The sequence below is a fragment of the Canis lupus genome, chromosome 12, assembly GCF_011100685.1.
Source record: "Canis lupus familiaris isolate Mischka breed German Shepherd chromosome 12, alternate assembly UU_Cfam_GSD_1.0, whole genome shotgun sequence".
Classification (NCBI taxonomy): domain Eukaryota; kingdom Metazoa; phylum Chordata; class Mammalia; order Carnivora; family Canidae; genus Canis; species Canis lupus.
The window spans coordinates 22,478,679-22,622,857 of record NC_049233.1 but is presented as its reverse complement, the minus strand read 5'-3'; the positions used below and the strand labels follow the sequence as shown (position 1 = coordinate 22,622,857).

General features: G+C 36.1%; 1 protein-coding gene, 1 non-coding gene and 1 pseudogene across 3 annotated transcripts; 1 reads left to right on the top strand and 2 right to left on the bottom strand.

Annotated features, from left to right (window-relative positions):
- Positions 1-38,260: 38,260 nt before the first annotated feature.
- LOC100688283 lies at positions 38,261-38,454 on the top strand (annotated as a pseudogene).
- A 12,171-nt stretch (positions 38,455-50,625) lies between these two features.
- Positions 50,626-135,807, bottom strand: FAM83B (family with sequence similarity 83 member B). Of its 2 annotated transcripts, none has more exons than XM_038554353.1 (5): positions 135,737-135,807; positions 116,671-117,174; positions 64,127-64,291; positions 63,050-63,174; positions 50,626-56,614 (listed from the first exon to the last, which is right to left on the bottom strand). In XM_038554353.1, the coding sequence occupies exons 2-5, from the start codon at positions 117,124-117,126 to the stop codon at positions 54,313-54,315; spliced, it is 3,048 nt and encodes a 1,015-aa protein (XP_038410281.1). In that variant the 5' UTR covers positions 117,127-117,174; positions 135,737-135,807; the 3' UTR covers positions 50,626-54,312. The 2 variants fall into 2 exon arrangements, with proteins under 2 accessions (XP_038410281.1, XP_038410280.1); XM_038554352.1 differs by lacking the exon at positions 135,737-135,807 and adding an exon at positions 135,332-135,460.
- Positions 101,675-101,782, bottom strand: LOC119874386. The gene has a single exon (XR_005368240.1). It is a non-coding gene; the product is annotated as a U6 spliceosomal RNA (small nuclear RNA).
- Positions 135,808-144,179: the final 8,372 nt, after the last annotated feature.

Below are 144,179 nucleotides of genomic sequence, written 5' to 3'. Positions count from 1 at the left end.
TACATTCATGAATTTACTGCTTACAATAACTGTGTTGATAGCAATTTAAACTTGATTTCACAAATAAAATTTCATAGTCACCCTGGAGAGGCAGGATGGATCTTCCCCACCCAAAATTTGGTTCAGATGTCAAGAAATATGACAGCACACATACCTGTGTTACAAAAATGTTTATAAGTCACATGATAAAAGTTTCTAGGAAGAAGAAGGTAGACTCCCAAGTAGACCCAGAAGCGGTTTGAGAGAGCAGGGAAAAGAAACTGGGTAGAATTTTTGTGATGGTTAGGGGTTGAAAGTTGAGGTTTCCTGAATATGGTACAAACTTCCCAACACAGCAAAAGGAGGAACCATTCAGGCTTTATAATGAAAGTTCCAGGACACAGAGCAGAAAAGGAATAGGGCATGGTGGGGCTTGACAGCTAATACCAGTCAACAGAAATGGAGTTTGATTTAGTACAAAGAAACTGAGGTTCAGTGTGGAGACGGTACCCAGGTCACAGAGCTTATAAATTGCAGATCTCAAATTAAAACTCAGGTAGTTGCTTTAAGCACTCATGCTCTTAACTGAGATGCTAATTTTCTGATTATAAAAGCATCACTTGTTTACTGTGATAAATAAATTGGAAATAGAAAATAAAAATTACTCTTATTCAAATGATTCACTTAAAACCACTTATATTTAGTTTATTTTTATATTATACTTTAATATTTATTCTATTTTAATACTCTATAAGTTGCTTTGAATCTTCCTAAATTATATGTTGAACATTTTTCAAGGAATTATATATTCCCCCAAATGGTAGATAGAATTCCAGGATGCCCCTTGTGATCTCTAGCCCTTGATGTCGTGTCCTCGATTATCTTCTGCATTTAAGTGTGGGCAGATTCTAATCACTAGAATATGACAAAGGAAATGAGAGACCCATCTCATAATTATGTTATTTTACATTAAAAAGTACAGGTGTTCTATAGATGTAATTAAGATCTTTTGAATTCATCAAAAGGGATATAATCCCAGGTGGGCATGATGTAATCAGGTGAGTCTTTTTAGAAAAAGCCTTTGGCCTTTCCTGAAGAGAAACATTCTTCTTTGATTTCATAAGTGCATACTCATATCACTCCTATCTAGCAACCTAATCACCCACCTAAATACGTACAATATAGGTCAATCCTCATTATTTGTCAATTCTATTTCTGTGAATTTGCCTACCCACTAAACTTTTTAGTAATGTCAAAATCAATTCTCCCCCAGTGTGTAGTCACTTACACTTATTTGCAGACTGCTGAAAACTTTGAGTGGCCCACCACATACATAACCAGGTGAGGTCAAACAAGGCTACTGGTCTGCCTTTTTATTTCAGCTCTCATACTGTATCCTTTTCAAAGATTTTGTGTTATGTTTTTGCATTTTTGTGCTTATTAGAGTGATTTTGGTTTAAAATGGCCTTCAACAATTGGTTGAAGTGCTGTCTAGTGTTCCTAAGTGCAAGCAGTCTGTGATGTGCCTTATGGAGAAAATGCCTGTATTAGATACATTTTGTTCAGGCATGAATTATAATGCCGTTGGCCATGAGTTGTTAATGAAACAATAATATAATACATGCACAAAAAGGAAGAGCAAATTTGCTGTTCTATATATAAGGCTATTCCAGAATGTGCTAAAGTAGTATCTACAGTCCATGATGAAACTATGGAAAAGATGGAAAAGCGGTTAAATTTATGGGTTCATGAGATGATTATGGGTTTTAAAAAAAAAGAGGCATAATGATAAGCATTTGTGAGGCTGCAAGTTAAACAAATTTATGATCACATTATCCAGAGTCAGGAAAATGTAAAACTTTCCTTGGCTAGTATTGACTGGCTCACACATTTCATAAGGTGATATCTGCATGAAAAATGTTAAGTTGATAATTAATGAAGTACTTGATAAGTGTTTTCGAGGAAAAAGTTTGTTAAGGAAGGAATAGATTTCCAATAGTCATGAGACTAACTTGTTTCACAAGGACATTGACAAACTAACCTATTTAATGCAAATGGCACATGGTTGACAAAAATGTAATTAGAACCTCGCAAGTCTCACAAAATCCTTATCCTTATTTCCCCTGGAGCACTAACTCAGTATTTGCTGATTCAGTATTCACATGACTTTATAGACTATCATCATGAATATCCAGAATCCACTGTGTGTATAATATGTGTGTATATGATATATACTCATTATAATTATATGTACTATATAGCACACACATAAAAGCCAGTTTGTTCATTGCTAGCAACTAAAAAAATCTTATAAATACAGTGTATCAAAGGCATAACATTAACCATTCTTAATATAGCTTGCCAAAGCTGCTCTTCAGAAATGAAGGAGAGATAATATAAAGACTTTCCCAAACAAACAAAAGCTGAGGAAGTGCATTATCATTACATCTCCTTACAAGAAATGCTAAAGCATTCTTTAAGCTGAAATGAAAGGACACTAGCAAAGTAAAAACATATGAATGTATAAAAATCACCAGTAAAGGTAAATATATAGCCAGAATCAGAATTCTCTAGTATTATAACAGTGGGGCATAAGCCATTTCAACACTAGTATAAAATTTCATTTATTTATTTATTTATTTATTTATTTATTTATTTATTTATTTATTTGAGAGAGAGAGAGAGAGAGAGCATGGCTAAGGGAGAGAGAGAATGAGTAGCGGAAAAGGCAGAGTAAGAGGGAGAAGCAGACTCCCCACTGAGCAGGGAGCCTGACTTGGGCTTGATCCCAGGAACCTGGAATCATGACCTGAGCCCAGGAACAGATGCTTAACCTACGGCCACCCAGATGCCCCATCTAGTATAAAATTTTAAAAAACAAATACATCACAAATAACTATAATTGGTTTTTGATTCCTCATGTAAGGAACTTAGAAGTAAATACCCCATTCTACCAAATAAAACAGAAAAATCAACAGCACCTTTTGGATCAGTGAGAGAAGGAACAACCTAGGACAAATCACTGTACCCCAAAATTGGAGAGACAGGCAAACACAGGGAGTCCTGGCTGACACAGTAGGAACTCAGAAGGAAAAACCTTGGAAACTAGGACTGGGGTAAGAAAATCTGAACTATAGTAGATGAATTGCTGGAAGTTTGGTCTGGACAACCGAGTTAAAACCTCAAGGTGGACCTAGGCAAAAGATGGCACCTACAACACCTATGAGATTTACCTCTAGTAACTGAGAGAGATTCTGAAAGCAAGTATTAGGAAAAATCCTCTCAGAATTTGAGCGGGGGAGGGGGAAATGAATCACCTTGAAATATACCAAATGCTCTGATCTTCTTAACGATGCCTACCCTCAGAAGAAACTAGTTAATCAGAGCCTAAACTTCTAGAGTATTATCAGAACATAACCAACCAGGGTAAGGGAAATACCCAACTCCAGTACACTCTAGCCAACTTGTCCCAGAACTATGATTAATATGTTAAGAACTCGAATGAATAGGGGAGCCTGTGTGGCTCAGTCCATTAAGCACCTGCCTTCGTCTCAGGTCATGATCCCAGAGTCCTGGGATGTATCCCCACATCAGGCTCCCTGCTGAGCCTCTCTCTGTTAAATAAATAAAATCTTTTTTTTTTTTTTTAAAGAACTCTAATTAGAGTAAAGCAAATGGCATGTAACAAAAGATAGGCAATGTAAACAGGGAAATTGAACTCCTAGGAATCAAAAAGAAATGCCAGAAAAACTGCTGTATCAGTAATGGAGGATATTTGGAACAAAGGCAGGCAGGAGTTAGGGGCCACCATCCTTAGAGGAAACTACTCTTAAAAGGAAACAGACCCTTTCCTATTATTCTAGACCACTCTGAAGGGAGGTCTCCATTCTTTCCCACATAAACAATGACCTGATAGGTAGATGAGCACATGGACAAAAATCTGATTGGGTGACAGGCCCAGGAAGGGTTAATCAGATTAAAACAGCCTGCCAACATCTCATAAAAACCCTAGACTTAAACTCCAACAGCAACCCTCTCAGGTCCTCTCCCTCTTGGAGACTTGTAATATCACCCAATAAACTTTGCTTTGCTGCCCACCACTCTTTGTCTGGGCTACCTCTTCATTCTTCAAAGGGGCATGACCAAGAACCATGGACACTAAAGGAAAAGAAATCCTGAAATAACAGAAGTAAAGAATTCCTAAATAGGCTTATTGGTAGACTGGGTATGGCTAAGAAATAAACCTCTGAGCTAGATGATTTATCAATAGAATCCTAAGAAACTGAAAAATAAAACAAAGAAAATAAAATACAAGAGAATATCCAAGGACTGCAGCTTGATTACAATAGTGTAAAGTAAGCATAATAGGAACACAAAGAGAAGAAATAGAAAGGAACAAAAATATTTGAAAATATAATTACTGGGAATTTGCCAAATCAATGTCAGAAATCAAACCAGAGTTCTGGGTAGCCTAGAGAATACTAAACAGGATAGATGCCAATAAAACCACACCTAGACATACCATTTTCAATTTAGAAAAAAAAAAAAATCAAAGATTAAAAAAAAAAAATCCTGAAAGAAGCCAGAAAGGATAATAACTTATCTACAGAGGAATAAAGAATTACATCCAATACCTTCTCAGAAACCATGTAAGTAAAAAGAGAGTAAAGTCAAATATTTAAAGTGTTGAGATCCCCACCAAAAAAATCAAGAATTCCACAACCTGTAAAATTCTTCAAAATGAAAGGATGAATAAAGACTTGATCAAACAAACCATGAGGGAATTTGTTGCCAGTAGAACTGCTATAGAGAAAATATTAAAAGAAGCTCTTTTTTAAAAAGATTTTATTTATTTACTCATGAGAGAGACACAGAGAAAGAGGCAGAGACACAGGCAGAGGGAGAAGCAGGCTCCCTGTGAAGAGCCTCATGTGGGACTCAATTCCAGGATCACGACCTGAGCCAAAGGCAGATGCTCAGCCACTGAGTCACCCAGGTGACCCAAGAAGTTCTAAATATAGAAGGAAAATGATAAAACTGAGAAAATGGATGATTTCTTACAAAACTAAATATAGTCCCACCATATGATCCAATCATCATGCTTCTTGGTATTTACCCAAAGTTGTTGAAAACTTACATCTACACAAAAATCTGCACATGGATGTTTATACCAACTTTATTCAAAATTGCCAAAATTTGAAAGCAATCAAGATATACCTCAGGGATGCCTGGGTGGCTCAGTGGTTGGGCATCTGCCGTTGGCTCAGGGTGTGATCCTGGATTCCCGGGTTCAAGTCCCACACCTGGCTCCTTGCATGGAGCCTGCTTCTCCCTCTGCCTGTGTCTCTGCCGCTCTCTCTGTGTCTCTCATAAATGAATAAGTAAAATCTTAAAAAAAAAAAAAAAGATATGCTTCAGTGGGTGAATGGAAAAATAATCTGTAATACAACTGGACAATGGAATATTATTCAATGCTAAATAAGCTAACGAGTCATGAAAAGACATGTAGAAAACTTAAAGGCATGTTAGCAAGTCAAAGAAGCCAACATGATAATGATTCCAACTATATAACATTCTAGAAAAGGTAAGACTATGGAAGCAGTTAAAAAAAAAAAATCAGTGGTTACTAGTGGTAGATTGAGGAAAGAAGGATGAATAGGCAACACACAGAATTTTTATGTTAGTAAAAAAAGCTATGAATGATCTTTTAATGATAATGTATAATGTATATCAGTATACATTTATCTAAACCCACAGAATATAGAACATTAAGAATGATGCCTAAAGGGGATCCCTGGGTGGCGCAGTGGTTTGGCGCCTGCCTTTGGCCCAGGGCGCGATCCCGGGGACCCGGGATCGAATCCCACATCAGGCCCACCGGTGCATGGAGCCTGCTTCTCCCTCTGCCTGTGTCTCTGCCTCTCTCTCTCTCTCTCTCTCTCTGTGACTATCATAAATAAATAAAAATTAAAAAAAAAAGAATGATGCCTAAGGTGAAAAAAAAAAGAAAAAAAAAAGAAAAGAATAACCCCTAAGGTAAACTATGGACTGTGTGATTATGATGTGCAAATTTAGGTTCATTATTGGTACCAAATGTACCATTCTAGTGAGTGATGTTGATAATTGGGGAGGAGATTTATCTGTGGGCCAGGGAGTATATAGGAAAATTCTATATCATCTTCTCAATTTTGTTATGAACTTAAAACTACTGTAAAAATGGTTTTAAAAAAATAATTTAAAATTTTGTACAACTATAATAATGCATTAATGAATGTGTTAGATAAAACATATATAAATTACAACAAAAATAACCTAACATATGTGTGTGGGGGAGAAAAAAATATAAAGTTCTTGTATGTAATTAAAGTTAAATTGTTACCAGTTTAAAATAGAATGTTAAAACTCTTAAGATATTTTGTATAAGTTGTGTAGTACCACAAAGCAAAAACCTATATATTAACACAAGAAATTAAGAGAAAGGAATCAAAACATACCACTACAAAAAGTTAACAAATCACAAATTAAGAAAGCAGAAGATAAAAGTGTAAACAGGAAGCATTTAATAAGATGGCATAAGTAAGTTGTTACCTATCAATAATTACTTTAAATATAATTGGATTAAAGTCTTCAGTCCAAAGACCTAGATTGACTGAATGTATTAAGGGATCTTGTGATTTGCTGTCTAGAAGAGATTCACTTTTGCTTTAAGGGAACACACAGGCTGAAAATGATAAAAAGAAAAAGAAAAAGAAAAGATATTCCAAGCAAATGATAACCAAAAGAGTGCAAGTATAAGCTATACCTCTAACAAACGAAATAGACTTTATGTAAAAAATGGTCATAAGCAACAAATGTTTATTATATAATGATAATGTTGTCAATTCATCAGAATATAACTGTTGGAAGTATTTATGCATCCAACACCAGAGCACCTAGATATATAAACCCTATACTAACAGAACTGAAAACAGAAATAAGGCATCAATACAACAATAGTAGATGACTTCACTACCCCACTCTCAATAATAGATTATTCAGACCAAATATCAATAAGGAAACAGCAGATTTGAACAATGCTATAGGCCAAATAGATCTAACAGATATATACAGAGCACTCCATCCAGCAGCAGCAGAACACATATTCTTCTCAAGAGCACATGGAAGATTCTCCAGAATAGATCAAATATTAGTCCATAAATCAGTTCAACAAATTCAAGAAGATTGGAATCATATCAAGCATCTCTGGCCACAATGGTATAAAGCTAGAAATCAATTACAATGGGAAAATTGTAATTATTTTTTAAATTTGGAAAATTTTATGGGGAAATTAAATAACAGGCTCCTAAGCTAATATCAAAGAAGAAATCAATAGGGAAGTTAACAAATATCTTGATGTAAAGAAAATGGGAACACAACCTATATATGGAATGCATGAGATGCTGTTCTAAGAGGAAAGTTTGTAGCTATAAATGCTTACATTGAAGAAAAATAAAGATCACCAAAAAAACTCAAGTTTGATATCTCAGAGAACTAGAAAAAAAGAACTAATCACAATGTTAGCAGAAGAAAGAAGTAACAAATTAGAGCAAAAATAAATTAAATGGAGAAGAGAAGAGTAGGTACAATCAATAAAACTAGAATTCTTTCTTTAAGATTTTTTATTTATTTTGGGATGCCTGGGTGGCTCAGCGGTTGTCTACCTTTGGCTCAGGGTATGATCCTGGGGTCCTGGGATCCAGTCTGGCGTTAGGCTGCCTGCAGAGAGTCTGCTTCTCCCTCTGCCTATGTCTCTGCCTCTGTGTGTGTGACTCTCATGAATAAATAATCTTTAAAAAAATTATTTTGAGAGAGCACATGCTCACACATGAGGGTGGGGGGCAAAGGAGGAGGGATAGAGAGAATCTCAAGCAGACTCCATGATAAGCACAGATCCCAATGTGGAGCTTGATTCCATGATCCTGAGATCATGACATAAGCCAAAATCAAAAGTTGGACATTCAAGGGATCCTGGGTGGCTCAGTGGTTTAGTGCCTGCCTTCAGCCCTGGGTGTGATCCTGGAGTCCTGGGATCGAGTCCCACATCGGGCTCCATGAATGGGGCCTGCTTCTCCCTCTGCCTGTGTCTCTGCCTGGCTCTGTGTGTCTTTAAAAAAAAAGTTGGACATTTATCTGACTAAGCCACCCAAGGGCCCCAGGGTTGGTTTTGTTTAAAGACAAACCAAATACCAATCCTTCTCAAATTTTTCCCAGAAAACTAAAGAGAAAACACTTCCAAACTAATTTTACAGGTTCAGCATTAACTTGATACCAAAGCCAGAAAAAGTACCCTGTAAGGCTATAACAGTTCAATATTCCTGATAACTATAGATGCAAAAATTCTCAACAAAACATAGCAAACCAAATTCAACAACATATTAAAAAGATCATACAACATGTTCAAGTGGGATTTATTCCTGAGACACAAGGATAGTTCCACAGAAATTAATAGGTGCAATTTACCACATTAAAAGAACGATAAACATATATTCCTGTAAATAGATGCAGAAAATGCATTTGATAAAATTCAACACCCTTTCATGATAAAAACAACAAATTAGGTGTAGAAGAAATGTACCTCAAAATACTATTGTCCATGTATGATGAACCAACCACTAACATCACACTCAACAATGAAAAGCTGAGATCTTTTACTTTAAGATCAGGAACAAGAAGACAGAGGTACCTACTCTCATCACTTCTATTTAGTAGAATACAGGAAATTCTAGCCAGAGCAATTAGGCAAGGAATTACTGTTGTTTACAGATGATCTGATTATATACATAGAAAATCTCCAAGAATCCACCAAAACCCTGTTTGTGCTGAATTATGTTTAAACACATGTTGGAACTTCTAGATCTATCCTCCTTGTTTCCTAATGTCTATTTCCATACATTTCGTTTCTATGACTTTGTGGTTCAATTTGGAAGTTTGTTTTTTTTTTTTTTTTAATCTGTATTTCCCTAATTCACTCTTCATACGAATCCATTCTGATACCCATTTTATCTGAATTTCATTTATTTTAGTAAATTTTATACTTCCAATATTTCCTGTTGGCTCTTTTTTTATTTTTAAGATTTATTTATTTGAGAGAGAGAGAGAGCAGAAGCAGTGGGAGAAGCAGAGAGGAAGGAAGGAGCAGGCTCCCAGCTGAGCAGGGAACCCAACTCAGGGACTCGATCCCAGGACCCTGAGATCATGACCTGAGCTGAAGGCAGATGCTTAACCGACTGAGCCATGCAGACACCCCAATTGTTGGCTCTTTTTGTGGACTCAGTTACTTCTTCATTCCTTTGAGGATAATGATTTTACCTAAAGGCTTGTTCTTTGTACTCTAGTCATGCTATTCCATGAAGTGTTGGTTATGCTCCTTAAGACCTATGTCTCTGTTACATGGGATGGCTTTTCTTGCATGTCTGGAGATTTTTCCTTGTGTCCTCATGTTAGTGGCTGTACTGTGAGGGGCAGGAGGATGTAGAAAGAACTTAATCAGAAACTAATTTCCTGGTCACGGAGATTTCCATTTCCTCTTGAGTATCTCTAGATACCCAGGGCATTACCATGCCTCTCTGGTCTACATGCTCAGTCTCATTGTTTCTGCCTGACCACAGAGATCTCTACTTTGCCTTAAGCCAGAGGTGGAGCAGGAGGGTTGCAGACCTTTTGGAGCAGCTTCACACACCATTATTTGTGTCTGTTGAAATCTTTCTTTAACATATGCATCATGTGCCAGTTTGGAATATCTTCCACCCACCACTGGCTATCTTCACCCCCTATCCCAGGAACGGTCTTATATACAGTTTTGGGGCTGTGAGCCCTCCTTTAGTTTGCCACCTTCCAGTAATTCATTTCTGGTCAACTGAGGGAATAACATCTCTATTTCTAGTTCTGTCATGGATTTTTAAAAATATGCTATTGAGCATTTGGAAAGGGAATATTGTCTAAGATGTATATTCAGTCGATCATTTTATGGTGATACTGAAATAATTTTCTAAGTTTAAAACCTTCCAAAGACATTACAAACAAAACCAGCTAAGATTTAATTTTTTTAAAAAAATATAAATCTGCTCTACCTAAGAAAAAATATTTGAATAAAATTGAAGGAAGTAATAGAATGGAGACATCTGAAATAAAGATGACAAAAAGAATCTATACGAATCTATAAGAAAGATGCTAAGGTATAAATAGAAAAGAATCTGAGGGCAGCCTGGGTGGCTCAGCGGTTTAGTGCTGCCTTTGGCCTGTGGCCTGGTCCAGGAGACCCAGGATTGAGTCCCACATCAGGCTCCCTGCATGGAGCCTGCTTCTCTCTCTCTGCCTCTCTCTCTCTCTCTCTCTCTGTGTGTGTCTCTCATGAATAAATAAATAAATAAATAAATAAATAAATAAATAAATAAAATCTGAGAATTTAAATAACAAAAATAAGCATGAATAAACATAAACATACAGCTCCAGTAGTATATAAATACAATTTAAAAACAATTTTATATTTGCTAAATTCATAGAAAAAAAGTGAATTTTAATGGGAATATTTAATGCTAGCAAGTGTGTTGTAAAATAAACAGTTTTACATACTGCTGATTATTGAACTGTTTGTCAACACATTTCAAATTTTATTCATTTGATCCAAATATGTGACTAAATCTTTAAAATGCTTAAGTGGTGATATTGTTTTATACAGAATTTATAATGGAAGGAAAATAAGTGTCTAATAATAGGAGGATGGTTAAGTGCATTATGGTTCAAACACATTATAGACTATTAGGAAGGCATCAAAATTGAGGTCTATAACTTATTTTATGGGGACATGCTTATAAGATGATTTAAAAACACAATATAATTATGTATATAGTTTGCTTTCAACTTAAGAAAATCTATGTGAATAAACCAGAAACTAAAAGGACATTTATGAAAATATCAAGGAAGATTTTATATGGTTGATAAATCTAAGCATTTTTTCTGTATTTCATACAGCTTCTGTAGAGAGATTAATATTCTAAGGAATAGGAACAGAAAGTATTTTTAAAAGTTAATCTCTTAAAAATAATTTATTTCTCAGCATCCTTTTTTTATTTCACGTCTGGCAATTTTCCTCTTTGTATCAATGTACTAGGGTTGTTGTGACAAGTACCAGTAACTGGTGGTGTAAAATAACAGAAATGTATCCTATCACAATTCTGGAGGCTAGAAGTCCAAGTGAAGGGGTCAGCAGGTCTATGCACTCTCCAAAGCCTGCAGTGGAGAATTGTCTCTCTTAGCTTTTGGTGGTGCCATCTGTCTTTGGTGTTCTTTGGCTAATGATAGTACAACTCCAACCTTTGCAATTATCTTCACATGGCATTCGTGCTTGCTTTCATATCATCTTCCTTCTGTGCATGTCTGTCTCCAGGTTCAAGTTTCTCCTTCTTGATGCCTGGGTGGCTCAGGGTGTGATCCCAGGATGTGATCCCAGGGTTCAAGGATTGAGTCCTACATTGGACTCCCTGTGAGGAGTCCACTTCTCCCTCTGCCTATGTCTCTTCCTCCCTCTCTGTGTCTCTTTTATTTTAAAATAAAATCTTAAAAAACAATTTTTCTCCTTCTTATGAGGACAGCAATCATATTAGATTAGGGCTCACTGTAATTATTTATTTTTACTTGATTATGTCCGTAGACTTGGTTTCCAAACAAGTTCACATTTGAAGTACTTCAACATGTTTTTTTGGGGGAAGGGGAAGGGTCAGGGGGTGGGGGCGCAGACACAATTCAACTCGTAATATTCCTGTTTGTCACGTTATGATGCCCTACCTACTTCTGAAATTATCTCTTAGCTCTGAACATCTCTCATCAAAACGTCCTGATTTAGTCTATGCCATGGCTTCTCAGTTAGTTGGATATTTCCTTATAGGAAAGGGCTTGACTTAGGGCAGAGTTAATGCTCAGTAATAGTGGCACTAGTGGCGGACTGGAAGATATTTTTCACCACCTGTCCAATCCTATCTCACAAGAAAAGTGACAAAGTACTTCACTTAATACAGAGGAAGCAGAATAAAGCAGCTGTCATGACCCTGGCTCACTGGAGACAACTAAGAAGGAAAAGATTCAGGATCATTGAGAAGGGGCAGAAATGTTATATTGGATAATATGCTTAGTGACCCTTTAAATTGCTTCCTTAATTTAATATTGTGGTATTTTGCTTAGAGAAACCTCTCTTGGAAGCGGTAATAACAATTTCAAAGAATAATAACATGATCCTAGAGCCAGTTTCCTTGCTTTCTCTTAAAAGCCTGCATTCAAACTATGAGAGAGGGAAATACATAATAAGGATGGTAATTTAGGTGGTCTTGGTAATTCTCAGTAAAAGGCATTCAATGAAGTAATCAATTAAGTACTCAGGAGATACTAAGAATTACTTATTCACTGAATGGGTTAGAGATCTAAACCCGAGAGTAAATCTTCTTTCATTTTGAAGACGAAAAGTGGCAAATGTGGAACAATGAACTATTAACATTTTTTATTCCCCTTGCCCAGCCCTGGACCCAAACCCCTATTCTTTTGGCAGGCCACATAAATAGTGTTCTGGTATAAATTATGAACTATTAACAGGGAACTTTTATTTTAAAGCTACTTCGGATTCAGTGTCAGCAATGTATTATTTAGATCTATATATTAAATTACATGGCAATTTATTCTGGTTCATTCCTACATTTAAAATATGTGGAGATACACCACTCCAAAGTAATGTATCTACACAGACTTACAGGAATTAATTCCAGAGGTAACCTTCTCATAGAATCAGTCCTAAACCATTATCTCAGCATGGTTTTGTGGCATCATACTGGGAGATATGCCATTTCTTTTAGGGACAGTGATTTCTCTGGCCTTGTCCATTCAGGCTCACTATAGCAGAATGAGTGGCTTTGACCTAATGACAATCATTCAAAGCCAATCCTAAATTACAGACTTGTGTCCTGTCTCTGTAAAAGCTGAGGATCATCCAAATGAAGCACCCATGTTTGAAAGTTTCTACATACAAATTTAAGTACTATTGTTATACTCAACCCAGGACTGTATTAGAATATCATTTTTATTGTTATTCTGAGTTAAATGAACATTTATAACAAAAAATCTTAGATCTAAATATATTTCAAGTAAAACTGGCATTTCAAATAGATGGTCTCTGAAATTCATAAGCAGGCAATCATTAAAGCTATAAGGCAAACATTAGTGCTGCATGATTGTTTTATTTTCTTTTACTTTCTTTTCCACATATGCCTTAGTCTTTAGGGTACTGAATTCAGAGAAATGCTGCAAAATTCCAAACACATGACTTGAATGCATAAGTTTATCATGATGCCTAAATTGTTTCTTAGTAAAGCAGCTAGGTACCTGCAGGTCCATAGGCCCGACTCCCTCTAAAATTATTTTTTTGGCATATATTAATCTTCCTATCTTCAATTTCTCAGTACTTCATCATTATTAGGATAAATTAGAATAGAGAATTTCACTTTATTTTTATCTAAGAGAAAAGCTACATAAAAGTTGTTAGCAGTTTCTCTTTCTCATTTAGTGATATCAGATCCTAAATTTTGGAAAATTTTCCAGAATATTCTGGAAAAAAAATATTTATTTTTCCAAAATAAAGCAAAGTAAATCATAATGCATATTTTGTCTTGGTAAAGATCTTTGGCTTAGGTGTGAGTGTTGGGTGATAGTGTATTATTAATGTAATGTCTTATCTACTATACATCTCTGCATCCAGAAGTTTGCTTAGGGATAAAGGAGAAACCTGAAAGGATTAGGAGTGGAACATATACTCCTTCTCTTTGAATTTTGAATCTTTGACACAAATTGAATGGGTTGGAGGTTGCCCTCATGAAATGAGGCATAAGAAGAAATGGTTTTGAAATGGGGGATCTGATCTATACCATCAAGGAGGCTTGGCTCTGTGCACTGTGTGACAGATGATGGACTCCATCCTCCCAAACCATTCATGTAGCATGAATGGGTTGGTTTTAGCCTAAGAGGCTACAGATAAAAATAAAAGCATTGCTACATATGAATTGAGCCTAACTTGAAGCCAGAAGTATTTCTTCTTAGAGCTTTTGTCATTTAAATATGAAAATGAATATAATTATTTGTTTTCTACTTGGGTAGAAAAGTGAAACATGGTAAGTTGTATTAAAAATATTTTTGTGCATTTTTGTAGATGGTATCCATACAGTAGTATACTTCTTCAAATAGGTCATTGTCTCCCTGAGAATAAGAACCATATATTCTACAAGTTTTTGTGTTTCGTGATAGCACCATTAATTGCAATTTATGTATACAGTAAATACCTATGTTTTGTTTTCTACTAAATGATATTTTTGTGTGACTTTATGGTTCATGATGTGCTTTCACACACAAAAGAACACACACAGTTGTCTACTGCAGAAAGGCAGTTGTTCCAAATTGTTTTCTTGAAACTTGGGAAAAATAAGGATTTGTTCATAAAGTCTTAATTGATCATTGGCAGGACCAAAATTTAGATACAAGCTTATAGAATCTGAAAACCTCACTATTACAAGTACCATTGGCAGTAATCTGGTGGCTCTCAAGTCAAATTTCAGCCACAGATTTTTTTTTTCTTTTTTGACTCCCCAACAGATGAGATGCTCTCTCCTCTGTCATCCAGGTTGAGCAGCACCTCCACTACTTGATGACCTAGATTCCCTGCCTGGCCCCTAAAGACTGGATGTCCTAAACTTCACCATAAGCTACACAACAGGGAAAACTTTGGTACAATCTTAGGGACTTTGCATAACAGAAGTTACTAAGGGTTAAAAGGAAGCAAAGTTAGCAGAAAGAGAACCGAAGACTGATGAGAAAGTCACTTGTTATGAGAGATCCCCCCAAAAAAATCTCTAGGAACTTTCCTGCTTCTAGAATACAAAGATATTACAAACTGTGAGTTTTGTTTTTAAGCAAATAAAAAACCTCTTAGTACCCTTTTCCAATCATAGGCAGCATATAAAACAAGGAAAAGAATTATGTAAGTCTACAGTTACTCTTCCTATATCGGCTATTAAAAATACACTGTGTTTGCTTGGCTTATTATATTTTTAGTAGAAAAGGGAAAGTAACTTGCTTTCCAGTGATACAAATCAACCAGAGTTATGATAGAAAATCACCAAGGATCCACAAAATCTGCGGTGAAGGTAATGGAAGAAGCCAGGGTGAATTCACGCTTTAGAAAGAAATCCCACTGGCCCCACAGGTCACACCTTGCAACAGCTGCAAGTTCCAAACACATCTTGGTGTTCCCATCCCCAATTACTGCAAAAGCACCAGGAGCCTCAGGTTCAGAAATAACTGGATGTGTAACAAATGCCAATTCAGACTAAAGCTGAAAGCAATACTATGATAGAATCATATTGCTTAGAATCATATTTAATAGGAAATTAAAGAGCATCCCTTTTAGCCAATCTGTATCTCTAATCTTCCAGACATTTCCCCCTCTTTACACTCTTAAACGAATCAAATAAAGCTCAAGCTCAGAGAACGAAATCACCCTTAATTTTGACAGATCTTAAAAGAGAATTAATGTTCTGATTCTTACTGAGGGCCTTTTTAGCATTGAATTGCTTTAAATTACATCACTTTTATTAGAAGTCTGTTCCTCTGTACTTGTCCATCTTCTCTAATTCCTATGGCATTTTTCAAGACCAGATAAGAAGATCCTTAAGGAGTTCTTTGGATAAAATGTTCTTCATGTGGAAAATAGATTGTTGAGATTTACGATTTTTTCCTCTTATGATGTATTGGTAGTAGTTTGCTGCAGTAGTTAAGAAGAACTCTAAGGCTCTATGAGGCTCTGAAAGAGTTTTCAGATCAATTTGTGGGAGGGCCAGATATTTGCCATGATCACTCTGATAATCTTCAGTCATCAATATGGGCCACGTGTTTAACTCAGGTGGCTCTGGTTTGGGCTTGCTGGAATCAGTAAGAAACAAAGCCTAGGAGCTTTATCAGCTCTATTACAAGGCTGACAGCTGACTCTGGCTTAGCCAGCACTTAAGAATACAACTGCAGCATGCAAAGGGCAAGGGGGAAACTGTTCTCCATGGGCCTGATTGGCAACTATGGCCTAGCAAGTCAAATCCCAATACAGAAAATTACTTAAGTCTAGGCAAATGGCCTCTCTGGGGCATCTGGTTATGTGTCTTGATTTTTATTCCCCCCCTAGAAGTGGGGGGATATGGATACTTTTATATGGAAGTCGGGACATGGTGTTTGGGCAACATCATTAGGTCAGGGCTGGACCTAATAGGAAAATAGCTTCTGAAGTAGAAATGGAGATTAAGAGGAAGTAAGAAATTGTGAAAGCCTGACCAGTCAGAATAGGGGATGTTCGCAGTTTGGTGAGCTCAGCACACCAAATCCTGGTTGTAGTAAAGCACTTTCCCCAAGACCAGTTCAATATAGGTCCCCTGTATCTCCTGCTAGCCCTCTGTCTTCTGCCTCATGCTGGATTGCAGGGTTGGGGATCCTACCATGGGTCCCAGAGGTCGTCTGAGTTCTCTGGGTGTAGCATGTTGGCCACACTGAGTGAATGCATGCTTTCTGAGCTGACCATACAACACAGCCATCACAAACCTCAACTTGGACTGATGGGCCAGGATCTTCACTTTTACCTCTGGTAGCATAATGGAGTCAAACAAACATTATGCCTGCATACTTTACGCTGCTCAGTACAACATACATATATATCATTATCCTTACCAAAATCATTTGCTTATTCGTTCCTAAGTATGGTTTCAAAGAGAGCAGTTTATAGACAACAGATCCAATATAAGAAACTGTCAAGTGTTGTGGAACACATTTTATATGAAAGAGAGCTTTTAGCATATTTGTTAAAGTAATTTTCATGTATTTATTTCTTAGAAGACTGTGTCTGCTTGTAATTCTTTTCCAACACTGTTGGGACAATGCCAATAAAATAAATGATGGTAATGTGGTATGTTAATCTATGTAGAAAAAGCAGATATACTTTATGGTCAAATAAAATATGAGAGGGGGAGTGAACCAAGAATGTGACAAAGGGCTACATCCTCCTTCTCCCACCAACATATTGAATCTATAGCTACACATAGAGCAATTCCCTTTGAAAGAAATCCAGAAATTAGCCAAAAAACATCAGACAAGTGAGGAAATACCCATACTGAATGGGTAGTAAGGTCTGAGTATACTCTTGCCATCACCGCCATTGACCCCTTGAGCTCCCCCCTACCCCAACAGCACCATACAGTTAAGAGGGAACCTCCAATGCCCAGATTCCGCCTGAGGAGCAGAGGGTTTGGATTCCATATCTAGTGCCCCAACTTTTAGGATTCACACCAGACAGGTGGACTCCCCAAACCAACGATGCTTGTCACCATGAGCCCCACAAGATTATAGTAATAAAGAAGCAATTCTTAATGTGCTCAGAAGCATTTGCCACAGCTACCTCCTTGGGGCTGAGGACTCTGGGAGCAGGCAAAATCATCTTTCTCCCAGTTTTTTCTGGAAAGAACTTTATCTGAATACTTTAAAAACTGTTCCTGAGGCCAGGCTTCTATTTTAGCAGGCATTTAGGGCTGGCCGTATTCCTCATCAGAGACCTGGAAGCCAGTGGATACTTCTCCCACTTTCTCTCCTTTCAGCATGCTCCAAGTCGCCAGTATCTCCCTAGAAGGAGCCTGTACGCATAAGCTTGCACCCCAGTTCTTTTGGCTGCTGCCTGAGAAATAGGTCTCCAGATTGCCTGGCTCTGTCAGCCAACAGGGCTTTATTCTCAAATCCCACAACTATAGCAAACAAAGAAACAGTACTTACCAGGGACACTGAACAGTCTCCACAGCCATCCTTCTAGGGCTCAGCACAGAGAGAGCAAGTTAAAAATGCCCATCTCCCCATCTTTCCCTGAAAAGGGTTTATCTGCATACTTTAAAATCTGCTGCCTGAGGACCAGGTTTCTCATTTAATAGGCATCAAGGTGCTGGCTGCCAGTCTCCCCAGTAACCAGGGAAACTGGTGGACACTCTCCTGTTTCCTCCCTCCAGCCTGTTCTAAATAATAAAACTAAGCCACCAGTATCTCTCTGGAGGGAGCCTGTACACACATCTGCCTCCCCACCTTTTGTGGCTGCCACCTGAGGGATGGGCCCCCAGATTTCCCACCCATACATACATCCACCCATTCACCCCATATACCTGGATGCAGCACAGAGGAAATCCAGGGCAAAAATACCCAGCTTCTTTTTCCCTGGAAAGGGCTTAACTACATGCTTTCCCAATTGCTGCCTGATGATCCAATTTCTAATTAGCCTGCAATCAATATATAAAAATCAGTTGTGGGGCAGCCCGGGTGGCTCAGCAGTTTCCCACCACAGTTAGCCCAGGGCATGATCCTGGACACCCGGGATTTAGTCCCACATTGGGCTCCCTCCATGGAGCCTGCTTCTCCCTCTGCCTGTGTCTCTGCCTCTGTCTCTCTGTGTTTCTCATGAATAAATAAATAAAATATTTAAAAAATAAAAAATAAATATAGGGATCCCTGGGTGGCGCAGCGGTTTGGCGCCTGCCTTTGGCCCAGGGCGCGATCCTGGAGACCCGGGATCGAATCCCACATCGGGCTCCCGGTGCATGGAGCCTGCTTCTCCCTCTGCCTGTGTCTCTGCCTCTCTCTCTCTCTCTCTGTGACTATCATAAATAAAAATTTAAATAAATAAATAAATAAATAAATAAATAAATAATAAATAAAAAGTGAAAATCAGTTGTGTATACATGTTAACAACAAACTGTCAGAGAAATTAGGAAAACCCATTTATAATAGCATCAAAAAGAATCGAATACTTTGGAATAAATTTAATCAATGAAGTTAAAAAGATCTGTATACTGAAATGTATAAGACATTTATGAAAGAAACTTAAGACACAAATCAGTGGAAAGATATTTTGTGTTCAAATATTGAGGGAATCAATATTGCTAAAATGTCCATATTACCCAAGCAATCTACAGATTCCACATAATTCCTATCAAAATTCTAATTTTTCACAGAAATAGGAAAAAAGAATCCTAAAATTGGTATGGACCACAAAAGACCTCAAATAGTCAAAGCAATATTGAGAAAGAAAAAAAAAAAAAAAGCTGAAGGCATTATAATTCCTGATTTCAAACTGTATTACAAAGCTGTAGTAATCAAACCAGTATGGTACTGGCATAAAAACAGAAACATAGACCAATGAAACAGAATGAAGAGCTCACAGGTAAACTCACACAACATATGATCAACTTGACAAGGTTGCCAAGAACACACAACGAGGGAAGAATAGTCTCTTCAATAAACAGTGTTGGAAAAACAGGATACTCACAGAGAAAAGAATGAAACTAGGTCCCTATATTATACTACTTATAAAAATGAACCCAAAATGGATTGATTACTTAAAGGTTAGACATGAAGTCTTAAGGTCCTAGAAGAAAACGTAGAGGGTAAGCTCCTTGACATTGGTCTTAGAAATTAGTTTTTGGATTTTATGCCGAAGCAAAAGCAACACAAGCACGAATAAATAGATGGGGCTACATCAAACAAAAAAACTTCTGCACAGCAAAAGAAATAGCCAACAAAACAAAAGGCAGAATAAGATGGCAGAAAATTTTTGCAAACCACATATCTGATAAGGTATTGATATCCAATATATACAAAGAACCCATCTAATTCAATAGCAAATACAAATAACCCAATAAAAAGGAGGAAAAAGATCTGAAGAGACAGGTTTCCAAAGAAAACAATGAAATGGCCAACTGGCATGTGAAAAGCTGCCCAGAGTCACTAATCAGCAGGAAAACACAAATCAAGACCACAATGAAGTATCAACCCACATCTGTCAGGATAACTATTACAGAGAAGATAAGAGATAAATGCTAGTGAGGATGTGGAGAAAAGGGAACACCTATATACTATGGATGGGAATAGAAATTGGTACAGCCAGTGTGGAAAACAGAATGAAGGTTTCTCAAAAAATTATAAATAGACCTGGTACTGACCCAGCAGTACCACTTCAAAGTATATGCAAAGGAAGTGAAATCATTATCTCAAAAAGTTACCTGAACTCCCATGTTCATAGCACTGTTGTTCACAGTAGCCAAAGGTATGGAAGCAAGCTAAACGTTCTACAGATGAATGGATAGGAAAAATGTGTTGTAGATGTGATAAACCATGATTCAGCCTTTAAACAAGGAGATCTTGTCATTAGCAACAGCATGAGTGAAACTAGAGAACATTATACTAAGTAAAATAAGCCAGACAGAGAAAGGCAAAAACCGCATATCACTTATATATGGAATCTGAAAAAATAAAGTCAAACTCCTAGAAACAGAGGGTAGAAAAGCACCCAGAGGTTAGGGGGTGGGGAAAATAGCAAGAAGTCCGTGAAAGGGTACAAACTTTTGATTATAAAATGAATAATGTCTGAGGATCTAATGTATAACATGGTGACTGTGGTTGATAACACCGTGTTGTATGATTGAAATTCACTGAGACTGGAACTTAAATGTTCCCACATATATACAAAAGTAAATATGTGAGGTTATGGGTATGTTAACAGACTCAATAGGAGGAATCCTTTTACAACGTGTTTATGTATCAGATCATTACTTTGTACACTTCATCTTGCAGTTTCATTTGTCAATTACACCTCAATAAAGTTCAAAAAAAATCAAATAGGAAAGAAAAGAGGAAATCATGGCCAGTAACTACTCAAATCTGGCAGTTGCCATAGTTTAAAACAATTGTCTGTATGAGAATCACCTGGAGAGCTTTTTCTGAGTCATTCCACAGTTTGAGAATTACAGATTTATTACATTTAGAAAATTACCTTAGGTGAACAGTTTCCCTGATTGATTCTTAGAGACCTAATTATGAATATCAAATGCAAAGTATGTACAGGCAGGAAGAAATTATAAAAATTATTTTTATAAGATGTATTATAATTTTAATTATTCCATATTTCAAAGAAACAATGATCTCTGTCTTTGGAAACTGACTTGTTTTTGTAAAAATGAATGTGAAAATGTCCAATGCATCAAATATTTTCAGAGTTTTTCAGTAATAGAATACTGGCTGGGTTTTTTGTGTTTTGTTTTCTCTACATGTACCTTCACCTATGTCATTAAGAATACGAAAACTATGTCTCTATATATTTTTAAAAATTTACTGGAGAGAATAAGTGGCAAAATGTGTAACTGCTAGAAGATTTGCAATTTCTAAAAGAGATTGATATGTTAATTTGATCTACTGAAATATATCTTTAAAAACTAGTTATGCCCTGCAGAAAAAAGCATTCACACAATGATATGTACATCATCACTAGTACGAAAATATTTGTTTGTTTTGCATGAATGCAAATGTGGGAGTTATATTCTTTATTTGAAAAGGAATGTGTTTGTTATCATTAACTATGAATTCAGACATATAATTAAGAAAACACATAATTGAATATGACTTTCTCTGTACACAGTGGAGGGCTGGGCTTCTTTGTTCTTTTATATTTCAAACTCAATTTTAACAAAGCATCAGGAAGGAAGTTAGATATAAGGCTGCTTTGAATTTATAAAATAGTTTTCTTCCCAGGAACTCAAAATTACTTGCATTATTCTTACAAGGTGTTTGTCAGGTTGCCAGTCTTTATTGTGTTCTATTATGTACTAAGATGTGTCTGGCAGAATGAATACCAACTTCTCCTGCCATCTAATCAAGGGAGCTCAGCAGAACCAAGTAGATCTATATGGGCTACGAGACTGATTTACTTTTAGACATGATAGAACTCATACATCTATATATGGGATTGTGTTTGCAGAAACTCTATCAAAGTAGTCACAGTGGAAGGAGAAATATTCCGCTGTATCAAATATATTTAGTATTCTCTTGGGTAAAGGGTGGTATTGTCTTCGGAGACAGTTGGTGGGCCACTTTTGTGCCACACATCACTCTATGAACACAACCATTTTCATCAAACAGAGCTCCAATTTACTTTTATTTTTCTTACTATTTACATCATCGGACTATGAAGATTTAATAACCAATGTAAAATATCCAAAGAATGAGACACCAAAACTCATCCTTGTCTTTCATAGATCTGTAGAACAAAAAATGATGTTGATAAACACAATATTAGCCGATACTTACTGAAAATATCCTGAGAGCCAGAAACTATTCTAGATCCTTTACCTATATAATTTCATTCAATGCTCAACACAACACTTATAATAGATTTTTTTAATGAGATATTGAGAGATCCCATAATTTGCCTTAGGCCATAGCTAGTAAAATACTCTGCATGTGCAGGTTCAACATTGTCCATTTCCAAGTCATTTATGACCAAGTCAAAAAGTACACAGGCAACTGACAAATATACTATGAGCAATGCACAAAGTGAGAAAAAAGGATTTATAGTGTAAATAAATTGCAATATTTCTTTACAAAGGATACAAGATCTCTATTTACCAGAGAAGCAGTCTTGAACTGGTACCATTGCATGCAAAAGAGAGACTTTACCCTTAGACTCGGGCTGATTCAGATTGTGTGGTGCCTGAAACACATTCAATTGTATGACCCTCTCTTTAAGGAAAACAGTATAAAAGTGTTAATAAAAATAAGGGATGAAGGTACATATTTATTAGGAATGAGAAATCCCAATAAATAAAAAAACTAAATGGCCAAGTGCCATAAATATCACACAATGCGGAAAAATAATATGTCAGTATCATTAATTAAAAATCTGATACACTTGTCTAAAATTTAATTGCCAACAATTTGTGGTACATATTCTCTACCTCTTCACATGATAGCAATGTTATAATTTTCTGAGAGGTAATATTCAATTGCTCCTCTGGCATCATTGATAGAAAGCTGGGTGTATTTTTAAAAATTATTGATTCAAAAGTTTCTCTCTCTGTCACATTTCTTTATTGATAAGGTTACATCTGCCCAGAAAGGGCTTCCTGTATGGAGGTGAGTCATAAGAGAACTGCAATGATGCTGCTGGTTCCGTTTGACCACATCTTCCCTGTATCGTCACCTCTTCCCAAGCCAGCTCTCACCGGGCCATTGATGCACAGGCATGATGCAGTCATGATGCTTGGGCATAGTAGCCCCTAAGTAGGCAGCAATGGAGCAGATTCCAAATGAATTCTTTCTTCTTTAAGTCAAAGATGGGGCCTAGATACATAACAAGGTCTAATAGGCACAGATCTAACTACTGAAGGTAAAAATGGTAGTCTATTGGCTTGTCTTCAGCCCTAGCCACCATAATGAGATAGAGGGTGATACCCAAGCTGGGCAGCCTACCATAATCCCAGCACTTCTCCGCATCCACTATGGAGAGGGCTCCAAGATATGCTTTATTAGATTCTTGATAAAGCTATCTCTGATTATAATATTTTATGTATTCATAGAGGAGTAGGAGATGGCAAGTAACACCCCATGGTTTATGCAACAATGGAAGTTTCCTAACTAGGGAAATGACCTATTGGAAAAAAGAAAATCCAGGTGAGTCTGAATATCAGCATTGCCTTTGTCCTAGAGACCTTGGGTTCTTTCATTGAGCAAGCTCAGTTTTGCTAGCCAACTTTATTTATCAAAACTTTAAGAGAGAGAGCCAACAGAGGCATTTAGGAGAAAAAGTATACACTCTGCAATGCTATAAAAGAGAATGGGCTTTGGTTCCAGATAGACTATGTCTGGCTCTACCCCTACGCATTTCTGTTAAATGAGAGCAATACATATTGTGGACTGTTGAGTAGAGATTAAATGAGATATATGTGCAAAGGACAGTGCACTGCTTGGCCTATATGTGTTTACTGTTAAATCCCAACCATCTCCCCTGACCCAATCAAAACCAATATGCTCCACCAGTGATGTAAGTTTCATTGCAATAAACAACTTGGCAGGCAGGGAGCCTTCCTGAGCACTGCCAATTCAAATATGCATCAAGTAAGTCACAGCTGATATCAATTTCAGTACTCTTTGTCTAACATCACATTTTTTAGTTTAGCATGTCATGTCTCCATCCTTGCTGTAAATTTCCAATCCCTTGACTAATTTTGAATGTATTCCTAATAAGGGTACTTTGTATTAATGGCTTACTGACTTCAACACTTCATGTGAGTGACTCCTGCTACCCTGTTCAACCCACTAAATTGAATTTCCTTCAGCATCATTGCTGGGCTGCTTGGAACTTGGAATTACTCAAGCCCTGTAGCACCGAGGAGCTGGCTACAAAGCTAAGTCATTCGATTTCATCTAGTACATTCATGCTTCTCTTCCCTGCTGGCTTATGCTGCCAAGTACTCAGCAAGTAGGAAGGTCTGATGCAGTCATTTAAGCTACTTCCTAAAGAGGTACACAAAACCATTCCAAATAACATGGTTGAAAATATATATTAACTCCCAGGATGACTAGTCTATAAAAACTGCATGTACTTGAATAAAAATTGTAAAGGCCAAAATAATACGAAGAACTTTACCTTCATTACTTCTCTTATTCATCAGAACTCCATAAGGGAGCTACTAAAATTTCTTCCATTTTATAGATCAGAATTTGGCAAAATATGGACTTCGGGTCTGGCTTGCTATCTGTTTTTGTGTGGCCCAATGAACCATGGATGATTTTTAACCTTTTAAGTGGTTGAAACATAAAAAACAGGAAGAATATTTTGTGACGTGAAGATTATTTGAAATTCAAATCCTATATCTATAAGTAAAGTTTTATTGACATACAAAACAGCCACATCCATTTGTTTATGGGTGCTTTTGCTCTACCAGGCAGAGCTAAGTAGTTGCAACAGAGACCCTATAGCTGGCAAGGCCTAAAATATTTACTTTCTGGTCCTTTATAGAAATCTTTGCTGACTCCATTTACAGATAATGAAGCTAAGGATTGGAGAATTCAGTAACTTACCCAAGTCTACCTAACAAAAAACTAAGATAAAATCTGGGTCTGATTTGACCCAAGAGATCATACCTTAGCAACTGTACACTGTTACTATAGTTCTGGTTGTTATGAAATTCAGTGAATTTCACACACAAAAAGTAAATCACATTTAATTGCCGTAGGCATATTTTCTATCTTGACCATTACAGATAGGTTTGGCAGGAGGTGACTGCTACCAATTCTATAAAATGGTGTGTTGGTGAATTTATAAGGACAGCATTTTGCTTTGCTGACATCTGCATGGCACAGTGAAGTTTTGGTCCTATTTCAGGTGGAATGATTGCCAACCCTGATATTATAACCCTTCTACTTCTAAGCTAACTTCAAAAGCTCAGCACATATGTTAGGCTTTTGGAATTGGATGAAAGGTATGGGACTATGCCCAAGAAATAATTACAAATGATTATTCAAAATTATACATTCAGTTAATTGCCAGTAAAGAGAAAAAGTAATCCCTTCCTCATTTCAGAAGCCAGAAATAGCGGCAAAAGACTCAATCCATTAAATAAGTGAAAAAAAATGACATCATCATAGTCATTATCATAGAACAGCATCTTAATATCCAATATTCATTTTAAGATTAACTTTTAAATACATTTATAATATTATTTTATTTGCACTTCAATAACTATTAAATTTAGAGGTAATAATTGAAAATAATTGTAGTCTGTTTTTGTTCTTTTTCACCGTAGTGGCATACAATGCTAATCTTTAAGAATTCCATTTGCATACATTAGAGCATACAGCTAGGACCAGGAAGGATGAAGGGACACAATAGACTCCATCTCTGCAGAGACTGGGGCACAGTGACAAATTAATAATTAGCATTGTGATGATATACTGACTTACAAGTTAACAAATTCAAAATTGGTCTCACATGCTATCCTCATTGTCAACAGTATTAAGATCTTTGGGCTGAAAAGCAATCTACTTATTTTGTGTCATGACTTCCCACTCTGAAAGGTTTCATCCTTCAACTATTATTTCAACTATATTGCTATATTGTATCTTAAAGATACTTGTCTTTGTGACTTGGCAGTGAAGGTAAATGGCATATCTTGGACAAGCCCTGGTTTTGTTAGACTAGCATTTACCTTCAGTAAAAGAGTAAAAGAGAAAGGCTTAAAAAAAAAAAAAAAAAAAAAAACTCTAGGTAAGAAGCTAGGGCATATGTATCAGAATATTATAAAGGATAAAGTAACTTGCTGAAAATTACAGCTGGACTTCCTATTTCAAATTCCATTTGTAAGGTGCTTAGAAATTGCCATTTCATCCTAACAAGTTAAAAACTGTACAGACTAAAAAATCAGTGACTGTCTTGTATCTGTAAGAGAAGGTAAGACACTGGTAAAAACACTGCCCAAAAGACTGAAAAGACACACAGGTCATGGCTCACCAGAGCAGAGACTGACAAGCAGAAATCACCATGGCATCCAGGGCCAGAGCATGAGAACCCAAACTAAAATTGAAGAATTCCTCGAATTTTGGTGTGAACTTCTCCAAGAATTAAAGTTCTAGGGGACTCCAGTCATAGTGGCAGCCTCTACAATATTGGGAGATTTACCTAGAGGAGCTCAGTCAGATTCCCATGGGGAGAGTGGGAATGGAACCATTTTGGAATACTCTACAGGGCTCTGTTCTTAACAGGGTCTGCCCTCTGGTGAAACTAGTTAACCAGGGCCTAACCTGCTGGGATATTAATAGAGAACCTAAAAAACTCAGGTAAGAGTAATACCCAAATCCTGCCCATTGTAGCCATCCTGTCCCATACTCGTGTAGTTAGTGGTTCAGAGCCAGAGGGTCACTAAAATACTGACACCTAATCATTGGACTATGATTAGAATGCTAAAAATGCTTTCTCTTCCCACACATATCAGTACTACATTACTAAAGCCAGTTTATAGCAGTTCCTTTGACCCAGCACATTGTACCCCCATCAAGAAAAGATTGCAAGGCACATTAAAAGGCAAAAAACTCAGTTTGAAAGGATTGAGCAAGTGTCATAACCAGACATGGCAAGAATGTTGGAATTATCAGACTGAGGATTTAAAACAGCTTTGATTAATATGCCAAGGGCTTTAATGGATAAAGTACACAGCATGCAAGAACAGATGGGTAGTATAAACATAAGATGGAAATCCTAAAAAAGAACCAAGAAGAAATGAGGTAGGTACAAACCACAGCAACAGAAATGAAGAATGCCTTTGGTGGATGGGCTTATTAGCAGACTGGATACAGCTGAGGATGGAATCTCAGCACTAGAAGGTGTAGTAGTAGAATCCTAGAAAACTGTAAAGCAAAGAAAACAAAGAAGAATATCAGAACACAATATCAGAAGACTGTAGAACAATTACAAAAGGCAAATACAAAATGATATGCATCATGTGACTACCAGAAGGAGAAGAAAAAGAAAGGAAGAGAAAAAAATATTTGAAACAATAATCACTGGGAATTTGCCCAAATCAACATCAGAAACCACACCATACATCCAGGAAGCCAGAAAAATACCAAACAGGATAAACACCAATAAAACTATAACTCAGGGATCCCTGGGTGGCGCAGGGTTTGGCGCCTGCCTTTGGCCCAGGGCGCGATCCTGGAGACCCAGGATCGAATCCCACATCGGGCTCCCGGTGCATGGAGCTTGCTTCTCCCTCTGCCTATGGCTCTGCCTCTCTCTCTCTCTCTCTCTCTGTGACTATCATAAATAAATAAAAATTAAAAAAAAAACTATAACTCAGATGTAGAGTTCAGTAATCTATCAGTTGCATATAACACTCAGTGCTTATGTACATCTGAAACTAATGATGTACTATATGTTGGCTAATCGAATTTAAATTAAAAAAAACTATCTCAGAATAACATTTTAAAATTAGAGAAAATCAAAGATAAAGAAAAACAATCCTGAAAAAAAAGCCAGAAGAAAAAAAAAAAGTATCTACCAAGGAACAGAGATAAGAATTATATCGGACTTCTACTCAGAAACCATGCAAACAAGAAAAGAGTGGAGTGAAATATTTACTATTGAGAGAAAACCACCTATGAACCTAGAATTCTGTACCTTGTGAAATTATCCTTCAAAAGTGAAGGAAAAATACTTTATCAGACAAACAAAATGGGAGGGAATTTGTTGCCAGTAGACCTATTCCCCGCCTTAAAAGAAATGTTAAAAGAACTTCTTTAGAGAAAAAGAATATGATATAGTTAAAATGTGAATCTATATAAATAAAGGAAGAACATCAAAGAAGGAACAAGTAAAGGTACAATAAAAACGTTTATTTTTCTTAATTGATTTAATACATAACTATTCAAAATAATAAGAGTAATTATGCATTCAATTACATATGCACATATATTTTTATATATGTTAAATGACTTACAGCAATGATACAAAGGATGGGAGGAAGAAATTAGAATTATTTTATTATAAGGTATTTACACTTCACACGCAGTAGAATAGTGTTATTTGAAAGTGGATTTGGATGAGCTGTAAATGTATTTTGCAAACTCTAGGAAAACTACATAAAGCATAACTGATACTCTAAGAAAGAAGAAAAAGGAATCATATAAAAATGCTAAATTAAAACCATGAAAGTGAGGAAAAGAGTGGAAGGCAAATAATAAGAGGAACAAGCAGAAAACAGTAATATAGTAGCTCTTATTCCAATTATATCAATAACCACTAGAAATATAAATGATCTAAATGCACCAATTAAAGACAGATTGTCAGAGTGGACCAAAAATATGGCATAATTATATGTTACTAGGAAGAAATATCCTTTATTTTATTTTTTTAAAGATTTTATGTATTTATTCATGAGAGACACAGAGAGGGAGCAGCAGAGACATAGGCAGAGGGAGAAGCAGGCTCCATGCAGGGAGCCTGATGCGGGACTCTATCTTTGGACTCCAGAATCACGCCCTGAGCCAAAGGCAGACACTCAACCACTGAGCCACCCAGGCATCCCAAGAAATATCTTTTAAATATAAGGACATACATAGATTAAACATAAATTCATGGGGGAAAAAATACCATTTTAATGTTAATCCAAAGATAGCAGGAATAGTTATATTAATTTTAGACAGACTATATGTCAAAGTAAGGAAAGTCATCAGAGATCAAGAAAGGCATCACATAGTGATAAAGGGATCAGCTTTCCAAAAATACATTTTCTTAATATAGATGTGCCTAACAAGAGAGCATCATATTCCTTAAGGAAAAACTAACGGAATTTCAAGGAAAAGTAGACAAATCCACTACCATAGTTTGAGAATTTACTACCCCTCTCTCAGAAATGTATAGATCCAGCAAGCAGAAAATCAGTAAGGATATAAATAAACTCAACAACTTCATCTATCAACTGGATATAAGGGACAGCTACAAGCCATTTCATGAGGCAACAATACACATTTTTTTCTGAACCAAGAGAGACCACATTCTGGTCCATAAGACACACCTTTGCAAATTTAAGGGCCAGAAATTATATAATGTCTGCTTTCAGACCACAGTGGGACTAAACCAGAAGTCATTAACAGAAAGATAACTGGAAAATCCCCAAATATTTCGACATTAAACAACACAGTTCTAAATAACACATGGGTCAGAGAAGAAATCTCAAATTTTAAAATATTTTGAGCTAGATGAAAATGAAATCACAACTTATCAAGATTTCCAAGATGCAGAGAAATCAGTGCTTAAGAGGAAAGGATATAGCATTGAAATGCATAGATTAGAAAAGAAGAAAGATCCAAAATCAATCGTCTAATTTTTCACCTTAGAAAACTAGAAAAAGAAGAACAAATTAGGTCCAAGTAAAAAGAAGACAAGATATAGTAAGAAGTAGAGCAGAAATCAATAGGGAAATCAATAGAGAAAGTAGGAAGTCAATAGAAAAAAATCAACCAAAGCAAAAGCTGGTACTTTGAAAAGATCAAGAAATTGATAAGCAAATTAAAAGAGCAATGAGATACCACTACACTCCATTAGAATGGCCAGAATCTAGAACATCGACACATTAAATACAGGAGAAGCTGGAGGGCAAGAGGAGCTCTCATTCATTGTTGGACAAAATGCAAAATGGTACAGTCACTTGGAAGACAGTTTGGCATTTTCTTATAAAACTAAACAGATTCTTTCCATACAATCAAGACTTTGCACTTCTTGGTATGCAAATACCATGTGGAATATTATTTAGAAAAATAGTAAGTAAATAACTAAAAGGAAAGGAGTTATTAAGCCATTAAAAGATATAGAGAAAATTTAATGCATATTATTAAGTGAAAGAGGCCAGTCTGAAAGTGCTACATACTGTATGATTCTAACTATACAACATTTTGGGAAAGGCAAAAGCATGGAAACAGTAAAAAAATCAGTGTTTGCAGAGGGTGGGAATGGAGGACTAATGAATAGGCAGGCCACAGAGGATATTTAAGGCAGTGAAATACTCCATCTGCCATTACAATGACTGATATACATCATTATACTTTTGTCCAAACCCATACATAGAGTGTAAGACACCAAGTGTGAACCCTCAGGTAAACTGTGGACAATGAGTGATTGTTACGTGTCATTGCAGATTCATCCTTGGTAAGAAATGTACCTTCCTTATCAGTGGTGTTGCTGATAGGGGACAATAGGCATGTGGGGGTGGGGCAGGGAGCATAGGATAAATCTCTGTACTTTGTGCTCTCTACTCAACTTTGTCATAAACCTACAACTGCTCTTAAAGTTTTTAAATAAGAAAAACTAAAGCAAATAAGATACCCTTAAACTGTCTTCTTACTTTTAGTGCCTTTATCTCATTTTCTGGACAAAACTTCCTTCAAACTGAAGCTACCTCATATAGTAAATAAATGATGTGTATCTTTGCCTGGTTATATTTCTTCCTTCCTCCCAGTCCTCTTAGGATTTTGTCTGCATTCCTCCTGTACTTTTGTTTCTTATTATTGCTGTTTGTTAACTTGAGTCATTCTGGCAGATTCCGTATACTGTAAACTCTTTGTGGGCAGGTACTGAATCTTATAAAGGTATTTTCATCTCCTGCGATAGCGGCTTAATGACAAATCATTGACTTCAATTGGATAAAAGATTTAATTGTGTAAATGTACATTATAAGGCAAGATGTGTGCTTTTGTTTGACACACACAGAGAAACCATTATGCACCACACAGTTTCTTGTGTTAAACTAATAAATACCTAACTACTTTTACTGTCTGGTTCGCTTTGATATTTTGCAAAGAGAAAGATTAGATAAACAGGAAGTGGAGAGGAGCAAGGAAGGCAGAAGATGTCATACTGGAAGCATTAGAGTGCCCAATCTGAACCTGGTTTTTAGTATAATCTTCCTTCCAGGTACAGTCAGAGCACCCAAGCATGTTCCTCCTTTCTCTCTCTGTCTTTAATACTTATTAAATATTTAGTATATGCAGAAAACTACTCTTTAGGAGCCTTAATATTTTGTATTCTAAGTGCCTCAAATTAATTTTGCTGAGGTGGATAAATATGATTGTTTATGCTAATTTATGATAATAAATCTGATCTGCACAGACTTTATGGTTAAGACACTAGTGGTCATGCCATGTTTTTTGAACCATATCAGTCCAATGAAAGATGAGTCAATTCTAAAACATAACATTTTTTTTTCTTTCATAGGCTTTGAAAGCTAATTGTCTCAGTTCAAATTCTAATTCTACCATTTACTAGGTCTTTGTACTTTGAGATCATTAAGGAAGTTCTATAAGCATTCAGTTTCCTTGTTGGATACATGGAGATGATAGCTGAGCTTAGCCAGTAACATTTCTGTGAGGATCAATTGAAATAATATATTTAAAATGCTCTCTACATTATTGGCACTCAATAAATACTATTAATAATATTGTAATTAGGGATCCCTGGGTGGCGCAGCGGTTTAGCGCCTGCCTTTGGCCCAGGGCGCGGTCCTGGAGACCCGGGATCGAATCCCACATCGGGCTCCCGGTGCATGGAGCCTGCTTCTCCCTCTGCCTATGTCTCTGCCTCTCTCTCTCTCTCTCTCTCTCTCTCTGTGTGTGTGTGACTATCATAAATTAAAAAAAAATAATAATAATAATATTGTAATTAGAGTTGATCTACAGCTGCCTCTATTACGGATCTCTTGACCTCTGGGTCAGACATATTTGAGTGGATAGTTAATGCTGATAAAATTTAATTTATTAACTGAACTATAATAAGCTATTATTTGTTCACTCCAAATGCTTTATATAAAGAGAACTGTCCCAAGCCTCCAAGTCCTTGGTATTTTCTCTCCATACTTAACAAAACAGAATCACTAAGCTTGATGATCTATCCCTTTTTATTTTAATTTTTTAGCTAGCTTTAAATAGTATGATGTGTTCACATATATCTTATAATTCATTGGTTATTTAATCTGAATAGAATATAAACCCACAGTACATTTTTAAAAAATCTAGTTCTAGTGTGTTAGTCTTAAAAGGATGTTGACACAGTTACTCAATATGCCTTTACTGTGAATATATGACACTGATTCAAGAATTGAGAGGGTTTAATTGCTAAAATGATTAATTTTACTATTATTTCTGAAAATGAAATTTTTGTGAGGAGTATTTTATTGGATTCTACTCAAGTTTACTAAAATCATCATTGGCGTTAGGAATACCTTTATAAAGTTCAGAATTCACGTTTGATGTCCAGATTATTTAATAAAGTCTTTTGTGCTACATGTTAGCCAGATCAAAATGATTGCAACCATAGAACTCTGGAGCAACAGCAAATGAGCTCCCTTGTCAATGAATACAGCAAAATATTTAGAAAAAAAGGAGAGTCCATCATCAGATGGCAAATTAAATTATATTTTGAAGATCTATCAATGATATAGAGTATATAACTTCTAATCCAATTTCACATATCATTTATTAAACATAAAATACATTAGTCTGGGGGTACCTGGGTGGCTCAGTCGGTTAAGTGTCTGCCTTCAGCTCACATCATGATCTCAGGGTCCTGAGATCGAGCCCCACATCAGGCTCCTTCTTCCTCTCTAATTCTAATTCAATTCCTTACAAAAAGGAGAAATTTGACATGTGTGCCAGGAAGTCTAGGAGCAAACACATGAAATCATTAACTTAAGTAGCATGTTTGTCATGGATGCCTTTTCCTGATCCTTTCAGGTCCTAACTATTTTAGTCCTTTGACTAAATTAGAGAACAGTTTACACTGTGCCATACCTGCTCCACTTTCTCTGTGTAACCAGCTACAGCTCAAAGTCATTTTGGTATATAAAATGGATCTTGATCATATTCAGGGATATTCAAATAAACTTGAGATCAGCAATTTGAGATTCAGTGTCATGACACTCACTGCCAGTTTGACTCACCATATGGGTTAGTTCTACTTTCTAGTTGTCAAATCAAGTCCCTATTTCTAGAAAAAGAGTAAAACATAATGTTCTTCTTATTATATTTCCACCCCTTCCCACAGAGGATAGAATGTCCAGCCAAGCATGTGCTTCTGACTACCCACCTTATTAGCTCCTCTGAGAGGATGGATTGATTAGTAAGATTAATCAGAAAGAAAGTCATTGAACAGACCACTTTTCACCAGCATGCAAAAATGCCATGTGTGTTTATATGAGGATGAAACAGGGGGGTGGGCAGGAAAGAGGGTGGAGAGGAACAGAAGTACTGCAGGAAGCATCCAACAGACTCCTAGATCTTAGCTTTAGCACTCCCTTCTAGCCAAACTCTGAGTGTGGTGAGGATTGACTGCCAGGGTATCAGAGGCTTCTTTATTAGAGAAGGGAGAAAAAATAAAGTACAGAATTCAAACACTGACATTCATTCCCCAAAACTCTGATTTCTCAGATCTTGTCACTGCATCCCTGTTTTGTTCTCTAAATCCAGATTTTGGCTTGGACCAAAGATTTTCAGTTTTAGAGGAACTTAGTTACTCTATCAAGTCCCAAAATTAACTAGAATATGTGCTAGAAATCCTGTCAGGAGCAGGTTCCTGTGACCAGCCATAACTCCCTATGCCAACTACTCTCAGATGAACTAGTAGTTTGTATGTCCCCCCTTCCTGTCTTTGAGGCCTCATCTTACTCCATGTTACTACTGCCAAATGTTGGATTCTGTTTTGAACTAAACTGTTGTGATTTCTTGTTATATTTCCAACATTCTAAGTTTCTCTTTCCTCTCATCCTTCCACCTGAAGTAGTCAAACTCTCCCCATGCCTCATTAGAAATTATTGCAGTTTTAGCTCTAGGCTGTCGATCTTCTTTTACAATTGTGCTGTGGTTGCTTGGTCCCTGTCTGGTCATATTTTGAAATATGGTAACTTTACTTGGCTAAGAATGTCAGGACAAAGAGATCCTTTGTAAAAAAGTTTCACCTTTGAGTTTATGTTTCTGTCATGAAAAGCCATCTGGATAAGGAATAGCTCAATAGATAAAACATTTAAAGAGTTATCAAAAGCTTCTTTGTTACTTTTAGCCTATGGCAGTTTTGTGGTTGCTACCATCTTGAGAAATATTGGTATGCCTTATACAAGTTTGTATCCTCATCACGAATGTGGAAGAAGTATTTAAGAATACTAGCCAGCATCCCTCAGTAGGATGTCTGGCTGGCTCAGTTGGTAGAGCGTACAGCTCTTGATTTCAGGGTTGTGAGTTTGAGGTCCACAATGGGTGCAGATATTACTTAAAAAATAAAGTCTTAAAAAAAAGAAGAAAAAAAAACATAGATAGCATCTTGGATTTAAATCAAATCTCAGGAAAAGTCTCATTGACTATTTAAAATATATAATAAATAACAAAATAAATGTATTTTCAGCAGGGGAGACACATTTATTTTGTGGTCACTTTTTTTGTGAAAAACAACAAAACAACAACAACAGAATAAAAACTCATTTGCTTTTCTCTCCTTTTCCTCTTCTTTTTCTTTCTTTTCCTTTTCTATCTCTCCTTGGAAAATCTTACTCAGTGTGATTATCCAGTTCAATGCAGGTTACTTTCACATTTGTCTCCTTCTTCCCTCCTGAGCTTGGATACACACTATTAATTGTTGCCTACAACTAAACATCTCATGGGCATCTGAAATATAATACAATTGTAAATGACTCATCCTCATTGTCCCTGCCACAGTACACACCAAGCTGGCTCCTCCTTCTGTATGCCTTATCTCTGGTAAGGAAACCATGCAGTCTTCCAAGCTAAAAACCTAACAAATATCCAACGCTCATCCTTTTATTCTAATAAAAATCATATATTTGATTAGCAGGTATTTGCTCTAATCCCAAATTATTTAGCAACTTTGTTCCCTCTCATTCATCCTGCCGTGCCTCTGCATTAGTTTGTCACCCACCAACAGTTTTCTTGGGTTTACTGCAAGAGTCTCCTTGTCGAATCCCATGTCTTCACATTTCCTCCCAACCAATTCTCAGAGTCACTTCCTGGAACTTCTTTTTACAAAATCATCATTATCAGGGCACCTGGGTGGTTCAGTGGTTGAACATCTGCCTTTGGCTCAGGTCGTGATCCGGCGATCCTGGGATCTAGTTCCAAGTCGACTCTCTGCAGGGAGCCTGCTTCTCCCTCTGCCTATGTCTCTGCCTCTCTCTTTGTGTCTCTCATGATTAAATAAATAAAATCTTAAAAAAAAAAATCATCATCACCATCATCGTCACAGCAACAATAATCAAGTTTGCTCCATACTTAAGAGACTTCAAAGATTTCTCACTGCTTCCAAAATGCAGTCTAAACTTTAGCTCAACACATAAGATATATAATTCAGCTCTAAACTTTCTTTTCTGACATTAACTGCTCCTTCTTTGCACCCCGATAAACACTGAGATCAAACCACACAAACCTCTTCATTGTTGTACAAAAATGTCATGCCTTTTAAACATTTCTTTCTTTGTATATGCTTTCCTTCTGTCTAGAGTATATCCTCTACTTTATTTTACTGGCATTCAGTATTTCCATTATGGCTTCTCATATACAATACTGTTTATTTTTGACTCTTGGCTCACTAAACTGTGTTCCTGAAAGGAAGGGAATATAAGTAAACCATAGATATCAAGCGAACAATGGACATTTAATTTCAGTGACTGAATAATAAATGAATCCAAGGCAACATGCATAGTAATTACATCTATAAATAAGGATCTTGGTATTGTTAGAATAAGGTTGATAAATCAGTGAGTAGTAAATTGTTGAAGACATACACACTTAAAGGACGAAAACTCCAGAAAGATAACATTTTTTCTCTTCTGTTACTTGAAGAATGAGGAAAAACTTGACTCTACATTGAAAGGAACCCAAAGAAGGTTACTTTACATTCCCATAAAAGACCAATTCAGAAATTATGTCATACATTTCCAACATATAGTATCTATTCAGTCCCCCATGAGTAATGTCAGGCATACTTCAGAGATAGTGACCATGAATGATACAAATAAACACATTTTTAGGTATTTGATGTTATTAAGGAATAACTGATAGTGGTATTACAGTTACATCAGGAAATATTCATTAAATTTTAGTGATGCATAGTGAAAATACAAGTGTGACATCAAAGATTGCTTCAAAAATAATATGAAATGGTGAGGTAGTAAGAATGTAGATATGGCAACTTTACCTAGTGTTGATGGGTGTTTAGGACAGGTGATGGATAATGGAAATTCATTAAAATATCTGTCCACTTTTGTATGTGTTTGAAATTCTCTCAATATATTTAAACAATATATTCAAGAACACTTTCCATTCATGACCAGTGCCTACATAGTTGTGAACAATCAAAGTGACATCCAATACTTGTTATTGCTACTTGTAAGGCACTCTGGTACTTTCTATTTTTTTCTCTTCTCTTCTATTTTATTTTTTTAAAAAAACATAATGATGAATGATTAAATTTATTTGTTTTTGCTAATGAGTCATGGGAAAACACTGTTTTACACAATGGAATAATTCTTCATGTGATCATTTCGCCCCTGTCCAATGCACAGTGTTTTCTACATTTCATATTAAATATCAACCATCTCATAAGGCTCCCAAACTTTTAAGCATCTTATAGCTCCCTGATGTTGCTCCAGTTTTGTCACATGTCAAAATGTAGCATCTTAAAAATAAAGTGGCATATTAAAATTATGTTCCCAACTATATATTCGAATGGAAACATTACTTTGAATAAAACAGTATAGTTCCAAGTGATGAAATTGTATCCTTTATTCAAACTTGACCCTAGTATAAAAGGAGAGTCCTCTTGAACATACACTCTTCCCTATGTTCCACTCTGTATGTAATGTCTGTATTCTGGTTTTACTGGTCTTTCTAGAATTATGTTCTGATCGTTCTTTGACTTTGAAGCCACAAATAAATGTCCAGATTCATAGACTCTCCAGGCATCCAAGTCATTCCTTAGCTTGTTTGGAGAGCCTATTTTTCAGATTTTTAAAAAATGAATGTCATTCTGTGGTTTTACTTTTCCATATACCAAGGTGATTTTCTATCTTTTTTTCTATGGCACAAGCTAGGCTTCCTGGGATGGCGCCATCTACAAAAAAATAAAGACTTTTTATATAGAAGAATCCAGATAAATGATAAATTTGAATACAGTCCCACCGTACAACTTTTTTTACTGTCACCTCAACATAGTGATACTTTATTTCAAGCCTCAAACCTGTTCTGATCAAATAAACGTAATAAATAAGGAACAACTGTGTACCACTAAGTTCTTGCTGCTAAGCCATATAGATTATCTAAAAAGTGACAAACAACAGTTTGGGGGTGATTTGATAGATATTCATTTACAGTAATACATTTAAGAACCATAAAACTTGATAAAATGAACATACATATAAACTTACACATTGTGTTATAGTCTCTAGCCTTCTATAATTGTTCTTTTGTGTGTACATAATTTCCACAAATGTATGTTATAATCCTTGAGATCTGTACTCCATAATGTGGAAGATGGTATTTGGTGTCTGCTAGGTAATTTAATATTATGCATATTGAATTAAAGTGCAACTGGTCCTATTTCAGTATTACTCTGACATAGGAAGAAATAAAGACAAATATCCAGGCACAGAAAAAATAATTTGTTGAGTACATGAAAAAATTTACCTACAAATAGATTTTGGTGATTCCATATGGAGAAATATTATGAAAACAAACAAACAAACAAAACCTTTAAAAAAAAATAAAAGTTGAGTCAGAAGGAACTGTGGACTTAATCACAACATCTGGCTTCAGTATAGTCATGTTTCTGCAGTATCATCTCAACAGCATGGAGATGATGTCTTTACACTGAAGAAGCCTGACCCGGTGGGACAACAGACCTCCTTGGCTCTTCCTGCTGGGCTCTCTCCAGATGACAAATATTCTCGACACTGAATTACCATCAAGAAATACGCCAAGGTGCTCATGACCCAGCAACTAAACCCTGTGCTCTGAGGGTCCCTTAAATTTCATGTCTCTTCTGTCTCCTGATCCCCTGAGACTTCTTGAAACCAAGATCTTCAATCTGTGAGCCCTGAAGCCTTCTTACCCCCTTGCTCTTCGGAATCCTGTGTCATTGTTGCCTTTGATCACATTTGTGTGAGGCAATCATGGTAGCATCCCCCTTAAGGTAACCAGTTTGAAGCTTCTTTCCTTATTTTGAATCACTGTCAGGTTATTAAAATGATTTTAAAGAAAAAAATAAATTTGAATTTGGATAAGTCAATAATGGAGCCTGATGTAGAAAAGTAAGTAACTAATCTAAAAATCCATAATTTAGTGTGGATAAGGATCATGATCAGTTGCCACAGTTTAAAAACAGGTTTTGCCACTTAACCAAACTAAGGTGTATTGCTATCGTAGCACGTGGTCTGTGAGAATCCCAAACATTCTTAAGATTCCCTGACATGAGACAAAGAGCACTTAAAACTGACTTCTCAGGTTCGCTGTACATTAAGACATCTCACAATCTCTAAACCATTGCATTTAGGAATCTAATAAAAGTAAATGGGATTCTATCACTTTGACAAATGGAAAGGCTGTTACTTCATGAAAGTCACAGAAAGGCTGGGAGGGAACACGTGTCGCAAGCTGACACTGGCACAGCACCTGTGACCCACCTGCTGCCGCCCACCTGCCGCCCACCTGCCGCCTACCTGCCGCCCACCGGCCTGCCCCACCTCCCAGTCATTCTGCTCTAGCGAATCTGTGACCTCTGGTTTTCTATTTCTTGTAACTTGCTCAGAAACATTTCAAGCTAGATGATATTTATTATTTATTTATTTATTTATTTATTTATTTATTTATTTATTTTTAAAATTTTTATTTATTTACGATAGTCACACACACAGAGAGAGAGAGAGAGAGAGAGAGAGAGAGAGAAGCAGAGACACAGGCAGAGGGAGAAGCAGGCTCCATGCACCGGGAGCCCGACGTGGGATTCGATCCCGTGTCTCCAGGATCGCGCCCTGGGCCAAAGGCAGGCGCTAAACCGCTGCGCCACCCAGGGATCCCAAGCTAGATGATATTTAAATATTTTCTTTACCTTCACATGTTTAAAGTTCTAATTCCCAACATCTGAAAATCAACCTCTTTGTCGAACTTGGAGTTCACTGGAAAAATACTGCCAAGAGTTTAAAAGTTATTATCGCCTTCATCCAAGAAAACACATTTAAAAAATGCTGGTCCTACTATGCAAATATTTACCTGTGCCCTTTTTTCAAGGGCCCTCAAATCACATGGTAAATGTCTTTCATATTCAAAGACTTTTATGAAATACCAAATATTATTATTTTCATTATAATAAAGGAAATCAAGCACAAAGATGTTCAGTGCCAATACGTGGTTTGTCAGAAGTATATTCAGCTTTTCACTTTCCCTCTGTTCTTCCTTCCATTTTTATCTAATTTTATTTTAAAACAAAGTCTTTCATCTTATCATGATTGGAATGCAAAATATTCTCAAGTTTTCCCTCTGGAAATCAAATGAGATTAGTGCTTATAGACCCTCCCTTGTGCCAAGCACTGTGAAAGCACTTGATACAACAAATGTTTAACTCTGAATCTCATAAAACACGTTTAAAAAAAATTCTTTGCAAAGCTCAATACACATTGTTTTTTGTTGTTGTTGTTGAATTAGCAAAATATATAACAGAATTTTCTCTTCTCTTTAAAAAAGCAGTATTATATTCTGCTTGAGGGATAACAATAAAACATCAAACCAAGTTTAGACTCCCATGTGCATGAAAACTGCAGTAGGTAACTGATGCCAGCCTTCTGTGAGTGTCTCAAGTGACCACAAGGAGATATAAAAACAGGAAGAACCAGAAAACCAGTTAAGCAGAGGCATGCAGGCAGTACTTTTGAATAATCAGATATGACAAAATCATAATGTATTAAGATGACCTAAGGGTTTTTCTTGTGTCTAGGTGGAAATCAGAAAACCCTCATTTTTATAACTGTAACAAATTATACCTTATGACACAGAACTATTTGGAGAATTGCTTGTAAGCATGTATCCCCACTTCTCCTTTTTGTATGTATAACCCCCCCACCCCCCCCCCACCCCCCGTTGCTAACAAGCTTTGGAGCAGTTCTTCAGAGCAATCTGAAAGACTGCTTCCTAGGCTATGGTCCTCAGTAAGACAACTGATAAAGTATTTACTAACCTATTTTGAGGTTGGCTTTCTTTCAGTTGACAGTGTGGCAACCACAAAGGGACCCCAAAACAAACACCACTTTCTCATCTGGACTCCACCAGGAAACAGAGCTTTGGTACTGGTTCTTGTGCCCAAATGTGTCTTTACATTGAGTACAATGGACTGGGTAAGTTCTTCCTGAGATCCAGGGCTCCCCACTTGATAGATGATCCAGAGCTTTATTCATTGTTGTTATTTTTCTTTCTTCTGCAAAGTTAGGAAAAGGTGCCATTCTGCATATGAACCATATTTCAGGTCTTAACCTTTATTTCTTTCTCCTGCAGTCAGGAAAGAGCCCCATTTTGTACTTAACACAGGTTCCTGTTCCATCCTTTGTCCCTTCTTCCTGCGTACTTCAGAAAGGGGTGCCGTGCTGTGTAGAACACAGGTTGCAAGTCTATTGAGGGACAAAATTTTTATCTCAGAAATTAAAAATTCTTCAGAATTTTGCCAATTTGAATACTCGATGCTACAATGGCATAAATGAGAATCTGAAGAAATTCAAAGACAAGGGACAGGAGCTCCTCTCATTGGAGAGTGTAGAGGTTAATCTTACACCCTGTAGTGGTCTCGTAGGGATCCCCATTTACAATACAGATAATTTGGTTTCTCTATGGAGGGATACATATAAGAAACTTTTGCTCATCATTCTGAACACTTTCGTTTTAGCCCGACTTAATGGAGAGAAACACTGAGACACAAATACCATCAACCAACCCCAGGATGAGACCTGGAGGTACAAGGTCACTTTAATCAGCACACTGGTCCACACCTAAAACCCCTTAGATAGTACCAAGCATTTAAACCCACTAGGAATGAGATAAACCATTACAACCAGAAAAACAGGATGAGTAACACTTTCAACATTCCAGGGGATTCATGTTTAACACACATGGATCATATATTTGCAAGCTTCTAAATAAATGAGAAAATTATATTAAGGATGATTCTAATGTTCAAATAGCCTAACCGGGGATCTTTTGAAATACCTTGGATTTACCCACCCAACTCAAGAAAGCCAGCAAGAAAATCAAGAAATTCAACAACTGGAGTGGGAGGCATATTTTGATTGGTATTTAGAAGCTTCTAAAAAAAAAAAAACACTGGCCACATACTATGTATGCAAGAAACTAATAAGAACCTTTCTGAAATAGTGACAAAATTGAGCTTAAAATCATCAACTCCTGAAGAAGTATTTCCTTTTATTCCACCTTCTTTTTATCCTTTAAATGAGCTGCCAGGAGTGAGGTATTAAAATCAAAGCCTCCTTCTCCTCACCATGCTAAACCCATGGTGGCTTTATAGTCAAAAGTTGGCCAGATTAGAAGCTGAAATTCAAAGCCTAATGGTTTCTTTTAGGTCTTCTCCCCTAAATTAAAGTTAGAACTATACACCCAAGTGGAAAAAAAAGGAAGTTGAGGATAATGTAGTTGGATGGGTAGATAAACCTGTGATATTATTTAAATTGTCACCCAATTCCTTGAGGGATTCAAAGCAACTGTCTTAATCTTACAAATCTTTGCAAAACTAGACCTATGGCCCCAAAAACAATTCAAAGTACTTCAACCTGTCCTTTTCAGAATCTCCAAACCTCCCTTATTTAGGTCAAGGTTTGTAACCTCTCTGGTAACTCTTATCTAAATTATCCCTATTCCTGAATTGGAAGAAAAAAAAAAAAAAAAAGGAAAAGGAAAAAGAGGGCTTTTAAAAATTCAAATGAGTATAGAAACATGCCTGCTCAAAATCTAGCCCACAGCTTCTGAGAAAGTTTACTTACCAAAGATAATATAAATATGAAATGTCTTTCTCACAAATATTAAAACGAAGAGCTTTAACAATCTGAGGAAGTGTCCTTAACTTATTCTATCTGCCGAAAAACCCCAGTTTGGATCCAGTTGTTGTGTTGTAAACTCATGTGTTCTGTATTATCATACCCATCTTATGGTTAAAAAATTGAAAAACAATAAGACTTCTGCTTGAGAGTGTCTGTATTGTAGATTTGTGGTATTTTCCACCTCTGGATAGTATTGCCAAAAAAAGTAATTTGTAAAAGAGTTCTAATTGGCTTACAGAAAATTAAGCATTTGTATGCATTAACTTCTCAGAAATATAATAGAATTAGCCCTAGTAAGTTTTCAGTTCACATGACCTAGGATTAATCTTAAAAAAAACAAAACAAAACAAAACCCTAAAACTAATTGAAGTTTGTTGGTTTACTTAAAACAAGTTTGTTTTTGTTTTTAGAACTGTCAACATTCAATATACTTGTATCCTACCTATGTTTACTCAAAGTCAAATAAGCTCGTGTTACCTCTGTTAGAGAATTTGTCAGCAAGAAAGATAATTTTTTTAAAGATTTTATTTATTCATGAGAGACACAGAGAGAGAGAGGCAGAGATGGAGGCAGAGGGTGAAGCAGGCTCCATGCAAGGAGCCCGATGTGGGACTTGATTCCGGGACTCTAGAATCATGCCCTGAGCCGAAAGCATATGCTCAACCACTGAGCCACCCAGCATCCCTGCAAAAAAGATAAGTTAAAGATGATAGCTGATAAGCATCTCAAATTTTCTATTAATAACAAGTGAATTAAAATAGATATAAAAGCTTTAAAATTTGTCACCAATATTTGTGTCTACTTCAAGTATTTTCCCCTACTTTTTTTTTGTTTGTTTGTGTAACTTAAAAGCCTTAGAGTTTTGCAAAGTTACATGATGGATAGTCATTAAATATCTAGATCATTTTCAAATAAGATAAAATACTGAAACATTAATTACTAACGTAGGTTTATCTACCTTTGACTTTCTGTCATACAGAAACTAAAGGTATTTGGGTCTATTAATAAACATTTTGTGCCATGTTGAAACATATACTATAGAGAAGGCATGTATTTCTAAAAATTACTAAATGTATTTGTAAATTGTTCATCTAAAGAATACTGGAACCACAGGCTCATAATTGCTTACTACTTTAGTTTCCACTAGAAACTGAGGTTCCCAAGAGTTAAGAATTCTAGTAAATGTAATTAAGATTAATGAACATAATAAGGAAAACAACTCTATGCAAGGAAAGTGGGATACATGCTTTTGGTATAAAAAACAAAAGGCATGAGGAATAGGAATGCATTTTTGTTGAGGAAGACGAACATTATTTTGTCCAAAAGTGAGACTATTTAAATAGGGAAAACACAGGACAAATCTAAATGTAAAAAAAGAGAGAGAGAGAGAGAGAGAGAGAGAAGTCAAAAAAAGAAAGAAAAGAAAAAAACAAGTTGTAGAAAGTTCTTAAGAAGGAAATCTTTGGAAAGTAATTTTATATATGATCAGTAGTGGCTAAGATTAGAATTAATTTATATAAAATGAGTTTTAATGTCAAAAGTACACTGGTATAAGATTGGAATTTGGTTTTTCTCTGATTAAAATGACAAAGTTTTCTTAGACTATTGGTCTACTCTTAATGTGAAATTATAAACAAAGTTTCTTAACCTTTAATGTTATCACCTAGAAAAACAAAGTTTCTGTTTTGTCTTTATGAAATCTTTGACCACTTAAGAAAACTGAATCTTATATTAAAAGAGCTAAATTTTGCCAACAACTTATAATTTCTATATTTGCCTCTAGAATCTTTTATTGCAAAAATAAAAGGAATCTTTTATTGCTACCTTGGTTAAATAGATAAGCATTATTAAATATTAAGTTTTGATCTATAATCTTATTTAGGCATGTTCTTTAAAACTTTGATATTTTGACAAACTTCACAAAATTTATATTTTAAGTGAAGTCTTTGACTCATTAGTCTTGTTTATTGATATGTTAAATTATTTGGGAAGCATTGTCAGATAAATGATAAAACTTCTTAGATTATATGAGTGAATGCTACTAATATAATTGTTCTAGATATTACATGAAATTTCTCAAGTTTTGATATGTTTTGGTATAATATTATCACTTGTAAGTCTAATTATTGAAATGGTGTGTGTCACAGAAATAGCCAGATTTCCTTGTCAACTGCCTTAAAATGAAATCTCATCAGATCTCTAACCATAGCCATTTTTGAATCTTTTTTCACTTACCATTATTGTTTTTACCCTGAAACTCTTACAAATGTGTTTCAGCTTCAAGGAGATTCATGGAAAGACTTATGACACATGCAGGTATCTGATACCCTTACGGTTATAAAACTAATCTGGGTAAGGAGTTGCCAGAACTAGTGGGAAACTGGATTCAAACAGAACAAGAATTAGTAACACAGTAGTGAACGGACTTTTGTTTGAAACATTTACTAGTTCTATAATGTTTGCTCTTCCAGATTTAAGGAAACTTTCTCTTAAGCTACCCATGATTTAGAGGATTTGGAAACTCTCAGTAAGTACTCTTACTTCCAAGGCAGTTATAGTTATTTGCACGAGTTCAATAAGAATTTGTTCTCCTAACAGGACATCATTGGAAACATCACTTATATTACCAAGGCTTTGACTGGAATGTCATTTTTGAGAGAGACATACATAGACTCAGAGATGACTAGACTGCTTTGAGGAACTAAAGTTGATTTTATGGAGCCAATGAAGCCCCTTGGAAAAATCAGCCTGATACTGCTGACAGGGTTCCAGGGAGCCTTACCAAGTGAATAAGGAAGGTCACTTCCTGGCAGGTGTGAACATCAGAATATTTCGGGGACCTCAAGAAGAAAAGAAGTAACCCAAATCTATAGGTATTACAGGCAAATCTGATGGCAAGTATTTGGCTTGGCTTCTTAGTCTCAAGGGGCTATTAAAAACTCAATTCAAAATTCTTGCAGCAACACAGATTTGAAAGGATCTATGTGGACAATTCCTATTCTTGCTGGCATTGTGTAAATAATTAGGACAAGATTTTTAAGACTGGACTTATTTACAGACAAAGTGGTTTTAATTTGACAATCTTCAGTGGAAATGAGAGTGATTTCTAAGAGAAAAATTGTTTTAGTAACATAATTTTGTGTATGTTAGATTCTAGCTCTGATGGTCTCTGAGTGTTTGTTGTTTGCCTATAAAATTGGGCTGGATTCTGAATTATTCTGGTTTCCTCCAATATCTGGCTATGATTCTCCAAACTAAGATTTCCCATTTTCTTCTGTTCTTCTGACTTAGAATCAGTGAGAACTTTAGACTGAAGCTAGAAAATTTGAGGTCAACTTCAGAAAAATTGTCCACAACAGTCATATTTAGACAATCATCATACTTGTTGGCCACTCAGAAAAATCACCAGAGATATTCCAAGTGAACCAGGAAAATCTGTCAGACTGCACTGCCTGCCTTACTCCATCTGAAGATGCTTTGAGCCTGACATCTAGACTTGGTCTTATGGATAGAAAGTAGGACTCAGACACTGGGTTTATAATTTGCTCTATTAACCTGTGTTTTTCTTTTCTTTCCACTGGAAATGCCTCTATTAATTACTTGCTTGCTCAATGAGAGTCCAACTGTAGGACCACCTCTTAAATTAAGACAACTGTTTAACTGAACTAGTCTCAAGATGAAGACTGGTTCATGAGATGTGAAACACATTTCTTACCTAAGATCCAGTTAAACTCCAGCTAGGAGGGAGTAAGGTTGATATGTGATGTTATTCTAAGAAAAAAAAAAATCTTATCAAAAGGGGGAATGTTAAATTGTACCCACACTACAAAGACTTTTGGTGAAAATTTATTCCAGATATGAGACAGATTTATCTGGATGACTCTCAGAGTAGCTTAAGTCAAAGGGCTCTACTCTGCTGGAACATGCCAATCATACCAAATATCAGCCTTAAGTGACCCAACACCCAGTCTCAGGAAAATTTTAGCTCAATGGCTTGGTTCTGAAATTCTTGGTTTTAAATCTATTCTAATGGTTCTGGCTAAGATGTCAGCCTAAATTTTACTGCTAACACACAGTACAAATTAACTTGTGTGCACTGGTGTACTCAGACTTGCCTAAGCTAATGGTCAAATATCTAGATGCTATAAATAATATATACATTTCTGTATAAAGTTTGACAGTTTATGCCTAGACACAACAAAATACCTCAGGCTATAAAATTCATAAACTTTAGCAAATGTAAAAGTTTATAGATAGTTTTCCTTTCTAGGAGATATTTGCCTCGTATATCAGGATAACTGAATGAACCTTCCTAATGCCCTGGGACAAAGAGATATTTGGTCACCATTGCCTGCCATAGGTTGCAGTTGCCAAAAAGAGGGATCATGCATGAAAACTGCAGTAGGCGACGGATACCAGCTTTCTGTGACTGTCTCAGGTGACCTCAAGGAGATACAAAAACAGAAAGAACCAGAAAACCAGTTAAATAGAGGCATGCAGACAGTACTTTTGAATAATTAGCTATGATTAAAACATAGGTATTTGATGAAGAAATCAGAAAACCCTAGTTTTACAACTACTACAAATTATACCTTGGGACACGCACATATTGGGAGAACTGCTTACAAGCATGTATGTCTCCTTTTCCCCTTTTTGTATATATAACCCCCTGTAGCTAGAAATTTTCAGAGCAGTTCTTCAAAGCAATTTGAAAGACTATTTACTGGGCATTGGTCCTCAGTAAGACAACAACAACAAAAAGACATTTACTAATTTACCATTTTGAGGTTGGCTTTCTTCCAGTTGGCACCCCAGTTATAAAAACACTAAGTCTAAGCTTTCCGATAGACTCTTACTAACAAAAATGCTTATTTTGATTTAAGAGTATCTAACTTACTTAGCCTTAGTAGTGAACTCAAAATTTTGATAGTTTGTAAACCAATCAAATGAATAAACCAAAAAACACTCCCTCTCACAACCTAAAAGAACCTTCTTTTAAAAATGTGGTCTATTATTTTTTTAATTTTTATTTTTTTATGATAGTCACAGAGAGAGAGAGAGAGGCAGAGACACAGGCAGAGGGAGAAGCAGGCTCCATGCACCGGGAGCCCGATGTGGGACTCGATCCCGGGTCTCCAGGATCGCACCCCGGGCCAAAGGCAGGCGCTAAACTGCTGCGCCACCCAGGGATCCCAAATGTGGTCTATTAAATCTAATCAAATGAGCCTGATACCTGAGACACAGAGAGATTGTGAAAAATCTTTATTCCTATAGCTAGAGAAAAGTTTAGAGACAAAATGTGTTAATGTCAGGATAGACCCTGAAAGTTTTTCTTTAAAATAAGTCCCTGATTAAATGTTCTTGGTTTCGTTTTGTTTGGGGTTATTTGTACCCCCCCCCCCCCATTTACCTCTTTCTAATTAAAGCAAAATCGTGGGAACTATTCTGTCAAGTTGATTTTGGGAATTTTGTCACAATGTTTTGTGTTTTCTTGTGGCTCTGTTACAGCTGCAACTTGTACTTCCCAAGCCATTCGCATTCAGTAAGACTAAGGGAACAGTAAGTTCCCATCTAAATATGTCCTGGTGGGGTGTCCACCTTCCCTTATTTTTTACCACATATGTTCTAGGAGTCCCTAGAGAGACTTACTAGCTTGGCTTCCTCATGGTACCTATTCTTCACTGCTCTGGCCCTCTGTGATAATACTGCCAATTACTGCTCACACCAAAAGTGGTAGATGTACCTACTTGCTGCTCAGCAGTCTGCAGTCATTGCTGTAACATTTTAACATTAGCAGAGAGGCTGCTGTTGCATACAGGAAGCTGTGCTGAGGATCATGGTGTGGATGTCCATGGTGGTGGCCCAACACCTGACTCCCTATGCACCAGCCATGTAGAATTTAGAGAAGCCACTCTTCCACTGGCAGTGTAGCTGACCTACATTGATTGCCGATTTGAATGACTTTACACACAGTAACCATTTCCTTCCCTTGTGTGCCAACTGTCTTTCAACTGAATTTGAATAGCTCTACTCCATTTTCCTTTAGGATATATTCTTCACCAGGGGCTTTCTTTCCTTAAAAAAAAAAAAAAAAATTGTCCTCAGAAGACTAGCCCTGTTGGATCTATAAAGATGACAAGATCCTAGGGTAATGTGGCTGAAATTTAAACTAGGACCCATGTTGCATTAACTCATTCATGTTTTTTTAATACAAAATGCATATTTTAATGTATGGATATTAGTAGTATATATATTTATGTAACTGTAGTTAAGGAAATGACTGGATATCCACATAGAATATTTATTAGGCATCTCTTCTGTGTACTTTGGTAAGCATTAGGAGTATATCAAAGCACAAATTTGGACAAATAGGCTTCGGGTAGCATACACATTTTTGCTATTAGTTTGGGCTATTCTTAAAACACTCATGAAGATTTGCTACAGCTTCTGATTATGCAGACATTCTCTTTTCTTCCTTACATCAAGTCTACTATAAGGGCACCTGGGTGGCTCAGTCATGATCTCAGTGTCCTGGCATCAAGCCCTGTGTAGGCTCCTTGCTCAGTGGGGAGTTTGCTTCTCCTTCTGCCTCTCCCTGTGCTCATGCTGGTGCTCTTTCTGAAATAAATAAGATCTTAAAATAAAAAAGAATCTACTATAACCTACATATTTGGAACAAAGTAGGTTCCCAGTATGTTAGATAAAAAATGAGCTAGATTGGATTCCAGTGGCAGCACTGTGGATGACTCCATGCATGGCAAAATAGAGATTTTGCCACGCATGGCAAAATAGAGCTGGAGGCAGCACCGTGGATGACTCCACACATGGCAAAATAGAGCTGGAGGCCAGATACACCAGCCTTGCTGTCTTCCCCCATCTGACTGTGGTGATCATTAGCATGTTCTTCACTATCTATTTCTGTTTATGAGGTTACTTCCACCAACCGCACTTGGGATAGCTAGAGTGCCTCATCTCCTTGGTGGCCTTGATCTTCATTGACTTTGGAATCTTCTTCCTGTTGCTCTAGATTGGCATGTATGTATGAACTCCCAAGGCTTTCAACTAGGTGGCTTCACTGAATACCTGCTTTGTAAACCATTTTTTTTTTTTACTATTGTTGCAAATGTCCTACCTGCTGCTCACAATAAAGGCAGATGTGTGACCACCCCCCCCCAAAAAAAGAGCCAGATTGTTAAAACAGCATGTAATTATTTCCCATAGGCAGGACACACACCTACTCCCTTCAATTCTCTTTTATCTTATGTCCAGCTACCTTTGATTGGTCTTTGACTCCTTAAATCAACAGAGCCTAGTTGTGGGTTTCCTCTAGGATGGTCACAAAAGTAAAACTTAACTTATTTTCCTCACCATCCCATTGTGAAACAGGGCTTTTTAAACATCTGTATTTATAGTAAATGGAAAAAAGAAATCAAGTTTTTTTCTTAAAATTATACTTACCTACTTAAAAATTACATTTGTCTTTAAAATGACACTATTTAATTCCCAATACACAGCATTTCAACTGCATCTTACTCTGTGATATATAAGGGATTATATAAGGGATATATATATCCTGTGTGAGATAAGGGATTTTTTTTCTAGGAAAAACATATTTTGAATTTTAAATAACTTTGGTTGTTTAATGTCACTAACTGATCTACTACAGATGCATTTTTAGAATATTTTATTCAAACTAAATGCTACAAAGTTATACAAAAGACAGCTATCAGGTTTTTCTTTTTTTTTTAGCAAAATTGTCCTAATTTTCAACATCCCAAGTTATTAAAAATTAAATTGATGAATTTAAAGTAATGAATTTAAAGTAAATTAACTTAAATTAATTTAAAGTAATAATGAAGACAATGTGTATAGGATATTGTTGTTTAAGGGAAGAATACTGTCACTGGCTATCAAATATGGATAAATATTGTATGAAATATAATTGCTAATCAAAAGTAAAACGAAGTGTTTGACTTTATTTCAAAATTCATAAATATTAAAAATATGCATGATGTAAATCATATAAAAGTAAGTAAAAGCATGTATTTAAATGGAGAAATGCAGAGTATGAAGATAAAAAACGACTTACAATATATTGATGTTTGTACAAAATTATTTAATATTCATTTATTAGATCTAAAAACAAGCTACTTTGGAAGAATATTTCTTTGATAACATTTAGATATATAAAAAAATGACTCTTTGGTTTATAATTTCATCCTTTTCATTTTAAATATGCTAGAACCAAACTAAATATTAAAATAAACTTTTTAAGAAACAGTATCAGACATGGTTAATGTGAAATAAATGATTTACTTATTTCCCTTAGCCATAGTCACATTGAGTCATATTTGTCTTTCATGACAAATCTTTGGAATAATAGTTGAATAACTAGATAATCTTGAGTAAAGTTAATGTTGAATGTAGCCAGAGTTCAACTTCTTCCTTGCTTATCTGGATCACACTAGATGTCATCTTGATTAAACGAGATACTTGCTTCCATAAAAGTAGACTGCCAACATATACCCATTACTCAATATGCCACATTAGAATTATGGCTAATCCCAATCATTCTAATAGATACCAGCATGTTCAGAATATAGGCACTTAAAACTACTGTAAAGGTATCTGCCAAGACCTATTTGAATTCATACTTACTTTCTTGAGTTTCTGCTTACAAACTAATATATTACGTAGAGAGTAAAAACTGCCTTACCAACCTTTAATATGAAAGTACACCTAAGTGTCATTATCTTTCCACCAATATTAATATGGGGAGAAAACAAAAGTATTTTGCTTGAAATGATTACATTTGTGAAGTCTGTTTAAAACTTAAACTCTTGAGTAAATTATTTGAAGTGTTATGTGCTTGCTCAGCCTTCACCCTGAGGAATTTCTCAGCCCCAGAAACTTGGGAAAGTTACTACACAAAGATTCTGATATACAGATGTTTCTGAAGTGAAAAATAAATAAATAAAAGGAAAATAAAGACAAAAGTCAGAAGAGAATAAATCTGTACAAAAGCTGAAGCTACCTGTCACAGCATCCTGAAACAAAGCATCCTGCACTTCTCAATGCCACTAGGGAGAGGAGCAATTCAGCAACTATTTAAAAGCTGTCTGCTTCCAGAAATGGTAGCAGTTGCTGTAAAAAGGCAACAGGCTTTTTGCTTGTAATTTAAAAATGATTAAAACTAGTCTATGTAATTTCAGCTTCAAAGTTATCTTGTTCTACATCTTAGGACTTCCACTTTCAGAGCGGCCCATTATCCCCTTACACCTGAAAAATGTCCCATCTAACAGACAAAGAATGGTTAATATTAAAGTCAATCTGGTTTGGGTAACTGTGGGTTCTGTCTTTGGCAAGTGGGTAAAGGACCATGATCCAGAATTTAAAAAGTGAATTGTTCTAAGAGCAAAAGGAAAATTCTCTTTCATTCACTGGACTCCAATTCTAATGCTTTTTAAAAGTTGATACTAATATATGAAGATGATACAATCTCTAGAATTCTAAAAAATAATCCACTAACAATCAGATTGTTTCAATGCAACTTACTTCCTTACTGGATGATAGGCAAATGCACATTCCCATGGTTATTATTTTTTTTAATGCAAAACTTTGGTAGATGTGACTACTTTTCCTATGAAAGATAAGTTTTCTCTCTCAAAGTTTTATTTGTATGCTATTCACTTATTAGAAAGTCTGCAAAATTTTCAATCTGTTACCTGTAGCTTTCCAAAACAGTAAAATCCCATGTTGTAGTAGTTGGGGATTCCTATGTTATAATGGGAGTTTTAAAACCTTCTTTTATGAATGATGTTAAACTGAGTTTATATTCTGGATTTGTTTATAAAGTGTGATAAAGTGGCTATGTTACTGCAAGATTTCTGCAATTTGTAAAGATAGAGCAAAAGAGAGAGAACATTCAGAAGTTCCCTCAATCATAGTGGAGTAGGAGCCAGCAAAGTATGGTGTTGTTTAGTAATAAAAAGAGGCCTTTGCATTTAAAACCAATTTTGTGTTCAAACCTAGTTCTACCAATGAAGAACTGTGTGACTCCTGGAAAGTTATGTAACTTCTCAAAGGATTAGTTTTCTCATTTGCAAAAAGGAGCTACTGACTTCACAGGGCTATTGTGAATATTTAACAAGGTTATATATTTAACACTGAGCTTCATTCCCTGCCTAGCTTTCTAACCTAATGGGCTGCTTTCCCTAGCATAGATACAAGTTAAATCTGTAGTTCCTTTCCCTTTTTCATTGTCACAGGTCAACCAGCACAGCAGATATTAACTGTGGGAACTATAGGTTCTAGCTCAAGACCTGGTCTATACATGTGCTCAGCTAAATGTTAGGTTTTCTTTTCCCTACTATTATGTTTTCTCTTGTCATGTTATCATGGTATTTAACCACTACAGAAAAAGTATCTTAATGATTGATATTTTAATGCTCTTGTTTTATTTAATGACATGGATATTATTTGACTGAATCTTGAATTTTTGAAACAACATACTGCCCCATATTATAACTTAGAAGGTGTTAAATAATATATTTAAAGCGTTATAGAAACCCTTCACACCTCTCAAATGACACATTATTTCTTGAATTCTGTCCTTTGTGGATGAAGTAAAACCAAGGTAAAGTCTCTTTAATGCATGTGGGACTTTAATTACTTCTAAGAAGGTCAAAAGGGCATCTTATGATCTAAATATCATCGTCAAGTTAAGATATGGAGAGATTTAAAACTTTCAACTGTCTATGGTCATGAAAGAATTAGGCTAGATAGCACTTCTCATGTTCATCACAGTACTTTTCATGCAAACACTATGCACTCACAGTATATTTGGCCCAGCGTGAAAAAGAGCAAGGACTTTTGCAAGCAAAACACCTAAGCATTGTCATACTGATCTAAGATAAAAAATTACATAGAAGTTTACATTTCTAAAAGCTTTTTTTTTTTTTTTTATCTTAGAAAGAGAGGTATAACTCAGGTTTCCTAAATTATCTGCTGCTTGCTCTAATTTCAGGGAAGGAATGACTATGAAAGTTCAGCAGCTCACTGATGAGTGAGGTATGGGCTCCCTTGGTCCAGAATAGAAAAGGACAACGTGTATGGTTTTCACAAAATTAGGAAAATAAATTTCTACCATGTACTACATGAGGCTGATCCTTTGCAAACACTTCAGTCAAAATTAAAGATATGCTGAGCTACATGGTTTAAACTGCACTGTTGCTGCCCGACCAGTTGTATATGCTTCATAGGAAAATTAATGAAATATTAATAAAACATAACTTATTCTATAGAGTTTAAAGGGAATTAAAACCCAAAGAGGCTTTGTCCTATTTTCTCATAATTTGGAGATATGAAAACCCACAAAGATATGTTATAGAGGGCCACTGATAGTACTATGATCCTTTTTTAAAAGGAAAGACTTCAGAATAAATGCTTAAAATCCATACATTGTCTCTCCACTAAAGTTTCTATTTGAGACTTAAGAATATCTTGAGTCTGAAGAAAATATTACATTTTTTGCCATTACCATTTAAAAATCATGTATATAGAGACATTCCATTTACATTGTAATTAAGCACAACTAACTTTATCACACAGAGCAACTTCAACTTCACTGTATATCAGTACAGTGGTAAACATGTCGTACCACAAACTCTCTTCCCTACAAAAATCTATTGGCATGTTACAAAAACTGTCCACAATATTCTTTGGAGAAATATTTATAGCTATAGTCATTTGTGTTTTAACAACTATTTGAAATTATCCTATTTCATTTATTTTTGTGTATAAAGTTTCCAAACTTCTGCATAAATCCTCGGAACTTGTTTTCATTTGGCTGGTATGAGTGATAAACACCAGTGTTGTAATTAAGCATCGGGCTGGACCTGCCATAACTATTGCCCACAGTTGTGGATTTTATTTCTGGGCGGTGCACACCAGTATTTGGTACGTTGCTTGCTGGCTGAATAGAACTTTCAATCTTATAGAATGGCTCGAAGCGACTGTAAATGCGCCTGTCAGTTGAATGAGATCTTAGAAGCTCATTGGGTTTAGGCCTTGGAGAAGAAGCTGGTTTTCTTTCAGGAGCAAGAACTGTATTAATCTCCTTTGAATCTCGGTATTGGATCTGTTCAGTGTTAAATCTAGGGGCAGAGGCATCTCCTGCTCTTTCCAAGAACTTGTTTTCAACTGGACCTGGAGAAGGCATTCTTTTACTACTTTCATTGGGTGGAGAATTCATCCCCTGAGGTGAGCTAACCGTTACATCTTCCTTACTCTTGTGAATACTGCCTTGAGAATTTGATGAGGAAGAACGCTTTCTTCTAGGAGATGAATCCATTTTTGGTTCTGATTTTTTTGGTTTTTGATTATCTTCAGACTCAGAAACTAAAGTGTCAGAACTACTACACATTCTATAAAAGGCAGGTGCTTTATTTTTGGATAGATTTTCTTTCTTCTCTGGGGTAAGGCTAAGTAATGACCTTAACTTCTGAGATCCCTTTTTCAAGAAACTTGGAGAACCTTTAACTTCCTTCTTTGAAGTGAGTTCTTTGCTAGGTTCATCTTTATTCATATCAAGCAAAGCGGCAATGGAAATTGACTTGGCAGTAGGGCCACTTGGAGGTTCTCTCTTGATGACCTCCCTGTCCTCTTCTATGCTCTGGGTCACATTGTGCATGCTTTTAGAACTTTTCAACAAATCCTCTTTGGGTTTTTCTGGTTGTCTAACTCGATTCCTGGTAAGTGTACTATAGACATAATGCTTACTATGTCCGTGATCTAAATTGGCTTTTGAGTGATCGAAGAATGGGAAACTTCGCCTTTTGAGCAGATTCTCATTTTGTTGATTCTTCAGATTTTCTGTCTGCTTATTTACACACAAGGATGTATATAAATAGTTGTTTGAGTCTGTATGGCCATTTGTAGTTTGATTTAAGACTGCTGAGTGGTTTTCGGGAACCTGCAAGGTGTGCATTTTTGGTGCCTCTGACTGCAATGGGAGCTTAGGGGCTGATTCTGGCACAGGTTTGTCTGTCGTATGCTGTACACTCGTAGGGGTGTCCGGAACCTCTTTAGGTGTGTCACTTCCCTGGGAACCAATGACTGTTGAATTTGAGGAGCCAGTTGTACAACTGTTAACTTCTTCCTGTTCAGGTAATGTTGGTTTAAACACAAAAGAGGAACGAAGCCGAGAATGAGTGTAATGGGCATTGGCTTTCAAATTTTCAGAACTATCATAGCCCTCAAACCGGTCACCTAGAGCCGATCCATTTGAATCAGGTACAGCTTCTGAATGATCATTTAAGTAGGATTCAATTCTCCAGTTACGCAAGAATGACTTTGTGGTATGTTCAAGGGTTGGCATTCTTTGCTGCAAAAAGCGAATATGATTATCCGTCCCGTTGAAAGATCTCCGCACATTTGAGTTCCTTTCTGCAAGATTTGTTGTTTTTCTCTGGGCAAGCCGATCAGCAAAACTCTGGGCAGGTGTGTTACGGTGGCTTGCATAGCCTCCTCGTGATGAGGAGGCCACACTAAGACTATCTGAAGGCTTTTTCCAATTACCTGGAGGATTAATGTTTCGATTCAGAACCCTGTTAAGCAGCAGGTATGGTGCTGTTTCTGGCTGTTCCCCAGCATAACTATGCCTCTTCCAATTTTCATTTATCTGACTGGATTGATACTGACGGACTGTATTTGGGCCATTAAAGTTTGGAATAAAATGAGGCTTGTATCCATGATTTCTTATGCTATATTTGTCATGTTCATTTAGAGTATATATTCCTCTGTTTTTGAAATAACTAGATTCTAGCTTATGAATTTTGTCTTGTCTGCCAAAAAGGTTTCTTTGGCTCGAAACGGAAGCTAATGAAGAAAGTGAACGCTGGTAGGTGCCATTCTCCCAGAGTGTTTTGCCATGTTTCACCCTTGCTGATTCTTCCTGAGCAAATGAATTGGGGACACAGGATCTGGCATAGAGAGTTCTAAATTCTTCATCAAAGGACTCAACAAGTTGTCCTGTGATTATCTGAACCATGCTGAGGTGAGCTTTTTCAAATGACCACATGTAGCTGAAAAAGAATCAAAATAGGAAAATTTCAATTTTTCTATCAGAAGATTAATGACAATATATACCTCCACTAAGAAAAATGTGTCATTTAACATCAACAGGAAGAGTATTTTTGTTCATTTTCCCTGGCTACCATTATTTAGAACATCTTCAATCATTAAATTCTTGTAGTACCTTTATTTCCCTACTCCCATTTTCATATCCTAAATAACAAAGCAACTCAAGTCCTGGCTTTGAACCCACCCATAATTTCTGACATTACTTTCTAGAAGTCCAAAGAAAAGCCTGCTGTGCATTCTGCATCTCTGCCTACTAAGATTTTATGGTATAGAAAACATTGTATTTCATATCTAATATCCTGGCAGAAGGTATCAGTGGAAAAGTTGAGAGACTTGGCTTTTATTGAGTTCTCTACCTACACAAGCTTGGGCCTCAGTTTCCAAAATACTAGCACAATCCTATCATTCCTTATAGTTCTAGCATGTTAAAATGCAAGCTAGGTCGTTGGTAATACATTCATCTTATCTCTGTGGCTTACTCAGTAAGTGCACTTTGGGATGCCAGGGCTTGTGGACAGAGAGAGGATCTGTGGGCAGTAGCCCCGGTCCATAAAGGGCACTTTATGCTTACTTTGCTGCACGCAGTGGACAGGGAACTAGTAAATTTAGCCTCAAAAGCCGTGCCAGTCAGAATGCCAAATAAAATCTTTTAATATAAAATATAATCTCTAGGAAATTAAAGTTTGTAACTACTTTATAGTTGTGAAACTATACAGTTTAAGTTATGAAACTTCTATAGTTTAGAGGGGACAGATGAAATTTCATATACAATTTCAAACCTGATTTGTAAAAATTTAGATAATCTAATGTACAGAGTCACTGAACCAAAAAAGGAATTGCTAATATGCTCTGTACCAAATACTATACATGATATAATAGGAGTTAATAAAGGAGAAAGGAGACAGAGACATTCTTTACCATGAAGGAACTTACTCGTTATAGAGGAGACACAATAACAAAAGCAGATGAAATACTAAAAGAATGTAGAGTATGAATTTAAATACACAAAATATCATAAATAATAGTGTAAAACTTAAGAACCTTATTATTCTGATATACTGAGCTTTATACAGTGTACTTATTGAATACATGGTAGAAGAAGAATAATTCACTAAGTGCTCTTTTTGTACAGATGTGTGGGCCACCAGGCTGACTTAAAATAAATGATACAAAGTGAATCACTAAAGGAATTTTCAACCCCATTGAAAATATCAATACGAAATTCATAAGAAACAGCAAATAAAGGAATGAATAGTTAGTTATGATAGTTAGTTATGACATAGGAGAAAATTCCTGGAGACAAGTAGAAGTTAGCTGTATTTTGACAGAGACCAGACAACCCAGAAGTTCAAATACAAAAAGGTGTGGAACAGTTTGTGGGGGGAGAAGAAACATATGTGAATAAAAAGGAAATAAAAATGGCCATGTTTTGGTTGAACAAAGAAAACATATTTAGCTGATGAAGTTATATAGGAGACTAATGAACGAGTGGGGAAAGTCTTGAAAGCAAAGCAGAGTTTGCATAGGAATCCCCCCCCCCAACCAAATTCAGATAAATTATCATAAAAAGATGTTTTGGGGTGATTTTTTTCCAGTAGCTATTTGTAATATAGACTTGAAGGATGAGCAACCAAATTTACTGTGATGAGTAAAATAATTGGAATAAGGTGGTAAGAGCCCAAACCAGTGTATAAATTGGAATAAAGGATAAAAATATTGAGCTGGTAACAAGAAGGGAGAACCAGAATATTGGCATGTCATAAAGGACAAGTATAGATTCTGAAATATAAACAGCTTTCAGGTGTTGAGCTCAGGAAACTGAGAAGATAATGGTACTGAAATATATGTTGCAACTGGAGAAATTATCTTGCTTTGGTAAATCAGAAAACAATATTGTGATATCACTTTAGGTAACAGCAAGACATCCAACTGTATATATTCAATGTAGAAATTATTCTCCGGAAACACTGAACAGCCCTAAATAAAAGAGCTATTTTACTGACATCCAGGCAACTTTCAATAAAACTGTCAAGACTCCAGCCAATCACTCTCTTGTAAACTCAGCTGTTGATAAATATTTCCCATGCAATTTCCAATAAGCATTAGAGTCCCTCATTTTTTAACAAATTCACAGCATAAGATCAGCAGACATCTGAAGAAAGTTAGAAGATGGCTTATAAAAGCTTAAAAGCTTAGATGCAAAACAGAGACCAAAACAAAACAGGAAACAGGCACCTGGAGGAAACAGACATTGCACAGAGAAGAATACATATAAAAACAGAGACACAAAATACTATAATTAATATCTTCAAAGAAAAAGAGAAAATGATGCATCTATAAAACACAAACAGGATGCATTGAAAATGGTACAAGTAGAAGACATTCAAAATATTTGATAGCAAAATTTTAAAAAGAAGTTGTAATAGATGTGTTAGAATAAACAACTGAGGAAAATCCCCCAGGCAGTACAATGCCACTCGGCCCCAAATAGAAAATCAGAAGAAAAAAAAAATACAATGGGAGCAGAAACCTAGTTAGTAAGAACCTGAGAGAGAGAGAGAGAGAGAGAGAGAATAGAGACAACTGAAGAGAGGAAATGATCCAAGAATAAATAAGAAAATGTCCCAGAATTGAAATATAGATTTGGATTGCCTAGAACAATACATTTTTAAAAAGCCTACACCTAGAAACATAATAAATTTTAGAATAGCAGGGGATGGAAGAGAAACCTTAGAAGTTTCCAGAAAGAGAAAAAAAGTTACATAAGAATGTGAATAACAATTGTTTGAGACTTCTCAAACAACAGTAATTTTGATTGCCAGGCAGTGTCTTTCAAAGTTGGAGGAAAGATGATTCGATTTAGAGTTCCCATCCCCGGTTAAGCCATTAATCACCTAAAATTATACATTTTATATTTATATTTATAAATTATATTTTTAAAACATTTTTATAAAAATATAAATTTTAAAATTCCATACTGATGGAAATTGTTCTTGAGCAAACATAAGAGAAAAACTAGGACTTGAAAAAAAAAAGAAGGCAAAATGGGATTAAATGATACTTAAGAAATTGTGGCTCAAACTACCCAGGGGTATGGGAAATTGCAGGACCCCAGCAGTGCTTCAAGTTAAAGATCTGCTAGTCTGGATGGGACATGACAGATTACTGGTAGTAAATGAGCATTTGGAAAAGTTGTTCATGTGCTAAGAAATCTGTAGAATCAACTGGAAAAAAAAATAGCAATAGATAAATAAGAAACAAAGACAATGAAAAAACCAAAACCAAATGGTCATTATTAACTTCATTATATAAAAAGGAAGCATATTATAAATGACTCCATGGCTCATCAATGATCAATTCTGACATAGTTTCAATAATGTGAACTGAGACTTCTCCTTGAACAAATAATTGTGATAAAACTGTACTGGGTGAATGGCAACTAGGAGGGCAAGTAGATATGGGTGAATAGGAAATGTAACCCTTCAATTATCATACTATAGAGTCAAGAGATAAAATCTAAAAGTGATAAAGTGAACATTCATAGTATAATCACATTATGTAAGAGAACGTAGTAACTATCAGAAGAACTAGCTGAGAGAATTAAATAACTGTATCTGGAGATGAGGATCCAGGAATGGATACAGGTGGAGAACAAAGATTGATCAAGGCTTGAGCTGAGATCAAAAGTCAGATAGTCTTCAAGTCTGATTAGAGATGGTACTCGGAAGCCAACAACTTCAGTGAAACTTATGTTTAAAGTAGCTTTTATAGAAACCATAAGATTTAAAAAGAAAAAAAAAAAGCTTATAAAGCTCTCTCTCAGTCAAATTTGTGGACCATATTTACTAAATATGTTCCAGATTTTCACATGACAATATCAAATGAGGGTATCCAATTTATTTTTATTTATTTAATTTTTTGGGTATCCAATTTATAATTTGATTTGTACATATTGATTGAAAATGTCTATGTGTTTTGTCTTATCAATGTTAGTATCATGATAAGACAAAACACTTGTGTTTTTCTGATAAAACTGTCATCATGATGAGTGAACTGCCACACAATGTAGGAGTATGGTGAGTGCAGACAACAGGCCTCTTTGGAAATGCTTGGAGTTTAAAATATGAAGACATTTTATGGCAAAGAATTTTGAATTAAAGAAGGTGGCATTTTGATTTGGGGTATGAGGAAGATATGGCAATATTGGAAAAGGAAACAATTTTACCCTAAAATAAGTCAACTTTTAATCAGTTTCTACAAAAACTGGTTCATGACTGTTACATCAGATCCTGTTACAATACTATTAATACGAAAGGTTCATAATAATTAGGAAAAAAAGATAATCATTTTTTAAAGAAGTATATTTACAATTAACATGTAATAATAAGGCAAGCAGAATTGGTACATAAGAATTTTGGTGAATTTTTATCATCTGTGGTCCTAGGCATTCTACATTCACTTTTATAAACAGTAACTTAAATTCTGCCTCTGTCTTATGATATACATAGACAAAGAGGTTTTGTTGCTGCTGTTTGTTTTTCCCAACAGCCCTTTAAAGTAGTTCAGGCATAGTCATTTCAACATACAGAACCTATTAATGCCTAGTGGTAGCAAAACAAAGCTAAGGCAAATTTATTGTTCATGGTAATCTTAAAAGTCAAGTTAAATAATAAAAATAAAGCATCCATTATGATGAGATTAATAAATACCATTCTATAAGTTAACTCCTAATTTTAATTAAAATTTCAATTAAAAACCCTATAAAACCAAGTGTGTCTGAAGAAATACATATATGTATAATGAGTCTTTAAAAGCATTCATTAATTTCAAGCACTGGTTGCAATTTCTGTTCTTAACAAGTTTTCCTTTAGAACTCCAAATGGCACTTTCAAAAAAGGTCCCTGAGCTTAAAGGGAAAGTTAGCAGGTAGTAACAACTAAAACATTCCTAAAATAATAGGTGACTTTAGGGGCTATGATGCATTTACTCCTTTAATTCTTACACCAATGACATGAGATAGGCTTTAGGATTATTATTACTTTACAGAGGAGTAAACGTAAGTGCAACCAAGATGAGTAACTTGCCTACGGCCAATCACTTCAACATGTTATCTCCTTCTTGTGGACTTTTTAAATTCTTAAGAGAAAGGGTAAAAGTTTTCCTTGACATCATCCTATTTATACCCACAGCTCTCCTGGCTCCTTCCACAGTCTTTAGTAATGAGTCTGTGCTGCCCTGGTGACCTAGTAGTTTGCATGTGCTTGTTGGTATTTTTATCTGCCTATTGATATAATCTTATTGTTTATCCCATTCAGGACTGATGCCCAGAATTTACAAGAGACTATTAGGGTAGCCCTTGTACTCTGGAGACAGCAGGGCTCGGACTGGGCTGCCAGGGCTGCCAGGGCTGGACTGCTTCTGACCTTTAGCTGTGGAGTTTTTAGACTAGTCACTTAACCTTCTGGAACTTCAGTTTCATCATTTATAAATGTAGATGAGAACAGCTGCCCTCTAGATAAGTAGTAAGGATTGGGGGATGGCATAATGCAAAAGAGCCAAGCTGGAACAGAATAGATATTCTACCAGTGGTAGCCTTCAAATATGCCAGAAAATAGTAACCCAAGTAACCTTGTCTAATATCTACCATGGGATTTTAAATAGCCTGACTCTAAAATGCTTTTTTGGGTAGCCCTATATATAATGACTACATGATGATAACCATCAGATTCTTTTTTTTTTTTTTATATATATATTTTATTTTTAAATTTTTTTTTTCAATTTTTATTTATTTATGGTAGTCACAGAGAGAGAGAGAGGCAGAGACACAGGCAGAGGGAGAAGCAGGCTCCATGCACCGGGAGCCCGATGTGGGATTCGATCCCAGGTTTCCAGGATCGCGCCCTGGGCCAAAGGCAGGCGCCAAACCGTTGCGCCACCCAGGGATCCCCAGATTCTGGGGATATACTAAATAATACTAAAATAAGGACAATCCATATGTCAAGTTGCTCAAAGTGATAAAGTACTTCTATTTTTACGAGCAATTGTTATTATTAAGTCCATACCAAGACTGTTTTTGTAAGGAGCAAAATCACTCCTAGCATTACAGAACTGTAAGGAACCTGAAATATTAGTCACAATCACCCCCCAACCCCAAATTTGGGGATGAAGAACTTGGAGCCCAAGAAAGTTATATGACTTGCCCAATGTCTTAATGTTCTTTAAAGCACAACCAGAACTAAAACCCAAGTCTCCAAGCTTCCATGCAAAGGTTTTTTTCTTTTATTTCTAAGAAATAAGTAAATAGATTATATTAAAATTTAAAACTAATAAATTCTATAAATGAATGATAATGCTGGAGGTAAACATAATGATCTTACCTGTAGGAACCATACATAACTTTCTGGCAGTCAATTAACAAAAATTTCTGTTCCAATTTTCCATGAAATTTTGCTCCTGTCTTGGAAAGATAATCTTGGCCTTTTACTGTCCGCACTCGAATATTCTAGAATTACATGTAAATATAAAGTAAAATTATAACTTGAAAAGAGTTATTTTGAAAGTGAAATACATGTTAATGTATAATCTTAGTACCAAAAGAGTATATTGAAATAATGTTTTAAAACACATAACAGCAACAACAAAAAATGGCAAAAGCAAATTTTTAAAAATCACCCAAAAAAGAAATACTCAGGAAAAAGTCACTTAAAATATGTACTTTGACATAACATGAAGAGGAGCCATTATTTTATATTTTACACAGAATGACTTCATAAATCACCCGGGATCCCATGTAAGAGAACCTTTCAGGTTACAGGTAGCAATGATTCCACAATAACTACGATTAAAATCCATGTTCCTTTTAAACGTCAAATGTAACTGAAAACACTATGCCTAACGATTGTGATAAGCAACATCTGCTGAGTGAAAGAATCACTTGAGTCAGTGGTTTCAGGGTTATGCATGGAGAAATTGAAGCACTTATTATGACTGAGCAAAGTTAATTCAGAAGCTTAAGTGCCCCATCGTCAAGAAAAGCACCTTATAAAACCATCATGAAGACGTGTGTTTTCAGCCACATTCCAAAAAGTACAAGGGTACCCTTCTGTGATCAAGCATTATACTACCTTAAATATACTAATGCATATTTGTATATGTTTTTATTTTTGGTGTAATACAGCTTACCTTGCCTTAAATTCAACTGAGATAAAAATTGGTACACAAAAGGGACACCTGCGTGGCTCAGTGGTTGAGCATCTGCCTTTGGCTCAGGGTGTGATCCTGGTGTCCCGGGACTGAGTCCCACATCGGACTCCTCGTGGGAAGCCTGCTTCTCCCTCTGCCTATGTCTCTGCCTCTCTTTTTCTGTGTCTCTCATGAATAAATAAATAAAATCTTTAAAAAAAAATGGTACACAAAATATTTGAAGAACAAACAAACAAAGATGGAATTCTTACCCTGAGTCGTTGAACTTGACAGCCCTGTTTTTCAGTCATATTTAGGAAATGATTAAAGTTGGACTCATCAAGCAGAATGTATATAGATATTCCTCGAGTTGATGCCTCTACTATTTCTTTGAAAATGTCCACATCTGTAAATATATCCATCACTAAAGCAATGACCTATTAAAGATGAGAATATGAAACAATTTTAGATACCCAGTAGGGAAAGGTTTAGAAATTGTTTGTTTTCAATAATAACTGGATAAAAGAAAATAATCAAATACATAATATTTATAAATATATACACAATATGTTTGCAGTTTCCTAAAGATGCAAAGGTATACTGAAAATAAACAAGTGACTACATACACATTTGAAGAAGTAATTTCATACTGACTTTAAGTCAAAGGGGATCTTCACTCTGCCTGTGTCTCTGCCTCTCTCTCTCTCTGTGTGTGTCTTTCACAAATAAATAAATCTTTTTAAAAAATGGGGGATCTTCATTTCAGTAGGATGCTGAACAAAGGGCAAACCCAAATCACAGTCAAAAGGATGCAAGTAGGGTAGTAGTAGAAGACAGGAAGATTGAAGGTGGAAACCAGTGTTACAAATTTTTGTGGGAAACATTTCAGGGGAAAAATAAGCTCTCTGAAACTAGTTGTTAGTAATAAATGTCTTGCAGTACTGAGAATGAGAAAAAAAAATCTTATAGAAATAGAAATATAGCTAGGAAGCAGCCAAAGCTGAGAAAAGGTATACGGCTTGAAGACTAGAAAATTAAATACATGTGCCTAAAATGAGCTTAGCAGGCAAAATAAGCAGAATAAACAAAAGAAAGAAAATGGCCAAAAAGGCAGTAAAATTAAGAAGATGGACACAGAAATTTCCTGAAGAACAGATCCCTAAAATGGAGAGAGTCCAAGTTAACTGTTGGCAACAAAACCATTATTGACTCTGAGAAGCAGTGGAGTAAAATAAAGCTTAAAGAAAGGGGAAATCATTTCACTGACCACCTACTATGTGCTAGACAAGAACACAAAATTCCTGCCCTTGGTGAAGATTACATTTAGGTCAGGGAAGAAACCATAAATAGAGTAATTCAGTAATAAGCTATATATATATTTTTAAAGAGTTATTTCAGAAAGAGAGAGTGCATGTCGGTGTATGCATGAATAGGGCCAGGGGCAGGGGAAGAGGGATAAGCAGACTCCTGGCCAAGCATGGAGACTGACACAGGGCTTGATCTCATGACCCTGAGATCACGACTTGAGCCAAAATCAAGAGGTAGACGGGGCAAATGAGCCACCCAGGTGTCCCTATACGATGAGAAGTTTATTTGGAAAAAAAATAGAAAAGAATAAGGGGGATCATGAGCCCCAAGAAATTGAGAAGGTAGGGTTTGGGACTTTCTAGATAGATCTCTTTGATAAAGTGTCCTTTGAGCAAAGACATTAAAAGGAACTGAGTTAGTTATCAACATGGATATCCTGAGAAACTGTGTTCTAGGCAGGGAGTACTAGCAGTGCAAAGGCCGAACATCAGGAATTTGCCTGGTATATTCAAGAAACAGCAAGGAGACAGCAGAAATTAAATGAAATCACAATGCCTTGAAGGTATTATAAAGCCTTCAGCCTTCCATCTGAGTAAGATTGTAAGCTATAAGCAGCTCTTCAGTTAAGGGAATATGCAATCTGATTTATGTTTGGAAAGGACTGTTCTGGCTACCGTATTGATTCTAAGGGGGGAATCGGGGTGGAAACAGAGAGGCCAGTAAGAATCACCGGAGCAATTTAAGTGAGGGGTGATGGTGGCTAGGAGGAGGATGGTCCTGGTCCTAATCACCATCAATGATGAAGACAAATGGCCAAATGCTGGATATCTTTGAGCCAAAGAATTTCTGAATGGATTGAAAATAGGATGTTAGGGGATCCCTGGGTGGCTCAGCTGTTTAGCACCTGCTTTTGGCCCAGGGCGTGATCCTGGAGTCCTGGGATCCAGTCCTACATCAGGCTCCCTGCATAGAGCCTGTTTTTCCCTCTGCCTGTGTCTCTGCCCCCATCCCCGTCTCATGAATAAATAAATACAATCTTAAAAGAAAAAAAAAAAAAGAAAATAGGATGTTAGAAGAAAAGAGGGGAAATAGAAGGTGACTAAAATTTTTAGTCTCACCCACCTGAAGGACAAAGTTGTCACCTACTGAGATGGGGAAGAATGCAGCTACACTAAATTTTAGGTAGAAGATTATAATGGCTAGTTAAGTTCGAGGGGCCAAGTGGAATGCTAGGTAGAGAAGTCTAGGCTAGAGATGTCAATTGGGTATCAGTTGTGCAGAGATAACAATTAAATCCAAGTAACCAAGGGAGACTAGTTTAAATAGAAAAGGAAACCAAGGATTCAGCCCTGGGACAAGAGAAAGTGCCAACAAAGAACACTATAGTTTTGGTGGAGTGGTGAGAGCAAAAGCCCTACTGTAAGGGATTCAAAAGGGAATGGGAAGACAGATACTGGAAAGCAGGTATGTGCAACTCTTTGAGTAAGCTGGCTATAATAAGCAGCAGAGAAATGAAGAGGTAGCTGTGGGTAAAGCTGGGTCAAGAGGAGTTTTACTTTTCTGTTTTAAGGTGAGAGAAATAACAGCATGTCTGTATGCTAATGGAATGAGTGTGAATGAATGATGTAAGAGATATGAGGAAGAAAAGAATTTCTGAAGCAATGTATTATTAGGCAATAAAAGAGAAAAGCTAGTGTAAAAAATAATTAGAGCACGAGAATAAAGACCAGTAAAAGATCATCTATAATATCAAGACAGAAGACCAAGGGTGCAGATGCTGGTGGAAAGGCAGGTGTGGTAGTGATGCTGTGCAAGTTCTCTGGTGAATGCTTCGATTTTTTCCATGAACTGGGAAGCAAAACTTCAACTGAGAAGACCCTAGATTATGGAAGACATGTTAAAAGATGACAAAAGGGGTATTTAGTAATCATTTAGGATGGTAGGAAACAGAATAAACTATAGAAATACAGTATAATTACAGGGCAGTATTAAGGATTCACTAAATTACAAACTTAAAATGAGAACAGAAGGGGTGCCTGGGTGGCTCATTGATTGAGCATCTGCCTTTGGCTCAGGTTGTGATCCCAGGATCCTGGGATCGAGTACCATATCAGGCTCCCCAAGGGGAGACTGCTTCTTCTTCTTCTGCCTATGTCTCTGCCTCTCTCTCTCTCTCTCTCTCTCTCTCTGTGTGTGTGTGTTTCTCACGAATAAATAAAATCTTTAGAAAAATAAAAAAAATGAAATGAGAACAGTCAATGTGGTTGTGAATTATTCTTCAACTTTATTGAGCTGCATGGATGTCGTCATGGAGCAGGCAGAGAGTTTTGACCTAATCATGGATGTAGTTATAGCCATGAGAGTACAATGGAGTGAGAGAAGGAAGGGGAACTGAGGACATAGGTAATGGGAAGAGCTAAAGTGACTGGTCATAGGATATAAAATAAACATCATGGGTATGAGATGCAGTGAAATGGGAATGGAATCAATGAATTTGTAAAGTCTTGAGGGGGTTAAAAAACAAATATTAATAAATTATTTTTTTATGTTGACAGTAATATAATAGTAATAAAAGTCCTATCTTTTAAATATACATATTAACATATTAATATAGCTACAGATGAAATGATACACTGCCTTGTATTTTTTTCACACTGTAGTTGAAACAAAATTGGCAATGAATTGATAATCGTTGAAACTGGCTGATGGTACATGAGGGTTCTATATACTTACTCTCTAATTTGGAAACTTCCACAGCACAAAGTTTAAAAAATAAATAAACACAGGAATATTAGATGTTAGCAGGTACCAAAGGGAGTAAGTCATAAATATATAGAGAAGTGATAGTCAGATGGGGGATACCTGAATTAGGTTCTATAGGACTTGCAATTATAGGTTATGTTGTTATCAAGGATATGACTGGGAGTCAACAGCTGAGGTATATGTAGGACAAGATCATGGGAAGCAAGGAATTGGATTTTAGAAGCATCTCTTAACATACAGCTAAGAAAGGATTAGCATTGCAAAGAGTGATAGAGACCAAGCAACAAAAATTGTCAGGAAATGAGCGAGGATGGAATAGACACCTGGCAACAATAACTAGGAAAATGTAATGGACATATCATGAATATGTTAAAAGATGAAGAAAGTCATGGATGATACGTAAACTTGTTTCTATTTACTCTAATGAGATGTTATAACAAATTACTGGACCATATCCAAATTATACAAGTTGACGACATTCTTCAATCTACCTATGAAACATACTTCAATCAGCTATTTTCTGGGAAGAACAATTTCAATCATTCTAGTAGCCTCACATGACCCTTTTGTTACTTATGAATGGTATGAGGTGTCAGAAGAAGGAAAAAAAAAGTGATAATAACCTCATTCATGTTTTGTGCATATTCTTTATAAAACTAAATTTGTGAAAAAATCTTCATATCACATCAAAATTATTACTTAATGCATTCCTTCTGCAATAATAAGTGGTATGTTGATGTAGAATACTCATGTAAGGAAAAGAAAATGTCCATATTATAAACTTATTTTACATAATAACTTCTAAAAATATAAAAAAATAATAAAAATAAAAAAATAAAAAAATATGTCTGGAGCAGCCTAACACTTTTTTTTTTAACTAGGGAGGAAACTAGCAGCTTTTTTTTAACTAGGGAGGAATTTTTTTAAAAAATAAGGAAACATTATTATACAACATGGTATTGTTTAAGAAATTAATCAGCACATCTAAAGAATTTATCTTTTATTTGCTAGAGTCTCATGTAATAAATTAATTAAGACTTTGGAAATAAACAAAGTCAATATACAAATATTACCAGGATAAATAAAGGTTTCTGTTTGCAAAAAGGTAATTGGAGTCAGTCAGCCAATGGATGATTCTAGCATACTAAATGTAGAACAAATTACAGTCTCTCTTGCATGACAGATAATACACTGGATCAGGATCCAAGAGACTAGATTACACATCTTTGACAAGCTTATCTGATGTCAACTGAGCCAGGTAGCTTATCAGAACTTCTGATTTCCCGCATCCTCATGAGATGGAAAATTACATAAAGTCTACAGAAAATTTCAGCTGTGCCAAGAAAAGCAAAATAGAATGTAGCTTTTTATTTTTATGGTGGGTTATATTCCTGGAGAGGAATAATAATTACTAATGAGGTATGCCAACCTGATCTGAAAGTATTACATTCCCAGGTAGTTAACTAAATCACACTGTGTTGTAGAAATGACCACAATGACTATCAATAATGAAAGAAAAATTATATACCTGATTAGCATAAGACTTTTCAAAAGGTAAGTCAATTGATTTTCTAAGTCAATAAAGAAACCAGTCACACTCAATGGTATTCATTAAACTATTATGATGTTATATACTGTTTAAATTCTTATTTTGCTTCTTCATTAATTCCTGCTTTATTCTTACTGTGTAAATTGAAAAAAGTAAACAAATAAATATATTCATCAGCAACATGAGACCTAGGAAATTCTAGAAAGATATCCTGGGTCATTTTTAAAATCTGAGTTAAACCTCATATCTTTTAGTAGTTTCAGAGAACCTGACTCAAAGACACTGGTTTTCACTTATCTTACAGTAGCAACTTTTCCCAAAGTGACCCAGACACTATATTAAAATAATATGAATACTGACAATGAATTTTTCCTACGTTCATAATCATGACACAATTTAAGGCCATTCAGGAGATTATATAATCAGTTGTTAAGTAATATACTGTAAATATAATTTAGAGAAAGAAAAAAATGCTCTATACATGCATGGTTGTTAGGGGTTGGGTACACAGCAGAAGGAAACAGACTACCAGAGCTTCATGGATAAGCCTTAAATAATGAGTAAAGATTACTTTAGCCATCCAAGCTAGAGAACCAGCATTGCAAAGACAAAAAGGGAAAGATTCGAATGAAGATGATAGCAATATTTTTAAAAATGTTTATTGAATTAACCTAAAGTTAAACACAAATGTCATTACTTATGAATATGGAATGGACTTACTTAGGATTTATACAGGTTATGAAAGATCTTAAGAATCTGACAAATGTTTAGATTTGATCTGGAATGCAATATAAACCCTGGAAAATTAAATATCTGGTCAGAATAGTGTCCTGAGAAAAGGAGTCTGAGAGCAATCTTCATATTGAAAGTACCTAAATTCCACTGAGTGATACTAAAGATTATGAAGCCCCATTATTCTCATTATAATGTTAGTATTTATAAATGCACTAAAATACAAAAAAAAAAAAAAAGGTGAGGTAGAAACCAGTGATAAAATGAAAAGAACTGAAAATTGAAGACGGAGTTGATAGAAAATGTTTATCACAATGTTAATATTCAATACCTGTATTGCCTTCGAAAAATGCTTCACAATCTTCAGAATTTTAATTTTGAGCTCTTATTTTTCTCATTGTAATCCATTAGGAAAGAAAGCCATTAGCAATATGCTTTTATATGACCTAGATACTTCATGAAATGTAAGTATACCTTGGGTTAATGTTCTGTATTCACAGAACTGTCATTATCATCCTCAAAATTGAAAAATTGAATATTATACCTTTTATGCTTCCAAATACTAAGCACCATTTGAAAGGGTTCGGACTTCCTTGGTAATTGCCTGCATAGATACAGGAGGACTTATTTTTTCCGACAGAAGAAAAGCTAATAAAGAGTTCAAATTTTAAAAAATAAATTAATGGAGTTCTATAATAACTATATTTCTAATAAAATTCAACATAGCTAGAAAACTTCGGATTGAATAATAGAAATCAAAGGCAATGATCACTTAGGGAATATATATTTTGAGTCTGTAAAACCTATCAAAAGCAAAGAGCTAAGCAGATTTCAGAAAAAAAGAGAGGCTGATATTAAGTGCTTTTGGCCCTTCTGCAGCCTAAAGTAAAAGTGTTCATTTTTTGTAAACTGTTATATACAATACATTGTATGCACTATACTATTGTTTAGTAAGTTATAGTTTTACATTATGAATACCTTAATTTCACAGACATTTAAGTACCTGTACTAATAGCTGTTACCACTATTGTCATTTGCCTCGTCTATCACAAGAGACCTTAAGGAAGCCACTGAAACCATTCTGAGTGTCACTGACTTTTGTTATACATTAAATAAATGAGAGAAGATCTTTCATTTTATCAAGCTTTAGAGTCTGTTTAAAGAACTGTTGATTTACTCCCAATTACCCAAAACCCGGGGGAATGTCTGGATTCTAATATGGCTGTGACATAAATTTGTAGAACTAGTTATGTATGTCTGACAACTCAGAAGAGAAACTGCATAAATTATTTCCTACATCTTTTTACACTGTGCTATATAATTGAAAGTACTTACATACCACTATTATGGACTGAATGCTTGTGTCCTCTATGTGATGGTGTTTGGAGGTGGAGACTTTGGGACATAACCAGGTCATGATGGTAGAGCAATTGTGAATAGAACAATGACCTTATAAAAAAGGCCCCAGAGACCTCCTTTGTACCTTCCACCATGCCAGGACAGTGAGAAGAGGGCGGTCTATAAAGCAGGAAGGGAGTCCCCACCAAACCCCTGAAACTGCCAGCATGTTGACCTTGGACTCCAGAACTATGAGAAATAAATGTTTGATATTTAAGTTATCCAGTCTGTGTTATTTTTGTTATAGTAGCCTAAACAGACTAAGACGTCTACAAAAATGAATTATGCTTTTATCTTTATAATTTAAGCAAAGCCTTTTATCAGCTCTGTGCAAGTAGGATCTTTGCTTTTTTTTTTTTTTTAAGATGTATTTATTTGAGAAAGACAGAGTGAGAGCAAGCGTGATCGAGAGGGGCAGAGGGAGAGGGAAAGAGAATCTGAGGCAGACTTCTTGCTCAGCACAGAACCAAAAGTGGGGCTCGATCTCACCAACCAAGATCACGACCTGAGGGGAAACCAAGAGTCAGATACTTAACAACTGTGCCACCCAGGTGCTCTTCTTTGCTTTTTAAAATAGCTTTAACTCTAATACTTCAAGAAATCAGAAATCAAGAAATCAAGAAAGAAAGAATTGGGGGCAGGCCTAAAAAACTGAAAACAACTTGAAAGAAGAGCCATACTCTTTTCATTGATTTCACAGTTCAGTACTTCGCCCGAAGTGGATATTCCTAAAGTCTGGCCTGGCAAGGGTCTGCTAGCCTGAGCCCCCAAAGCTGAGGTGCTAGAGGATCTAGACAGAGTAGTTAGCAGTGGGGAAAAAAGAGCTCAGGACTTCCTAGGGTCTGTGATCAGAGCAGGAGCTCCACCAGGAGTGACTTTGAGAGCCTGGATGAGAGGAGGCAGTACCAAAGCCAATTCTGTTCAACCAGCAACAGTTACAATCCCACTGACTTTGTGCAAACCCTAGCTCAGTGTGTCAAAAGGATGCTCTTTAAAGATTTGTGCTCTGTCATCATAGCACTAGAAATGCTAGTTTATTCTGCTGCTAAGGAAGAAACAGTCACATTTTAGTCAAATACTGGAAACATTTGTAAGAATATGAGAAAGTTAAATTTATATATTTATTTAAAAGTAATAATAGGGATGTCTGGCTGGCTCAGTGCGTGAGCATCTGCCTTCAGCTCAGGGTGTGATCCCAGGGTCCTGGGACTGAGTCCTGCAGAGAGCCTCCTTCTCCTTTAACCAATGTCTCTGCCTCCCTCTGTGTGTCTCTCATGAATAAATAAAGTCTTTAAATGAATAAATGAGTAAATGAATAAATAAATAAATAAATAAATAAATAAATAAATAATAAATAAATGTTATAATAGACTTTACTAGAAAATTATGAAGCATTCATAATTTTTAAAAGACACAGTACATGCTATATACTACCCTAATACTTAAGGTATATAGGTATATGGCAATACAGGTATTACCTCACTAGGAATGAGTTAAAATGTAATATTTATGTGTGGCTTAAAAAAAAATCATTTATTATCAAAAGTGTCAAACATACAGAAGAGTTGAAAGAACACCAGAATGAATATCCATATTGATGCCAATATTTAAGAAGGGTTAAAATGTTGTTATGTTTAATTCTATGTAAATGTATTAAGAGATTTGGGATCAAAGTTCAGAATAAAAGTTGAGATAAATTGGATTATGGCTATAATTTTTACCCAGGGTATTGCAGAGGCTTGGGATGGATACAAAAGGCACCTGACTAGACTAGAACATTCACTTGATACCAACAACCACTCATTGATAGTAATAAACATTTCTCTACTTAATTTAACAGCTTGCTATTAACCTTTCAATTTTGTACTAAAATTGTATGTGTAATTGGTTATTTTCACTGATTATGTTTAAAAGAAAATATTATGGGAAAATGAGATTATAGTAATTATTATTTTAAATCATTAACTTAAACCAAGCAAAACTATGCAAAATTATGACCAAAGAGGTAAAACTATGGCAAAGGGTATATTGTTGTTATATTTTTAATTTTGGGGGCTTCTTAATTTTTACTAATCATGAATATTAGCATGGCATTAAAATGATAATTCTTTAACAATATTTTAAATTTAAGAGGAAGCCATTGGGAAAGAAATAATTAGGAGTCGAAAATTCTTAAAAATCATTTTTAAATCTTTAAATCTTAAATTCTTTAAAAATCTTATAAAAACTGTAATTTTAGATCAAACCTCTATTTAGATTAAAACATATTTAATTGTGCTGTTAATTATTTGGTCTTTCTATAATTAACTCCACAGAGTTTAAATATATTTACATTGTTACCCAGCTCCCAAGGTAAGTATACCTGAAATAGATCAGGTGCTTAAATTTTGTTGGGATGCAGTGGCTACAGGGTGCCTGCATTCAAGGAGTTTTATGAGACACTCATTTATAGAAGTATACATTAATGTGATACTTGCCATCATAAAATTATGACCAAACTAGTGTAAAGGAAAAATTCCTTCTAACTAAGAATTGTATGCCATCAGTACCTGGAGCCTGAGTGAGGTGTCTCCTTAGATCTTGTTAAATAAGGGAATGAGACTACTTTCTACGAATTCAAAGTCACTGAAGAGTGGATCAAAGCACTGGTACAGAGTCCCTTAGCAGAGAGAGCAAGGTCTGCATAATATGACTAGAGCTAAATGAATACAGATGAATGACAGCAACATAAACAAAAGTAGATACTTCAACAGAAGAATATAGCAGTTGGATGATTGTGGAAACAAAGTCACAGAAACAAATACTGCCCCAGTTCATTTAAGTACTGTCCAGAGAGACAGGTGAATGACCAAAGGCACTTATTTTTTCTGTAATATTGGCCAAGTAGACTTGGTTTAGTAACAGTATCTGAGCCAGACACATTTTAAACCTCATGAAACAAATTTCACTTATTCTAATTTTGTGGCCTTCAAGTATACCAGGGCTTAACTGTGCATACTGCCACAGGAAGACTGGAGACAGTTAGATAACTAAGATCTGTGAGGACAGTGAGCCCATACAACAGGCACTGTGAAAATGGCATTCTGATGTCAGATATCAGTGTTCAAAACTTAGCTTAAATAAGTTCACTTTCAAGTAATGGATGAGGCTTTTAAGTCTAAGGTCCAGAATGTAGATCTTAGTTAAGTTGACTAAACTTAACTTTCCTTCCTGAGACTCCTGGGAGATCTTTTTATTCTGAAACATAATCATCCATGGGCTTGAAATACCTCATATGTGAATTTCTGCAATATAATGGGCGTCATGAAGAAAGGAGTGAAGGGCACTCCAATCAGAAAGAGAGTGAAAATCCAGATGTGTTTAGGAACATCATAGAATAGTGTCTGAAGAGGAGGAGGAGTTTGGGTAATATGAACTGAATTATGAGGGAGGCTCAGAGCACAGCAGCACTAGAGTGGGAACAGCTAATGATCCAGTTTTGCTGAGACTTCATCTGCTGAGGAGGAGTTAGCCATTAGGCTAGAAAGAATAGAATGGTCAGTTTGGCCCAGATTGCAGGAGGACGTTCCTTGAATGCCAGTCTAATCAGATTCCATAAGGCACAATGGGGAAACATTTAAAGCTTTATATTCAAAGAATGATGTGATCAAAACAATACTTGAGAAAATGAATATGTTGGTATGTATGGGATGAATTAGAAATTGGAATATCTACCAGCAGGAAGAGGAGTTAGGGGTTTTTGATCTTAATGCAGCATAAATGCATATGATCCCAAAGTTGATTGTTGTAGCAGAAATAAAAAGAAGGGGTGGAGGTAAATTTGCAAAGGATATTTTAACAAAACTCAATGGCTTGAGGAATACAGAGCAGCTAGTCTGGGATCATTAGGGATAAAAGACCTAAGTTAAATGGATAATTATAGCACCATTATAAGAAAACTTAAAATTCAATAGTATTTCATTTTTGTATTCAGGGAAGCCAAAACAATGTGATAATGTACTAAAAAAGATGTATTCTTTGATTTTTCTATCTGCCAACCTGCCTACCATCCACCCACTCACTCATCCATGCATTGTCCTTTTTTTTTTCTTTTTAACCACTGAAACGTCAGCATTTTTAGGCATACAGGAAAAGTTGGGTGGACACCAAAACAATAAAATGGGAAAGAGGTGATTAGATAGATGGTATAAGATCTCAATGTTGTTAGAATGGGATGGGGTGAGCAAAGGAGGAAGAGTTTGTTTTTGACTTAGGTTACACAAAAGTGTCAAAACCACAAGGTGGAAGAAAACAAAGGGTGGTAACTAGGAAATTACCATACACTTCATAGTTGGATTTAACCTGTTCTTCTGGGTGTATGTTCAGTAAGAGCTCAGATTGTCTTTGCATAGGAATGAAAAAGAGCTGTTCTCAGGAATACAGTAAGAAGTTAAGGGGAAATTAAGTTTGCTATGTTGAGAGACCAACTGGGATAAAAAAATGTTAACTTGTCATTGACATTTTAGCACGTTTCTGAGAAATCTCCAGCAATGTTCAACTATCAAAGACATTTATATAACAAACAGGGAAATTTTAATACTGGTTAGATATTTAATAATAGTAATGATTTTTTTAGGTTTGATAATACATGTTTTTAAAAAATCTATTATTTTTTAGAGAATGAAATTGAACCAATTATAGATGAAATGATCTGAGGTATGCGATTTTCTTTAATTTAATTCTGCAACCTTGGGGAATATGGAGGAAACAAAATTGACCACAAGTTGATAATTATTGAAAAGAGTGGTGGGTGTATGAGGTTTTCATTGTATTATTTTCTTTTTTATGAAGGTTTGAAAACTTCCCTAACAAGATAAGGAATCTAGAAACTAGACTTTGACTCAACCCGTTTTATTACTTATCTTCTCTTTTTTTCCCCTATTTTTATCTCTTTAACTCATTTGCTATCCATGCTAAAATTTCCATTTGTTTTTGTGCTCATTCTTCCTAAGTCAGTTTTCAAGGTTTCCTTATGTCCTTACATATTTATTTAAATCTGGGATCAGCCACTTTCTAGCTGGGTGAACTCCAGATAGGAAAATTAACCTTTTAAAAGAGTCTCAAATTTCTCACCTATAAAATCAAGTAAATAACTCTTATCCTAGGATTGTTAGAGAAATTTAGATGACGTGCATCAGGTTGCTGTTACGTGGGCCACGATAAAGAATGATACACATTATAAGCACATGGTAAGGATCATTAGATAGTTGCTATTATCAATAAAAATGTTGTTGATAACATAGCTTGAAGAACAGACACTTTTGTTATATTTGAGCAGAACTTTACAGTCCCTAACTTAAAAAGAAGATGAGTGAAGTGTTGCGCATTTCTCACATCATTATTCTCTCCATTTATAATGCTGGTCTTGATGAAATATTCTTGAATAATTATAAGAACAACTACTACAAAACTTTCTATTCCTGCTTAAAGAGGCTGTTTTCTTTACTTGAGCAATAACTGTTCTACTTTAATGCTAACCCTAAACAATTAACGTGACATAAAAAAAACCAAACATACCTCAAGGCAAAAATATGACAAATCCTATTTATTCTAGTAATTTCTATTTGAATAAGGAACTTCAATATCAAAGAGTTACATTAAAATCACGAAATCATTACAGCAGCTTTTTCATTTAATGCAACTCATTCCCACCTCTTACCTTACAGTCAAATCGTATTCACTTAATCCCCAGCTTATTTAACTTGCCTACACCTCTTTTCCCTCTACGGTAATTTTCACACTACTAACTTCTGTGAGTTGTGTATTATTTTTCACTTTGATGTTTGAAAGTTGCAAGACAGCATTCCTTTGGTATAGGGAGCAGTGTTTCTAAAAGCCAGGAGATACGGGCAATAATTTTCAGGAGACCATCAAACTAAATTGAAAAACTTTAGCCACATTACTTAGACTATTTCCTGAATAATCCCTCTCCCACACACTTCAGGTTTCTTAAGCAGTTTGAACACCTAATGACAGTCATTCTAAACAGGTAGACGATATACAGACACAAAAGAGTAAATGTTTTTCAGTGGGGCTCTAGTCAAAAGACACAGATTTTGTATTTTATTAGCAACTATTTTATTTTCAAGTTTTCAATAATATTATTAAAATCCCATTGTGAAAATCTTCATTTTCTCTACTGATAAAATGAAAAAGTATTATTTACTTGTTTTCCTAAAGCAGGTTCATAGCAAGAGATGGGTCAAATGTCTACATAAAGTCTGTTTCTCTTTATTACGTATTTTGCATCTGAAAGTTGAGGTTTTATTAAAATGAGGATGACATCAAGAGCTGAAATAATCACATTTATTCCAGCTATTTCCATTACATTAAAGCCAACTGTTTCATCTATAAAATTAAGTTCCATGTCCTCACATATCACCTTTGATTGATAATTTTACATAAATATGTCATTTAAAAAATAAAATGTGTTCCATATAATATATCCTCAAGGATTCACCAGTCAGTCTGTAAATATAGGCAAAATGGAAGTTAATGATTATAGAGGAACAGAATGAGATGAGGACAAAAAGAAGAACAGCCATACAAAAGCTCTCTTGGAATAATACATTAAATTTGTACTTCCATTCTAACAAAATTCAGACTGGAGTTTCAATTTGGGCAATAAAATAGTTTTTAAAAAATTTAAATATGCCTATAATTTAGGTTTCTTGAGGCTTCATTTTTGGAAATAGATCAAATGGTAAAGAAATTTATACCAAAGAGGCATTAAGACATTCAGATACTCACAGCAGAAGAAAAAATTATCCAAATCATTAAAATGTGGAGAAACTCAATAAGAAATTCAACCATAAGCTTTTATTATTGAACTAATATGCAGCTGTAAGCTTGCCTATTGATAAGGGGTCTAAAGTAATCTGTCCTCTGAGAGAATTGTAGGAAAGGGTTACATAAAATACTCTTGGGAATTTAAATATCTGACTGAATGCAGCATTTTAAATAACATATTTAGTTTTAAGTTAAATTCTAATTCATGAGCATCCAGAAGACTCACAATCCTACTTCATATATCCAGTTAAAAGATCATCTCACTGTTTTTTTTAGACTTAACGTTAGATTTGCCCTTTTTTACATTGAACTCAAACTTAGAAAGTTAAATTTAAGGCCATTTCCTTCAATTTTAGCATTTGGATCAGAAAATAAACAAACCAGCAGTTAGCAACATTTTATAGTATCAAAAAAAATTATAAAACATTTGTCTATTATACAAATAACACAGTTTGTCTAATTCTCTCCCCTCCCAGAGTAAAAATTACAAAAACAAACAAACAAAAGTAGACTAAGAAAAGAAAAATAGTGGGATGCCTGGGTGGCTCAATGGTTGAGCATCTGCTTGGCTCAGGTCATGATCCTGGGTCCAGGAATCGAGTTCTGTATCGGGCTCCCTGTGAGGAGCCTGCTTCTCCCTCTGCTTATGTCTTTGCCTCTGTGTGTGTATCTCTCATGAATAAATAAATAAATTCTTAAAAAAAAAGAAAAGAAAAATAGCAATATTTTCAGTTATGCCAGGGACAATGGCATTTTTATTTCATACTGGAGTATATACATTTTTTACAAAACTGAGATTATTTACATAATTCCATATGTTGTATATTGGTCATTACAGAATATTCTCCTATTATACAAACTGTCATAACATCACATGTTCAGAAAACATAGTTCTCCAAAGTAGTGTGAAGAATGCAGTCTGGATACTGGAAGACCAGTTAGAATTCTGCTACAAAAGTCCAGAAACCTAATTGGAAAAGGAGATTCCATCTTTTAGAATTCTGGTAGGAAAACAAATTTCCCACAGGGTTATAATGTTAATAAATTTATGAAAAGACTATTTACAGAAATGTGGGCACAGTTAAGGGTACCAGGAAGGGAGACAAAGGCCTTGGCACTTAAGCAGGGAGTGTGTCAGTGTAAAAAACAAACAGAAAATGAACTTTTCTCTGTCCTGTTCACTCTCCTGCTGGTGCCTCCCACTGGGTATCCCCCATCCCCAAAAGGAGAGCAGGAAGCAAGGACCCAGCTGATGAAGCCTAGTGCACCAAAAACCAAAGGGCAGAGAAAGGTGGAAAATAGATCCGATAAGTATGGGCAAGCAGATAACACACTCGCAGATGTAGAACAGAAGCCAGATTTCAGAGATATTTAGGACGTAGGTGACAAAAACAACATGTGACAGTCAACTGGCTGGCAGGGTACATGAGGAGAGTGTACTCCTGGAGAACTTCCAGATTTCTAGATTGTGTCACTGAGTAGTTGGTATCACTGATGACAGACATAGGCAGATGGGAGGTTGGAAAGCGTGAACTTGGCTTTGGGTCTGCTGAGTTTCAGCCATCTATGACACAGTAGGTGGAAACCCATAGATAGAAGCTGCTGGTCTTTGGGGTCTGGGATTCAGGAGAGGACATGTGGTCTCCAATTTCACATATTCCATTCTATATTTCAGACAATTTAAAAATAATTTATGAAATCAAATGTAAATTCTTTATAATGGAATTCACCATCTATTACAATCTAGCTTCTCTCCTTAGTCAGAGCATATTCATGCATCCCACTCTGATGGCCATGTTCTTTCACCATCTTTCATACTGTACTTGTACAGTTCCTTTTGTTTAAAATCCCCATCTTTCCCTTTCTTTATGAAAATCCAACTTACCTTTCAGGTCTTAGCTTACCTTCAGGCCCCTTTCATAAAGCCTTTACCAATTCCCTAAGCCTAAATTAAGGGTGCATCCTAATTTATATTCCATCTATAGGTTATTTATACTTTTAGCATAGCATTTATTTTATTCAGATGCTTACTTGTTACTTTCAATGAAGAAATTAGCTACCAGAGGGTGGGAGGTATACCAGTCATTTCTCTGTCTCTACCAATTTACCAATAAAGCTTAATAAAATTCATTAAATTACTGTTATTTCTCCAAAGCATCATTTATTTTTAAATAGTAATCAAGTAAATATTTTAAACGAGTATTTACATATCTTCTATTGAACTCCTCAAAATTCTTGTGATTTTCTAAATAAAGCAAACCTCTCATGGTTCTTTTCATTTCAAACTGACAGAGTTGGGAGCCTGGGTGGATCAGTTGGTTATGTGTCTGCCTTTGGCTCAGGTCATGCATGATCCCAGGGTCCTGGGATTCAAGTCCCACATTGGGCTCCCAGCTCAGCGGGGAGTCTGCTTCTCCCTCTGCACACCCCCCCCCCCACTTATATATGTGCACACTTTCTCTCTCTCTCTTTCTCTAAATAAATAAATAAATAAATAAATAAATAAATAAAATCTTTTAAAAAGACACAACAGTGTTCTGGGAAAGAAGTATATATGAGCACTTGGACTGCTATTACTATGATGTTTAGAGTCTTGTGTTTGTAGACAACATTTTATGTATGTGTACCTGTATGAAAAAGCTAGAAGACTCCTAAAGGTTATCTGCATGCTATTCAAATAAAGTATGTCCTGAAATATATTGTAATTGCCACAGATAATAAGTGCTAAAAATATAGGTTTTAAGAAATTGGAATAATAATATTGGCATTGTGGAAGTTGTTGGTAAGAATCATATTTCTCAAAACAGCCCTAAGAGTTAGGCTGGACTAGTAGTAGTATACATCAATGACATCCATGACAAAAAGCTAAAGATCACAGAAACTAAGAAATGTATTTAATATCACGTAGGAAGTGATGAAGTTATGACGAGAACTAATTTTCTTCTAGTTCAGCACTCTAATACGATGCCATATGACCCCAGGCCTCTGTCTGAATCAGTGGAAAATGTATATATTTGAGAGAGTTCCAGGACATGGTGGCCATCTCATTTGGTAGAATCCAACTTGATCCCAGATGTGGTTAATGCTTCACTGATAATAAGAGGCAAAGAATAGTTTGATGCAGAGTTGCATTCTTGAAATAAAACTGTATGCTATGTGGGGATCCCTGGGTGGCGCAGCAGTTTGGCGCCTGCCTTTGGCCCAGGGAGCGATCCTGGAAACCCGGGATCGAATCCCACGTCGGGCTCCCGGTGCATGGAGCCTGCTTCTCCCTCTGCCTGTGTCTCTGCCTCTCTCTCTCTCTCTCTCTCTCTCTCTCTCTGTGTGACTATCATAAATAAATTTTAAAAAATTAAAATTAAAAAAAACTGTATGCTATGTTCTGAATTTTGTCTAAAAATTCTGACAATCTCCATGTTATTATCATTGGATTAAACTAGTATTGAATTCTACTTTCTCTCTCTCTAGTCTATATAAAGCCATATCTAAAGTCACTATAGGTAGAACCTTATTCTGAGAGGCTCTATTCTAAATGCATTACAAGTGATTTTCAATACATGCATAAGTTTATGAGATACGAAAATTCGAGCTAGATTTTTTCTTAAAAAGTATAGTGAAAAGTGGTTATTTGAAAAATCTATTTCATTAATATAAATTTTAAAAATCAAGTAATCATAATGAATCATATATTCATCCATGCTAAAATTCATAGAATACTTAAATAAGACAGGTTTCAAAATGTTTAAAGGAGCTCTTCAGTGGTAGAATTATACCTTAGAGATATTTCTCAGAATGGAAGAACCTTACCTATCTATCAAAGGAGTCAAAACTGAAAAAGTATAAATAGAATGGCTCATCAAAGAAACTGCTTAGTCTGTAATAAAGAAATAGAAGAGAAAAGACTGGAATCAAAGAATAAGAAATTTGAGAGTGAATGAAATCACGGACTACAATTTCTATTAGTAGAATATCTTTTCCCAGCACCTTTGCCAGTATTTGCTAGTCCCCACCCCCCCATGAAATCCCAAAAAGGCAATGCCCTCCATTTGGTCAACAAATGAAGTAGCAACAGTTGCTTTTTATTTCACAAGCATCAAGTCCACTTATTTTTTTCTTCCTCTAAATTTTGGTAAAGGAGAGCCTTAAATAAGTAGTGGTAATTTTTTTAATCCCTTGAGTGGATTTTCTTTCCTGAGTTCTATATCACATCTGTTTAATGCCATTCCTTTGATAAAAATCATATGGTGACTCAAGCTAAATGTGTTATCATAACATTTATAATATTTGGTCTCTTTACAACCCATTATAAAAAACATGATAGCTTTAGAAATTGAGATTCCTTCAAATTTTAATACATTCTCTGAAATTTGGTCAATACTAGTGTTTAATTGGAATCCTGCACAGAATGGAAGAAATTAATTTGTCTATCACAGGAATAAGTTAGGTCAATTCTGACCTCTGAAATTCTTTCAAACTTTGAGATTCTATGTTCCTATTAAAAAAACAAAAACAAACACAAACAACAGCAGCTTCATAAAACACATCCCCTATCCAAATGTTATCAAGACTTCTATTTCCTTGGTCTCATGCTCTCAGGAGACTTCTTATGCTCCAAGAGCATAAGAGCATCTCTAATGAGATGTTAGGTATAGAAGTTGAAAGTAAAGATCAAATGAAAGCAAAGAGAATAAGGAACTGAAGAGACACAGAATGGCTAACAGTACTCAAAAGTGTTAGCCACATGGAATGAAACTTTTTACTTTTATATTTTAGCAACATTAACAATCCTTTGGAGTTTATGGTTTTCCATGGTAGAATTTCCAAACTGAGATCTGTAAATACAATTACACTGTCTAAGAAAAATAACACATTCTTAAATTCTTAAATTCTATTTGATTGAATAAAATAATGACAGGAATTATCTTCCTTAGTTTAGTTAAAAATATAATAAGACATCTCCATAATGGCTATAAAACACTACAGACGCCACAAAAGAGGATAGAATATGTTTCTAACATTTTGTTTGTTTGTTTTCTTTTGCAGTTAACCAGCATTCAAGAAAGGGCACAGGGTAAAAATGGATGCAAAGCACATATTTAAAAAGTAGGCTTTCTCCCTGTAACTCTAATGAGGTTTATATTTGATGGTGCTATTTACTCAAAATACATTGCCATAATAAAATAAAATGGAAACGGGCACTTCATAAAACAGAATGAATTTTAATATAACTGGAAAGGATGTCTAACCAAAATGGTTCATGAATACATATTGGATGAAAGAGACTGCATAATACTTGCTATACCTATGGATGGATATTTCACTATGTTGTTATTTAGTCATAATATTTTACCAGGACTCAAAGATAATTCTTAGCAACATTATATCAAATCTACTTATTTTTTAAATCACCTATAGCAACTGTAGGAATAGTCAATAACTTGTTTTGCTTTCACTCTGTAGTCTACAGTCCAGACTTAGATTGAGTTCTGAGTCTAGGAAAGTATGGATTTTTTGAAAATTTCAATTTAGATGATCAGATGAAATAGATAAAGTAGTAGCTCCAGTTAGTCCATGTATAACATATATGGGATCACTGTCAACAGCTTTTGGTGCTTTTATCTCTTCTGAATAACATAAATGACCTCATTTATTTCTGAACTGAGCCATTCTGTAAGTTGTGGCCCTTTGAAAGTGCCACAACTTGGGTTAGTTTAGGTTCTCCACAGTGATGGAACATGGTGGGCAGCTGAAGCAAGATGGGATGCTGCCTTTAGTCTGGTCAGCTCATTCACAGACACACTGAGGGCTCTGTAAGGGAGCACTGAGGGGGACCCATTTCCTGAGGAGTGGACTCCTGGCTCGTGGACAGTAGGAGAGCAGCTCTGAGAAGCATGGCTGGAGCCCACAGGGACTTCCACCTGCTCCAAAGCCTGACATTTTCTCTGCAGCAGTTCTTCTGCTTCCCCTCCATCCTTTCCTCATCTTCTCCCTCCTGCCTTGAAACAGAGAAGACTTTACACTAAGGAAGCAGCATGACACTAGCAGCTCCTCCTCATCTCTGCCTATTCTATTTCTACTTCCACAAGGCTCCTGCCTCTGGGAATCCTCTCCGTGCCTTGCCAGAACATCCTTTTCCTTACAGGTAATCAATCTTCCCATCCTGTCCCCTGCCCTCTCCTCCTCTTTCTCCTTTATCATTTTGTTTCTCTGTCTGTCTCTCTCTCTTTCCCGGTTTCTCTGTCCCTCTGGATATATATTATTTTCTTTCCTTCTCTTGACCCCTTGGCTTCTCCACAGAGTTAGTTTTTGCCTCCCATGGCCACTTGGCCAACTTTGGCTTGCGTGAGGTTCACTTAGCCCCAGCTAAACTCTGGGTCTGACTATTCTTGGCCTCATGACTCTAATGCTAATGTCAACTTAGGACTCAGGCTCTGAATCTCTTAGTCTAATGTCTTAATGATCAGAACCTCTTCAGCCACACATGAAACAAACACTAATAACTGAAATGGGCAGAAGTGGGGTCATGTCTATCTGTATATTTTTTAATTTAAAAACAAAACAAAACTGTGTACTGAGCTCTCATTCTCTGCCAGTCACTATGAGAGGTACTAAATCAGGGCCAGAGAGGGAGAAGGCAGAGTACTTTGACTATTTATCTTAAATTACCTTAGAAAAGCATAGGGAGGAAATAATCTAGATCACAACAATACTTAATCATTGGACAATAGTACTACTAGACAGACATGGCAATATCTGAAAATTCACTCAACAGGGGGCTTTTAGGACTTTTGGAAGATAATGATACTCCCTGCTTTTGAACAAATTTTGTTTGTTCAGGTGAACTTGTTAACTGCCTTCATATCAACATACTTCCTGATCATCACTCCCTAACACTATTAAATATCTGAGAAGAAAAACTACTTTGCAAAGTGTCTTAGAAGAGAAATAGTCTTGCACTTGTAATTTTTTTAAAGCACTGACTTGTTACTTAATAACTGAACACTGAACAGTATGTCAACAAAGACTTTAAACCATTTGTGATTAGTCATGGGAGCCTTAAAATAAAAAGCAAATATCTTAGCCAAATGGGATGGGACAATAACAATCTAGGGTGCATGACATAATTTTCACTCTGACGAAGAACTCTTCCCTTAGTCATACTGGATAGTCATTAGGGTTGACACTAATTCCTTAGTGAGGAAGAGCTGGGCAGTGCTATCAGAACCTACCATACATGTGCATGATCTATAAATATATGGAGTCATGATTCTCATATTTACTGGGAAAATTAAACATGAATATATAGAAATTCACAAAAACTTGAGTAAGTGAAAAGTAATATTTTGCTAGAATTAAATAGCATGCTACCAGCACGTTAAAAAAAAAAAAAAAAAAAAAAGAGACCAGTAGAAAGGAATGGAGCAAAAAAGAAAGGAAAGAAGAAATAAAAAAATATACTCAAAATGTTTTTTGATAATGGTAATTTTACAACAGTTGAGAAAAAATAATGTATTACATTAATGGGGTTAGGAAATAAAGACTAACATTTCTATAGAAAAGTGATTAAAACCAATACACAGGGATCCCTGGGTGGCGCAGTAGTTTGGCGCCTGCCTTTGGCCTAGGGCGCGATCCTGGAGACCCAGGATCGAATCCCACGTCGGGCTCCCGGTGCATGGAGCCTGCTTCTCCCTCTGCCTGTGTCTCTGCCTCTCTCTCTGTGTGTGTGTGACTATCACAAATAAATAAAAATTAAAAAAAAAACACTAGTATTAAAATAAAAACTTAAAAAAAATAAAACCAATACACATAGCCGATAAACATATGAGAAGATGTACAAGACCTCAATTACAGACAGGATTGTAAATTAAACCAGCTATCAGGTTTTACCTATCATCATGTCAAAAAATTGAAGTGGTTAACAACACTCAATGTTGTAGGTAATGAGAGAAAAGAGGTACTCATATGAAATCTCAGAGGGAGTACAAATTGAAATAATTTTCCTAGATGACAATCCAGCAATGGTCTTTACAGTTAATAGGTTACCAAACTATACCTTTTTTGTCACACCAGACCAATTCTCTGGACCTATCCCAAGCAGAAACATTACTCAAATGTAGAAATGTATGTACTTGCATGTTCAACACTGCATTCTTTATAATTATATAAGCAATCTAAGTATCCGGGAAATAAAAGGGCATTACAAATATGGCACATCCATATAATGGAAAAGAAGTGGCAAAAGTAAGCCAGGTTTAAAGCAGTATGTAGGAATAGAAACCCATATATTGAAATACAGAGAAAAACATACATAGAAAAAAACTACAATTACAATCACAAAATTAATTCAGGTTATTTTTATTGTCTTCTATCTACCTCTTGTGTTGTATTAATATGATAAGTAGAATTAATCCCATTTGTTAGGCTATCAAAATTTGTTTTAAATAGCTATGGAATTAAATTATATAGATTCTAGCTTACATAAGAGGGACTTCAGTCATTCTGAACAGATCATTTTGTTTTATCCTAAAGGCTGAAGTTAAAGAGCCCCTCAAGATTCTTGTGCTTAGAGAGAAAACACAGTAACCAGCACCCTAAAAAATTCTGTTTTAATAAGACTTACTTCTGTCTGAGTAAACTATGGGTTACACATATAAAAGATTTTGGACATCACTAGAGTAGAGTAGTAAAAGTAAAATGAGAAGAATAATCTTAAATCTTACTCATACAAAATAAGGAAGGTCTGCCTGGAATTCTACAGTCCTTTTATCTTGAGACAAACACAAAAGTACGGGAAATTGTCAAAAACAAGGTAACTATAATTAAGAAGGGCATATGTAGCCTCTCCAATAACCACGACAAACTGATTAGAATTTGCAGAAAGACTATTATCACAATAGAATTGATGACTCTCAAGAGAAGCATAGACAATTCCTACTAATGTGTCCCTAGATAAGATGAAATTCCATATAGGAATCAGATTTCCAAAATTTCTACTCCTGGAAGTTGCTGGAGTCAAAACAATGGAAATATGATCCAAAATTACTTAAAGTGAATTCATGATTTATAGATTCACATATGCCTCTGAAAGAGAAATGCAGGGGCATTTAGGGACACAGTCTTCCAATTTCAGAGTCAACATCATGAAACACAATTACTCTGCTATCTCACAACATGCAGTTTGATTTCAGTATCAGAAGCAAAACACAGAGATATAGGAAACAATGTTTAACCCCAAAAGGCAATGCCTTTGCTATGAATTAAATGAAATAAACAACTCTCCTGAAAGTGATTCAAGCAAATAGTGGCACATTCACATATTATGAATGCAAATAAAGTCAGTCTTATCCTCCCTAAATAAGAAAGACTCAAGGATGGGAAGACAGCTGACCTCTATAGACTGGAAAAGGAGGCAGGAGAGACTCCTGAAAGTACAGTCTGTCAGATTAGCTACTTGCCATACAAATGACATACCTGTCACTAAACAACATCAACCTGTCAGAGTTAAAGTGCTTAATTGCCTTAAATTATTTCTTTATAAAGCTGGTTAATAAAAATGATCTGAATGTAAAATACTAACTTCTCTTCAAAGTCATTCCAAGGTAGAACTTAGTATTACCTCAGCAGCATGACTTCAGCCAGCGACTGCTGTTTCTTTTGTTTCAATATTAAGGAATGGACAAAAGAAGCAAGGCTATTTTTATAAGAACCTACATGTTCTTTTATTAGCTGTCTATATCATGGCAATGCTGTGTCACCACATTTTTAAAAGCTTCTTTCAGTGAGAATGTGATGTGTTACATATTCTTTCATAGGGCAAGAAAGTCTTGAACATAATGGTTTCAGGGGATAAGACCATCACCTCTTTGCCTTATTACAACAGGCTTCTGCCACATTTGTTTCAAGAGAATAATAATATACAATTTTTTATAAAGTGAGCAACACAGTAAACCTGATACAATTCTGCTTACTGAGATACTGTATTGAGCTAGGTATTTACCAAATTCTCCATCTCAGCAGTGTTTCCAATCTAGGAAAACATGGTAAATGTATTAAGAGAAGGGCAATAGATTTCAAGGATAATAACCTTAAAAAAAAAGGCAGGATCAACATAAATTATATTCTGAGACATTTTTCATCTTTAACTTTTGCTTTTAGACTATTCAAGAATTCTGATTTGGCTAGATACATAGACAGATTCCCAGTTCTTCCTACATGTGTGTCAATAACAGCTTTTGTTGCCAGCAGGTCAGCAAAGTTGACTAGTGTCAAAGAACAGTCATGTTCTATTGAAAAAATTTAAATTCTGACCTATGATTGCCCTTTAATGTCTGAATACACAAATAACGTTGCTTTGAATAGTGAGTGCACCAGTGTCTGGTGTTACTTAGCAGTTACATCTGTAGACAGAGTTCTTGTGGTCTTGCATCCATATTTTCAAACCATTCATACTAAGTAGAATAGGTGGTGGTCTATCATGCTCTTCAGTTTCGACATCTCTCACTTCATTGTTAAAGGAACATTTTTGAGGCTTACTATTATTTAGCTACAAGCACAGAGTTGGTTCAGCCTTCCAATGTCAAGCATTGTATTTGCTATGTATATGTTACAGGTGTATATGCATATATTGTCACTGAGAGGTCCCTTCTTCTCCCCTCAGTCATCAATATTTACTTAAGAGAAAAGACAGAATCTTTAGCACCAAGATTATTACTTTACAAACGCTTCATTTTGAGTATGTGAAAATATAAAAGGCATTTTATTCTTGGCATTTTTGAAATCTGAAATCAAAGTGCTATCAACCACTGCTCCTTTTGCAATAGTCCTCTCATTTTTTTCTGCTTTAATATTCTTCAAGAATACCACACTCCCGTCAAGTAAAAGCTGTCTTTACACATAGTGAATCCTACTGCATCCAAGAAGAATAAAAAAGTTTGAAAAGGCATTGAGAGATTTTGATACACTGCCATGGTGGGATGAAGCTGAGATGCCTTACTCTCTTCTAAACACTCCACCTCACTGAAAGGCAATGATCTAAAGACAGATTAATTCTACATTTTTGCTTTCAAGTTGTGCTTTGTAATTTACATGAGGATACTAAAAGCTGCAAAGCCCCAGCATTAAGCTGAAGTATAATAATTATTACATTAATAACTTCATGCACACAAGTATATTTTGCACAGAAATGTACATTTTCACAAAATTGCAGTCCATTTTCATTGTGATACTACATTTTGTAATCATTCATAAACTATATGTCATGGAATAAATTATTTTAACCTATTTCATATACAGGTTTCATTTTTGTCTGTTTTTAACTGAATCATTTAATTTCATTATGATTAAAAAGTTGCTTTGAGTCATTGGTCCCCTGGAGCTCAACTTATCTTCATTCATCAATGAACCCTTGAAAAGCATTCAATTTGGCAGTGTCCACTAGCTTTTGAACCGAATACTAACAGAACCAGGTAGAGTGCTGGAATATTAGGTATGCCAAAAGACAAAATGTGTATCTTGAGTCAGGCACAGAGTTGCCACATTTACTACTACATCCTAAAATCACAGTGTAAAGTTATCTTTGCTTGTAATTTTTAAAATGCTTACAAGATAAACATTTGGGAAAACCTGGAACCTATTCTCCCATTCACATAAATGCTGTACACAATGTCTGTTTAAAATATAATAATAAGGCCTTCCTAATTTCCACTTTATCAATTTAAACCACCAATTTTGGATTTCATAACAAATCAGAACCTTTTCTATGTACCATTTTTATTTAAGAAAGATGCTGGGCATTTACTAGGTGCTAGGAATTTTAAAACATAGAAGGCAAAGATCCTATCTCGAGTGCTTCAAAGTCCAGTTGGAGAAACAGAGGCATAAACAATATGTGAATCACAGCATGAGTAAGTGCTACAAAGATGTGCATTGAAGCACAGAAAGTAATACCGAACTAATGTGGGGAGTTCAGGAAATGCTTAGCAGAGAAGACATGTTAATTAAAGCTTGAAGGTTAAGAAGAAATTAGTAGAAAGGAACACTGCAGGGGAACACACAGATAAGAGGTTCCCAAAACAGTATGGGCAAGAGACCATGCCAGCCTGAAGAAGAGCAGATGGCACAGGGGACAGAACAGATAAAACCAATTTGGCATACGTTGGTGAGAGAATCAACAGGTCTTGATCAAAATTTTAAATGAGGATAAAGGAAGATATATGGGAGAGGGAGGAGTTCAAAAACTGACTTCAAGGTTACAATTTTTTTTTTAATTTTTCTTGATTTATTCATGAGAGACACACACACACAGAGAGAGAGAGAGGCAGAGACATAGGCAGAGGGAGAAGTAGGCTCTTCGCAGGGAGCTCGTAGGGAGCCTGATGTGGGACTCAATCTCAGACCCTAGGACTACACCCTGAGCCGAAGGCAGACATTCAACCACTGAGCCACTCAAGCATCCCCAAGGTTACTATTTTTCATTGCATGGTAAGATGGTGATGTCATTATCCTAATTAGAAAATACAAATGGAATACTCAATTTGAAAGAAGGGTAGAGAAAAAAAGTTCAGTTGGGGAAGTACTAAGTTTGGGGTACCAGAAGCACTTGGATGGAGATGTCCAGAAGACAGTGACTGTGAACAAATGATAGGCAGCAATTTGTTCTTTCTGCTTTTGTCCCAGTCCTCAGCAAGAAACAAATGACCTGCAAGACCAGCCATCTCCATGTCTGAGTTTCCGCATGACATATAAGGAGTACCTGAGCCTGCTTCCCTCCTGAGCACAGCTAGTGATGAGTCTTCCCAGGATTCCTATTATTCCTGCACAGTCTTGGGGGGGGGGGGGTGCAGAAAATTATCTTTGGAGCTACAGGCAGCTTGGGAGGAGAAAAGCAACTGAGGGCAAGCAATAGGGCAGTTCGAGTATGCCAGAAGCTTCTTGATCATCTCAGGCATTAATTCCCAGGGGATATGGAGAGAGTTATGTTGGTTCCTTGAAACTGCTACTAAAGCCAAAATAAAAAAGAAATAAAATTTTTTTTTAAAAAGGAAAGAAAAAAAAAAGTAGCTAAACATCCAAAGGGGTAGGGAGAACATAACATTAGCCACTCTAAGAAAGGCCAATCTGAGTAGAAAAAGGAAAAGTATGTAAGTGATAGCATGATTCTGAAAATGCCTAATAATGCTAGGCAAAAATGTATACTAATTCAGATGTTTTCCTTATACAGGTCTTCTCTTTGGCACAGATAATTGTTTTACTTGATTATGCTATAACACTGCAATTGCTTAAACTGTAAGGTGGCTGATTAGGAAAATAGGACAGCCATTGTTTCTATTTTATACATGCCTAATCCCTCCCTGCTCCCCAAAAGCATTGCTGACTGTGAAAGGAGCTGCTCAGTTCTTCTTTGGTCAGATATTTTAGTGTTACTTCCACATCTTTTCTACCGTCATGTTATCCTTACTAGTCCAGAAAAAACAAGTTACTAAGAAGTTCCAGAATATAAATCTATCAAACAAAAGCTTAAACATTGTGACCTGAATTTGACAGCTAACTTAACAGTTAGATTTTTGTGTTCTTTTGTATTTTTCCAAATCTGCATAATTTTTCAGATAGAAATTATTAGGATTTCTGTCAAAAGTTCTAAGAAAATTTCCTTAACCCTCTGCCCTTCGATTCTATTCATAGAGAATATGATACTATGTAAGTAAAGGCCAGACATTTTGACTCTACTTAAGAGCTTTCTATTTATAAGATTTAAACTTATCCAGAATACACAATAATGCAGTTAAGGCTTTCATTATCAGTAAGATGATAGACATTACTTTAGATTAATCATGGTACCCACAGCTGTTTCCCATCTGTGGTTTCCCTACTATCCAGATGTCATTGCTGTGGTTTTCCACTGGGTTACATGCTGAGTTATCGCCACACCAGTGTGGCAGCCAAATTAGCAGGTAAAGCCATCCTCAGGTCTGTCAGAGGGTAGTAAGTAGCCTAAAGGGTCTCAGGGAAAGGACATGGAAAGGAATGGATACAGTGTTGAATACAAAATTAAATGAAGTATTAATAACAACAGAGAAGACTCAAGTGAAGAAAATACAGGGACAACTTTTAACTAAATACTAATAGGATGGTGTCAAATCTATTTTTATATTATCTTGCATTCCTGTTTTTTTTTTTCCATTTGACCTCTAAGAATCTAGGCTTGACTATAATACTCAATTATGTTGAAGTTTTAGTAAATATACTTGATTTTTATTAAAGAAGTTCCTTCCAAGTATTTTGGCTAACACATATACACTGAACTAAGTAAATTTTCCTGACAGTGGTAGAAACTTTAAGTACTAAAATATTTTTGTTGGTTTTTTTTTTTTTTCTATCAGTTTTGAATAGAAAACATTCTTACATATATAACATTCTTCCCTGACTTTTCAGACATAGTATACTGAATGTAATTTAAATCTGGAACTATTTAAAGGTTTCCTAAAACAATGGCAATTTAGAAGGTTGTTGACAGTGCCAGTCACTACATTCAAGGGCCTTAACTACTATACTTAGGGTATTCTTTTGTCTGCTTCCTATAGTTTTTTTCCTGCTATCAAGATGCCAAACTAATCTTTCCTTTTCTTGTCAGTATGGCTTCTTGTATTCTAATTTAATAGCTGTAATCTGATCTGGGTTGGGAAAGATTAGGGAGTTTATTTTAATTGTGTGTAAAATAAAGGTAAAGGGGCTCCTGAGGAAGACCAGGAGGCATGCTACACCAAAAAAGCTGTAGTTTTTTGTCAGGTCTCTCTTGGCTGTTTTAGGGCTGACTCACTGATTTCCCCTTCTTTGCATCATTCTACATAAATGCTGTAAGGTGGCAGCTGAATCTGGAAAGGTAGAATGTTAAGCATATACTTTTGGTTTAAGCAATTGCTAAAATATTTTAACCTATGATTTCTTTAAAAATAAATTCTATGCCATGTTACTGGTTATTGGTTTTAAAGCCCATTTCCCCTAATTTAGTTGAAGTGTCTCTCAATAGAGACAACCAATTACACATACATACATTCCATAAAAAGTTAAAAGCATGAATGTGAACTTCACATGCTTAATTTTAGAATATGTGTCACCTTGGTGACACGAGTATTTATTAACATTCTCTGATGAAACAACTGTGTTTGAACACATACCACTTGTGAAAGTAAAAGCCAGAACCACAAACTGGTTAGAAAAGGTACATATGTATTATAAAAAGAAACACACAAATCTTAAGGAAGTAAAAAGATGTATAATAGAATTTTATGCAAGGTTAAAATGATAAAGACTGAAGGGGCCTTTTACCCTCCCCTTTACCTTCCCAAGAATATGCCTGCTCCAGTCAAACCAAAACTTGTCCTCTCTCGGCTCAAGAGTAATCATTTCTTCAATAGGTCTTTGTAATGCTCATTCTCACTGATCCAGTATTTGGAAATTATTGTTGTTATTGTTTTCCCATATCCCTTCTGAGTTACAAAGTCTACAACAATAAAGTACTTGTAATACTTTGGCAATAAGTCAGAAACTGGTTACAGTCTTCGATCTACCATGTATTTCAGCTGTTAATCTTGGTCAAATTACTTCACTTCTTGAAATCTCAGTTTCTTTATCTGAAAAAATGGAATAATACATACACACAGTGTTTTCAAGGGTCAAATGAAATACTTTATTTAGGCATGTAGCACCATACTTAGCACATAGTAAAAGTTAAGTTGGTAGAGCTGAGATTCAAAGCCAGGCAGTCGGGATCCAGAGCCCATGCTCAAAACCACTGCCCTAAACACAACATACACTTGTATGTTCTGAAGTTTCTCTCTGAAAGGCATAATATCAGATTTGTCCCTGCTTATTTCTAATACTTTTCTGGCCAAACAAAGCTATTCTCCACTAGAGTCCTAAATTTCAAGAGCCTGTACCCTTTCCAACACATCATCTACCAAAAATTTAAAAGAAGAGGTTTTGTATTCTATTCCAGTCAAAAACAAAAATGTTAATTCAAATACCAGATGGTTGAGGACAAACCCCTGTAGAGTTCTGTTTCTTAGGTTCCCCAAGATGACACATATTCTTAATTAAAACCTCTTCAAGTATATTCTCTCAAATATTAGACACCTGCCCAAACCAGATTATATCTGTTTTTTTGGCATATGTGTTTTTTATTGGCAGATACCACATACATATGTTAGGTTACAGAAAGTAGATTTCCCCAATTTACTTATGAACTGTCATCCTAAACAAAAATCAAGACATTCATCAGATCCAATAGATTATTTGTACCATCTAACCACTATTCTATCAAGAAATTTTAAAAAATGCTTTGAGGACTTAGGAGTTTACAAATTCTTGGAAGATCCATTGCTTCCTGAATTTAGATATGGAACACTTAGAGAGCCACTTAAAGCAGTGGACACCACAGTCATCAAAGGCCACTGTCTGCATATGCTACAGAATTAATGTGATTAAAGAGCAAAAGACACACTCTTAAATATGAGCCTAGAAAGAACTCTTCTCCCTTACCCTTAAACTAACCCTCTACAAATATAAATGTCCAAATGAAAAAGAAGAGTTTCCTTGGTGGAATAATTAAAGAATATTATTTTCTGACCACCATAAAATATAGTGATTCAGGTTAAAATGACAAAAAACCAATTATCTTTTAGCACTTGTAACACTTAAAGTGATTAGATTGTCAAATCACTTCCAAAATGGAGAAGTAGGAGGGCTATTGTCACAAATATTGAAGCCTCACACATACAAATGTCCATTATAAAGTACTCTTTGAGATTCCTTTTTCTATTTCTCTGCTTATAAATGTTATAAAAAAGTGTTATCAAAGAAGAAGCCTTGATGCTAAACTTTAGGTTTTTATAAAAAAGAATTACTTTCCATCTATATCACTTTAAGGATTTTCAACCTTAGATTTAACTTAGAAATTGGCCCTGTATGTAACTTGTAACTTGATATAGTACAATATTTTATTTGGTTCATGGATGTTGACATATACCTGGAAATATGAAACTTAAGACGCTGAGAATGTCTTTTAAGAGCCACCAGGTGATGGTAAACATTCACATATGGAATCTCCTAAGATTTAGAGTGTTAAGTTACTGAACTGATACAGGAGTTTGGTTCATATTTTAAGGTCTAACGTACTTACATAGTTAATAAACAGTTAAGACTTGCAAAAAATTGCCCTAACACACCAAAGTATAAAACTTATCGATGAATAACTACAATACAGACAGTGTCAAGAAACACGTCAGTGGTACAAATGAAGAGAATTCTAAGGAGGAGTATCATCTCACTAGTAGACATCAGGCTTCCTATGTTAGTTATCTATCACTGTACATTAAATTACTCCCCAGATTTAGTGGCTTAAAATAACAAATGTTTATGATCTCACAGTTTATATGGGTGAAAACCTTGAGCGAAGCTTAACTGAGTGGTTCTCACTCAGAGTCAAGGTTATAGTCATCTGGAATTGGCTGGGGAGGTGTATCTGCTTCTAAGATGCTTCACTTACATATCTGTTGGTAAGAGGTCTTATTTCCTCACCCCATGGGCTTACTTATAAACTGCTGAGTGACCTAAGTCACAGAAACTGGCTTCCCCAGAGAAAGTAATTAAAAGAGAGCAAGGAATAAGCTGTCTTTTGTAACCTGGTCACACCATCACTTTTGCCATGTTCTTTTCATTGGAAGGGAGTCACTAAGTCCAGTCCGCACAGAACTGGAGGTGTAAGATGAGAGAGAGAGATGAATCATATGTGATTCCAAAGTATTATGGCCTCAGTGTCTAAGGAAATGATGATGCCTTTCACAGAGAGATGACAGGAGGGAAAGTCTAGTAAAGTTTGTAGACTTCCAGCTATTATGTTAGACATATTGCACTAAAGTGGGCCAAACAGGTAAGGATGTCGGATGGTCAGCTTGAACTAAAGGCCAAGTTCAGAAGACAGGCTATCCCAGAAGATGTGGAGTAGAAAGCAGCACTAAGAAATAAAATGCTCAGAGAGAGAGGAGACCCAAGGATAAAAACCTTTTAAACATTTACTTTCGGAAAACATTAAGAAGGGACAGCTGGGTGGCTCAGCCGTTGAGCCTTTGGCTCAGGGTGTGATCCTGGGGTCTGGGATCGAGTCCTGCATTGGGCTTCTTGTGGGGAGCCTGCTTCTCCATCTGCCTCTCTCTCTCTGTGTCTCATGAATAAATAAATAAATAATATTTTTAAAAAAGAAAAGAAAACATTAAGAAACATCAGTTAAAAGTACAGGAAAAGGATGAAGAGAGAAATATCATAGAAACCAATGGCATGGGAATTACAAATGGACGCTGAGCAAAGCAGAATAAACCTAGGGTGACTTAAAAAGTAGCCAGTGTGTCTCAATCACTCAGACAACAACAGCCTATAAGGTACCCACAGAGGAGAATGGAAGAGAAATCTGGACTGCAGGGTTGGGAGGAAAGAAAAATAAGGAAGTACAGACACTTGACAGCAACTATTTCTTAAGGAAGCATAATGGTTAAAACATGAGAAAAAAATGGTAGAAAAAAAATGATAGCAGGATGGAGGCAAGCAATTCACTCTAGAGGAGTACCATACTGGAGAGCAGAAAGGAAATAACTATAAATACAAATTAAAGGTATCAAAATCAAAGTAGGGATCCCTGGGTGGCACAGCGGTTTGGCGCCTGCCTTTGCCCCAGGGCGCAATCCTGGAGACCCGGGATCGAATCCCATGTCAGGCTCCCTGCATGGAGCCTGCTTCTCCCTCTGCCTGTGTCTCTGCATCTCTCTCTCTCTCTCTCTGTGTGTGACTATCATAAAAAAAAAAAAAAAAATTAAAAGAAAAAAAATCAAAGTAAAAGCTTCCCTCATTCGGTAGGTTGCCTTTTCATTTTGTTTATTGTTTCCTTCACTGTGATAAAGCTTTTTATTTTGATGTAGTCCTGATAGTTTAGTTTTGCTTTTGGTTCCCTTGCCTGAGGAAACATATCTAGAAAAATGTTACTACGGCCGACATCAAAGAAATTACTGCCTGTGCTCTCTTCTAGGAGTTTTATGGTTTCAGGTCTCACATTGAGATCTTCAATCCATGTTGAGTTTATTTTTGTGTATGGTGTAAGAAAATGGTTTCTTTTTCATTCTTTCACATGTTGCTGTCCAATTTTCCTAGGACCATTTTTTCAGAGACTATCTTTTCCTTACTGTATGTTCTTGCCTCCTTCGTTGTAGATTAATTGGCCATTTAAGTATGGGCTTATTTCTGGCCTCTATTTTGTTCTACTGATCTATTTTTGTGCCAGTACCCAACTATTTTGATTACTACAGCTTTGTAGCGTATCTTGAAATCTGGAATTGTGATACTGAGTAAGGGACAGGCAAGGCTGGGCAGGGAGAGATAGATTGGGGGGAGGGAGGGAGCAGGCATGAAATCAGGCTCACAGAAATCCCAAGGATGCTGAAATGTAAACACCAGAGATCAGGAAATAGACCAGACCACCTGTTCCTGGATGTTATGGAGTATTTTTCTTTGGTGGCTACAAAGTAATTACAGAAACTCACCAGACCACAGAGAAGTAAGTCATTAAGTGTGTTGTCAATAGTCCTTACTCAAACCAAGACTGCACAAGAATCTCAAGGCCACAAACTCCCTGGTCAAGTTTTCAATAAAAGATCAGCCTAAAAACTTTCGGTGGCAACACTCACTTCAGAGAGCTTTCTCTGTATCCTCACTTAATAAACTTCTACCACTTTACTCACTCTTCTTTGTCCAGGAGATTCATTGTTTGACTCTGTGAGATAAGAACCTAGCTCTCCCCTTCAATAGCTCCAGTATTTTTCTTTCTCAAGATTGCGTTGACCATTCAGAGTCTTTTGTGATTCCATTCAAATTTTAGCATGTTTTTCTCTAGTTTTGTGGAAAAGGCTATTGGTATTTTGATAGATATTGTACTGAATCTGTAGATTGCTTTGGATACTATGGACATTTTAACAATATTAATTCTTCCAAACCACAAGCATTCTCTCATCAATGTTTTATAGTTTAAAGTATAGGTAAGTCTTTCACCTCCTTGGCTGAGTTTATTATTTTTGATGCAAATATAAATAGAATTGTTTTCTTTATTTCTCTTTCTGCCCCATCATTATTAATGTATAAAAATACAACTGATTTCTAAGTACTAATTTTATATCCCGCAACTTTACTAAATTCATTTATTATTTGTAATATTTCTTGCACAGGATATATACAATAAAGGGTTAGTATAAAGAACTTCTACAACTCAACACCAAAAAATAATAATAATCCAATTAAAAATGGGCAGAGGACCTAAATAGACAATTTTCCAAAAAAACCATACATATAGCCAAGTGAAACATGAAAAGATGCACAACATCACTTATCATCAAGGAAATCAAAACCGTAATGAGATATCACCTTACATTTGTTAGAATGATTAGGATCAAAAAGACAAGAAATAACACGTGTTGGCAAGGATGTGGAGAAAAAAGAACCTTCCTGCACTCTTGGTGGGGTTGTAAATTGGTGCAGCCACTGTGGAAAACATTATGGAGGCTCCTTAAAAAACTACAAATATAAATACCATATGATCCAATAATTCCACTACTGGGTATTTACCCAAAGAAAATGAAAACACTCATTTGAAAAGGTACAAGCACCCCCATGTTTATTGCAGCAGTATTTACAATTGCCAAGATATGGAATCAGCCCAAATGCTGTCAATTATGTTAATGGATAAAGAAGATGTGATTATATAGAATAGAATATTATTCATCCATAAAAAAAGATGAGATGTTGCCATTTGTGACAACATAGACAGATCTAGGGGACATCATGTAAAGTAAATTAAATCAGACAGAGAAAGACAAATACCATATGATGTTATCTATATGTGGAATCCAAAAAAGAAAACAAATGAATAAAATACAAAGTAGAATCAGAGATATAAATAAAGAAAACACACCGATGATTCAGTGGTAGGGGCAAAATGAGTGAAGGGGAGTGGGAGATACAGGTTTCCAGTTATGGAATGAATAAGAATCACGGAAATAAAGGATACAACATAGAAAATATAGTCAGTGATATTGTAATAATGGTGTATTGTGACAAGTGGTAGCTATACTTATAGTGACATGGCACTGACAAATATAGTTGTTGAATCACTGATCAGGTGACAAATATAGTAAAAAACAAAAAAAAATCAAAGTAATAGAATCACAGGGTATGGGTCAAGATTACAGATTTTTTTTTTTCCTCTGAAGAAAATAGATTAGAAGAGGGTAGCATTTGAGGTGGAAAAGCTGGAAACTTAAAAGAATTCACCTGGAAAATCCCCAGTTGAGAAGGAAGCTTTGGGGATTTTTATCAAAGCAGCCCTTGGCATTTGAGGAGAACAAAGATGTTCAGTCCAGTTTTAAATGTTAAACCCCTGATAAATGTGTAATTAAAAAAAAATTGTTCATGACACTGTTTCTTCTCAGTAATGACAACATCAGTTGAATATATTGTTACATAGGTTATAGCAATCTGTAGCAGTTTCTTCAGTAGTAACCAGGAAAAAAAATGGACTTTTTACTTCCGGTGTTGAGGGGATAATTTCACATGAGTAACAAATGAGTGCATTCTTTGGGTCACATTTCCCAAAATATTATTTTTAAATAATCGTTTGGCCTCTCAATTTCTTTGATATCACCTTTGAAAATAAAACAGTGTGGACACACACATTTATGTGAAACTAAGCTCTGGAAAATATGTGATTTTGAGCTCCAGGTATTTTGCTACTGTGAAACTATGTAAATAAATCCTAAAAGCTATGTTGATTGAATTAGAACAGGTCTACTTTTACAAAAACATAAAATGGCAACTGACAGGACAATCTTTTATTTTAGGAATGAGCTGCATGGTTTTTTAAATTGGATTGTTAACTGGAATAAAGTATTTGGAATGTATCTTACAAAGAGAAAAAGGTTAGTGTACTTGGCTCATTGAATACATTTACTGTTTGAATGCGGCAAATATTTTTGAAAAAAGATGAAAAATAAACATACACTTGAAAAAAATTAACGTTATATTTTCCAAAACTCATATTTTCTAGAACCAAACTCTGAAGAACATAATGCTATAAAATTCTTGGTTTTGGCTTTATTCAGGGTTGTTTGTTTTCATCTTCATGTTTTAAATAGATTATGACATTATATACTTTGTTTAAAAAAGTTTAACTGAAAGTTAAAATATAAAAGTTATATATACATAAATAAAGTCTATATAAAAACTAATACTAAATTAAATACAGCTGTATATGATATTTATGACACAAAGTTAATTTTAATATTTTAAGCTTAGGAACATTTAAACTCTATTAAATTTCCTAGTAAAATGTTTGTATGTGTGTTTCAAGGAATTGCAGATCTCTCTCTAATATTTTAAACACACAAAACTGAAAGTCTATACCTAAACCATCATATGTATACATGAATGTCCATCCTTACATAGGTAGCATATCTGTATCTAAACATATTCTCACATGTATACTATTTGTGAGTAGTATTTTAAACACAAGAATTTACCATTTGTAGCTTCTATAGACAAAATTTCATTGGAATAATGGTTAAAATAATGAGTTGCATGACATGCACTATACAGAGAAATGTTTTGTGGGGTTTTTTTTTAAAGATTTTATTTACTTATTCATGAGAGACACAGAGAGAGATAGGCAGAGACATAGGCTGAGGGAGAAGCAGGCTCCCTGCAAGGAGCCCAAAATGGGACTCAATCCCAGATCCCAGGATGATGCATGCCCTGAGACGAAGGCAGAAACTCAACTGCTAAGCCCACCCAGGTGTCCTGAGAAATGTTGAAAAAGTAAGGCATGAGAAGTTACAATAAGATACAGAACAGTTTCCATTCACAAAAATGTTGGAAATGTTCAAAGTAAGAATAAAATAAAACAGGCCTTTAACTGATTCACTGGATGAGTAATATCAAATTTTAATACTAGACATAAATTTTAAATAATTTTTCCTAAAAATAAAAATAGTGATAGCTTATCAATTTTTTAACTTTTTGTTTAAATTCCAGTTAGTTAACATATGGTGTTAATATGGGTTTCAGGAGTAGAATTCAGTGATTCATCACTTACATACAATACCCAGGGCTCATCACAACAAGTACCCTCCTTAATACTCATTACCCTTCTAATAAAAATATGGCATGCTTCATGAATTTTCATGTCATTCTTGTGCAGGGAGCATGCTAATGTTCTCTGTATCATTCCAATTTTTAGTGTATGTGCTGCTAACATAAACACTATCACATTGGTTTTTATTTTAAACTCCTTTACTATATATCTGATATGTGTATTTTTTAAATTCACATACAGATTTTGTGATATTTAAACATACTAATGTATTCAAAATAAAATAAATGGGACTTCTCTAATACAAGACAATGATAATTTTATTAGACTAGTTCTCCTACTGGAAATAATAAGGTGGGAAAAAAATAATAAAGGCAGCCAGTATTTAAGGAGCCAAGATCGTAGATAGAAAAGGAATAACAAAGTAAGACAATTTTTTTCCTGCCACTTTTTCACCCTATACTTTTAAACATTTGCCAATTCAGAGCAAGGTACTGATGCCAAACTGTAAGTTATGGTGAAGACTATTCAGCAATTTCAGAGGGGTAGACAAAACAAACAAAACCGGGAAGCCAGTACCACAAAGGCAAAAATGACTCCATAACTCCTAATCACAGAGCAAAGGGAATCACAATAAAGGGAAGTCAAGAATCCTTGGAGTATTGCCCTTAAGATACCTGCCAAATCCTAAATTCCTCACTGAGTAAAAGGATAAGAAACCAAACAAAAGGAAGTTATTAAAAGGGGAGAAAGCTTAAGAAAGTTTTTGACAATCACATTAGAGTTCAGATTTTTCTAAGAAAGAGTCTCCTGTAAACACCTTCAGTGTTGAAAGGAAATCCCAGAAGTGTTATCCTAAGGGTAAGGAAAAACTGGGGATAGACCACTATTCTGAAAGACTAAATCTCAGTCTCATTATATCTCAAGCCCTATTTGAATAAGGCAATCTAATCTTATATTAGCTGTCAACCCAAGGAAAGCTAAATCCTCTCTAAAGAAAATTATCTCTGCAATTTTTTATACTAAATATCCAGCATTCAATCAAAAAATCCCAAGCACAGGACAGGACAGAACCAAATGACCAAACACCAAGAGAAAAAACAAACAATAGAAACAGACCTATAGGTGATCCAGATACTGGTATTATCAAACAGAATTTAAAGTAACTGTTATTTAGACATTCAAGAATTACATGACTGAGAAATACCAATGCTAAAATTAAGAGCTCAACAGATGAGTTTAATAGTAAATAATACTCAAATGAAGAAGGATTCATGACTTAACAATAACTATATAGAAAGTATCTAGAATAAAGAGAAAATTATGGAAATTACAAAAATGAATATGAAATTTATATGGGATATTTTGAATAACAAAGCAAAGATGTATACCATACTTCTAATTAGAATTCCTAAGAGAATAAGAGAAATAGAATAAGGTAGAAGCAATATTGGAAGAGATGCCACTGAGATATTTAAAACAGCAGGAGGACTTTAAGACACAGACTCAAGAAGCTTTACTATGTCCAAGAGGGGGAAAAAATAGAAAAATAAGTATTCATGTAGTTATATCATCATATTAAAGCTACTGAAAATGAGAGACGAACGAGTCTTAAAATCAGACATAGAAAAAAATACATTACTTTAAATAACATTAAACGTTAACTTTACAAATTGAAATGAGTTTTTAAAAAATTCTACAGTAAACACTATTCATATTTCATGTTATATTCAACATTGTAACAGAAGACCTAGCAATGTAATAAGGTAGTCAAAAACTTTGAAAATTACATGAGAAAATAAAAATAGCATTATTTACAGATATGATATAGAAAATTCCAAGTAATCTATATAAAAACTATTGGAATGAATTTATCAAGTCATTGGACTCAAGTCAATATCTATTTAAAAAATTATTTCTATATACTAGTAAAAAAAAAGACCAAAAAATTAGAAGAAAAAACTTTTAAGTTACTAATTTCAATAGTATGAAAAATAATAAATAATCCAGAACAAACCAAACAAATGATATGCAAGAACTATATACAGACAACTACAGAATCTCACTGTAAGAAATAACTAAATAAATGGAGGCATATACCTTGTTTATGGATTGGATGATTCAAACTGTACTGTTCTATGTAATGTCAAGTAAAATTAGAATTTTTTTTAATTGATGAGATGATTTTAAAATTCTTACAGAAAAGCAGAGGATTTAGAATAGCCAGGACAATACTGAAAAACACAAAATAAAACAACAACAAACCCAGAGGACTTACACTACTAAATAGTGAGGCTTACCATAAAGCTAGGGTATCTAAAATACTGTGGTCTTGGCACAAGGTTAGAAAATAGATCAATAGAACAGAGACCAGAAATATACCAGTAGATAATTGGTTACTTGATTTAGGACAATAGTGACACTGTAGTAAAGCACAGAAAGGATGATTTGTCATTTAAAGATGCTGGTTCAACTAGATCTTTATACAAACATTAACATGGTTAATGATCTCACATCATACACATAAATCAATACTAGAAGCATCTGTATAGCCAAATATGAAAGATAAAATAAAACTTCTAAAAGCCAATAAATCTTAGGGTAACTATTTTCTCCAAGAAACCACAAAATAGCTAACCTTAATATAAAAAAATGAACAAATTGGGCTGTGTTAAAATGAAGAACTTCTGTTTATGTAAAAATACCATTACCAGGGTGAAAAAGTAAGCCACAGAATGTATTTGCAATATATGTTTCTAACAAATAATTCATATACAGCAAACAAAAAATTATTATGAATCAATTTTTAAAAATAATGTATTGTGACAGATGGTGACTACATTTATCATGGTGAGCATTCAGCAATGTAGAGAACTGTTGAATCAATATGTTGTACACCTGAAACTAATATAACACTGTATATTAATATTTCAATTAAAAATGAATCTATTCTTAAAAAGAAAATAAACTAGTTAAAAAAAAGAAAGAAAGAAAAGAATAAGAATCCTGAGCCCTATGACAGAATGGAGAATCTATCTCATCTAAAATCAAGGGACAAATACAAAGGTGACAATATCCTAGGAGGTAACTAATCAAAGTCTGGCAAGGGAATTGACCAGAGCTCATTTAAACAAGTAAAATTTAACACTGATTTTTAAAAACTGAATAGGAGACAATACAGAAAAAGATGCCTCAAGTAGACAAATAATCATTATAAAATTAAGAGGGAATAAGCTGCCATGGAAGGCCCAGAAAACAGAAATTCAATAATACTAGAGTTTAAGGTGACTGATGGAAGCAAGAAGATAAAGCACAAAGGTAAGGACGCATGAAAATCCTCATATATGCCATGGTTACTGAGTTGGACTCTATCTAGTAGATAAGCAGGAATCAAGTAACAGTATCTGCACAAAAGTGTGGTGAGAATTCAGTTGGTCTGCATGGTACCAGCATAGAATGGTCTATCAGACGTAATACTGATGGTTTAGTGCTCTGTTTGAGCCCCCTGCCTGGGCTCAAATACCAGCATTGCCATTTCCTATTTCTAAATCCAGGTATAAATTACTCAACCTCTTTGTTTCTCACCTCTGAAAGGAGGCAATAGAGGTCTCTACCTTAGAGAGAGCTGATGTGAAAATGTTAATACATATAAAGAGCCTAGAACACTGCCTGGCACATACCACTCAATAAACATTAGATGATGTTAATGCCCTTGAGAAATTTAGTTCTCCTTCTCAGTAGAGGAGCAACATAACATTAAAGTCTGGTGATGGACAGGTGCTTGGGTGACTTGATTTCCGCTCAGTTCCTGATCTCAGGGTCATGTGATAGAGCCCCATGTAGGGCTCTGTGCTCAGTGTGGAGTCTCCTTGTCCCTCTTCCTCTGCTCCTTCCCCTACCCCTCTGTTCCTGCATGCATGCTCTCAAATAATTAAATAAAATCTTAAAAAATAAAGTCTAGTAAACGAAATTGAGAAGCTTGAATACTATCTGTCCTAACGTTGCTAATCAGTCGGTGACTTTGGACTTTTGGATTTTCTTAATTTCCAATTGTCCATTTGTAAAAAGACCACATGGTTCATGATTCTTTTTTTTTTTTTTTTCCCCAGTAATTGCTTCAGAATTTCAGCAGGCTTCAATGTGATTACTATGACACAGCAGATACTGATTTTTTTCATGATTATGGATTTTCCAGTAGCACATATTGGATTGGTATTTAGCCAAATGGCAATGTTTTTGCTTTTCACATTTAGTTAGTTGTTTAAAATACCTGTTTGAATTCTTCAGGGGGAAACTGAAAGGTGATTATTAATAAGAAATTAATAGAGTCCAATGGAAAATGTTGGTTTGTGAAAGAAAATGTGTACTTACTGATTTCTCCTGCTTTTAAGCTTTGCAAGTCAACTAATTATTGAGTGTTTAATTATTATCCAAAAGCAGTTATGAAGCTTTGTTCCTTTCTAAAGGAGAATTCCCAGGAGACTCTCAGCATATCAGCACTGGTGTACCAAGGAATGATAGGAGGTTACGATAAGGATGGGTGGGAGTAGAAGGGATCTTCCCTCCATGCAGCAGAGTCTGCCCTGGTGAGGAGCACCATATTATCACTGACATTGTTTACAACTGCCAGTATATGGTGTAACAAAAAGCAGAATGCCTTTTAGTGAATTTTATTGTTGTTTTTAAATTCCCTAGAGATAATGAACTTCCTTATTACCTGCATTCAGGGCAGGCAGCTCCCACTGTTTCTGCTTTGTTATGCCACTGATTATCAGTACAGGAAATCAATTATTTTATTATGGGAAAAATCCTAAGTGAAAGAAGTCAGAGGCAAACTTTTATACATAATTTCAAATATTATCTCAAGTATATTACATATAAACATTCTATTTCAGAAATCTATATAAGGCACTAAAATGCATACACAACACAGTTGTGTACAGATGTACTTCTCTATCCATCTATTTATCATACAGGGAAGAAAATATCTAAATTTTATTTCCTTATATCTTTCTTGTATTTTTCTAGATTTTCTATAGGGAATATTTGTACTCTGATAATAGGAAAAAATACACTATTTTTATATATACCTGTGTTGATCCAGTTAAGCATTGTTTGTCAATCAATATTTTGAAGTTCTTTTATTTATATCAAAATTTTTCTACTTTGAAACTTCATGAAATGTCTCCATAATATGCTAATACCTAAAAGGTGGGGAAAAAAATCCAGATCCTTTATAATACATAGGTCACTCACATATGTTCATACACCCACAGCATTTTATCCATATATCTCTATGAATCTAATCTGTTAGTACAGCTTTCAAATATTAGATTGTAAACCATGTGAAGTGCTTCCTTTTCCACTTACAACATAACAGAGTATCTTACACCTAGCAGGGATTCAATAAGTACATAAAGATTTTAATTATGTATATTCATGTAAACTTCTTGTACAAAAATTAATTTTATTGACTTAAAATCTGATAAGATTTAAATAATAGCTTTCATTTTTTTAAGGGAAAGAGTGATTTTATTTATGTATTTATTTTTTGAAAGAGAGTGTGAGTGTGCATGAAAGAGGCAGTGTGCAGAGGGAGAGAGAGAAAACCCTAAGCTGACTATTCTTTCAGCACTGGGCTTGATGGGCTTGATCTCATGAACCTGAGATCATGATTGAAGTAAAATCAAGAGTCAGACACTAAACTGATGGAGCCACCAAGGTACCTTCAAATAACAGCTTTAAGATTCTCCATAATCACCTTCCTTAAGATACAAAAGTAGTTACATTTTTCTATTATAGAAGAAAATGAAATGTATATTTTCACTTCAAAAAGGCATCTGTTTTTATACTGAATTTTAGTCCACTTCAAACTATTGTTAGCCTTATGGTGAGTATTATCCCAATATGTTACAGCCTATTTTATATTGTCCCTACATTTTAACTAACCAATGTGAATGTGAATAAGCCTAAGACCAAGTTCTACATCATCACTGACTTACTCGAAAACATTTCATGACTTCCTATTGGCCATATCCACCCAGATGATTTAAAAGATCTCCACAATTTGATCTCAAGCTACCTCTTCCAGGAACTTCTGCCTTTTTATCAAACCCACTCTACTCACTCCATATTCCCTACTATCTGAAAATGCCAAATTTATTCACCCAAATGACCTATATATAAAGAGACCTCCCAAGTGACACTTTCCCAGTATCTTATTCTGTCTTTCACTCACCTGACCCAGCATATCAGCATTGCTAAATAATTGCTTTTGGGAGGTTCCACGTCCTAGCAGGTTATGTAAACTCCTGCTTTATCAGGTCCTGGGTCAGCATCCAGCTAGTCAATCTTCTTGTCTCTCACATTCTCTATTCTCCCATTTTTTTGTATCTGAATCTTATGTAAGTTACTTTCCATCCCTCACCTAGGCCCTCAGGATCAAGACTGATCCTCCAAGTCCAGTCTTTCTGTGTTTAGAGTCAAATGTGAACCCTAATCTCTACTTAGATATGTCTGTAGGTCTTGGTCGCTAGGCTATTGGTCAACCATCCTGGGGAAGCGGTGGAAATAGAAATTTTCAGGCCTCTGTAACTTAGTCTCTGTGCTTCCTGATTCCAACTCTTTGATGACTGATACCACCTTCAAATGACAATGCCATCATTCCAACTGTTCAGGCCAAACATTTTGGGATTATTTTATATTCTTTAACCAATTTCACACCCATATTTACTATCTTCAAAATATATCCAAAAACTAACCATCACTGCTTGCCATCTCGACCATCTAATGTATCATCATCTCATACTTGAATTATTTTCAAAGCCTCTGCTGTGCTTACTCGAGCCTTATAGTCAATTTTCAATATCATAGTCAGATGTATCCTTTAATATAGCATATTTGAAATGGTATCTTGCTTTTGCTCAAAATTCTCCAGCGGCTCCCCAATTTACATACAGCATAAGCCAAGGTCCTTATAAGGGCTCATGTGGGCCTCCATGTTATTTCTCTGAATCTACCTATTCAGCTCCCCCTTTTTTTTTTCTTGGGTCCAGCAACTGGCATCTTTATTGGCATCCTATAACACAGAAGAAGCGTGTTCCTGCTCTAAAGCTTCTCCTATGTCTAGCCTGCTCTGCTGGAAATAGATGCATGGCTCATTTCCTCTTTCCTCAACTGTCCCTTTCTTGATGAGGTGTACCTAAAAGGTTGGCCAAATCCGACTGATCCACTCACAGCTGAAGCCTCAAGAGGCCATAGAACAACTTCATAATTGGGCTGCTCTTCTTTTACTTCTTCAAATTTCCCCTGTATTTAAACTGAAGAGACTGATTTCTTTTTAGTGCCTCCTGATATGTAGTCTTCATCCTAGAAGCTCCATGTCATCAACTTAATCATAACCTTCTGTCAGTGACAGGTACATTAACTCTGACTTTTAACAGCAACCTCATAATGGCTTTGTATATGGTTCATTTAGAAACCAGTGCAACTATATCTCTGCCAACTGGTGTTAATCCTAGATCCCCTCAACTATGTCTTCTAACACCTCTATTTAGGAATAGGCTGTCATCATTAGTTTCCAATTATGATCATTTTGGAGTCATACCTGTCACAAAAAAAGCAGATTACTCATCAGTAAAATATGGATGATAAAAAGCATGTATTTCACAGGGTGGTTGTGAAGGTCACTTTAAGGTAATGCATGTAAAGTGCTTTAGTACAGTGCCTGACACAGAAGTGTTCAGTAAATATTACCTGATACTATTACTACATTACATAATATAAATCCATTACTCAAAACCAGATCCCAGTTTAAGTCCTTACTATAAAAGCCAACAATTTTTTTTCAAGATAATTTGAAGAGTGACTAGTTTAAAAAAAAATAATAATAATTAACATAAAAGTATATATCACATGATGAATCTGTGGCAACTACAGAACAGTATGTAGAATCCATTAAATACAAAATACAAGTCTGGTGTTTCAGCCCTCATCATTTAAAAAAGGCTCCTGCAGCAAACCCGTTACATTTTACATCTCATTAGAAGGACTGATAAGCAAAGGTCAGTTATATCCTGTTATTCTCATGAAAGTTAACTTTTGATAAGATGCCTCACTGTGCACTTGAGTTCCTAAATTTATCCCACTTAGCTGCAAGCTATGTTTCATTTATTACATTTTAAACAAGAATGCTTACAAATGATCTTCCTTTCGCCTATGTTGTTTTCACTCTCTACTGGATACTACATGCCTTCTCCCCCTCTGAAGTTATTTTTATAGCGTGGCTCTAAAGGGATCTGAGTTTGATGCCTGGGTGGCTCAGTGAGTTAAGCCTCCAACTCTTGATTTTGGCTCAGCTCAGGATCTCAGGGTCATGAGACTGAGTCCCACGCTGGGCTCCACACTCAGCTGGAAGTCTACTTGGGATTTTCACTCTCTCTCTCCCTCTGCCCCTCCCCCTGCTCATGTTTTCTAAAATAAATAAATAAATCCTTAAAAAAATTCCCTTAATCAAATAAGTCAACTGCATTTTCAAATAGCTCAAATTTCATATTGTTCTTTTCCAACCACTAATAGAGGTATAGGTTAATATTATCAAAATGGAGTTTCTGATAAATTTATTGTCCCCTGTAAGATTTTCTAATTTTTCTTATTAAAGCTAAACTCTTAAGTTACTATTTTTCAAATGAAATTCTGTTAAAAAAAAATCATGGGTGGTCTTTAGATTTTACTTGATAACACAAGCCTGGTAGAACATCTAAGAAGAATAATTATGGTAAGCCTTAAATAATATTCCTTATCATTTTATTTTATTTTACTTTTTAAAATAATCCCAATACCCAATATGGGGCTTAAACTCATAACCCTAAGATCAAGAGCTGTGTGCTGTACTTACTGAGCTAGCCAGGCACCTATCCTTATCACTTTTTGAATTATATCAGAAATATTCAGCAAGTGATAATATCTCATAAAGTCAGAGTTACTTAAACCAACCTCGACACCAAATGACAAGTCTATCATGAACTTTAAAAGTTTACAAATTCTTGTTCTTGTTCATAAATATGAAACCCTTGTACAATGTCTTTCTTTAAAAATCTAATAAAGTTATCACTTTAAAATTCTAGAGGAAAATGGAATGATTTCTTTTTTCTCATGACCTATAGAATATGCACCCCTCCCTTTGATATAACCAGAGCTTTCTCTCTTTTCAGGGCTTCAGATTTTAAGTAAGAATGTATGGCTTAGAATTTTTTCTTCAACATGTAAAGCTTTACATAAAAAATGTTATCATATTTGTATATCCTGAAGCTGTCTTCATAGTAGGTCCTATTTTCCAATTTACTTACATTGAATCAATACTTTCCCTTCGAAGCAAACATTGGCAAAATGTTGTGTTGCTCTATAACTGATGTAGAATGTGCAATCATTATAATGCTTCAGAAATTGGTTTAAGCCTTTTCAGGAATAAACTTTTCATGAACAGCTAATAATCCAAACTGGCATTCCTAGTAAGACACTATCTTGTTGGGTATTGAACTTGGTCAGATGTTGCTCTCACTTTTAAAGAATAAATGCCAAATCACAATGATGCAAAAAGATAGACTGATGGATATAGAAAAGCCTGGAATAATGTAGTAAGAGGAGAAGGAGGTGATGGAAAAGGAAAAGGAGGAAGAATTTCAACATCACACAACGGGTATTAAATATATGGTCGGTGTCATGTTAGACATATCAACTATTTCATTCCATCCCCACAAGGATCCTATGGAGTATTAGCATCTCCATTTTAGAGATGGGAAAAATAAAGCTCAGAGAACTTGTAATATAATAGCTAAGACAAACTGCTGTTTGAGCTGGGATTCAACCCAGCCCTAACTGACTCCAAGATTCAGAGTCTTTGTATAATTAATTCCCTGAAACCTCTTTAAAAAAAAGAGCATTATTTGAATTTGGATAATTAGAGAGAGAGAGAGAAACTATGGTGTTTTTTTCCTCCATACAAGTTTTCAAGTCAACTAAGAAAACCCAAAACTTGACCTTGCAATAAGGTTAGAGTCCCTACATGGTGTCCCCTTTCCTCCCTCCTCTCCCTTAAGCAATTGTGCTAAAAATTATATACTTAATGTCAACAGAGTTACTGCAGAGTAGGACAAAGGAAGTAGGTAAATGAACTGAGAAAAATGTGAAATAGCACAAGAAGCTCAAAATATATGAGTATTACAGACACAGCAACAGTTAGCATAGCAAAGCCAGTGCAATTTTAATAAGACATCTCTCTCTCTCTCCCACATATACACATAACACACAAATGTGTGTGTGTGTGTGTGTGTGTGTATATATGAACATGTAATACATTTCACTTAGAGAAGAGATATTCAAATTAATGTCACAGGATTAAAAAAAAAAGTCATTAAATCTGACTTAGCAAAAAAAATTTCCTGGAAAAAAACTTAGATTGACTCCAATTCAAAGAATGAAAGTATTCACAGAGAGAGGTGCAACAGAAAGGGCAGAGAGTAAGTTTTCTTTCTTTCTTTTTTTCTTCTTTCTAAGATTTTATTTATTCATTAGAGACACAGAGAGAGAGGCAGAGACACAGGCAGAGAGAGAAGCAGGCTCCATTCTGGGAGCCTGACATGGGACTTGATTCCGGGACTCCAGGATCATGCCCTGGACCAAAGGCAGATACTCAACCCCTGAGCCACCCTGGCATCCCAGAGAGTAAATTGGGAACATCAGGAGAGTGATGGTACTGGCCTAATAAAGGCACTGATAAATACATCAATATCACTTAGTTGGGCAGGAAATAATCGCAAAGTCATACAGATGGAAGTGACACACTAGGCCACACACAAAAATATTCATGTACTGGACTAATTCAGCAAGGAGTACAACATATTGAAATAATCTTGAATTGGTAAGCACTCTTAGAGATCTGGATAGGAACATTAGATTTAAAAAAAAAATACTAAAAGGCTTTGCTTCATGTCTTTCACTACATAAATGAAGATACCTGGGGAGGTACAATGACTTGTTCAGTCTCTAACTAGTTAGTGGTAGGCCCCTGATAGTAGAGCCTCTAGTCTAGTACTACCTTTATAATGCCGCAAATCCTAGGAAAAGCCCCATCATCTGTTCACCTTCCCATTTGTGGCCATGGGCCAATTGGTGGTTAATGTTTCTCTGTATTACTAATAGCTCCCCAGGCCATAACAGCCACACCCAAAAACAATGACTCAAGAGAGGCAGTAAAGAACACCTCAGGAACTTCTTTGCCCTAATTCTCACTAGACTCTTGCTTACGTGTCTTCTCAGTCCCTATTTCAGAAGATTAAGAGTCAGACCTCACAGAAGAAGCTAGCCTAGAAGGAAACAGATGAAAATAGCATTCTGATTAAGCACATATTCAAGACCATCAGAAACTAGAACTTTATGGATATCCACCACTGAGTAGCTTGAAGAAAAATTACTTTAATGAAAGATGACTTTTTAAAGTAATTAGAGAGGATACTTTCATAAGAGGTGTTCACAGTAATTAGGAATACATGCATATATCATCTTGGGAACACCTCTTGAGAGACAAGTAATTACCTGGGAAAAGTTTTGCTAGACGTTATCAGACTATATAAAGTCGACCCAAATGTAATTACGGCAACCACATACGGAAAAATATAAGAAAGAGTTAGAAAAAAAGAGCCAGTAAATAAAAATATGGCCCTTTTTCAAAGGGCACAAGTAAGAAGTTATTTGTAATTGGATTTTCCCAAAGGAGAATTATTTAATAACAAAATAAGCAGACGTACAAAGAAAAAAAAAAAAAACAAACAAAAGGAAAAAACAAGAAAACAAACCAAAAAACCCTCTATACAACTTCTAAGTGACAACTGGCAAAAATAAAAACGAATAAACAAAAACAAATCAATGGATTTTTGAAATACTATAAAGAGTATCTTCTGCTTATAAAAGAGTGATTCAGAGACTTGTGACTTTAGAGACAAGAGCATAGAAATCAGTAAAATTTAAAAACAAAAATATTTCCAGTAAAGATAGATGTTATATAGCATCATTTTTATTCCCTTTCTCAGGGGACTAGAAGGTTAATTTGGTAATCAGTCTTCTAATGTTTGGACCTCTAAAAAAAGTGTTTCTGGATTCTTTTCACTACTTTAAGATTTTTCCATAATATGACATTTATTTTCATAATTACCCTCTGTCAATTGCAAACAGAACAGTGAAAACAGACTTAAATTCTTCTCCAAGATCACTCTTCTTGGGTCCTGCTTTGTTAGCCCTACTTGTTTGGCTTCATATCTCAATAGTTTCATTATGTTGATTACCTAAACAATGTTCCTAAGAAATCTGAAGGCAGGAAAATGTGTTCTATTCATTAAAATAAACATTACTCACTTTATGGAAAAAAAAAATCATCCTCTTCATAATGCAATGACAATTCATTGAGAGTTATTCAATAAAGAGAATTTCTTCTGAAAATAGTTTGAAAATAAAAGTTTGATCCTGATAACTAATAAGTTTCCTTTGAATCTGAAGAATATAAGAACCTGACTCATCTGTTGAGTAAATGACAGTCATGAACACTACACATAATCTACAAAGCAATGGGTTCTGATAAGCTTTTACTTAAAAATAATATTTTCTCTTCTTAATTTTTTTTCCACAAGACCTTTTCCAGTTATGGGCTAAATAATGCAACATTTTGTAAACATGGGGTCAATAAGTTTTTTTATTCCTGGAGTACTAGATTCTTCAAAAATATTTAAACATTCATAATGACACACAAAGATATTTCCAAAAACACTAGAGAAATACACATTACGTACATAAATAGGCCACCGGACTTCAATATTTAACACATCTGGGTAGAAATTAAAATGTTCTCCAATACTTTTGGAAAACAAAACACTAAGTTATCTGGTATGATTTATATCCAATCACAATATACTCAATTCACAATGTTCAAATAATTCTCTTTCTTTTAATTCAGCGTGGGTATGTACACACTAAATCAAATAAAGGTAAAATTCTCTTTCTTATTCCATGCTATTTTGATTTTGTGGAAGAGAAGCAGAACATTAGATCACTGTTTTACAGTATGAACTTCACGTTCCTCATCTTGCCAATTCAAGTGGGAGTTCCCAGCAGATGATGACCAGGCAAGGATATTACTTTTACAGGCTCACTAAATAAATAGCTGCCACATTAGAGAGAAAAACACATCAAATGCTCATGACTAATGTTCAGTTTCCAGTGAGTGCTAACTCAAGAACTTATGATAGCTCCTGAATTTCACTTTGCATCACAGAAATGCAACGCTCCAAAGGAAACTAGCTGTGTTGTAGGCTGATGAATTCATAACTAAATTTACCATAATAACATTAATCTTCACTGATGTATTCTTAAATTTTAAGTTACTATTACAGTTCAAAATCATACTACCTCCTGGAACAGAAATTAGCAAATGATATGTTACTTGCTATTTGTTAACTCTACCTTCGCAAGGATTCATATATATTCTTGACTTTCATTCTATTGCTTTATAAAATACAATTGTAGGATGTGTCCACAGAGTATAGAGAGTACAGTATTGAAAATATTCATAGTACAATTCAGAAAATTGAAACGACAGTTTAATTCATTCAGTAAGTTTGGACACCTACCATGTGCCTGATTCTGTAGCTAATTTTTAACAAGTGGAGTAGATTAGCACTTTCTTTAATGTAATACTCCTAAATTTACAGCTAAAAGCCAGGTTATTTGAGTGCAAAATGTTTGAGGAAAAAAAGTTGCCTTACTTTTGCAAAGCCTACATTTGACATTAGTCTTAGAACATTGTGTCTCCCTAACATGATTGCTAGGCTTTTAGTTGCCTACCTTGCAAACTACAATGTCACTGCGAATTTCAAGGGTCTTATATTTCTGTACTTCATAAAAGCAAGCTTTTGAAGCATTTCTGGGTCTTGGTGACATGAAATAAAGCAATGTCATGTATGTGTGGATGCTCAGGTCCCTTTTAGATCTACATTTCTATATTGCATGGTTTCCATAAACGAGAAATAGACACAGTGAAAAATTGTAACTCCTTATCCATCCATTTTTAAAAGTCTAGGTTGAGTTCAATAAACAGCTTAGGTAATTTTTTGTAATCTCAAAATTGTCTATCATGGTACTGAGTACCTAAAAAACGTTCAATAACTTTTATTTGATTGATTAAAAGAAAATTTCTACAGTTTTGAGCCCTAAAATAGAATTTCTGAGATTTATAAGCGAATATAAATATTTAATAAACAGCACAGAGGCCGTAAAATGCTAAGTCCCTCAGGACCCTACCTCAGAATTTTACATTGTCATACCTGATTTTATACCATTTCCATACAAGTGAGAAAATAAATAAATCTACGGTTTATTTAATAGCATAAATGATGTTCAGAGAAAGAATTAGGGCTCAGTCCTTTTGATACATAAAAAATTTCACCAGATTTACCAATAATACATTTCCTTTCAGAGATTAAGGAAAATGTAATGAACTCAATGAATGTATCATGTCATCTTGTTGCCAGTTCATACACCTTAGCCTTCACAGGCAGCACAGGCAGAAGAAGGTATGAGAAGAGAAGGTCTCCTGTAGCAGGGACCTATTGCTCTGTTAAGTATACACAAGATACGGGAAGTACAACTCTATGTATTCATATTATATTTTTCTGAGAATAATAGGCATGGCCCACAAATATAGAGGTTCTTTTAACATACATATGTTATACTACTTTGGTGCCTTTTCCACGTTTCATGGTTTTCCTTTAGAGTGGAATGAATAAATCACGGAGATGAAAAGTGCAACATAGGGAATATAGTCAATGGGATTATAATAGTTTTGTATGGTGATGGATGGTAACTACACTTGTGGTGAGCACCATATAAGGTACAGACTTGTTGAATCACCATGTTATATACATGAAACTAATGTAACATTGTGTATCAACTATATTTCAATGAAAAAAAATCCATTTAAAAGAAAAATTTCATTTAGAAATGGAAAATGTTACCTTTCTTGCTTCTTTGATCATCTTCCGAATAGTTTCCTTAATTGTAAGTAATTGTGCTCTTGGTGGATGAAAGAGGAGGTCTATATGGGTGCCTCCCAAGAGTCCAGGCATCACATATGGCCAGCCTAAGTCAAGATTTGGAGCTTCCACATCAGACTCAATGGGCCAGTAAGTCCCTGAAGATGAGGTATCATCATAGGAGTTATCAGTGCTGTGTGCTGTACTTTGTGCAACTTTCTGGACGTTTTTCAAAATATAATTAATTTCTTCTTCAGCTAGGAAGTCTGATACTCGTTCCTTGGCAAGAAATTCTTGGTATGCTTCTAACCCATGTTCAATTAGTGCATCAATGGCTACTCGATACCATTCCTTGTAGTGAGGCTCAATGTAATTGTCTGATTTACACTCATCATTCAACGAGGACAGCATTGATGAAGTTTCCATGCTTGCAAGCATTTGACAACAGCACTCTCAAATGTCCATCCATACAATGATGAGAGGTATCTGGGTGTTTGAAAAGAAGGAAATAGAGATCAGAATTCTGTAATGAAAATTTTTAATGATCCACATAAATCATTATTTTTGCATTTATTTGTTTCTACTACCAGTAGCTCTATAGGACACACACATCACATCCAAAGTGGCATTAATTGCACCATAATTCACATACGTATTACAAATAAGCTAAACAGGTTTCCTTTTGCAGATCACTAGTTGATTTTCCTTCTCTAAGGTACCTCTACTTTCAGTTTCTCACCTAAAGAAAAACATCTCCCCTTCTCTGACATCCAGGAAGGTCACTCTTCTTAATTTTAATCTGACACTACACATGGTCATATCCATTCATTTCTATAATTTTTTTTTAATTTGGATTTTACAATATTTTAAAATAGAATATAATCAGTACCTGGACATCCATTAATATAAGTTTTTACTAGTTACTTGTTATGCAGATACTCACATGCTAAGGGAATATAAAAAGCATGAAATACTTGCCTTCCAGAAATGTATTAATTAGTTGGATAGGCAAAATATACACACAAAACTGCCTCTTACCACTTTGAACAAAGCCATATATCGCTAAGGGCCAAAATTAGTACTGCCTGTAGTCAATGCTTTCAGATGAAAGCAAATAGAGATCAATACAGAATAAATGATTTAAGTATATCCCTATGCAGGTCATAGGCTTCAGCTGAATCTGAGGTACTAAGTAAAAATATGATTAGGTGGCAAGAAGGAATATTTTAATTCACACAAGAGTGGAAAACATAGCAAAAGCACAGAACAGATATGAGCTTGATACATTCGTAAGTTAGTAAAAAACAAAAACTACTTGGTCTGCTGGAAAGCAGATTCTTTTCACTAGAAGTAGGAGATAAATTTTAATAGACCTGGTGAAGCCAGGTGTTGAGGGACATGGTAGATTTTTGTGGTTCAACAAAACCAGTCTTTAAAACAATTAGTCTGGCATTATCAGGGGAAAGAGGGAGAGACAAGTAGCTAAGTCTTTCAGTGTTCAAACACCCAGTGAAGAAGTGACAGGAATATTCAGGAGCTGGTTCAAAGTAAGAACTCCTGAGATCTGATAGTTTGACAGCATTTAGGTGATGAAGAAATTTAAGATATCAAAGATAACTCAAGGATTTCTCTTAGGAATTCAAATCTGCCTAACCAAGCTCGGACCTCAACTCTCACAATGCCCACAGACTGTCATTCATCCAATCCTTCACTGTGTAAGATCACACACTAGACTTTATCTCAACCAAATAAGGGACTTTCCAATCTTTCGAAGCCATGCTCTCCATTGTGTAGACTCAAACAAAACTCAGCTTTATGATGTGCTATGAGCACTAAAGGAATAATTTCACCAAAAACATCTTTGTCAAGGGCCCTATTCCAATTTAAGATTTTCCACTTAACCCAGTGTTTTCGGACTCAAGACTATCTTAACTCAAACCTAATTTGGGAGGGTAACCCACAAAGCCATTACCATCTATTAACTCCTCAGATCAAAATGTAACAAATCGCTAATCATACAAAGGAGTCCTGAAGGAATGGAAAACAGAGCCACAAGTTTTGCTGAAAGGGTGGGGAGATCTGAAAAGATTCAGCACCCATACTAAGGCAGAGCTAAAGAATAAGGAAGACAAAAGGGTCCACTTGATTCTTTTAGAGGAGACAATCCTATCAGAATTCCTAGGCTCAAAATTTTTTACCAACAAAGTCTTAAAGTATAGAAAGCCTAAAGATTAAAATGATATAAGAGGGATCCCTGGGTGGCGCAGTGGTTTGGCGCCTGCCTTTGGCCCAGGGCGTGATCCTGGAGACCCGGGATCGAATCCCACATCAGGCTCCCAGTGCATGGAGCCTGCTTCTCCCTCTGCCTATGTCTCTGCCTCTCTCTCTCTCTCTCTGTGACTATCATAAATAAATAAATAAAAATTAAAAAAAAATTAAAAAAAAATAAAATGATACAAGAAAATAAAACTAAACAAAATATGTTTGTGCTACTTTCAGGTACTACATAGAGGTCAGGGATGCTATTAAACATACTTCCATATACACAGGACAGCTACCTGCATTAAGAAATTATCTGGCTTCTTCTTTGCCAATTTGAATGCCTTTAATGTCTTTTTGTTGTCTGATTGCTGAGGCTAGGACTTCCAGTACTATGTTGAATAGCAGTGGTGAGAGTGGACATCCCTGTCTTGTTCCTGATCTTAGGGGAAAGGCTCCCACTGCTTCCCCATTGAGAAGGATATTTGCTGTGGGCTTTTCGAAGATGGCTTTTAAGATGTTGAGGAATGTTCCCTCTATCCCTACACTCTGAAGAGTTTTGATCAGGAATGGATGCTGATTTTGTCAAATGCTTTCTCTGCATCTAATGAGAGGATCATATGGTTCTTGGTTTTTCTCTTGCTGATATGATGAATCACATGGATTGTTTTACGAGTGTTGAACCAGCCTTGTGTCCCAGGGATAAATCCTAGATGACATGATACTCTACATAGAAAACCCAAAAGCCTCCACCCCAAGATTGCTAGAACTCATACAGCAATTTGGTAGCATGGCAGGATACAAAATCAATACCCAGAAATCAATGGCATTTCTATACACTAACAATGAGACTGAAGAAAGAGAAATTAAGGAGTCAATCCCATTTACAATTGCACCCTAAAGCATAAGATACCTAGGAATAAACCTAACCAAAGAGGTAAGGGATCTATACCCTAAAAACTATAAAACACTTCTGAAAGAAATGGAGGAAGACACAAAGAGATGGAAAAATATTCCATGCTCATGGATTGGCAGAACTAATATTGTGAAAATGTCAATGTTACCAGGGCAATTTACACGTTTAATGCAATCCCTATCAAAATACCATGGACTTTCTTCAGAGAGTTAGAACAAATTATTTTCAGATTTGTGTGGAATCAGAAAAGACCCCGAATAGCCAGGGGAATTTTAAAAAAGAAAACCATAGCTGCGGGCATCACAATGCCAGATTTCAGGTTGTACTACAAAGCTGTGGTCATCAAGACAGTGTGGTACTGGCACAAAAACAGAAACATAGATCAATGGAACAGAATAGAGAACCCAGAAGTGGACCCTCAACTTTATGGTCAACTAATATTCGATAAAGGAGGAAAGACTATCCATTGGAAGAAAGACAGTCTCTTCAATAAATGGTGCTGGGAAAATTGGACATCCACATGCAGAAGAATGAAACTAGACCACTCTCTTTCACCATACACAAAGATAAACTCAAAATGGATGAAAGATCTAAATGTGACACAAGATTCCATCAAAATCCTGGAGAAGAACACAGGCAACACCCTTTTTGAACTTGTCCACAGTAACTTCTTGCAAGATACATCCACGAAGGCAAAAGAAACAAAAGCAAAAATGAACTATTGGGACTTCATCAAGATAAGAAGCTTTTGCACAGCAAAGGATACAGTCAACAAAACTCAAAGACAACCTACAGAATGGGAGAAGATATTTGCAAATGACGTATCAGATAAAGGGCTAGTTTCCAAGATCTATAAAGAACTTATTAAACTCAACACCAAAGAAACAAACAATCCAATCATGAAATGGGCAAAAGACATGAACAGAAATCTCACAGAGGAAGACACAGACATGGCCAACATGCACATGAGAAAATGCTTTGCATCACTTGCCATCAGGGAAATACAAATCAAAACCACAATGAGATACCACCTCACACCAGTGAGAATGGGGAACATTAACAAGGCAGGAAACCACAAATGTTGGAGAGGATACGGAGAAAAGGGAACCCTCTTACACTGTTGGTGGGAATGTGAACTGGTGCAGCCACTCTGGAAAACTGTGTGGAGGTTCCTCAAAGTTAAAAATAGACCTGCCCTACGACCCAGCAATTGCACTGTTGGGGATTTACCCCAAAGATTCAGATGCAATGAAATGCCGTGACACCTGCACCCCGATGTTTCTAGCAGCAATGTCCACAATAGCCAAACTGTGGAAGGAGCCTCGGTGTCCATCGAAAGATGAATGGATAAAGAAGATGTGGTTTATGTATACAATGGAATATTCCTCAGCCATTAGAAACGACAAATACCCACCATTTGCTTCAACGTGGATGGAACTGGAGGGTATTATGCTGAGTGAAGTAAGTCAATCGGAGAAGGACAGTGTATGTTCTTATTCATTTGGGGAATATAAATAATAGTGAAAGGGAATATAAGGGAAGGGAGAAGAAATGTGTGGGGAAATATCAGAAAGGGAGACAGAACATAAAGACTCCTAACTCTGGGAAACGAACTAGGGGTGGTGGAAGGGGAGGAGGGCAGGGGGTGGGGGTGAATGGGTGACGGGCACTTGATGGGATGAGCACTGGGTGTTATTCTTTATGTTGGTAAATTGAACACCAATAAAAAATAAATTTATTAAAAAAAAAAAAAAAGAAATTATCTGGCCCAAAATGTCAATGGTGCCATGGTTGAGAAATCTTCATCAAGTTGCTCACTTAATATGCATGGTATTGTACTACTAATTAAAAACCTTTTGACACTCATTAAAGTTCTCTTGTGCACATAATACTGGACTCATTTTAACAAAGAAGTAAGATTTTCATTTACTTGATAGAATCAATCCATTGGAATAGAGTGTAGTTCCCCAAGATTTAGTGAGGTGTGGTGTTCATTTGACAATTCCAGTTCATGAAGGGATGGCATCCAGTGATCCCAAGAAAATCACATCTGTTATTTGTAATTGCTTAAGACAGTAGTTAACTGTTGGTTGTTTACAAAAATCTTAAATTTTCTTAGCACTTATTTCCTAATTTTTAAAATGTAACTTTTGGATTCCTATAATATGTGAGGTTAAACACCTATTATCTACTTAGAAGTTAAAATGCATGAAGTGCTTTAAATGCTTTATTGATTCCCAAGTTTTATCTACATAAATATATACTCTGCAACTGTAAAAAAAAAAAAATTCATTCTTGAGCTATAGGTAAACTGTGAAATCACAGAGATCAAGAGGACCATGAAAGCAAAATAAAACCATGAGGACAGAGACAAAAAGTTAATGAGGGAAAAAAACAAAACAAAACAACAGAAGATGAAAAAAGTAAAACACTATATAGGATTAATCAAATAGGAATGCCAGATGCAATGCAGAAAAACACATCATAGAAAAAATGCAATGGCTATGAGCGTGGAAGTTGAGATATTACATAAGAGTTAAGATAAAAAATAAATATGCTTGATATTGTCCTGCTAGAGAAGCTATACCCTCTAACCACTGCCTAGAGATACACATTTATCACAAGAGCTGTTTACAAGGGATAATTGTGAAGGAACTATTTAGAAAAAATTTTTAAGGGAGAACAGTAAGGTAATGGTACTTGCATAAGTGAGTATTGCAATAATACAGCACCTGTATTTAGTTACAGATTTAATATGGCACTCTCAAGAGCTCAACTGCTGAACATTTTAAGGGTGTAATTTGAGGACAAAATTAATGGGGTATACCTTTAAGCATGTAAGGCTGCATTATTTTATTAATAACCATTAAAAACTCCTAGAAAGTATATATAAATATACATAATAGTTAATGAGTAAAGAAAAATAAAATTTCACTATCATGTAAAAGCTAAACCAACCACTAAGGTCATCTGCTAGTTAAGTGACTCATTCCAAAAAAATTGGCTTATAAAATAAGGGTTTCAAATCCATGCCTCAAAAGCATTACAAATTTATTTGATATTGAATCTTTGGTGTGATTTGTGGAAAGTATAAATTCTAAGTGTTAAATCTATAAAGGATACAAAACTAGGTATTAAACATTAGATTTCAATTCATGGGCTACTCTGGAAAATGTTTTGGCAGTTTTATCATAAAACTAAATATGCAAATGACATACTTGTTTATGGTTTCTGATCTAAGAAGATTCATTAAAAAGACTTCTGAAACAACAGGTTAGTGGAAAAATGCTCCAAAGAGAAATTACAACTTTCTTATCACAAATAGTTGGAGGTTATGGTTACTAATGTATAAGCAGATGATCGAATGTCAAGACTTTTTTTTTTTTTTTTAATTTATTTAAGATAGTCACAGAGAGAGAGAGAGAGAGAGGCAGAGACATAGGCAGAGGGAGAAGCAGGCTCCATGCACCGGGAGCCTGATGTGGGATTCGATCCTGGGTCTCCAGGATCACGCCCTGGGCCAAAGGCAGGCGCCAAACCGCTGCGCCACCCAGGGATCCCTCGAATGTCAAGACTTTGAAAGAAACACAAAAAGGATCACAGCTGCTGGTATCTCCAAAATCCTCTTCCCACTTCTGTCTTAGGCTGTTAGTATACAACTCCTAAATGCTGTTATGGGTTAAACAATGTCCTCTAACAAGGTATGTTCAAGTACAAGCCCTCGGTACCAGTGAATGTGATCTTATTTGGAAATAGTGTCTTCTTTGCAGACATAATCAAGTTAAGATGAGGTCATATTTAATCCATGGTCCACAACAGTTGAAAATTATGTATCTCTTTTTCCCTTGAATTTTTAGTTGTCTAGATTGTGTTTGACTTGGAATTTGATTACCAGAAACTTAAGATGACAATTAAAATATTAAAGATGATACTATTAAATTTAAAAATTGACTATAATAGTCAAGTTGTCAAGTACAATTTGGTATCAAATTTTGGCATCCAAACTTAATAAAAAATTCTCAGCTGGCTTTATAATAATACTTACAACAAAATGGCCCAAGAGTACCAATTGCAGTCTGACACTAGATAGTCAAACTGCAGAGGAATACTCTATGCATAGCTTAAAATGCAAGTGGAATTACTCTATGCATGGCTTAAAATGCACGTGAAATTAAAGCAAATTACTGTTTTAACAACAACTAAACTGCTCCTGAATAACATTCTATCATGATACTAGCATTCCAGAAGCTCTAATGAAAAGAATAAGGTCATCCTAATGGGGTTGTATCTTGTGCTATAAAGTGTTCCATCTTGTCCTGATCCTGATCAATATATGTAACAATCGTTCAGATGAATCAATAGAAACACATTGATACAGTTTGCAGAAACAAACAGCATATATATTAGGTGCCAGAATTAATATTTTAAATGATCTTAAGATCAGAAGAGTCATCTTTTAATTGTGTGAAGTGGGAGAGTAGGGTTGAGTGACAAATCACTGGTTGGTTCAGTGACACAGAGTGGGTGAGATGGCCCAAGTTTTGTCTTCTACTCTGCCACATACTGGTCTTAAGTTTTTGGTCATGAAATTTCAGGGGTCTGAGCCTCATGTCCTTCATCAGGAAAACAGGTAAAAGAACAGTACTGACTGCAAAAGGACTAAATGAGATAAAAAGCTCTCCACTCTGTATCAGCCATAAAGACTACTAAAATAAATTGTTAGATAGTAATGAAAGATGACTTCAAACACTTCCATTTTGACCTCAGTGTGTACTTTCTAATTGACTAAATTCTTCTTCCCAGCTTATCTCTTAACTCAGGCAAAAGACCCTACAGGCAAAACATCCCATGATGGGAATTTCAAGCAATAAGAACTGCTCTGAGCCAGCAAGATTCCTTCTGACTGACTCCAAGACAATTATCACCTGACCTCTTCTGCTCATCTGCATTTGCCCACTGACCTTTGTCCCACATTTTCCTTATAGAAATGTGGAAGTGCGACGCCTAGGTGGCTCAGCAGTTGAGCATCTGCCTTTGGTTCAGAGCGTGATCCTGGAGTCCTGGGATTAAGTCCTGCAATGGGCTCCCTGCATGGAGCCTGCTTCTCCCTTCCTCTACCTTGTCTCTGCCTCTCTCTGTGTGTGTCTCATGAATAAATAAATAAAATCTTTAAAGAAAAAGAAGAGAAAGAAAAGAAAGAAAGAAAGAAAGAAAGAAAGAAAGAAAGAAAGAAAGAAAGAGAGAAGAAAGAAGATAAAAAGAAAGAAAAGAAAAAAAGAAAAGAAAAGAAAAGAAAAGAAAAGAAAGAAAAGAAGAAAAGAAAAGAAAAGAAAGGAAAAAAAAGAAAAGAAAAAAAAGAAAAGAAAAGAAAAGAAAAGAAAAGAAAAGAAAAGAAAAGAAAAGAAAAGAAAAGAAAAGAAAAGAAAAGAAAAGAAAAGAAAGAGAAAGAAAGAAAAGTATTTTCAGCACTTTGGAGACAGACTTTGAAGTGCTGGTCCACTGTCTCCCCAGAGGTGGCCTCACTACAATAAACTTTCTCAATTCACTACTTCTTGTCTGCCTTTGGATTTTGTAAGCAGTGAGGGGCTGAGCCTGAGCTTTTGGATCCCTGAACCCCCACATCCTAGTAACAGTAATATAGGAGAGAATTTTACTTAACAATAAGGCTCTATTTTTCTCTTATTTTCTTCATGAGTATCCACTTTCTGTATATAATCAAGTAGAGGACAGATCTTTGAAAGAGTCCTATCATGTGCAATGAGTTGGGCTCCAGGGCACCCTTGACAAAATTCTAACAGGATATTCATTTTACCTGCTGAAAAGATCTGTAATACCCACAAACTTGCTAAGGTTATTTGGGGGAGGGGAGGTGGTTAAAAAAGTGCTTCTAGTGTGACAAGAACTGCCTAATGTCCTTCATCTCAGTTTCTCAGTTTCTCCTAAGTCAGCCTTCATAATTCAGCTTTTTTTTTTTGAGAGAGAGAGAGAGAATTCACTGGAGCAAGCACAGGTAGAAGAAAGAGTGCAGAGGGAGAGGGAGAGAGAATCTTAGGCAGGCTGGATCTCAGGACCCTAAGATCATGACCTGAGCTGAAATCATGAGTTGGATGCTTAACCGGGGAGCCCCTTAATTTTCTTTTTTGAACTTAAAGAATATTCTACACACCAATTTTCAAATGCAAAACAAAAAGCCAAGACAATCAAAATCTGCCTCTAGTAGTTTTAATAGCATACAAAAATGATGACACTCTATGGGTAACAAGCATGTTATCAAACTATATGAGAACAGAGTTATAATTAAAGAAAGCTCATCCAAAAATAAAAATAAAAACGCATACATAAAATTGAAAGTGGCTACCTTGGAGAGGTGGTTTTATGGGTGATTTTTAAAAACTTCTTTACACTTTTCTGTATTTACCAAATTTTTATCAATATATATGTATTCTTTTGCTTTGAGGAAAAAATTAATTTTTAAGAGATTTATTCCAATAGTTATTTTTTACTTTAGAATACCCTCCTGTTTTTCCATTTATGTACTAAGTTGACTGTCATAGGTAATTCAAAATGCCTCATCTAAAACAGTTTAATAATTCTTACAGAGCAACACGTAAACAAGTACAGAATATGGGAAACTAAAGCTATATAGGTTCAGTGACCAAAAAGGAAAAAAAAATTTAAAATAACTGCATACACTTCATGAGGTCTGAATAAGTAGCTCATGGTGTGCTGTGCTATCCCCAACTTCCCAGTGAAGGAACAGAGTCCCTGTAAGGAGCTTATATAGCAATGTTGCACATATTATCACCTTCCATGCATTATTTAAATGCATTACTCTCTACCTTCTTCACTAGACTATAAACTCTGTGATGGTGAAGATTATCTCTGTTTACCACGATTATTGATGCTCAGTACATAACTGTTACATAACAAGCTAATAATATACTTATTTAATAACTCACTATAACATTATGAGAGCTGATTATGATAGGCCAAAAAATCCTGAAGGGTAAGTTTTTTTTAAATGATAGTATCCATGCAGAACTCTTCAGACTGAAGCACCTATTTGTTTCTATTAAATGGAGGTTAGTTTTTTGATACAAAATACTGCCCACAGAAAAGGACTCTTAAAAGAGTAATTAGAAACCCCCTGAGCATTATAAAACTAATTAGATAAATCCATAGATCTCTATAAAAATAAACATAAATACTAATTTCAAATGAGCACTTTGTCAGTAGGATAGAAACGTTATCAAGTGTCATTTGGGAATTCTCCCCTAAGAACTGCATTTTGAAATGTTTAATTATGTTAAAGTCATTCTGAAAATAGCTTCTGGGTATTTAATCTTCATGAAATGAAGTTCTAAGTCTTGTTTTTCAACATAGTGATACAAATTAGCTGTAAAATAGGACTTCTTTCTCTCCTGTTTTTGATATCACTTCTGTTATATTATGAACTTATTTCAGCAGGAAGAAAGGATTCCCTGGGTGTTTAAATGGATTATGATTATAGATGTGTGTATACCAGTAAGGTGAAATTAGAGTATTTATTCCAGAGCAGTGCTGAGTTTAAAAGCCTATATTTTCCAACATGGTAAAACAGCAGTGTAAGGCTGAAGTTTATCCAACACACAACATCCGATGCAAACCTAGATTCTGGTTTCAAGAAGTGTGTGTATATCTCTCTACACTAAAGGTAGGCAAAACTTACAACAGGATCAGTATCTGGGTTTTTGTTTATTTTCCTTGAGAATGCTACAGTACTAGGGGAAATGATTTTTAAGTGACTACTGTTACTACCAATGGTATCTGAAAATCATTGCCAAGATATTCTCAATACTGGATTGTAGGACAGAAGGTAAGAATTTCCTTCTTAAGTCATCAAAGCTATTTATTTTCCTGCTCTCTGGGCTCGGACTTGGGAACTTGACTTAACTGTACCTTCACTCTTCTCTGGCAATATTCTCCCCAGGATAATGTCATCTAGTCTTTCTTTTTTTTTTTTTTCATCTAGTCTTCCATCAGAAAATATTCTATATCCATGATGACTCGAAAATCTCTAGATGTGACTGCTCCCCCAGGCTCCAGACTCATGTATTCAACTGGTTTCTAGACATATTCCCTGGCTTACAGTCTTTACAGGGAACATGCCAAGTTAATTCTCATTTTAGGATGTTTTCAATAGTTGTTCCAACAGCTTGGAATTCTCTTTCTTTTCGTTCTTATTCATGGGGCACCTCCTTAGAGAGGTCTTCCAGACCTCCCATTTTAAAAAAGGACCTACCCTCTCTGCCATGTTTAATTCTATTACCTGGTTTTATTTAACATCGAGCACTTATTATTATGTAAAAATAATCAAGGTATTTGTTTACTTGCCATTGCCTGTATCCCCCTCACTAAAATGGAAGTTGCTCAAAGGCCACCATGCTGTTTATTCTAATTTATCTGTGCCTCTGTCATATTGGGAATTCCTTATTTTTGACTATCACTGCTGTTTAGTTAAGGCCTATTCTCTTACATTTTAAGTATGCTGAGATCAATGTTCCATTCTTCTCTTACTCTTAATCACAAAGGGGAAATAACAAGAGGTCTATTTCCTCACCCTCATCAGTCTGTCTTACCAACCCTCCCCACTTCAAAGCACCTATCTACAATTCCCTGATTACCACCGGAAGTGGGTTCAAGATCTCTCAACCTCAGTTTCTGAACCTCTGTATGATACAGAACAAGGACTTGATATATTTAGATGAGAGCACCACTAGCAACAAGGGCCCTAACAAGTGAAATGTTGAATGCGTCTCCGATGCTTTCTTGTCCCAGCTTTTGAATCTACGTAAGACAACAGAAAGTCAATCTTGGTACACACTGACATTTACAGAAGAACAGGTGCTGTAGGAAAACATCATAAACAAGTGTTCCAATATGAACTAGTAAAGTGGCTTTCCAAATACAGATAACAAAAACAGTGTCCTTCATCTATGAAAAAGTGAAAGTTTGCAAATAAAATGTCTTAAGAAAATGTATTTTCCTTATGCATGTTAGTAATGAATGGCTATCAAAAGTCAGTGTTTTATGTATTTAGCAGCAATAAAAAAAGACCTTGGACTATTAAAAAGTAGAGGTTTGGGGCGCCTGGGTGTTCAGTCTGTTAAGCATCTGAGACTCTTGATTTCGGCTCAGGTCATGATCTCAGGGTCCTGAGACAGAGCCCTATGTTGTGCTCCTGGTCTACTTGTCCCTTTCCCTCTGCTCCTCCCCTGACTTGCATGTGCGAGCTCTGTCTCTCTAAAATAAATAAACAAAAATATTAAAAAAAAATAAAAGTAGAGGTTTATAAGAGAAATAATATTGCAGAAACTGTGAAAGTGGACACAAGTTTATTTAGTTAACATGCCAAAAAATATGAAGTGTTAATAACCTATCTAGCATGGAAAGATTTTAATTTGTATAATTTAATTTGTATAAAGAGCCATATAAGTAAACAGAACATGTAAAGCAATCTCAATGTCTAGCAAGCCTACATTAGTCTTTTCCCTCAGGATTCACTTTTAATTAAGCCTGTGTAGATAGCTATATCAGAGATGAAATGAAGTACTTCTTTTTTACTTTCCCTCAGAAATACCCAAAAAAATCTGATTGGAAACCTAGCCCACCCTACTTTAGATCTTTTGTTGTTTTCTTCATTGGCTCCTCTCACTTGCTCACAGAACACTTGCACACAAAGAAGTTAACCAAAAAGGTATAAATAAATATATATTTTTTAAAATGCATAAAATGGGGGGATCTCAGGGTAGCTCAGCGGTTTGGCGCCTGCCTTTGGCCCAGGGCGAGATCCTGGAGTCCCAGGATGAAGTCCCACATCGGGCTCCCGGCATGGAGCCTGCTTCTCCCTCTGCCTGTGTCTCTGCCTCTCTCTCTCTCTCTCTCTCTCTCTATCATAAATAAATAAATAAATATTTTTAAAAATGCATAAAATGCTGCTGGATTTGTAAAGATGGATTTCTAGGTCTTGTGGATTACACATAAACAGTGTTCCTTCACAATTGTGCTAAATTCCTGTGACAGTGGTTCTACTCTGGGTAACAGTAATGACTGAGCAAAGGCTGACGCTTATAAAGCTCTAGTCATCTTCTATAAACCAGACCTGAACCAGAAACTGCACCTGGCAGCTCTTCTGTCTCACTCCCATTTGTCTGTAAGGCCCACACCAGTGTAAGCATGATGGAAAAGAGAGAAGATACCCCAAATAATGATACCACAGTGCTAGGATATGAAAATCAAACATAATAATTAGTTTCTTTAACTCAAGTCATTTATTCTATGTGTGACACATGCATATAACTAATTAGGATGTTCACGGGCTTCTGTCCCAACTTTTGCGGAACTTTATTTTGGGTCCAAGAGCCTTAGAGTACTTTTGATTTTCTTTAGTGTCATTTTCCTACTGAAATTTCTTTAAAGTAAGTTTTGATTATATGTACAGTTGATCCCTACTTAGGTTTTTTTGACCTTTGAACCTTTCTACATTAGATGCTGACACTAAAGAGTACCTTTCCTATGATAAACCCAGTTTTCAATCCATCAATTAATAAACATTGCAACTTACTGCAGAGGCTGCGGGCATGTTAATATCCAGTTTCAGTAACACTATTCTTCTTTTTATTCTTATTTGTACTCTTATTTGGATATTTTATTGAAACTTCAACTTATTTTATGTCAGTTTTAGGAAAATGGAAAAATGAAAGTCTCTGTTAGTAAAATGCTTATCTAAGAAGCTGAGTATAATAACGGCAAAGATGGTAATTATTGAACATGTCAAAGAAGGCAAATCTTTAGTTTTAATCAGATGATCACTGAACACATGTACACATGTCAGAACCATATTGTTGAATAGTGTTAGGGTTAAGGTTAGGGTTCTAACCTAACCCTAAATGATTCTAACATTTAAAGTAAACTGGCAATTTTATTTATATTTGATCTCTTATAAAATTACCTCTGCAATATATGTTATTGATTTTCATAGGTTTTTAGAAGCCCACAATGTACCAAAATAGAAAAGTGTACTGATACTGAGAGATGACGGACAGAAATAAAGACAAATAGGTGAACAGATGGAGAGATAGCCACATAAATAGAAGTAGGGAATGGGAGAGAAGGAAAAAGAAAAGATGAGAGGTGGAACAGAAAATGAAGATGAGCTTAAGGATGAAAGGGGATGAGGAAAGAAGGGAGGGGAAGAGAGAGGAAAAGAAAGAAAAGGAAGAGAAGCATGGAAAGGAACAAAGAGGCCAGAAACCGCCGTAAGATTGGACAAAAGATTAGAGAGACAAGAAGAGATGAAGGGCAGGAAGGCATGTATTTGAAGCAAGGAGTCACTGGGGTGGGGGCGGGGGGGGGAGACTTGGTCACTAGCTTCTCACTCTAAGAACTTAGCTGGCTTTTGCCCTTCTTTAACAAATAATTCAGAAGTCACATTTATTCAAGAAAAAGGCAATTATTTTAAAACAACAGAAACAGCTGTTGAATGAGTCAGAGGAGACAGTAGTTGGAGCAATAGGCTGTAAAGAATGAAAGCCATCATTGCCTGTGCATGGAAATAAATGACAGCCTGGACAAAAGTTCTGCTGAGTGACTCTACTGCAACTACTGAAGTGGAAGATGCCACTTTTTGGTGCTTTGAAAACTGCCTTTTCTTCCCCAAAAGAGAAATGCTCATTTAATCAGAGAAGCAACCTGACAATAAATAGAGAACTAAAACCCTTTGAAATGAAAATGTGACAAAACAAGTAAAAATAATGAGCTTCCCAGTGAGACTGTGGAGAGATGTTAGTTAACATTATTTTATGGTACCCTTAATACGAAGTGATCACAGAGAATCTCCCAGTAGGATGGGACACACCTGAGAGGCCAATAGAATTTAGATACTTTGGGGGCACCTGGATGGCTCAGTTGGTTAAGCATCTGTCTTTGGCTCAAGTTATGATCTCAGGGTCCTGGGATGGTGCCCCCATCCCCTGTCCTAGGGCTCCCTGCTCACCGGGGAGTCTGCTTTCTCCCTCTCCCTCTGCCTGTTACTGTCAAATAAATAAAATCTTAAAAAAAAAAAAAAAAAGAATTTAGGTACTTTGTCCAAAATCACGACTAAGTCAGGTGTGCTAATGTTTAATTTCACAAGTGATTAATGGACATATACACTATCTGCTGGAACATCCAGAGAATATGAAGGAAATCGTAAGTGGACCAGATTCATTAATTTGTTTGTACTTGTAAATGTTATTAGGTCCTTAACTGTAAGCTTCCTGAGATCCAGGAACAGTATCTTATTAACCTTCCTACCTAGAGTGAATCAGCACATTGCTCAGCACAAAATAGTGCTGTTTTATGTGCATGTTTAATGGAGAGTATTAGAGCACAAAATCATAACTTTTAGATATCAGGACTGCATAAATTTGGTGTAAACTTTAGATATCAGGACTGCCAGTAACATGGAAATTACACCTGACCCTATGCCAATTCTCAAAAGGCTGACCATCACTAATTTACCTTCCCCAGAAATGGGTGCAGTCTACAAATCACTTGATATATAGTTCAAAAGATAAAAGTCATGTGCCTTTAGGGGACATCTGGCCTCCCTCCTAAGGACAGTATGAAAATAAAACAAAATTATAAACTGAGTAGTAATTAGATGTCCCTGAGGAAAAGGTTCCTCATATCAGCCATGATCAATGATTCAAATACTTCCCAACACAGATGTGCCCAATGGGTGAATAACCCTTATGTCTGGATCATCTCTCCAACCCAGTCTCATCGCCTCACAGCATCACAGCTGCTGAAAACATCATTTGCCTCTCTGATCCCTCATTCCTACCTCCTATATATGTTGACCTCCTGACTTCTTAATAAGCCTTCTCCTTCCCAGTCTCAGAGCCAACTTGCTCCCACTCCACTTCACCTCCACACATGCCCCTTTTACTGGAGCCCATCATTTCCCCAGTTCCTATGGCAGTAGCCCACAGTTCTCTGTTTCTAAGGATTAGAAGTACCGACCCCCTGGGAACCCTACTCCACCCTTGGGGGCTGGGACAGACATCACAAAACAAAGCTAATGTCCACTGGCCTACCTCAGTAAAAGGGAAGCTCCATCTGAAGGCCTCACATTTTCTCAGAGAAGTACTGGTGGATTTAATTGTTCAGTGGAGCTTAGGTGCTATTTGTATAAAATTTAATCCAGGGTACCTTAAAATCCATAACCATCAATTAGAACACTATTTGGGGGGTGATAGGGAGACTGTATGCTCATTTTCAAATGATAAACTTGCCAACAAAATTCCTCATACATCCCACTCCCAGATTAGAAATAATTCAATAAACAAAAGTACAAAATAAGCAGTAACACTGTGTTTAACAGACATTGAATTGTGAAACATCCCCTGGAACACTCCTATTTTACAAGTTACAGGAGCAGATATACAAACTTACCTAACTAGCTAGACAAGGACAACTTGTAATTTAATAAATAATTAGTTAAATTAAGCTAAGTGGGGCCTTTTCAAAAGCTCTCCTCCAGCCAGATGTTATAGAAGAGGCCTGCTTTACTGGAATCACACTTTCACCCACAAGATTCTCAAGACTTAAAGTGTAATATTACATCTTGGAAACTCATTACTGTATAATATAATTGGACAGGAAACAGGTAGGTGAGTTGCTGCAGCATTAAGTCATGGTCAAGAAAATACTCCATGTATGAACCTCCACCATAAACAATAAGGGGATATCGTAGCAGAGAAGATATAATAGAAAGAATAATAAAATTAATTAAGCCACCCCAAAAGAGTTTAGTCTGTTATAGTAATAATCTCCAGAGAGTAATCACAAAAGACATTACTGAGTCAGCACCATAGGTGTGGTTTGTCTCCATCTATGCCAATCCCTTTCAGCAACTGTTCAATAGGTAAAGTTTCCCACAATAAGTTCTGAGCATCTGTGGTCTAGAATGTGCCAGCTTTAAAGGCAGCATCTACCCAGCCCCTCAGCTCTGCAGGGTGCAGCCAGCACTCTTTAATAGGTGTGTACACCACATGTGCCCTAAACCCAAAAGCCAGGGGGTGGAATTTGAAACAGGAAGGTGTGGGGACTGCCACCATCCTGGGAAACAAACAAAACAAAGACTAACCCCCTAACTCCCACTTCATCCGGCTTCACACCATTCTCATTCCCTAGTTATTTTGAAAAATCAACCCAACAAACAAACAAAAACTCGATTTCTCTTCTAAGGCCCTTTAATCACTGCTCCCTTGTCCTATTTCATGTCAGGGCTGATTCAGCCTCAGTCACGGATTTCCCTGGGGCTCTTGCATTGGTTGGGGATGAGAAAGGGAAAGAGGGGAGGTGCCTGCCAGGAACCTGGCAAAATGTGTAGCAAGTGGGAATCTGGAAATGAGTTGCTGGACATCGTGGTCTCCAGCCTTGACTGTTTGCGCCAGCACGGCTTTCTCTTTGTGTTCTGACCTCCTCTGAGTTCTCCTCTCCACTTCTGGGTCAGAATCCTAGAACTTAGAACCTCATCACTGCATGCAGAGTCAGCAAGGTGTCCAGTGTTCGTTCCCACAGCCTCCTCCACATAAAGCACCATTGTCTCTTTACATCCTCATGAATGCAATAACTGACACACACACACACACACACACACACATTCTCAGCCTCCTCACACACCTTATAGGGGGTAATCATTCCCCTAACGTGTCACAAAGAACAGGCCTAAAGTCTCCGACTACCTTTGCAGAAGCTCTCTCCTCTGGGCACACTGGTTCTCAAAATCTGGTATGTACTAGAATCACCCTAGCGAGCGAACCAAGGACACAGGCCGCCGACGGGACTTGGGAAAGCACAGGTCTCAACTATTCTGAAGGCAACTGGATTCAAACAGAAGAGATTTCGTCCAGAGTAACTCTTGTCTGGCTTTCCCAGTCCATCCGCGCTAGAGACCTAAAGACACACGCGCTCTAGGGCAGCCTGCGCCCCCTCGGCTGGCCGGCCCGCGTCCCCCGGTTCCCCCCTCCCGCCAGGCCCTTCCAGACCCCGCCCCCCGCCCCCCTGCCCCCACCCCCCGTCCCCCTGCTCCCCTGCTCCCCTGCTCCCCCGCCCCCCTGCCCGGGGTCTGCAGCGCGCTCCAGAAGCGGAGAGGAAACCAGTCCCGCGTCCAAGGTGGGCGGCGCCTGCCCCTGGAGGAAGCCGAGCGCACCCCACCCCGCCTGAGACCTAACTTTTCAAACTTCCCCACGCGCTCTCAGCCGCCCGACGATGGAGGAAAGTTGACCAGAGGAAAGGGGCTTCTGCACCCCGGAGAGCTGCCGATCCCGCCCCGGGTGCTCGCCAGCCCTCCTCCCCCGCCGGGCCAGCCCACCGCGCGCGCAGCCTGGGGAGCCCCCCCCGCCCCCCGCGGCCGGGGAGGGCCGCCCGAGCCCCACTTACGGCCAGGAGCGCCCCGAGCCGCGCGCCGCCCCGCCAGCCGCCCGACGTTTGGCGCCCAGGAAACGGCGAGGCCGAGGGAGGGGACGGGAGTCACCTGGCGAGCGTCAGGTCCCGGCCGCTTCCCGCCCCGACCGCGCCTCCCCGGGGCCCGGGCGCACGGCCGAGGGAGGGCGGGCGGGCGGACCAGTCGCAACAAGTCCGAAGCGGTGTCCCTGCAAACCCCGCGCGGCCAGAAAGCGTCTCAGGACCTGCCTGAGCTCCCGACACCCAACCCTCTCCCCACCCAGCCCTCTCCCAGCCTAGTATAAAGCCTGCCCTCCCCGTCCGCCCCGCGGGCTCCGGGGCCAGTACACGTCCCGACACCTGGGCCCGGGCGAGCAGAGGCCGGGAGGACGGCGCGCTCACCTGGGAACCCACCGGTGGGCCTCGGCGGAGCGGGCTGCGCCCCACGCACCTCGTTGCCGGGCTCCGGAGGGCGGAGGGCGGGGGGGACCGGGTCGCACCTCCCTGGGGAGGGTGGGGCGCGGGCAGCCCGCAGGAGATCGTGCCAATCGGCAGCCAATCAGCAGCCGGCTCTGCAGACCCCTACCCAACTGCAGGGGCTTTCCAGGCTTGGGAAGCAGCAGGCGGTGGAAAGGTGGTAGAAGCGTCGCTTGTGCACGTACCTTTTTATGTGAAAGGGAAATTCTAAACATCATCAAAGATTTGGTATCGACTTTGGATGACCCTGGTTGTTGACTTGAGATGGAAAAGATACTGTTTAAAACGGGAATACCTGCGTGAAAAGCAGGTCACTCTAGGTGGGCTGCTGTGGAGCAGGGTTCGGGGAATGACGGCATTATGTGGTTTCAACGTAAATTACAGCAATTAATAAAATTTATGTTTTAAAATTTTGTCTACACCTCAATAACTCTCAGGAATGTTTCTAACAACTGTATGATCATATAGTCTTCAAAACATAGCCGCTTGCAGCAAACGTTAAAAATGCAGCCTAGTACGGGAAAAAATGAAGCTGGGGGTAATAATAAGCATATTTTAAGCTTTGGGCATGATATGTAAATTATCATAAAATGGAATTGACCTTAAAAATGACTTTTATGGATATTTTGCTCTGAATAAAGTACCTGGGGAAAATGCTAAACTATTGGGATTTCAGTTACGTTTTGACTGATGAACCAACTTAGACTGGAGGATGAGATTTACATATCCTAGATGCTGAAAGAGAGCACACAGCAAAGGGCTATGTCAGAAAGTAAAAGCAAGTTCCAAGAGAGAACAAAGATAGGCTTCCCAGATTGTGGTATCTGTGATTTATAGTTTCTTCAATATTATGATCTTCAATTTATCTTGTTTTATATATGTAACTTTTTTCTTTGGTTCCTGTGATTCCCATGTCTAACCTTTTAATGTGTTTGCAATCTTGGTCTTCATTTTCGACATGCAATCATCTGACTCACTCAATTCATGTTATCTGTGTGTGGTACTTAATTTAGTTGTTTGCTTTTATGATGTTCAAAAATAATTCTGGACGTTTCTCAGGGACATTTGGGACTGCATTCATAAATACACACTTAACAATAGCAAGAATATTTAGACTAAGCAAGTTAAAATGGGCCCATAGAAAGTCTCATTTTGTTAAAATGTTCATTCATACATAAATCAAGTGAAATTTCAAAGAAGGATATCTATTAAAGTGTCAATTCTTAAAAGCAGATGAAAGAGAGGAAAATGTAAATGGAAAGAGAGACGTCATTAAAGGTGCCATGCTAAAGCCTTTCTGCCCTTAGTGGGATGGGAAAATATGCAAAACTGACCTGACCCCTTAAAGGAGCCTACAAGCCAAGTAAAGAGAGTGGACACGTGCTCTAGGAAAGGGAGCTAATAGTACAACAAGTATGAGGAACTAGAAGTGGAAAGCACACAGGTCTTTAAAAGGTAAAAGGAAGTAATGATTAACTGCTTAAATCATTAAGGGATGCTGATGGAACTTCACAGAACTGTTGGAATTTGAATTGAATAATGACAAAACTCATTAGTTAGTGGAGTAATCTTGCGTCCCTTTAAGAGCTTTAAAATATACATATTTTAATGCAGTTTAAGACAATGGCTTCTAGGCAGTAAAGCCATCCATACAGAAAGAATGTCACATATAACAATAAAAAATCTAGAAGTGTTTATCAAAAACAGTTTTCCCAAGAACTCTGAGGTAAGTTAAGAAGCAAAATTACCAATAGTGTTGGCAAAACCTACCACCGGCTGAATCAGCATATTAGTTTAATACTCTTATAAGACACTTCGTGTTAAGACTACTGTGAAATTTAGTGAAATGAGCTTCATAATTATTTCATATTCTTGCCACATTTAAATTGTTATGTAAACTATTATGTAAGTAATAGCCAGTCACTGGTTCAACCCACAGTTATTGAGAGTTTTGTGTAGGAAAGGCACCGTGCCAAGTACTGGGCAGAGGATGGAAAGATCAATAAAGTGTAGTAGATATAACTAGGAATCATCCATGTTAATCTGAATTCTTGACTTGCATGTGTGTGCGTGTGTGTGTGTGTTTCTCTGTGTGTCAAGATGCAACAATGCAAACACAGTTTAAAGCCCACAGAGAGGGATCCCTGGGTGGTGCAGCGGTTTGGCGCCTGCCTTTGGCCCAGGGCGCAGTCCTGGAGACCCGTGATCGAGTCCCACGTGGGGCTCCCGGTGCATGGAGCCTGCTTCTCCCTCTGCCTATGTCTCTGCCTCTCTCTTTCTCTGTGACTATTAAAAAAAAAAATTAAAAAAATAAAGCCCACAGAGATGTTAGAGTATTTGTGAAAAAGAGGTGTGGAAAGAAATATAATTAAAGTTAGATATAGATAAAACTATAGATAGATAGATGATAGATAGATAGAGATAAAACTAATAATTATTTTATTTTCCATCACAAAATACCTTTAGAGGAATGAAATTGTGATTCCTTCATTTTCAAAATTACTATGTAGTACTGTGTAGTTTTTTTAATCTGAAGTATCTAAAAGGTTAGGTAATTTTAATATTATTTCAGGGAATGAGGCCCTCTCCTTCCCCCTTCTTTCTCTTTTCAGCAGATCAGATACATGAAACTAGAAGGTGGTTTACATTTTTCGTAGCACAAATAAATGATTTTTAGGCTCTTGCCAGTATTTACTGGTAAAATGCATAATTATGCAATTAAATGGAGAGACAGAACATGAAGCAATGCTAATAGGACATATTTGATAAAAAGTACTGATTATTGTAATTGTTTAATGTTTTAAATATTCATTATTAGTCTTTTGTTGCCAGTATTTGCTAAGACATAAAAATTGTCCAATTTAAGTATCTTTTAAATTACTTCTCCTGAAAAGTCATGAGCTCTCTGTCATTGTTATAGATGAATATGAATGCTATCTTCAGAGGTATTTTATCATGGCATTATCACCAACATTATTAACACAATCACAGACATCCATTGCTATCGTATGTTATATAAATTATGTAGAAATACATCAGTAGTGATCATTCTAGGTGTCCTCATAGGCAATCATTACCTGGACTAGATTTCACAGAGTTCAACTGAAGTCAGCAATATAAATTATGTTTTTGTAATTAAAAGAAAAAACAATGAGAAGGTGAGAGAGAGAGGGAGGAGAGGAAGAATCAGTAAACTGCCAACTCCATGGGCCTTTTTTGGAAGATCTAATTTGCAGATGTCTGCAATGCTGTATCACTGTCTCCTAGACATAACATGTTTCTTTTCACTTCATGCCTTTGCCCATCTCTGCTCAGCGGATGTCGAGTCTGTGATATCTCCCTTGCTTCTTCCTGCCTCTCTGTATGATAGCCATCACTCAAGATTTACCTCTACTCCTTCATTGTCCAATTCTAGCTTTGGCTGGTGTGGGCTCATTAAAATGCATAAGCCTTAATCCCCTTTCTACTTCTCTACCAAAGATATGTGACTTTATAACATCCCTATTACTGTGTGTGTGCGTGTATGTGTGTGTGTGTGTGTGTGTGTGTGTGTGGTTTTTGGGTTGTTGTTGAAGTCTTCTGGTATAACTTAATCCTCCCAGTATCTTGTCTTCTCTGCTAGTCAGATCAGGAGTTCTCAGTAAAGGGTTGCCAACCCTTTGGAAAATGCTATAATGACTGAGGGCTCCACAGGAACTTAGTGGGCGAGGATCCGGAATGATAGATGTCCTATAACATGTCCTTCACAATGGAAAATTACCCCATGTGTTGTACAAATAACAGCAGTCCTGCCAGACATAATGAAAGTGAAAAGGCCATTAATAATTACTTAAGTCTAGAACTTCTCTGTTATACATACAAAAGAAGAAATTTTTTTTGCACAGTTTGAATATATACCAACTTCCTGAAATCCAATTACAACATATTTTTAATTTACACATTTGTCAGAATTATTCTTTATTTTTTATGTTTATTTGAGAGAGAGAGAGAGAGAGACAGCAGGGGAGGGGCAGAGGAAGAGGGAGAGAGAATCTCAGGCAGACTCCCTGCAGAGTACAGAGCCCAATGAAGAGCTTGATCTCACAACACTGAGATCATGACCTGAGCAGGGATCAAGAGTTGGACACTCCACTAACGGGGTACCCCAATTTTTTTTATTTTTTAAATCATAGCACTGACAAAACTGCATCAGCTACCAATAAAACTGATGACTTTCCTTTAACATCGGTGGGTCAAGCATCTAACAACTTTATGTTTTTTTGGTCTACTTATGTGTGAATATTTATACACAAACAGCCTTCTTTGTAAATTTCTTATAATTAGGCACGAAATTACTTTTTTAAAATATGTGCATAGGTTATTTTATGAAGAACTGTCATTCGGTTTTACTATTATAAGGGGACAGTAACCTTATTAACCTCATTTGTTCAAACACAGTGTTCAAACACATTCATAGGTATTGAATCTGAGTGGTTAGAACTATAAAGTTACATTATACTCTTTTACGGGAGGAGCAGCATGAAAAGGAGGGATAAGCAAAGTAGAAAACTAGGATTTATGGAGTAATTCCTTTGTACAAGGCATAATGTTTTAGATTCTAATATATGTTCAGTACTCTGCAGGACCCGCACGTGATGGCATGCAACTGCTAAGTGATGAAAGAATAAGGAGTTCAAAAGTATAAAGCATTCACTGAATGGTAACAACAAAGTCCTTCACGTGGATTATTCCTGTATGGTCTGGCTTATCTCTCTGCTTCAACTGGCATCTCCTCCTCCCCTCACATCCCACCCCCACCCCACCATTTTCTGAGATCTATCAGCGGTTTTTCAGATTCTTTTCTTCTTCACAGCTTTTGCAGATGCTGTTCCTTTGCCTAGAAAGCTATCTTCACCCTGCTTCTCCTCTTTTTCCCTTGAGGAAACTACTCTGTAGAATATTCCCTATGTTTATTTGTTTTAATAAATGTTCATTTTCTTACGCAATATCATTTCATGGAAATCCTTCTGTATCAAAAGGTAAAGTTCTAATTAATTTTTAATGGGTGCATAATATCCTTTTGTGAGGATACTTATTATATAAGTGGCATTCCCTCACTGATTAGACTTTTATATGGATGATATTTTTCTACTATTCACAATGCTGCATTAAACATGCTTGTGTATTAAAGAAAAAATCTATTAACTCCTCCATCAGAGTTAAATGCAAAGCTTCTATTCGCAGGAAAGCCTTCCCTAGACCAGTGAATTCCAGGTTTACAAGACATCATGTGCTTTTTCTTCCTAAAAACCATAAGAATTATAATTTTAAGTTTATTTATGCAAAGCTCAACTCCTTTTGCTCCCAGAGAACTACCACAAGTTCCCAGAGAACAAGCATCCATTTCTGTCCATCATTGTACCCCTTGTGCATAGTAGGGGCTCAAAAAAACATATGAAGAATGAAGAAGAGAGTGAGAAAAGCAAATGAATTCATAAAATATGAATGCCCTGGCTTTAACTCTTCTAGATACTGCTGATGTACTGTCCCTTTTATCTCTTAACAACTCCTGTAGCTGATATTTCCTCTTTCCTTCTGAAAACTGAGAACTGGTATAGAAGTGAAAAGGATAAATGGAAGAGACTGTGAGCTTCAAGGATGTGACTTCCACATTCTTCAGTATCAAACTTTCAGTATCAAAATTCATCTCTAGATCACTGCTATAATCACTAGAGTGAAGTTACTCATTTGTAAACATAAGCAGATACACTTTTGAACAATGTCCTTTATTGCCTTCACCACTCCCCAAATAAAACAACCAAAAGTATATTTTCCTGGTTGGAGATTAAACTGATATTTAATGTAAATACATTAAACTTCATAGGTAGATGTGGCATCAATTCTGCTTACAAAAAAAAAAGGCAAAATAAAATGCACCGTCGTTATGATTGCTAGTTGGAAAAAAGGAATTAGGGGAGAATGTTTAACCAAAGGAAAAAAAATTAGCAAAACATAAAATACTACTGCCATAGACAGATTACATTGCTATTTGTTATTACATGAAGAATACAGGTTTTTATTAAAAAAAAAAAACTATTAAGAAAAGCAGTTGGGATTTTAGAGCAACTGGAATGAAAAAAAAAAAAAAAAAAAGATTAAGAAGAAAATAGAGGGTAGCCCGGGTGGCTCAGCGGTTTAGCGCCACGCTGCTTTCAGCCCAGGGCATGATCCTGGAGACCCAGGATCAAGTCCCACGTCGGGCTCCCTGCGTGGAGCCTGCGTCTCCCTTTGCCTGTGTCTCTGCCTGTGTGTGTGTCTCATGAATAAATAAATAAAATCTTTTTTTTAAAAAAAAAGAAGAAAAAAATAGAAATTCAGACGACAGAGACTGAAATCAATACCATTACCAAATCTACTGAGCCCAAGTTGTAGAGCCACTTGATTGTCATTGAAATCCTGGATGAGTCCTAACTCTTTAGCATGGCATCTTAAATTCCTGTGTCTCCATGTCCCTAGATCTGGTGTAATTATAATAATACTGACTGACCTCAAATTGATGTTGCATAGCTTAGAAAACCTGCAATTATCATACAAAAGTCCAATATTACTACGATTATCATTACCGCAGACATTCCTCACATACTGCAAACATCAAAGCCAAGGCAAGCTCTAGGATGACTTAGAACAGAAACACAGTCTTAGTCTCTATGTGGCAGAACTGCATTCTGGTGCTTCATCTAGGATGATCACATTCTAAAGATATCATCTGATGTTTCAAAATATCCCCCCAAAATTAAGTTTTCACCTTGCACACAACCTATGAAGTAAGGGAAGGCATTTGTCTTAAATTAAGCCAATCAGATTTTCTCTTGGCATTGAGAGATAACTTCAGCGTGCATCTGGAACTATCATATTAGTCTGTGGAGTAACCATATTTGCCATGTAGACCCATAAAACTGGATTGAAAGAGGACAAGGACACGCAAAGGTACAGTGCCAAGTAGAGACAAAAGAGAACACTGAGTCCTAATTGTTTTCCACTTCCTAAATCCAGATTCTCTTGTGGGCTTGAATGCAATCCTGTCCTGGGACGCTGGGAAATAGTCCTCAAAACATATTTTCCATTCCTATGTTTATAAATACAAGCTTGTTTCTGTTGCTTGTGATCTAAAACTTCTAACTAGTGATGCACTTTAGTATCAGGTGAAGGACTGAGTTTAATAGACCTGAGCATAATGTGGAACTAGCTAAGTCTGTAAATGGTCAGGTCCAGGGGGCAGGGAGGCAGTTTCTCACTCCAGAGGAGGAAACTGATAGTCCAAACCTACCACAATGAAATATTAGATTGAGCTATTATCTGTTGGCTCTTGAGACTTAGTCCAAATGCTTACCAATGATGAACATTAGTGGAAATAGTAGCAAATAACAGCATATGTGGGAGTGTATTGTTTACACCTTGAAAGTTTTAATTTTTGTCCAGGATATGCTACACTCCTGTACTCAGCTGTGAAGCATACAAAAAAAACCTGTGTCACTTATTTAAAATATTTGAGGTTTAAACAAACAAACAAACAAACAAACAAACAAACAAAATCATGAATCACATGAACTACAGTAAGTAGATTTATCGAGCACTATAAACAAATTTGATGCATGGATTAAGAAACTACAGAATCCAAATATTAGGTGTATATATATCAAACTTGAACACCCTCTCCCACTCCTATATCTTTAAATTAGCCTTCAAACATTTGTCTCTGATAGTAATGGTCTCTGCATTTCATTATAAAGTTCATCCCATCACTACATGGTCAGGAAAAAGTACCAGGATGGGGCCCTGGTAAGAAAGGCCTCTTCCTTTTTTTTTTTTTTTAATAAATTAATTTTTTATTGGGGTTCAATTTACCAACATACAGAATAACACCCAGTGCTCATCCTGTCAAGTGCCCCCCTCAGTGCCCATCACCCATTCACCCCCACACCCCGCCTTCCTCCCCTTCCACCACCCCTAGTTCGTTTCCCCGAGTTAGGAGTCTTTTTCTTCTCCCTTCCCTTATATTCCCTTTCACTATAATTATATTCCCCAAATGAGTGAGAACGTACACTGTTTGTCCTTCTCCGATTGACTTACTTCACTCAGCATAATACCCTCCAGTTCCATCCACGTTGAAGCAAATGGTGGGTATTTGTCGTTTCTAATGGCTGAGGAATATTCCATTGCATACATACACCACATCTTCTTTATCCATTCATCTTTCATTGGACACCGAGGCTCCTTCCACAGTTTGGCTATTGTGGACATTGCTGCTAGAAACATCGGGGTGAAAAACTAAAAAAAAATAATACAAAAATAAAAAAATAAACATCGGGGTGCAGGTGTCCCGGCATTT

Excerpts from the sequence above, each read along its gene's own strand:
- FAM83B (XM_038554353.1), bottom strand. The coding sequence starts at position 117,126 with ATGCTTGCAAGCATGGAAACTTCATCAATGCTGTCCTCGTTGAATGAT. Across the intron at positions 64,292-116,670 it reads TGATCAAAGAAGCAAGAAAG|GTCATTGCTTTAGTGATGGA; the intron begins GTAACATTTTCC and ends CATCTTTAATAG. Across the intron at positions 56,615-63,049 it reads GTTATGTATGGTTCCTACAG|CTACATGTGGTCATTTGAAA; the intron begins GTAAGATCATTA and ends ATTCTTTTTCAG.